The sequence below is a fragment of the Megalopta genalis genome, chromosome 4 (genome assembly GCF_051020955.1).
Source record: "Megalopta genalis isolate 19385.01 chromosome 4, iyMegGena1_principal, whole genome shotgun sequence".
Taxonomy (NCBI): domain Eukaryota; kingdom Metazoa; phylum Arthropoda; class Insecta; order Hymenoptera; family Halictidae; genus Megalopta; species Megalopta genalis.
The window spans coordinates 30,282,558-30,392,060 of NC_135016.1; the positions used below are offsets into that span (position 1 = coordinate 30,282,558).

The 109,503-nt window shown below is 36.7% G+C and overlaps 8 protein-coding genes across 12 annotated transcripts; 3 read left to right on the forward strand and 5 right to left on the reverse strand.

The window, feature by feature from the left end:
- Positions 1-1,094: 1,094 nt before the first annotated feature.
- On the forward strand, positions 1,095-42,242 carry Dhc1 (dynein axonemal heavy chain 1). 2 transcript variants are annotated; one of them, XM_033466801.2, is made up of 34 exons: positions 1,095-1,622; positions 7,401-7,640; positions 8,037-8,191; positions 8,815-9,038; positions 10,382-10,659; positions 10,739-10,912; positions 11,442-11,671; positions 11,756-11,955; positions 12,440-12,663; positions 12,815-12,990; positions 13,521-13,703; positions 13,774-14,172; positions 15,311-15,561; positions 16,195-16,440; positions 16,527-16,690; positions 18,459-18,713; positions 19,962-20,190; positions 20,841-21,514; positions 21,980-22,785; positions 23,545-23,752; positions 24,445-24,831; positions 25,888-26,060; positions 26,159-26,525; positions 26,934-27,128; positions 27,414-27,552; positions 28,369-28,645; positions 29,249-29,690; positions 31,040-32,400; positions 33,564-37,141; positions 37,482-37,708; positions 38,492-38,803; positions 39,754-40,205; positions 40,602-40,896; positions 41,840-42,242. In XM_033466801.2, exons 1-34 carry the CDS (start codon positions 1,596-1,598, stop codon positions 42,224-42,226), a joined length of 13,935 nt encoding a protein of 4,644 aa, XP_033322692.2. In that variant the 5' UTR covers positions 1,095-1,595; the 3' UTR covers positions 42,227-42,242. The 2 variants fall into 2 exon arrangements, with proteins under 2 accessions (XP_033322692.2, XP_033322693.2); XM_033466802.2 differs by lacking the exon at positions 1,095-1,622 and adding an exon at positions 5,673-6,043.
- A 393-nt stretch (positions 42,243-42,635) lies between these two features.
- Positions 42,636-45,146, reverse strand: LOC117218437 (interferon-inducible double-stranded RNA-dependent protein kinase activator A homolog). Its single transcript, XM_076520948.1, has 2 exons — positions 44,295-45,146; positions 42,636-44,218 (listed from the first exon to the last, which is right to left on the reverse strand). The coding sequence occupies exons 1-2, from the start codon at positions 44,637-44,639 to the stop codon at positions 43,556-43,558; spliced, it is 1,008 nt and encodes a 335-aa protein (XP_076377063.1). The 5' UTR covers positions 44,640-45,146; the 3' UTR covers positions 42,636-43,555.
- A 1,441-nt stretch (positions 45,147-46,587) lies between these two features.
- On the reverse strand, positions 46,588-48,420 carry LOC117218450 (eukaryotic translation initiation factor 3 subunit I). Its single transcript, XM_033466834.2, has 5 exons — positions 48,109-48,420; positions 47,587-47,833; positions 47,221-47,501; positions 46,948-47,148; positions 46,588-46,874 (listed from the first exon to the last, which is right to left on the reverse strand). The coding sequence occupies exons 1-5, from the start codon at positions 48,109-48,111 to the stop codon at positions 46,626-46,628; spliced, it is 981 nt and encodes a 326-aa protein (XP_033322725.1). The 5' UTR covers positions 48,112-48,420; the 3' UTR covers positions 46,588-46,625.
- Positions 48,421-49,258: 838 nt separating this feature from the next.
- Ugalt (UDP-galactose transporter) lies at positions 49,259-53,970 on the forward strand. 2 transcript variants are annotated; one of them, XM_033466726.2, is made up of 5 exons: positions 49,259-49,454; positions 49,761-49,843; positions 49,921-50,040; positions 50,125-50,339; positions 50,444-53,970. In XM_033466726.2, the coding sequence occupies exons 2-5, from the start codon at positions 49,825-49,827 to the stop codon at positions 51,089-51,091; spliced, it is 1,002 nt and encodes a 333-aa protein (XP_033322617.2). In that variant the 5' UTR covers positions 49,259-49,454; positions 49,761-49,824; the 3' UTR covers positions 51,092-53,970. The 2 variants fall into 2 exon arrangements, with proteins under 2 accessions (XP_033322617.2, XP_033322616.2); XM_033466725.2 differs by having other exon boundaries at positions 49,259-49,419.
- LOC117218392 (citrate synthase-like) lies at positions 52,237-58,744 on the reverse strand. Its single transcript, XM_076521021.1, has 8 exons — positions 58,619-58,744; positions 57,804-58,022; positions 57,045-57,383; positions 56,750-56,955; positions 56,140-56,272; positions 54,230-54,421; positions 54,027-54,128; positions 52,237-53,201 (listed from the first exon to the last, which is right to left on the reverse strand). The coding sequence occupies exons 1-8, from the start codon at positions 58,742-58,744 to the stop codon at positions 52,992-52,994; spliced, it is 1,527 nt and encodes a 508-aa protein (XP_076377136.1). The 3' UTR covers positions 52,237-52,991.
- Positions 58,745-59,235: 491 nt separating this feature from the next.
- LOC117218394 (ras-like protein family member 10B) lies at positions 59,236-81,758 on the reverse strand. 2 transcript variants are annotated; one of them, XM_033466727.2, is made up of 5 exons: positions 81,492-81,753; positions 78,556-78,716; positions 68,811-69,047; positions 67,090-67,293; positions 59,236-63,452 (listed from the first exon to the last, which is right to left on the reverse strand). In XM_033466727.2, exons 1-5 carry the CDS (start codon positions 81,559-81,561, stop codon positions 63,327-63,329), a joined length of 798 nt encoding a protein of 265 aa, XP_033322618.1. In that variant the 5' UTR covers positions 81,562-81,753; the 3' UTR covers positions 59,236-63,326. The 2 variants fall into 2 exon arrangements, with proteins under 2 accessions (XP_033322618.1, XP_033322619.1); XM_033466728.2 differs by having other exon boundaries at positions 63,397-63,504; positions 81,492-81,758.
- On the forward strand, positions 64,105-66,542 carry LOC117218391 (uncharacterized). The gene is made up of 2 exons (XM_076520946.1): positions 64,105-64,645; positions 64,764-66,542. Exons 1-2 carry the CDS (start codon positions 64,629-64,631, stop codon positions 66,313-66,315), a joined length of 1,569 nt encoding a protein of 522 aa, XP_076377061.1. The 5' UTR covers positions 64,105-64,628; the 3' UTR covers positions 66,316-66,542.
- Positions 81,759-91,589: 9,831 nt separating the features above from the next.
- Positions 91,590-108,649, reverse strand: Orco (odorant receptor co-receptor). 2 transcript variants are annotated; one of them, XM_076520947.1, is made up of 9 exons: positions 108,448-108,649; positions 105,699-105,849; positions 104,480-104,863; positions 103,462-103,716; positions 101,960-102,210; positions 96,472-96,571; positions 96,232-96,336; positions 95,291-95,446; positions 91,590-94,494 (listed from the first exon to the last, which is right to left on the reverse strand). In XM_076520947.1, exons 2-9 carry the CDS (start codon positions 105,831-105,833, stop codon positions 94,444-94,446), a joined length of 1,437 nt encoding a protein of 478 aa, XP_076377062.1. In that variant the 5' UTR covers positions 105,834-105,849; positions 108,448-108,649; the 3' UTR covers positions 91,590-94,443. The 2 variants fall into 2 exon arrangements, with proteins under 2 accessions (XP_076377062.1, XP_033322729.1); XM_033466838.2 differs by having other exon boundaries at positions 105,699-105,833; positions 108,448-108,647.
- Between the last annotated feature and the right edge of the window lie 854 nt (positions 108,650-109,503).

Consider the following 109,503-nt stretch of genomic DNA (forward strand, 5'->3'; position numbering starts at 1 on the left):
AGTATCAACAAAAGAATTTTTCTGTGCTCGGCTCGTTCCACTTTTGTACTTCCAGTGGAAAACCATCCTTTTATCCTTTTCATCCAATCCCTTTCTTTCGTTTATGCGATTGTAACTCGTAAGCTACACGGGAATGTCGATAAATCATGCGTATTATGTCGTTCGCGAGGATTTACGTATGAAAAAAATTAAATAAACCGGCGTAGGCATCCTTTAATATTATTCTAAATTCAACGATTTATCGCTGTGTCTAAAATGAAACGATGATATTGATTGTTATTTCGAATGATAACTCTATATATTTTATACGATATTGTTATAGAAAGTAGAATCGAAAGATCAAGATATAAATGTATCGAGTATATAAGGATATGAATGAAATATATAAAGGTCTCTGAAATGAGATCTATTAATAGTTTCTAGGTTGTTAACGCTTCGTCCCTAAATCGAACCGAAATAATCGAGTTTGCGATCATTTTTATGCATACAAAAATTGTCTGGATCAATTACAAGTAATACAAACTAATATAAACTAAAAATAAACTAAATAGCTAGTTCTCTCTTTCTTTAATCATTTTAATAGATTGAACATAATACATTGACATTTTAAAATTTGTTTAACCTTTCTATATATATGTATATATTATTATATATATTATATAGAATTCTAATATGATATATAATATGTATCTTCTCTTAAGATTTTCTTTTAAAACAAAATTATAAAAAAGCCTATAGAAAAGAATAATCTCTAGGAATATCCAGAGCATTGAATTTAATTCATCGACTCCACCATCTCCTTGTCACCAACTGTAAAGTTTTATAAATTAGCTTCTACCATGATATATTCATATCAAAATAATATCGTTTAAAATCTAATTATTAAAAATCTATACCGATTAAAATCTATACCGTAACGAAAGAATTTCAGAAGTAATTGAAATGACAAAAGCCTTTCCAATTACCAATAACCAAATGATTTCGTTCTCGCGAGAATTCTGTTGGATTTGCATATTTATCAGCGAACGCGCTAATCATTCGAGATATTGAAACGATAGTTTAGATCGTCTCGGCTAGATGCACGTAACTACCTCTGTGCAAATCGATCGGTACTTCTAGCGTGATCGTCCATCGGTCGATGCTCGCGGACAACTTTTTGACTTGACGCCAGACCAATCAGTGCCGGCGTGCATTAGTTGCCGGCGTTCCTTTCCTTATCACGATAATGGCTCCTCGCTCGATAAGACTAGACTATCATAAATTCGCCGGCCTTTGTCATTCGCCGAGCTGTGCTCGCTGACTCCTCGAGAACCGGCGGGGCTGCGGGGGTAGTTTTGTCGCGGCGCCAACCAGGATTCCGACAAATTCCACCTGATTTGTCTATTAATACGTCGTTAAGCTAAGTGGCGCGGGACGGACGGAAACAAAGGGGTGAGCGGCAGGAGAGAGAGAGAGAGAGAGAGAGAGAGGAACTGGAAGGGAAATGATTGCTGGCTAAGGAGACCAGGTAACAGAGTTAATGTCGCATTACGGCGTAGACTGCACAAGAACGTGGATTGTTCCGGTGTGTACCAGGGCCAGGATAAAACGTCGGAATGACGGAGACCAGCGAGGAGGCCAGAGTAAGAGGCCAGAGAAGTATTTCTGCCTAAAGTAAACTCGGTTGCACCTGCTCTGATTAGACGTGTTCCGCACTTACTTAGCGATACGATTGCCCGATAACAGACCGAATTGCCAGGAAAGATCGTAGATATAATCGAACATTCCGTTTCGCATAAACGAGAAACAAATTGGCAGCGTTCCTCTTGGATCGCTACCCCTGGATCTCGATAAGATAACGCGCCCGCTGCTCGGCGGTTTATAAATTTTCAGCGATTTCATGTCCTCCTCCTGACCTCGAGAGATTATCCGGCCACTTACACACGCCCGATTATTCTAATCACCGATCTATCCTTGCACGTAAGAAACTCGTTATTCCTGTATGGAAGCATGAAATGGAATTGCCTCGTGATCGATGAATTGATCCGGTGCATGCTCGTGGGACATCAGCCGAATTGAATATTGAAAAGACGCGTCGCGTCGCGTCGCGTCGCGTCGCTTCCGTGAGTAATGCGGAGAATCATTTTGGTAACTATGCCGGGCTATGTACAGCTCTATTTATATCGCAGGATAAACCGAAATTTATAAGGCAATTTTGTTTGTGAAATTTGTTGGACGAAACTACGAAGTTATGAGATTCTATAAACGCGGTAAAAGTACAGTAATGTTTTTCTAATTGACGTTCAGATTTTCCACAAAAGTGGACAATTTGGGAAGAGGGGACACGATTATTCGAGCCTTGCGGTTCGTTTTTATAGTTACGAATTGTCAACAACTATAACACAACGAGGAGCAAAACACGAATAATCGTATTTCCTCTTTCCAAATTGTCCATTTTTGTGCACAATCTGAGCGTCAGTTAGGGAGACATTACTGTATTTCGAAAATATATTTTTGGAGGTGTCGTCTATAGCCCTATTTCGATCGCAGATGAAACAATATTTTCGAGGTTAAGTTTGCAATATTTGTGAAATTTATTGTACATTACTAAGCATTTATTTATTTATTTACTTAATTATTTTGAGTTTTAAGTCGCATTAAACAGCTATGGTTACGAGCGACTTTACATTTCACGTTTCCTGCATATCGTAATTATCTATGCACATTATCGTATTATACAGCACACGATGTACTTATAACGCTTAAAAATATCGAAAACGAAGCTTCACGTTACACCGTACACTGTTAAGCAATGTTTGCACATTTTTCTTCTAAAACAGTGCAAGTATGTTAATTAACGGAGCATGCCTAACCCAGTTTGGCATGCGTGTCCGTAGTTCGGTATAATGCAAACTCGCATGACACGATAATTTTCGTAACATAATTACTCTGTTAGCGTAGTAGTTGCGAGACGCTTCATGGGGTATTTTATGGAGTATCTTGGGTGACCTAAAGGGACTTCGGGCTTTCACGAGCAAAGTTACCCCAACGTTCCGAAACCATGGCAACGAACTCCGTCAGGTGTCAAGTGGCATATTAATAGTGTTTCTTGTGTGTTGATTTATTACCAAAACATATTATGCTTGTTTTTAGCACCGGTAATCGTCGACCAATGATTTTCATGGAATATATTACAGCACAGATTGTAATAAATCATATTCGCTACTGCGGTGCGGTATAATACACCGCAACAATATAATAGATTTTCCAACAATTTCGTCAAATAATCTACAGTTCAACTTCTACAATAAATTATATTACATTCCAGATTATGATAGGCTTCGTCAGTATGTTTGATAACAGATGTTATATCTGTCGACACCTAGATCTACAAGTATGGAATTAATCTCGTAACAGATGATCATGTAACATGCAATCATATACGTGCTATAGATTTTTATTATTTAAAGGGTGGAAGCTTCACAATGAAGATAAAAACGAGTCAAATTCGTGTGTTATAAATATTGTAATATCTTTCCTTTCTAAACAAATTTGTGTCCGACGATAATTGAAGCGCTTGAAATTTTGAAAGAAACACTTAACGCCATTTATTTAGACAACGCGTTATTCAAATGTGAAACAAAACTTTCGGTACAATAAACAAAGATCACAAAAGTTAGGTAATATACTAAATTATAAAGAGAAAGATTTTTGTCATCACTAACGTATAATAACTTCTATTTGCATACAAATTCGTTGTCCACTTATTACTCACTAATACTATTATCAACGCATAAAATCCTAAATGTACTTAATATTAAAGAAAAAATACCGTATATATTATTAAAACGTCAGATTTTATATAATTTAAATATGAAAACAAATTTTGATGAATAAATTACGCTTGAATAACTCAAAGCATAAAATAGAATGTTTCAATGTGGATCCCCAAATACATTTTTCAACAAAAAAAACATATTGTTATCGACGTCGGAAGTAAAACTTAATTTCCATCGTATAAAATGAAGATATTTTCAACGTCTTGTAAACAAAATACTATTTTAAAAACGTACGGTTACGAATAAGGCCTTTTATTTTCAAAGTTCCATGATCAATTAACTTCTTATTGGGCCGCATGTGTCACAGACAAACTAAATTAATAAAGAACAATTTTGGTCCGTATAAACTTTGTTAAATTCGTAACTATGTTTCATTCTCTATGCATGCACAAAAGCTTCGACCACAAGGGGCGTTAATTTTCTCCCGACAATCAAGAGTGGACAAGTTTAACACATTGCGTGCAGCGTCGCGTCGGTCACATGCGGGTGACATTAATTGTTCACTAGTTCTCAAAAATTATTTTTATTGCGATATATTCGAACCAACTGAATTCCACGAAGATGGAATGTTTAAAATGCAACAACGTTTCAAATATACCATACACTACGATCAATTTTAACTCTCTAATTTCAATTTCATGAATTAAATTACTTTGATTTTTTGTAAACTTTTGTCGTTGATTTTCAGTGCTTCACGTGTTAAAAATTGATTTACAGTTCTGGATTGACATATACATAGAGATGAAAGTATTTGCGCGCTAAGAGGTTAAAGCAAGATAGACCGTTCGCTATTTCAATCGAACAACAATTCACTCGAATAAATTATTCATTCTTTATTTGAAATTCGACTGGTATTTTTATTTCGCTTCTTCGCTTTGTATATATGTATTCTTCTCGCATTCCAGGTCCTAACAGAGCAAAAGTAATCAGCAATGCATGCATTATTTGAACGATGAATCACTTAAGTAAATAAACTGCTTTGTTACAATTAATAATTATAATCCCGGAGCGGTATTCGACACAAGAAGAAAAGATTCGATAATTATGTAGTCGAAACTAAGAACAACCAAGTTTGAAGTTGGAACAAAAATATCTTTTCTGAAATTACAACATAGTACTCGCAATCGCTAGATTCGAGAAAAAGAAATTTTAATGTTGAATAAAAATAAATAAATTAACATTTTATCTCTTGGTATTTTTCTCGAAGGTTTTTAAATATCAAAGACAAATTATTGAAACGTTTTAAACCAATTGTTAAACAGCGATGATAATCGCGATTTTAAAGCAACGAACTATCTTGTTAATGTTGGATAGAAATAAATGAATGAACATTTTATCTCCTGGTATTTTTCTCGAAGGTTGTTAAATATCAAAGACAAATTATTGAAACGTTTTAAACCAATTGTTGAACAGCGATGATAATCGCGATTTTAAAGCAACGAACTATCTTGTTAATGTTGGATAGAAATAAATGAATGAACATTTTATCTCCTGGTATTTTTCTCGAAGGTTGTTAAATATCAAAGACAAATTATTGAAACGTTTTAAACCAATTGTTAAACAGCAATGATAATCGCGATTTTAAAGCAACGAACTATCTTGTTAATGTTGAATAAAAATAAATGAATGAACATTTTATCTCCTGGTATTTTTCTCGAAGGTTTTTAAATATCAAAGACAAATTATTGAAACGTTTTAAACCAATTGTTAAACAGCGATGATAATCGCGATTTTAAAGCAACGAACTATCTTGAGCAATATGATCGAACAACTTTGAGACGATACATTACGCAGCACTGAGGTGGTACTTAACTGGCAGCTGGTATCTTGAAAATCTGAACTTGTCACAGCTTCGCGCCGGGAACAGTGCGAGAAGAATGCACACAGAGTGTGGTATCGACTACTGTCTGTAGAATCGCACGGTAATTCCCACACGACACGAACGATACGTAGAAGGGCGGTACCAGACACGAGCCCGTGGCACTGGGTATTCTCCCCTTGCACCACTTTGCTACCCCTTAGAGACCTTCTCAGTTTGTGAGCGAAATTCTCAGCGGATCCTGCTTACGGTCGTTTTATCCGCCCGTTTCCAAAGTGATCCTCTCGTCCCGCGTCGCGGAATCCATTTGATCATGTTCGTGCAAGCGCCGGCTTTGTTGGTCCAGCAGAGATCAGAAAATTCAGAGGAAGAAAGTGACGAGGAGAGCACTGGCGATGTCCTTCAGGTTTAGCATTTTCTACTTCTTCATCGTTCCGCCTTTGCGATTTAAAGTCCATCGCGAATTCTTCCCCTTGAGGAGTTTAAGTGGGACATTTATTCGCTTCACTGGATTGTTTGCATATCTCTTCACTCTGTTCGTTTAGCACCGCATTTAACCCTTTGCACTATAATATTGTGTCGCAAGGGATGATGTCTAACCATCTCTGATTCAGAAAATTCTGAAACTTAGGAGCTGTGTAGAGAATATGTAGAGGGCACGTATTACGCAATTTTTTTCCTCTTACGTAAATTCGTTTTAAGAGATGCAAATTAACTCCCAAATATTCGTCTGTTTCTTTTATTTTATTGCTATAATCCGCAAACTGTGCAAGATAAAAAGAGAGTTTTCGAACAAAAGTAAGTCCTTTTGTTCAAATCTATCATGTAATATACGAAAAATACTGTATTGTCTAAATTGTTTAAACAATTAACAAGTCGTATATCACATGGCAAATTTGGATTAAAAAAGTAACTTCTTTTTTAGACTTCTTTCTATCTTGTACAGTTCGCGAATTATAACAATAAAATAAATAATAGCCGTTATCGATTTATTCAAGTTATGAAGAAAAATAGTAACTTTCTATTCGTTTCTCTTTTTTAAAACAGATGCAAAGAACTCTTACTTTCATAAACGCTTGAAGTGTGCTTTGTGTTTTATGTCCACTGTTTATCATAAATTCAGAAATATCAACAGTCCATTATGAATGTTATATACATATATTTTTTTTAATCCAAATGAACTACCACGATTCCTGTTTCTTTCTTCTTAGAGGTCATTCTTCTAAAGTATCTTCAAATCATATCTCATTTTTATTTAAAACAATCTTCTATGATTTGGTAATAAGATATTTTTTCCTTCTTTGTATATTTACGAAATTAATATTTTGGTTAATCGAAACCTGTATAATTAATTATAATCTTTTTTCTATAATCTTTTTATCGTTTAAAGTAACTGACTTTATCATTAGCAATTGCAGATGTAAAGTCCAGTCTTTTTATTATCAAATTGATTAGAATCTTTCTAATAATTACCTTATAAAGAATTGAAATAGGCTTGTATTATTTTGTCGAGTATTTTCACAAACTTGAGAAGAAAATGCAACAGAAATTGATTCCATCGAAGTGTTCAGTTTACATGAATATTTCCAGTAAGCTTCCTCAGATTCTGTAAAATATAAAATAAAGGAAATCGAGGAAATTGATGATATTAAAAAAAATAATTAAAAATACTCGAGTAAACGCTGGAAATCTGCTTCAACGTTCGACGTCCGAACGAACACAATCCTTTAAACGCGCTTAATCGTCGTAACTTTTCTCTTAAGAAACGCCGAGAAGAATGCGAAAGAAAAGCGAGGCGAGGGGAGATGGATCCCCGGCTAGAATTCGCTTTCCAGCTTTTAATGGACGCGACACAATTGTCCCGTCACGAGGTTATGGATCACGTTTTCGAGGGAGACATGCTCGACGAAATCAATCAACTGTTCCTGCCGCACATGAGGTCAACCCTCGTCTGGTATTATCAAGAGGTGGAGGAAGCGGAATCCGTACGACCACCGGAAATTGTAATTAAACAATTTAACACAATTTTTTCTAGTTTTGATAACTACCAGGGAATTATTACTTGACACGATGATACCTTCTCTCACATTTTATTGTCGATAGCATCGTTAAGATCGCGTAATTTTATCGCGTGTTTTATCAATCGTTGCTAATATCAGAATTCTCTATTATTCAAATATGGCAATTATTTCTCGATAATGATATGCGGCGGATCAAAAGCGTATACATTTTCCATTAGACGAAAATGTGCTGGTTAAATTAAAATGAAATTATGTCACAGATCGCTTTTGAAAGAAGAATATATTACTTTTTAAATCGCAACAAGGCATGAAAGCATCAAATAGAAAAGGCACGATTCTTCTCGTATACACTGACAGACACGCAATTTGCTTACCCAGATGCAGACAAAAGCTTCGAATGCCAGATCTGGCCCGAATGCTCCAGCGCCGAAGATTAAAGAGACAAAAGAAGCCAAAGAACCGGCGAGGAAGAAACTTTTCTTGACGGACGGATGGCAAGTCCCTTGTACTGGAATATGTATCTACATGTTTAGGTAATTTCTAAAAATACCACGTTACAATGGCTGCTCGATAAGTGACGTTTAGGTACAGGTTTCTACAGAACTGATTAGTTATCGAGCAGCCAATCGGTACGCCGCGCACTTAAAGAGCTTCTCTTTATCGAGCATTCGCTATGTCACTGCTGTGAAATTAATCAACTATTTATTGCAAAGATGCATAGCTTTGTTTTTCTATTTACTTACCCTTTTTTTCTATTTGCTATACTACACTCCGGGACAAAAATATAGCACGCTTGAAAATTAACATAATTTTTAGTTCATTTAACATTCCACTCAAGGTTTTTAGACAAACTTTTGCGCTATAAACATACACTAATGAAGCGGAATTGAATTTTGACAGTTTAAACAATTTTATTTGAAAATAAAGGAATTTTTATGGAAATATGATGCGATTAAAATGATAGCACATTTACATGAAAGTTATTTATGCTATATATAATTTTTATAGTATACGTAATTTTTATCTGAATCCGCTATCATTTTGTCGCACTGCATTTTCATACAAATTCTTAAACAATACATAATTTCAAATTTTATCAGAAATAAATATTTTTTGTGATGTGTGTACCTATTGCTAGAGAAGAATTTCTTTGTAGAATCAGCGTGTCGAAACAATTGCCCGAGGAAGGCTTCCAAAAGGATCTTTACACGGGCGTGATAGACACGAAGAAGGTGGGGATAGTAACAGCGATACAACGAGTGGTTGAACATGTCTTTATGGACGCTCTTGCGCATCCAGGCTCCGAAGGCGAAGATGACTGTCCGATGATTAAATGTCTTTTGCTGCCTGGCTTGAGATCTTTCTGCAGTGCTTTGAAAGGTATCCGCTTCGTCTTCAAAGTCGCTTACTCAATTTATTTATTATATACACAATAATACATGGTACACAATAATTTTTCGTTATTTCCTCGCATTTTAATCCCGTTTCACTCAGCTCGGAAATATTTACATTAATACCAAGAACTCTCGTTGTCTAAATTCTTCAAATATTTTGTTTTTAATATACTTATTCGCATCTTGACTTTATGGCCTAGACTTATTATCATATTAGACTAATATATTATATTATATTAGATATATACTTATTATTATATTATATTAGACTAATATATTGTATTAGATTATAATATATTATATTACATTATAATATACTATATTAGACTAATATATTATATTATATTAGACTAATTCTTATTTTATAGAAGTCTATATTTTAATTTTGGAAATGCTTCGATGAAAATAAATCCTACTAGTGAATACCTTAATTCAGATTATTTATACGAATACATACATATTTATGAAGTTGTCCTGGAATAAGTTACCATTTTCCAGGTCCGTCACACTTAGAATGATTATACATTAAGGATTTTTAATGTATGTTCATTATATTATAATATATCATTTGATAGCGTAATTATCGCTCTATCATTTAGTTTCTCGTTTCGTTTCTATCATCAGTTACATTTTTGTTTTACGCGTTTATTTCATCTGAGAAGAACTCGTGTAATTACTACGAAATAAAAATCGTCTGCATTGGTTGTAAAATTCTTTCCTTAATCGTTAAAAAAAAGAAATTGGAAATAATAGAATAGTATTCGTAAATTCTTTGAACGTTTTCACTGTTTTACATTTCATTTACTCGCTATCGTCATGAACGGGCGAAGTCCACAGTCATTGCCGAGCGTGCATTGTTTCCAATGATTTTAAGATAGGACGTACTATACTAAAAACTGCATCTGACATTATTCTTGCAGTTTATCATAAAGATACAAGTAAACAATGTAGCAACGATTCGAGGCATTTAATAAGCAAAGAAATAATTTCTTAATATTTGCGATTACAGTGAATTCTCCCCAATCGTCCCTCAGCTTAATGTGGACAATTTGGGAAAAGGAGATACGATTATTAGAGCATCGCGGCTCGTTTTTGTAATGCTTGACAATCGGCGACTATAAGAACGAGCCGCAACGGTCGCATAATCGTATCTCCTCTTCCCTAATTGTCCATTCTTGTGTACAAGCTGAGTGTCAATTAGGAAGAATTTACTATGCTTTTAGAAGTGGCGAAACTAACGGAGATTATTTCTGCCAAAACCACGATTTATTTATCTTTTCCTCCGAGGTTAAATCTGCCAAACTTCGTTGGATTGTTGCATTGTTGCAGTTTGCGAACAGGTGGCCCACGAGGGACGCATATTCGAGAACGGTGAGATGCTGATGGGCTGTGTGCACAACTTCGAGGAAGCGAAGGCGTTCGTGGCAAAGGAGAACGCCGTGAGTACCGTTGAGGAGAGGGTTGAAAGCTGGATCAAAAGGCTGAAGGACTTCATGGCGGAAAGTAAGCAGGTGAAACGGGAGAACGACAATTCTGGGCCGCAGCAGGAGCTCGAGTATTGGAAGCGAAGAGGGGCACAGTTCAGTCAACTCGTCGATAAACTTCAGGTTCCACTGTTACGTTCCGTTTTCTTCTCGAGAGACGCCGACGTAAACTAAAAACATCCTTCCCGTGTCTTTCCTGAAGGACCATGAGATACAAATGTCGTTGCTGTGTCTTCAAGTCGCGCGCTCCAAGTTGATCAAGGACTGGGTCGACGCCGAAGACGAGGTCACTTATTGTTACAACGAAGCCAAGGACAACGCCAAGTTCATCCAGGCTTTGGAAAAGTGCTGTCACTGTTTGTACCTGGACGATCCGGTGAGATCACTGATTTAGACCGCGGATCTATATGCGTTTACAGTGTTCGCACATTTTTCGCATTGCTGAATGATGCGCGTATCGAGAGATCTACCAAATCGGTACTAAACTAGTGAAGATGATCGTTTATTTTATGGTTACCGATATTATAAAAATGTTTCCGTGAGAAATCTCTTGACAAGAGAGAGAGAGAGTGAGAGAGAGAGAGAGAGAGAGAGAGAGAGAGAAGAGGTAAAGGTGCCTATTATGAGAACCACTTTTCTTTTTAAATCATATCTTCAATTACAAACACTTTTATTAAAAGTAGACGCATGTTTGAAAACTAAAATATGTATTCTAATATGTATTTTGAAGCAAAAAGAATGGAAATATGTGTGAAACTGTTAAACAAACCAATTTGAAGCTTTCGTTGGAATGTAAATTATTCATTTGTTCGTTGTTTACGTATTTTGGAAATTTGTTATTTCGAGTTCGTGTAAAAATATAGTTAGATGTACACGAGACAATGACTTCGCTATTGTTCCGTTAGGTAAAAATGCGGGATTCTCTGGTGTCATTGTTGCAAACGGTTCGCTTGATATACAGCGTGTCGAGATATTACAACACCTCGGAGCGAACCAGCTCGTTAATGATAAAGATCACGAACCAAATGATCGTGGCTTGCAGAGAGTACGTCACCAATCGAGGCCGCGAAACAGTCTGGGGTCAAGATCGAGCAGCAGCCCGATCGAAGCTGAAGCATTGCTTAAGACTGAACAAGTAATGGTAAAATTTTGATGTCAAGCGTACTCGTTCGTCTTCCCCGAGCAGAAAAGAACGATAAAGGTCGTCGCGTTTGTGAAGGGCTTACAGGGAAACCTACAGGCTGGTCCGATGCTCGCCGGCTGTCACCGAACAGGAGTTCTCGTTCTCGGAAACCCACGTGTTTGGAAGATTCGACTCGTTCTGCGACAGGATCAGAAAGATTTTGACCATGTTCGAACTGATACAGGACTACAAGAACCTATTCGAGAGGCGAATGGAAGGCCTGCTGTTGGGAGAAGGTATTGAAGACATTTTAACCCTTTGACTGCTAATAATTACGATAGTCTGAAAATGAAGAATTTTGATTTCTTAAAATCTGTATCGATGCAATCTTTTGTTTTTGAACTTTTGAACTTCACTTAAACAGACCGGTTATTTCCAACGTTCTATCGTGTTGTACTTTCTTTAATTCCTCGCTGTACATCGGCAAGTCTAACTTTGTTATTCTGTTTTCTTGCCATCATTATTTAAGCTTTTAAATAAATATCAGTACACGATAAATATAAATTTTCTTTTGCTTCTAAGAAATTATTGTAATCGAAAAATCTCTAATTATTGTAACTGAATTTAAAAAAAAAAAGCATCATCGAAGAAAGTTGATTAATGTAATTAGTAAGAAAAGTTACTTACCAAGATTCTTTTTAGTTTATTAATTCTCTAAGATGGATTGACTTTATTTTTCCTCAAAAACAATCTAATTAAGCTTATTTTTCATTGGGACAGCGTTGGACGAGGCGATAAGAACTTTCGAGGAAGCTGAGAAAATAGCTACCACCAAATCCTACGACTATTTGGATGCGAGAAATACAGTGTTCGACACTGACTACGATGACTTCATCGCCAAGACCGACGCTCTGAAACAGAATATCGGCAGCATCATCGTGAAAAATTATGCTGACGTTTGGGAAACGCCTCAGGGTATACGATTTTTAACACGGTTCGAAAAAGTGAAGTATCGTGTTTCGCAAAAATTATCGCAATAAAATCATATCGACATTCAACAGTGCTACACATTGAAATTATAACACAATTTGTTATCATTCATATTTAAGCGAGTATGTGTGAAATGCATGTTCGAAATTGTTTCCTTCTCTCAAGGTTAGCGAAAAGATACCACTAACGAAGCTTGACGAAAAGTATAATATAGTGGTGAAATACTGCGACAGAGAGATAGACAGAATATTAAAATTATTTAAAAGACAACGGGATGATCCGCCATTGCCTAGACACATGCCAGCGATCGCAGGAAGATTAACCTGGAATCATTCACTGAAGTAAATAAACGTTTAGATATATTATTATTAATATTCATTATCGTGTACTCCCGTGTACTTTCTTACCTTAATTAACAAAACTAAAATTATCAAGTCGATTCCTAGCACGATACCGCATTAATATTAATTATATACAAAAGGAAATTTTAGTAAAATTTTATACCACAGTATTACCGTCTGATAATTCTTTTATTCTTGCACTCATAATACAGTAATGTCTCTCTAATTGACGCTGAGATTGTACACAGAAAAGGACAATTTGGGAACAGGAGATACGATTATTTGAGCCTTGCACCTCGTTTTTAGAATTGTTGACAATCGGCAACTATATAAATGTGCTATATAAATCGTCGCTCCTCTTCCCAAATTGTCCATTTTTGTGCACAATCTGAGCGTCAGTTAGAGAGACATTACTGTATTTTCTACAAGATGTATGTACATATCTAAACAAAAACTGCTCGCACGAATAAAAAAAATAAAAGCCGCATTAAACTATTAAACAATAATTAAAACAGATTTTATCATTACAGAGTTCATCTTGACGAGCTGGCAGCATCGGTATTCAGTCACCCGGTGCTAAAAACTCTGCCATTGACGGTAGAATTGGAAAAACGATATAATCACGCGATCAGTGTTTTGAACCAATACAAATCGGACATCGCCGAAATCTGGACGCATCAAAACTCCTGGATAATCGAAGATTCGTTGAAACGGTAAATCATTGATCGTCGTCCCGTTGCGATCGATCGCGAATAAACCCAATCGTTTCATTGCCACGATCAGATTTTTGCTGGTGATAGACGAGAAAACGGACAAAATTAAAGTAAACTTGGACGGACGCGTTTCGCTTTTACTTCGCGAAGCCGACTGTCTAGCCAAGTTGAACCTGGAAATCCCGGTCGTGGCGTTGACGCTTCTAGCAAAAAAGGATCATTTCATTCTAATCACGGACTCCCTCCAATTGATGATCGATAATTTCGTGTCGACGGCGAGGCGAGTGAAACTGGAAGTCAGGCCGCTTTTGCTGCCGCATTTGGTTCGCGTCGGAACTTTGCTGGAACCTGGAATAGTCTCCTTGACCTGGACCAATCCGGAATGGCAGGATTTTTATCAGAACACGACGGAGCAGATCAAGGATTTTGATATTCTAATCACGAGAGTTCATGACGTGTACGATAACAGGTACGACGCCGAGAGCTATAGAATTTAATACATGGTTTCGTAGAAATTTTAGATCAAAAGATTCGAAATAGAGAACTGCCATTTTTGTGATTCTGCGATTATAATAAATCTTTATAGTGTAATACTTTCAATCATTAGCATAATACGTGTCAAATTGTTTTGCGAAAGATGTAATCGAGTAACAATGAATTGAACACATTTCTCGAAGACAATTCTTTATGCAACTATTTTTTAAAAAAATGCAATTGTGACTAAAATGAAACAGAAGCATTCTAAGAATTTAATTACACTCGTCAGAAATGCATACGTTCAACGAGAAACTACTTTCGAAATAGAGAACTGCCATTTTTGTGATTCTGCGATTATAATAAATCTTTATAGTGTAATGCTTTCAATCATTAGCATAATACGTGTCAAATTGCTTTGCAAAAGATGTAATCGAGTAACAATGAATTGAACACATTTCTCGAAGACAATTCTTTATGCAACTATTTTTTAAGAAAATGCAATTGTGACTAAAATGAAACAGAAGCATTCTAAGAATTTAATTACACTCGTCAGAAATGCACACGTTCAACGAGAAACTACTTTCGAAATAGAGAACTGCCATTTTTGTGATTGTCCGATTATAATAAATCTTTATAGTGTAATGCTTTCAATCATTAGCATAATACGTGTCAAATTGTTTTGCGAAAGATGTAATCGAGTAACAATGAATTGAACACATTTCTCGAAGACAGTTCTTTATGCAACTATTTTTTAAGAAAATACAATTGTGACTAAAATGAAACAGAAGCATTCTAAGAATTTAATTACACTCGTCAGAAATGCATACGTTCAACGAGAAACTACTCGTAATCTTTTTACTAAATAAAATCTAACTTTAATTGGCAAAAAAGTTACTTAATAAACGTACTTATTATTAATATTTACAAATTTAAGCAAACACAGGCACGCGGTAATTGTAAATATTCATCTTTTTTCTAAGAAATTATCTCACAGTCGAATAACCAATAATAATAACCAATCGATAAGACCACGTAGAAAATTTGACGGCAAGGGGTTAATGGGAAACGCAGTGAATTTCATTGAACCTAACTGTATAAGCTTTAAAACATAAAAATTTGTTCGCTTCAAGGATTCTAGAGGTTCTATCAAGTATGCAAAAGATCACGTTGCACATGCTACCAGAGTCCGATCAGCCGTGGACGATAGAGGAGTTTGTGGAGAAGACTGAGGAAATATGCAGACTCGCAGCGGTAGATTTATATCGCAAAAGTATGATGGTGGAAGAGGCCGTGGAGGAAGTACTCGATCTCGTTAAGAACGCCGCGGAGAACTTCAAAAGCGCCGCTAATTCCAGTCAATACGATTTTTTCAACAACGAAGGTGATACCCGACGTTTATTCCCCATCCGCGTAATGTCCTTACTCCACTCCTGTAGGAAGTTCCCTTATCGTTAGACTGCGAGTTTTATGCATTTATGGCGAAGATGAGTAGCTAAAATATAAAATTGTGAAATCACAAGAACAATTTGATAACGTTGTTACACTATTTTTAATTTATCAGGATTATCGAAAGGAACGATTCATTGGTATTTAATTACTGTTTCTCGCAATCGCCTTGGAAAATTTTTATTTTCCATAAAAATCCGCAGTGTACTCGTATCACCGCAAAAATAAGAAACCGTTATCTATTTGAACATTTTAAAAATTCTATTGCATTATGCTCGACTCGTAAGACTGATTCGCAAAAAAAACAGATGTTTATCTTGCCCCCGTGTCTTACAATCAATGCGAACGATTTTTTATATTGCATAAAACTACTCATAAATCTACTCATTAAAATTGCTGTTTAAAAATATTTGTTAGAACGTTCTGCTAAATGATACGTAAAAAAAAACATAGGATTCTGTCTCAGGTCTGTAAACGTTCGCCCATAAAATGACTATCAATGATGGTCCAGTTATTCGAGTTTCAGACGCCCGAAAATTTACAAATTCGCTTTACGTCGAATCTGCAGAGACCGTGGAAGACGTTGACCAAACTGTTCAGCACGACTGGTCATTAGTCTGGAATTTATTCGACGATCCCCATCAACTGTTGACTACGCCCGGTAGTTTGCCGAAGGGTATGCAGGACATGGTGCGAAACGCGGTGTCCGAGATGAGGCGATATTATACGAGAAAAGTGGTGGACGTTCTTACGAAGGTTACCCGGAGCTCGTTGGACGCTATTAGAAAGCGTTTCATTCGGGTGATCGATCCAGGTATTTATCTGCACTGAATCAATCGGAAACGCTGCTATCGAGGCTTGCTAAACGGACGAATAAATTAATGATTATCTACGAAAAAGAACAGACACCGAGCCCGATATTTCTGCTACACGCAACCTTGATGATACCGGTGGTAACTGTGAAGCCCAGTTTAGACGATGTCCAAGAAGTACTGACGCTGGTCGGAAAAACAATCGCCGGCGTCTCGAAAGGAGTTTCGCAGTGGAATTCGCGGGTTAATAAGGTGACGCTCCGAATTTAACATCTGTTACGTAATTATTGCCGGTTACTGTCGGATGACCAATTGCTGTGCTTTTGGTTTGTCCGCGGACACAAATAACTTTACATTTATCGAATAAGACGTATTAACCCTTAGCGCTCCACGCGTTTCTCGAGTACTATCTACCAGCAACTCCGGCACATTTTTGGAGCAAAGCGCCTGAGATAAAGGAAGTTTTATTTTGAGCGGAAAAGATTACACGTCCTTGCGAAAGCGTTTGATTTTATTTATTTTATGTTGCTGAGTATAAAAATGGGCAGAAAATGTTTTAATCGTAATGGTATCTACTTAACATTGCGCGAGGTCGGTGCATCGACATCGTGAATTGTGACCGAAATTTCCAAACTGCAAATGCATCCTCATCGAAATGGGTAAATTTACTATTAATGATATTCTTCGCAATTCATAAATAAATATATCCCTCGTGTTCTTTGACGCGATTTATTATAAAATTAGCATTGCGAATCGTCCGTTGAATTGTGTTTGGATACGGAATTATTGAAACAAAAATATCTTTTGCGTGAGTTCGCCGGAATTTTTTTTATTGTTAATCTTCACTGGAATCGGCTCAATTGATAATTAAATTAAATTAAAAATTAGTAAATATTCTTCGGACGTTCTAAAATAAAGTTGAACAGCGATTTTTTGAAAAATATCACTACCAGCAACTCCGGTACATTTTTGGAACAAAGCGCCTGAGATAAAGGAAGTTTTATTTTGAGCGGAAAAGATTACACGTCCTTGCGAAAGCGTTTGATTTTATTTATTTTATGTTGCTGAGTATAAAAATGGGCAGAAAATGTTTTAATCGTAATGGTATCTACTTAACATCGTGCGAGGTCGGTGCATCGACATCGTGAATTGTGACCGAAATTTCCAAACTGCAAATGCATCCTCATCGAAATGGGTAAATTTACTATTAATGATATTCTTCGCAATTCATAAATAAATATATCCCTCGTGTTCTTTGACGCGATTTATTATAAAATTAGCATTGCGAATCGTCTGTTGAATTCTGTTTGGATACGGAATTATTGAAACAAAAATATCTTTTGCGTGAGTTCGCCGGAATTTTTTTTATTGTTAATCTTCGCTGGAATCGGCTCAATTGATAATTAAATTAAATTAAAAATTAGTAAATATTCTTCGGACGTTCTAAAATAAAGTTGAACAGCGATTTTTTGAAAAATATCACTACCAGCAACTCCGGCACATTTTTGGAACAAAGCGCCCGAGATAAAGGAAGTTTTGTTTTGAGCGAAAAAGATTACGAGTCCTTGCGAAAGCGTTTGATTTTATTCATTTTATGTTGCTAAGTATAAAAATGGGCAAAAAATGTTTTAATCGTAATGGTACGCACGCTAAGCACGTTTTCACTACAAATAACAATTGCCAACGTCGACAAAAACATAGCATCTTCGGTGCAATTATGCTGAAAACATTGGGCTCCGCAGCAGAGGCTTCGGATTTACGGAATAAATGACGGATGTCTCCATAGCGGAACCAACGGAGCGCTAAGGGCTAAATATTTTTATTCGAAAATAAAGAGAATAAAAGAACGAAAAGATGAAATACGTCTCGTTCGATAAATATAAAGTTAATTATGCTAGAAAGCAAAAACGAAACGCAATTGGTCACTCCACGGTAATCGGACCGACCACCCTACGATACGAAAGTATTCCCGGGAAACGTAAAGTTATTTTTCTAATTGTCGAAGTCCTCAATCGATCAGAACTCTTGGGGGACCGCGTATCCGAGGAAAAGCTTCGCCGATATAGTGATGCGAGCACAAATGCAAGTCGCGAAGAAGAAGCAAGAGGAACCGGAGGATCCGAAAACTAGAAGACGACGATTGTACAAAATTATCTCCGAGGAGAGACCGATCTTCCCTGTTCAGGAAACCAACTTCTACGGGATGTTGATGGACAATAAGGAAATACTGAAGCTGTTGTCAATGCTGAGCACGTGCATGCTGGAATTCAAGCCGGTAGTTAACTTTAACATATTTTTGATAAAAAAGACAAAAAAGTAGTTCAACGGTTCAACGTGATTCCTTATACAGGATGATCCACAATTATTTTAACAGCCGAAAATGAGGGGTAAGTTGTCGTTGAACTGTGTTCGGACATGGAATTTTTTAAATTAAAATATCATTTACTTACTTTGCTAATCTTCACTGTACACCTTGCTTAAAAATTTCATATGTTGACCTTGACTTAACCTTGACAAATGTTGACCTTGACATAAACTTGAGATAACCTTGACCTTGACATGACCTCGACATAACTTTGACATAACCTTGACAAAACCTTGAGTAATTTAACCGTGACGGTCGTTTTAATTTTCTAGTGTGCATGACACCTTTTTAAGCAAGGTGTACAGTGAAGATTAACAAAGTACGTGAATGATATTTTAATTTATTTTAATTTATTTTTTAATTGTGTTAAAGGATGTAAGGGATATGTTTGTTAGAGAAATATGAAGAATATTATCAATAAGAAACTCACCCATCTAGTTGTAAGTCCTGCACGGAAATGTGTGCAGGACAGTGCATTGACCTCGTACAATGTCAAGGTTATGTCAAGGTTATCTCAAGGTTATGTCAAGGTCAACACATGTCAAGGTTATCTCAAGGTCATGTCAAGGTTATGTCAAGGTTATGTTAAGGTTATCTCTAGGTTTTGTCAAGGTTATGTCAAGGTATAAATTAGCTTTAAATTAGCTTTGCGAATCATTCGTTGAACTGTGTTCGTACACGGAATTATTTAAATTAAAATATCATTTACGTACTTTGTTAATCTTCACTGTACACCTTGCTTAAAAATTTCATATGTTACACACAAGGTGTCATGCACACTAGAAGATTAAAACAGCCGTCACGGTTAAATTACTTACTATTTTGTGTCCGAAAAATTAGTAAATATTCTTCAGACGTTCTAAAGTAAAGGTGAACAGCGTTTTTCTGAAAAATATCACTGTTACGTAGTAAAAAAAAATCCGGGAAGTTCTCGCTTCGTCGGCTCGAGTCCATCTATCAAAGCCTCGTGCTGCGGGCTCTCGAACTTCGCGCCGTCACCTCTCATTGGTCAGTGTTTTCCGTTAATAACTCGTAAACAAAGCCGCAGATTGCATTTTCGCAAAGGAAAAGATTACTTCAAATGACCTCAGCTACCCCTCATTTTCGACTGTTAAAATAATTGTGGAACACTCTGTATAACGCATATTGTTTTCGTAGGATCTCGTCGAGTTTATTAACCGATGGAAACCTTATAAATTTTTGTGGAAGAACGAACGAAGCATGAGAGAATTATTGCAAATTTCCTTGCCGGAATTCGAAGCCACGCTTCGGAAGCACAGTGAACTCGAGGACCTTTTAGCTACCGAACCGGACATGATCATTTTCGGAACCTCCATTGCAATTTCTACTGAGAAATTGAAATATGGCCTGTACACAGAGCTCAAAGGTATGAAATATTATAAATTAGCAGATCTTTATGGAACATCTACTGCACTGTCAATTACTGTCACTTGTAATTTTGACAATTATGCAGTTCATTTAACTGCTATCAAATGTTGGATATGAAAACTTATTCTAGGATAATTTGACCTTCCAAATCAATTTATTTTGATTATTTTCTACAATTTCTGTCGTATTTATCTCCTTATCTATATTTATATTTACCTTCTGTAGTCACTAATTAAATGATCGAAAACGCGAGCATATTAACCCTTTGCTCTCGAGTGGTGACTCTGAGGCGCCATTAAAATCGTTACATCACGTTTCAAGATAATTTTTATATTATAAAAGTTTAGATGTGAAAAATTGTTAAAAGTCTAATTGTTGTATGAGTCACAAGACTATATTTCATTTGCATAAAATGCACTTTGTCATATAAAATGGAAATACCATAAGTCAGAAAAATTAATTTAGATTTACAGTTAAAATGGCTTCGAGTGCAAAGGGTTAAAATATGGTCACTGTACAATACGATTGGTTTATTAAAAAGCAATTAGAACGCTGTCTGCTAATAATTTTAATTATCATTATTAATTACCATTGATTATATAATTATCATTACAAATAATATAATTACGTCGATGATAATCTTTGTAGCATGCACACATAAGATCGGCCAAGCTATGAAGAAGAAATACAGACGGGAGATGGAGTACGTTTATGCTCTGATGAATGAAATGGAGCGTAAACTAGACCGACAGATCCGCGACCTCGACGACGTGCGTCTCATCATGGACACCCTGAAGAAGATCCGCGAACAGGAAGTGGACATGGAGCTGAAGATCGATCCGATCGAAGAAGCTTTCAACATAGTGACGAGATACGAGGTACCGGTTGACCAAGAGTGTCTGGAACAAGTCGACAGCCTGCGGTACACGTGGCAGAGGTTGCTCACGCGGGCGCAAGAGAGTCACGTGTTGCTGTTGAAGCTGCAACCGCAGTTCGAAGAGGACCTAAGAAACAATCTGACTAAATTCCGACTGGACAACGAAATGTACTGCGAGGAATACAGATCCTCGGGACCGATGCAGTCGGGTTTGAGTCCGCGGGAAGCGTCCGATAGGCAGATCCTCTTCCAGAATCGATTCGACGGGATGTGGAGGAAGTTGCAAACTTATCAAAGCGGCGAGGAACTGTTCGGTCTGCCTATCACGGATTACCCGGAGTTGTCGCAGATCAGGAAGGAGCTGAACTTGCTGCAGAAATTGTACAAACTGTACAATGACGTGATCGATAGGGTTAACAGCTACTACGATATCCCGTGGGGCGAGGTAACGTGGGGCGCTAATTACGTCATTCTAGTCGTAGAACAATGCATAGCTATGAAAGAAGTCGTTGTGCAAGGTATTAAAAATGTAGTGTCGTAACAATTCGTCTCAAACTCGTGTCACAAAAGTTCAGCTAGAAAATTCAGCCACAGACCTTGATTCAGCCGCAGACCTTAGAACCGCAGTCTCCCTAACTGACGCTCAGATTGCGCACAAAAATGGACAATTCGGGAAGCGAAGATACGATTATACGAGCCTCGCAGCTCGTTTTTTATAGTTGTCGACAATTCGTAACTATACAAACGAACCGCGAGGATCGAACAATCGTATCTTCTCTTCCGAAATTGTCCATTTTTCTGAACAATCTGAGCGTCAATTAGAGAGTCATTACTGTACACCTGAGCACCCTTTTCTCATCGATAATCCGATAATTCATTCGCAGCGTTAAAGTAGAAATATGCTTGCTAGGTGAACATCGAGGACATAAACAACGAGCTGATGGAATTCCAAAACCGTTGCCGCAAGCTCCCGAAGGGTCTGAAAGAGTGGCCGGCGTTCTTCGCCCTGAAGAAGACCATCGACGACTTCAACGACATGTGTCCCCTTCTGGAGCTAATGGCTAATAAAGCCATGAAGCCCCGCCACTGGCACCGAATCGTGGAGGTGACAGGCTACTCGTTCGATCTCGAAAGCGAGGGATTCTGTCTGAAGAACATCCTCGAGGCGCCATTGTTGAAGTACAAGGAGGACATCGAGGACATTTGCATATCGGCGATGAAGGAAAAGGACATCGAGGCGAAACTGCGGACGGTCGTGAACGAGTGGTCGTCCCACGAGCTGACGTTCATGACGTTCAACAACAGGGGCGAGTTGTTGCTGAGAGGCGACACCACGGCCGAGACGATCGGTCAGCTCGAGGACAGCCTGATGGTTCTCGGCTCGTTGATGTCGAACCGGTACAACGCGCCGTTCCGCAAACAGATACAACAGTGGCTGTCGGATCTGTCGAATACGAACGAGATCTTGGAGAGGTGGCTGCTGGTGCAGAATATGTGGGTCTACCTGGAGGCGGTGTTCGTCGGCGGCGATATCGCGAAGCAGCTGCCGAAAGAGGCGAAAAGATTTAGCAAAATCGATAAAAGCTGGCAGAAGATCATGCAGAGAGCTCACGAGACCCCGGGCGTGGTACCTTGCTGCGTGGGGGATGATTTGCTGAAACAACTTTTACCTCACCTACAAGAGCAATTGGAGTTGTGCCAGAAGTCTCTAAGCGGGCAAGTATATGCATTAGCTCCTAGATACTCCGTTTTTATTACTCTAAATTGTCGAAAAAGTTCGTAGCGACTGTTAAAAGGGTACTACTAGTATATTACGTTACGTGAAAAAATGATCCGGAATTTCTCAATCTAAAGTCCCGGGATATGCATGTGTTAAAACAGTTTTCTACGTGAACACTTTTGCAGACGGAAGTATACTACGAAAAACAAATAAATAGCATAATTATTTATTTACCGGAAGCAAATGTAATATATTTTTCAGTGTCTGGACTGTGTCTAGGAGGCGCTCCATAATGTTCTTTTAAATAATAATTTTAAATGAACTTGTTATATTATATTAATACTTTATATTAATAATATTATATATTATATTAATTAAATTTGATGGGTTACGGATGGGATTATTGTAGTTTTTGAACAATTTTTTCGAGAAATTCTGAACCGTTAGTCTTCGATTTTAAAAGAACTATTAGAAAATTGGTGGTACAATAATGTCTCTCTAATTGACGCTAAGATTGTCCACAAAAAGGGACAATTTGGGAAGTGGAGACACGATTATTCGATCCCTGCGGTTCATTTTTATAGTTACGAATTGTCAACAACTATAAAAACGAGCCGCGAGGCTCCAACAATCGTATCTCTTCTCTCTTCCAAAATTGTCCATTTTTCAATCAATCTGAGCGTCTGAGCGTCAATTAGAGAGACATTACTGTAAATAGTGTTAAAATTCTATGCGTTTCATATTTATAACTATAGATATTTGGAGAAGAAACGTATGATGTTCCCAAGATTCTTCTTCGTTTCGGATCCCGCCTTGTTGGAAATCCTTGGTCAGGCATCCGATTCGCACACGATACAAAATCATCTGCTCTCCATATTCGACAACACGCGTTATGTCAAGTTTCACGACATCGAGTATAACAAGATGACCGCCATCATATCGTCCGAAGGTGAAACTATCTTGGTATGTACATTTCCGAAAATAAGCTACTGATAAAAAAAAAACGGTACCATGACTGTTGTATTCTATTTTAGAATCACGGGAAAATATCTTTCTTTCACTCATTGTTAAAAACGAAACAAATTAATAACAATGGATACATCCAATTTGTCTCAGATGAAATATTATAATTGTAACTATTCTTTTACGAAAAATAATAATTTCCACTGTTTGAACTTGCATTCACGTAATAACTCGACTGTGAACTTCTTATGTATGTAGAACAAAAATGGTTGGAACCAATACAAAACTGTCAAGCATTGAAAGAATTAAAAAGTATTATTATATTATTTTCAACTTATTACAATGATTAATCGTGAACAAACATTTTCATCGAACTTACGTTTCTTGCAATAAACTTACGCAATTTTTACATTTGTATAAAGATCCGCAGTCTAATAATAACAATACATTGAATTAAATGCTGCAACTGATACAAAAAACACTATTGTATACGATGCGTAGGTGTACGATTTTCAGCACGATGTTCCTAAACTTTTCGAACATCCCTTATATTAAATGAAAATTTTACGGAGACATTTCTGATAAGTTCAGCAGCAAGATTATGCAAACAGGATAAATTTTTCACCAATAAAAGAAATATAGGAGAACTATTTTGTTACCAACAGAAATTTTATTGTTTACGAACTGCACAGCTCGAAAAGGCGGTAAGAGCGGAAGGTTCTGTGGAAACATGGCTGACGCAGCTTTTGCAGACATCTCAACAATCTCTGCACTCCATCATCCGGCAGTGTTACTCCATGATCAACGACGCGAACTTCAACTTCCTCGGTTTCCTGGACAAGATGCCCGCTCAAATCGGTCTGCTGGGCATACAGATGATCTGGACCAGGGACAGCGAGATGGCTTTGGCTCAAGCACGCGCGGACAAAAAAATCATGCAGGAAACGAACAACCGATTCCTCGATGTATTGAACACCTTGATCGATCAGACTACCAGAGATCTGTCGAAAATCGAGCGAACTAAATTTGAAACGTTGATTACCATTCACGTGCATCAACGTGATATATTCGACATACTGGTAAGTTTTCTGATTACAGTAATGTCTCCTTAACTGACGCTCAGATTGTCCAGAAAAATGGACAATTTGGAAACAGGAGATACGATTATTCGAGCCTTGCAGCTCGTTTTCATAGTTGTTGACAATTCGTAACTATAAAAATGAACCGCGTGGATCGAATAATCGTATCTCCTCTTCCCAAATTGTTCACTTTTGTGGTCAAACTGAGCGTCAATTAGAGAGACATTGCTGTAATTTGTAAAATGGCAAATGAACCTTCAAGAAATACGTTTCTAATGCATTTTAATATTCTTAGGGTTCATATGCATGTATTTCATGAAGATTACAATGTCATATTTCTAGAATTCTGTACGAAAAACATTTATCGTTATTTCAAAAATCAAAACAATTCAATTAATTAAACCGAAACTAGAAAGTTAAATTTTATGATAGTCGAGTAGTATAGAAACATCCTAGTCAAATTCAATTTGTTCGAATATATTACAATGAAAATGAATTTTCAAAATTGGTCAAAATTTAGTGTCACCCATATGTGACCGACGCGACGCGGCGCTCAACATGTTAAAGACATTTCTGATCATTATTTATGAGATTTTAATCGTCGCTTGGTATTCTTTAAAAAGTTACCAATTATTAAAAATTGATCATGAATACGCATCCGTCTCACAATATGATTAGTACATATATCGTACAATTTTATTATTATCGATTGAAAAATTTATCAAAAACTTCAACGTTTGGGGTTACTAAGCAATTATAATCGCACGTCGAACGAAGGAATCCGCGAAACAGCATAACGACAGTAAAAATATTCTATACATATAGCGTTTCGTCATTTCTTCTACTCGTGAACATAAAAACCAACCAAAACAATCTTCTTTCATTTTGGACGCTTAAAAGTCTATTTTGAACGATTAATTACTTTTAAATATGAATAAAGATCGACAGCCAAAACCTTTTGTAAGTTTCTCGGAGGAGTGACTTTGACAACATTTGTCAGGATCTAGTTAAAATGAAAATGCATGATAACGTAAAGACAAATAAATTTGTTCGCAGTGCCGTTTAAACGTGCGGTCGATAAACGATTTCGAATGGCTGAAGCAATGCAGATTTTACTTCAAGGAAGATCTTGATAAAACGTCGATATGCATAACGGACGTAAACTTCACGTACCAAAACGAATATCTGGGTTGCACGGAACGGCTCGTTATCACACCTTTAACTGACAGGTGAACGCGACGCGTACAACGTTATCGACCAATTCGACTGGATATACATTTTTCATCGATTCGTGTCGCGCTTGTTTATTCTTTATTTGCATTTCAAGGTGTTACATAACGTTGGCGCAAGCTTTATCGATGTCAATGGGCGGCTCGCCCTGTGGTCCAGCTGGAACCGGAAAAACGGAGACTGTCAAGGATATGGGGAAAACATTGGCGAAATACGTGGTGGTTTTCAACTGTTCCGATCAAATGGATTACAGGGGATTAGGACGAATTTACAAGGGCTTAGCACAAAGTGGTTCCTGGGGTTGTTTCGATGAATTCAATAGAATCGAGCTACCGGTTCTCTCCGTTGCCGCTCAACAGGTCGCCGTTGTTCTCGCCGCGAAGAAAGAGAAGAAAAAGCAATTCGTCTTCACCGACGGCGATCTGATAGACATGTGTCCCGAGCTTGGGATTTTCATAACTATGGTAATGGAAAGATCGGACGTTTTGTTAATTTTGATCCATGCGACACCACGAAACGCATTTATTTCTCAATTGTGTGCACTCTAACCGAATATGTAACAGACACAATACAAATTTCGTCGGAAAGAACAATCCTCTTATCCGATTATAATGAAAAATAGAAGTTGAAAGTTCGACTTTGTCGTATGAGTTATTTTTATTATTTAACCGAACCGGTTTTGACGAAAGAATATTCAAAGCGACGGCATTTCGTTCAACTTCTTTTTAGCGAAACATATTCTATGGTCCCAATTTGTTCCGGTTCGATATTATCATCCGTTCTTGAATAACAAAGATTTATGATTTATCTTCGAAAGATTTCTATAATAAGAAAAGTATATTGCAACGAAAGACGATGAACGCGTGTTGTAGAATCCTGGCTATGCAGGCAGGAAAGAATTGCCGGAGAATCTGAAAATACAGTTTCGAACGGTCGCCATGATGGTGCCCGACAGACAAATCATCATCCGAGTAAAGCTCGCAAGTTGCGGTTTTCTGGAGAACATTACTCTGGCCCGGAAATTTTACACCTTGTACAAACTGTGCGAAGAGCAACTTACCAAACAAGTAAGCACTTTGAAAAATACATACAAACAACTACAGTAATGTCTCTCTAATTGACGCTCAGATTGTCCACAAAAATGGACAATTCGGAAAGAGGAGATACGATTATTGCAGCTCGTTTTTATAATTGCTGAGAATCGGTAATTATAAAAACGAGGCGCAAGACTCAAATTAATCGTATCTCCTCTTCCCGAATTGTCCGTTTTTGTGGACAATCTGAGCGTCAGTTAGAGAGACATTACTGTACCACCATTTCTGTAATGCATAACACCACGTTTACGTCCGAAGGTTCATTACGATTTTGGTCTAAGAAACATATTGTCAGTGTTGAGAACTCTGGGAGCATCAAAACGAGTGAACTCAAAAGACTCCGAAAGTACGATTGTTATGCGAGTGTTGCGGGACATGAATCTTTCCAAACTCATAGGTAATAAATACTGTTGCTTCAATTAACGCATTGCCTATCGGCGATTATTTCACAGTATTTGAAGTTCTTTAATTGTTTGAGTCCCAAGCAGCGCGATCGCGCTGTTCAAATTTTGTATCGCGATCAAACTTTTTTGTTTGTCAATCTTGACGAGCGCTATCGCGCCACTTGGTTCTCTTCGCAATCGATTAAGACAAGCGCTATTACGCTGTTCGACACTTTTCGACCGCGTTTTCTGAATAACCTCTGGGACTCAAACGGTTAATGTATCCGAGAAATGTTGCGAATCTGTGAAAAATGCGATTCCTAAGATGATTCGAAGTAACTTTTTCCTTAGCGAAAACTTTCCCCGCGGCTTTGTTAACGAGTTATTCGCGAAAAACATGAGCCAATCAGAGAGCGAGAACTACTGCCGCTCCGCCTTCACTCTCTGATTGGCTCGTTTGTTTTTCGTTCATAACTCGTTAACAAAGCCGCAACCAACATTTTCGCCAAGGAAAAGGTTACTTCGAATCATCTCAGGAATCAGCCCTTACAAGAATTTACAACATTTTTAGGACGCCCTGTATTATTCGTAATTACAAATATTTTGATAAATTTATTAACAGTAGCAATTTTAATCATGAAGCAACAAATCACCCCAGTTGCCTAATCTAATCATTTTCTCGGGAATTATTACTTGGAATAAAATTGTTCAGTATTTGTTCGAGTGGTCACGCGATCATTGAAAATTCTATTATTTTCGCTATGTAAAGTATTAATAATTTCGATAATTTTTTCTGCAAACTCATATTTATGATTGATTAATAATTTCAGACGAGGATGAACCACTGTTCATCTCTCTGGTAGCAGATCTGTTTCCGAATCAAGCTCTAGAAAAGACTTCTTATCCGGAATTAGAAGAGGCGATCAACCAACAAGTTGAAGAAGCTGGATTAATCTATCATCCACCCTGGGTGCTAAAATTAATACAATTATACGAAACTCAGAGGGTGAGGCACGGTATAATGACGCTGGGCCCAACCGGTGCTGGGAAAACAATGTGTATACAAATTCTGATGAAAGCTTTAACGCAGTGTGGCGACGTACACAGGCAATTACCATTCTAGCAATGCTTGCGTATTATACATGCATAGCTTTTTTTCAAACATAATTTAACATGTAATCTTAAACGAGTTGCTGCTATTCAGACAGTCAAATTGATGGTTCGTCGTTGATTCGTTTAATCGCGCACGAGTGAAAATTTTATGCTAAGTAATTCAATATAGAAAATCTTATCTTATTTAAATTAGAAATTACAAAAAACCGTATTTACAGTAATGAATGCATAAACAAGGTATTTGCATGCGTTTTTTATGTTTCAAGCTTGCTTTCTAATCAAGAAATGTAAAAGAGGCTTATTAAGTTCCGTGCAGTTAATGAGAAACTAAAACGAGATCACTTACTTGACGTTCAAGGTCTCTTCAAGGTTATCTCTTACCTACAGTTAAATGCTTGCATCGTTCGTCAGAAAGAAACAAAATATATTCACTCTTTTTCCCAGAAATGCTGGCGATTTAGGCAAATTTCTAAGTAAAATATGGCAATGAAAAAATATATAAAAAATTGTTGGATAATCGTTTTAATTATGCGCTCTGTTTAAATGAAACGTAGTTTTGTTCTACCGACCGATTCGTAACAAAGATCGTCATTACAGAGAAATGAGGATGAATCCGAAAAGCATAACAGCAGCTCAAATGTTTGGTCGTCTGGACGTGGCCACAAACGACTGGACGGACGGCATATTTTCGGCTCTATGGCGTAAAACGCTGAAGTTGAAGGAAGGAGAACACGTGTGGATGGTCCTGGACGGGCCGGTCGACAGCATTTGGATTGAAAACTTGAACTCTGTCTTGGACGACAATAAAACGTTGACGCTGGCGAACGGCGATCGTTTATCGATGGCTCCTACCTGTAAGATCATCTTTGAACCGCACAACATCGACAATGCTAGCCCTGCGACGGTTTCCCGCAACGGCATGGTCTACATGAGCTCCTCCGGCCTCGATTGGAATCCTGTGGTGACTGCTTGGTTGAAAACAAGAACGATTTTGGAGCAGGAGGTGTTTGAAGAATGCTTCGCTAACTCGTTTGGGCAGGTGAACATCGATTGTAATCGTAATTAATACAGTAATGTCTCCCTAATTGACGCTCAGGTTGTCCACAAAAATGGACAATTTGGCAAGAGGAGATACGATTATTCGAGCCTTGCGGTTCGTTTTTATAGTTACGAATTGTCGACAACTATAAAAACGAGCTACAAGGCTCGGATAATCGTGTCTCCTCTTCCCAAATTGTCCATTTTTATGCAGTATCTTAGTTATCTTATTAATTTTGTGCACTATCTTAGCACTTACCTCTTGTGCACATCACACACTTTCAAACTAACTCTCATTCTACAGGATGTCCCAAAAATGTCTCGCAATCCGGAAATGGCGGGTTCCTCGGATCATTTGAAGCAACTTCTTCCTTTACAAAAATTTTCTCCGAGGCACCGTTAACGAGTTATTAACGAGAAATAGTGACCAATAAGAATCGAGTACGGCTGACGCGAGGCGGCCCAGTCAACCAGCGCACGAAGCCCAGTTCCGCTCATTGACTCAGTCCCCTCGCGCCAGCTGAGCTGGGATTCGACCGCCTCGCACCAACTGATCTCGCCTCTCATTGATCACTGTTTTTCGTTAATAACTCGTTAACGGTACCTCGGAGAAAATTTTTGTAAAGAAAAAAGTTGCTTCAAATGACCTGTGGAACCCGCTACTTCCAGATTGCGAGACATTTTTAGAACACCCTGTATAATACCATCGCCACTCTTGCACTTTACCATCACCATCTACATATATCAATTAATAGGAACACAAATGTATTTTATATTCAAGTATCTCACACATTCAGTCCATCGAAACACATTCGGCGTTTATAAACATGAAGTACGATAAGTAATAACTGGACTGTGGATTTTTATATAAAATAAAACTTGTCCGCACTCATTGTAAGATACAAAAGCAACACAGACATCGCTTTCTTTCTTTCATTATTTTATTGAATTGAAAATAATACAACAGTATTTAAAAATTCTTTAAATATTTTTACTATTTTGTATTAGATCTACTCGTTGTTGTTACAAATGGCAGAATTATAAATAACTAAATTACAGATCTTCGTGCAAATTATAAATTGATTTCATCGATTGTAAGCAATCGGAGCCAGACAAATGTTTAATGCCGCCTTCAATCATTTCGATAAAATGAAAGTAACACATACATCGATGCTTTTAAATTTGTTCAAGGTTTCTATTGTTTCAAATTTCACTTACTCGATTTTGTCATAAATTGTCCGCTAATAACAGTGCTTGCAGAATGACCTAACAAATGAAATGCTTAGACAATGCAAGTAAATACTTATTATTTCTGTCGACAATGTACCAACTTTTTTATATTATTTGAAGATCTATTCCTGGAGTACGCAAACAATGACGTTAACCATCGACGTCCTGCAGTGCAATATCGTGCAACAGATGCTGTGTCTTCTGGAAGGATTAGTTCCTGCTGAAACTGTAGAGGAGAAGGACGAGGAGGACGAAGAAACGGAAGAAGAGAAACGCCAGCCAATGACGGCGGATCACCTGAAACGTTTCTACGTGTTCACGTTGGTGTGGAGTATAGGAGCCCTTTTAGAAACGCCCGACAGAGAAAAGTACGACTCGTACCTGCGCGGGAACTTCGAAAGTCTAGATCTGCCGGTATCCGAGAAGTACTCTAACGCGAAGGTGTTCGATTTCTTTGTGACCGAGAAGGGCAAATGGGACACGTGGAACAGCATGGTAACCAACTACATTTATCCAGAGTACTCGTCGCCGGACTACAGTAACGTCTTAGTACCAATACCTGACAACGTGAGGATCCAGTATCTGATCGATCTGATAGGTCGCCAGGATAAGGCCGTTTTGCTGATAGGCGAACAAGGCTCGGCCAAGACGGTGATGTTGAAGTCTTACATGAAGAAAGCGAATCCGGAGACCACGTTGAACAGGTCTTTCAACTTCAGCTCGGCCACGAGCCCGTATCAGTTTCAAAAGACCATCGAAAGTTACGTGGAGAAACGTCTGGGGAACACGTTCGGGCCGCCAGGAGGCAGGAAGATGTTGATCTTCATCGACGATATAAACTTGCCGCAGATAAACGAGTGGGGCGACCAGATCACGAACGAAATCGTGCGCCAGACGATGGACATGAAAGGATTCTACTCGCTGGAGAAGCCTGGAGACTTCAGCAGCATAGTGGACGTGACATTTCTGGCCGCGATGTGCCAACCTGGCGGAGGACGCAACGACATTCCGTCCAGGCTGAAGAGGCAGTTCTGCATCTTCAACTGCACGTTACCCGACGAACCATCGATCGATCGGATCTTCGGCGTACTCGGCGAGGGACACTACAACATGAAAAGAGGATTCTCGTCGGACGTCAGAAGTCTCGTGAAGAAACTGGTCCCATTGACCAGGATACTGTGGAATCAAACCAGAACCAATTTACTGCCCACACCGGCGAAGTTTCACTACGTGTTCAGTCTTCGGGATTTGTCGAGGATTTGGCAAGGCATGGTTGGCACGTTGTCAACCGTCATTGACAAGGAGAACGTGCTGATGTTGCTGTGGAAGCACGAGTGCTGTCGCGTTTTCAGTGACAGATTCACGATACAGGCCGACAAGAAATGGTTCCAGGAAGAACTGATCCGAGTCACCAACGAAATGCTGGGAGAAAGATACGTGAGCATGTTGGACCAGAATCCTGCATTCGTCGATTTCATGAGGTAGGATGATATGTCCGATAAACGAACGTTCAAGGTGCATATTTGTCAAAATGATCATTTAGAAATCGTTGCTTAATTCTCTGAGCGAGATTGTCCTAAATCAGCTGTTTTACTATTAAATTCGTACAACTTTGAATACAATTCTAGCATGTCTCGATAGTTATAGCTTTTTTAAAAATATGACACTCCAGCGATGAACAGTGTAACATTTTTTAAAGAAACGTGAGTATGTTGGAGCAGAATTCTGCATTCGTCGATTTCATGAGGTAGGATGATATGTCCGATAAACGAACGTTCAAGGTGCATATTTGTCAAAATGATCATTTAGAAATCGTTGCTTAATTCTCTGAGCGAGATTGTCCTAAATCAGCTGTTTTACTATTAAATTCGTACAACTTTGAATACAATTCTAGCATGTCTCGATAGTTACAGCTTTTTTAAAAATATGATACTCCAGCGAATGAACAGTGTAACATTTTTTAAAGAAACGTGAGTATGTTGGAGCAGAATTCTGCATTCGTTGATTTTATGAGGTAGGACAATATGTCCGATAAACGAACGTTCAAGGTGCATATTTGTCAAAATGATCATTTAGAAATCGTTGCTTAATTCTCTGAGCGAGATTGTCCTAAATCAGCTGTTTTACTATTAAATTCGTACAACTTTGAATACAATTCTAGCATGTCTCGATAGTTATAGCTTTTTTAAAAATATGACACTCCAGCGAATGAACGGTATAACATTTTTTAAAGAAACGTGATTTTAAATTACTTATTTATCTCCTTCAATTAATTAGAGCAACTGTTGCGATCAGTGGGATAAAAAAGAACATTTTTTATGCAGTTTTATGCATAATTCCGATTGTCTTATTTTTGAAGTACGGTAATGTCTCCCTAACCGACGCTCAGATTGTGCACACGAATGGACAATTTGGGAAAAGCAGATACGCGATTATCCGAGCCTCGCATCTCGATTTTATAATTGTTAACGATCGGCGACTATAAAAATGAGCCGTGAGGCTCAAACAATCGTATTTCCTCTTCCAAAATTGTCCATTTTCTTACACAATCTGAGCGTCGATTACGGAGAATTTACTGTATCTTCGATTAAACGTGGTCAGACGTCTAATTAGCTATCGATAAGCGTTTCGTCATAATTTCCAGAGACGCCCCCGAGCCTACCGGCGAGGAAGGTGAAGAAGCCGACGTGGAATTGCCGAAGGTGTACGAGCCAGTTTACGACGATCAGATACTAAGAGACAGATTGGAGATGTTCTTGTCGCAGTTCAACGAAATGCAAAGGGGTTCGGGCATGGATCTGGTCTTCTTTCCAGACGCTATGTTGCACTTGGTGAAAATCTCGCGAGTCATTAGACACCCGAAAGGGAACGTGATGTTGGTCGGTGTCGGCGGATCGGGCAAACAGAGCCTGACGAAGCTGTCTTCTTTCATCGCAGGCTACAAGACCTATCAGATCACTTTGACGAGATCGTACAACGTGGCGAACTTCTTAGAGGATCTGAAATACCTTTATCGTACGTGCGGCGCCCATGGTAAAGGGACCACGTTCATATTCACCGATCTGGACATCAAAGAGGAAGGTTTCTTAGAGTACTTGAACAACATTCTCAGTTCCGGCGTCATCAGCAACTTGTTCACGCGGGACGAGCAGCAAGAGATCATATCCGAACTGACGCCGACATTGAAACGCGAGAACCCGAAGCGAACGGTGAACAACGAGCTCGTGATGGAGTTCTTCCTTCAAAGAACCTGTCACAATCTGCACGTGGTCTTCTGCTTCTCCCCTGTCGGAGAAAAGTTCCGGAACCGTGCGCAACGTTTTCCCGCTCTGATATCAGGCTGCACGATCGATTGGTTCCAGCCGTGGCCCAAGGACGCTCTGATCCTAGTAGCTAAACACTTTCTACACGACTTCGACATCGCTTGCACCGACGCGGTGAAAGCTGAGCTGGTGAACGCGTTGGGCTCCATACAAGACATCGTCTCGATGAAGTCCGCGGAATACTTTCAAAGGTTCCGCAGAGCTACTCACGTCACTCCGAAATCTTATTTGAACTTCATCGGGGGCTACAAGAACATCTATCACAGCAAGCAGCACGAACTCGGGGAGGGTGCTAAGAGGATGGACACGGGCTTGGCGAAACTGGAGGAGGCCTCGAGATCGGTCGAAATCCTGAAATGCGACCTCGCTGTGATGGAACAGGAGCTGGTCCAAGCTTCCGAGAAGGCTGAAACGGTTCTGTTGGAGGTGACCGAGAGAGCGATGCAGGCGGAAGCTTTCAAGAATCAAGTGCAAAAGGTGAAGGAGAAAGCCGAGCAGTTGGTGGCTTGCATAGCCGAGGAGAAAGCACTCGCCGAGCAGAAGCTAGAGGCTGCTAAGCCAGCACTGGAAGAAGCAGAGGCAGCTCTGAACACGATCAAGCCTGCCCACATAGCTACCGTCCGAAAATTGGGCAGACCGCCGCATCTGATCATGAGGATCATGGACTGCGTGCTGATCCTGTTTCAGCGCAAGATCGGCTCCGTCGTGCCAGACAATACCGCCCTCTGCCCGAAACCATCCTGGGCGGAATCCTTGAAGCTGATGGCTAGCACGACTTTCCTTCTTCAGCTGCAAAATTATCCGAAGGACATAATCAACAACGAGATGGTCGAATTGCTGCAGCCTTACTTCAAAATGGAGGACTATAACATGGAGACTGCGCGACGGGTTTGCGGAGACGTGGCAGGCTTACTGTCCTGGACAAAGGCCATGGCTTTCTTCCACTCTGTCAACAAAGAGGTCCTTCCACTGAAGGCTAACTTAGCCTTGCAGGAAGCCAGACTGAAAGTAGCGATGGAGGACTTGGCTAACGCGGAGAGAGAGCTATCGGAAAGAGAAATGGCGTTGCAGGCGGTCAAAGAGCAGTACGATTCGGCTGTTGCGGAGAAGCAAAGGCTGACAGACGCGGCGAACGTTTGCATCAGGAAAATGACAGCTGCTACTGCTCTGATCAACGGACTCGGAGGCGAGAAGATACGCTGGACCGAGCAAAGCAGCGAGTTTAAAGTTCAACTGGGACGATTAGTGGGCGATGTTCTGCTGGCCACTGGTTTCTTATCTTACTGTGGTCCTTACAATCAGCAGTTCAGAGCAGGCTTGGTGTCCTCCTGGATGAACACATTGGCAACCAAGTCGATTCCTTTCACCAAAAACCTGAACATCACGAACATGCTGGTCGACAGCGCAACCATGTCGGAGTGGACCCTCCAAGGGCTGCCAAACGATGAACTGTCCGTACAGAACGCGCTAATCGTGACCAAATCATCGTCCTATCCTCTGTTGGTCGATCCGCAAAACCAGGGGAAGATGTGGATTAAGAATAAGGAATGTATGAACGAGCTACAGATAACGTCTCTGAACCACAAATACTTCAGGACGCATCTCGAAGACAGCCTGTCTCTAGGCAGACCGTTGCTGATAGAAGACATAGCGGAGGAGCTAGATCCGGTCCTCGATAATGTGTTGGAGAAAAATTTCATCAAATCCGGCTCGATCGAGAAAGTGATCGTCGGTGACAAGGAGTGCGACGTGATGCCTGGCTTCATGCTGTACATCACCACGAAGCTGCCGAATCCAGCGTACAGTCCGGAAATATCGGCGAAGACGTCGATCATCGATTTCACGGTCACCATGCTGGGCTTGGAGGATCAGTTGTTGGGTAGAGTGATTTTAATGGAGAAAGCAGACCTGGAGGCCGAGAGGGTGGCCCTTTTCGAGTCCGTGATGACGAATCAACGATCGATGAAGGAACTCGAGAGCACCCTGTTGCACCGGCTAACGTCGTCCGAAGGCAACTTGGTGGACGATGAAGCGCTCATCAACGTGCTCAGGGAGACTAAGACGACGGCGGAGTCCGTGAACGAGAAGCTGAAGGTCTCGGCGTTAACGAAGAAGAAGATCACCTTGGCCCGAGAGGAATTCCGCGCGGTCGCGTCTAGAGGCTCCATCCTCTACTTCCTGATCGTGGAGATGAGTAACGTGAACGCGATGTACCAGAACTCGTTGAGACAGTTCCTAACGATATTCGACAACTCGATCACAAAGTCGACGAAGAGCCCGATCACCAACGAACGAATAAGCATAATCCTCCGCCACTTGACCTACGAGGTGTGGGCCTTCACGCTGCGGAGCCTGTACGAGAGACACAAATCATTATTCACGTTGATGCTAGCGATGAAGATAGATTGCCACAGGGGTACGATATCTCACGCGGAGTTCAACGCGTTTATAAAAGGCGGTGCGTCATTGGACTTGAACGCCGTCGCCCCGAAGCCGTTCAAGTGGATCCTTGACATCACTTGGCTGAACCTCGTGGAGATCAGCAAGCTGAAGACATTTACGGACGTCTTGACCAAGATTGAATTCAGCGAGAGAGAGTGGCGGGTGTGGTACGAGAAAGAGAAGCCCGAGGAGGAGGAACTTCCCTGCGGATATCAGAAGAAGCTGGATGTCTTCAGGAAGCTGCTTTTAATTAGATCGTGGAGTCCGGATAGGACCTTGTCCCAGGCGAGGAAGTACGTGGTCGAATCCCTGGGAAAGGAGTACGGAGAGGCTAAGATCCTGGACTTGGAAGCCACTTGGTTGGAATCGGAAGTCAGGACTCCGCTTATATGTATATTATCGATTGGGTCCGATCCTAGTCCTCAGATAACGATACTGGCGAAACAGAAATCCATTCGTGAGTAACAAATTCGGCTAGATGCGATCGAATCGTAACCGTGAGGGAGGCAACTTTGTGGACGAGTACAGTAATGTCTCCCTAATTGACGCTCAGATTGCGCACAAACATGAACAATTTGGGAAGAGGAGATCCGATTATTCGAGACTTGCAGCTCGTTTTTATAGTTGCTGACAATCGATAACCATAAAAATACGAGCCACAGGGCTCGAACAATCGTATCTCCTCTTCCCAAATTGTCCATTTTTGTGGACAATCTGAGCGTCGATTAGAGAGACATTGCTGTACTTAATTCGACATAATTTTAAGCATCGTTCCGATCGTTTCGTCGATGTCACAGAACTCAGGTCAGTGTCCATGGGTCAAGGTCAAGAATTTCACGCGCGCAGATTGATCTCGGACGCCATGAACACCGGCGGTTGGGTGCTGCTGCAGAACATTCATTTGTCGCTACCGTTCTGCACGGAAGTTATGGACGCCCTCGTGGAAACGGAATCGGTGAACGAGGTGTTCAGACTTTGGATGACCACCGAAGTGCACGCTCAATTTCCTATCGGTTTATTACAGGTTTCTATAATTATTAAAGTAGCGATAACAATGATAACTCGTTGAACGAACGTTGATGGTAAAAGAGTGTACGCGGTGCAAACTTTCACAAAAATTAGTTTTTCCTTTGAAGAAGTTTCGATATCGCTTTTGTACAAGTCCGACATTCGTCGTGCGTTGAAAATAATATTTTCAAACCTACTGAAAGATTGATGTAAAAAACGATAATTCTTGCACCTAACGCTGGTTGCAGTTAAAAATAATTCGTCGGTCGATGTAACAATGAAAGAATCAACTAAAGTATCGTACGACCTTTTTCTACTCTGAGAAATATTATTTCAATTACGATAACGTGGTCCATTAACTGCAACCAGCGCTAGGTGCAAGAATTATCGTTTTTTACATCAATCTTTCAGTAGGTTTGAAAATATTATTTTTTTATTTAGTCCGACATTCGTCGTGCGTTGAAAATAATATTTTTTTATTTAGTCCGACATTCGTCGTGCGTTGAAAATAATATCTTTTTATTTAGTCTGACATTCGTCGTGCGTTGAAAATAATATTTTCAAACCTACTGAAAGATTGATGTAAAAAACGATCATTCTTGCACCTAACGCTGGTTGCAGTTAATGAACCACGTTATCGTAATTGAAGTAATATTTCTCAGAGTAGAAAAAGGTCGTACGATACGTTAGTTGATTCTTTCATTGTTACATCGACCGACGAATTATTTTTATGACGTCCGGTAATTTTCATGAAACGTAGCGTACACTCTTATACTAAATAGTATAAATACTGTCTCAGATGGCGATCAAATTCACAAACGAGCCACCGCAAGGTATCAGAGCCAGTTTGAAGAGAACATACCAAGCTGTGACGCAGGATACATTGGATTATAGTACACAATCGCAATGGCCACCTTTACTGTACGCGGTAGCGTTCCTGCACACGGTTGTTCAAGAACGCAGGAAATTCGGACCCCTTGGCTGGAATATTCCGTATGAATTTAATCAGGCTGATTTCGCGGCCTCGGTTCAATTCATACAGAATCATTTAGATGACATGGACCCAAAGAGGGGGGTGTCGTGGCCAACTGTCTGCTACATGCTTGGAGAGGTTTGCTGATTTCGTTGTACCGCATGAAATTGCACCCTTTTGTTGGACGGAATAAAAACAAGATATTTTCACAGAAATCTGTATTCTATCAAAATAAGAACCGTTAACTTTAACCGCTTAATTTTAGACACTTGACTTTAGTAAATGACCATTGCCAATTAAAATATTCCATACTTATGAAAATTAATAGATAATAATAATCGAATTTGAATAAATATGAGGTTGTGGAAAATAGCATCGCTAAAGAAATAAAACCCACAAGATTCTAAATCCCGTTCAGGAGAAAAAGAAAGGATTAGATTATGTTGAAAGAATTAGTTTACTAGTTGATGAACAAAAAGGGCCTAACCGATAAAGTGTAATGTAGGAAGAAAGAACTCTGTTCCCGTAGTCGGCCACATTTTTTTCAAAATATTAAAAAACCACCGAAGGGGGAAATGTGCGAAAAAGCGCGCAATCTAATTTACCCTGTAACTACCCTCACGGATTAGTTACAGAGTTGAAATTTTGCACAGATGAGTTTTTCTCAGTCAGCTATGGAACGGTATAATACTCATTAATGAACCTCTAAGGGCAATTTTGACCGTCTTAATCGGCTAGGCCCTTTGTCGAGAACGTTGCATTTGTTGCCTTTCTTGTGCCAGTATTAGGATATCCTTGATACAAAAGTGAAAATAATTTAATTGAAAACTAAATGTTACTTTCTGTAGTATTAACGTTAAACTTAATGTAACAAAGAACGTTTCGTATTACATACAATTTAGAATTTGTTACATTCGCATTGTTCTGTGGGGTGAAAACGTAAGATAAACCGTGGTTATATTTATTTTTAATCTACATTCAAATAATTCTATTCTACACATGGTGGCAGAAACAATAAATCGTTTATTCTTGAAGCCAGTTCGAAGGCAAGATGATTAAACATGATTTTCATATCCTTGCGAACACAGGTCCAATATGGAGGCAGAGTCACCGACGACTTCGACAAACGGTTATTGACCACGTTTACGCACGTCTGGTTCTGCGATGTACTGTTACGTCCCGGTTTCGAATTCTATCGTGGATACAAGCTACCACAGACTAGAAATCTTCAAGGATACATAGATTACATCGACGCGTTGCCTGCTACGGACACTCCGGAGGTGTTCGGATTACATCCAAACGCGGACATCACCTATCAAATAAATACGGCGAAAGGGATACTGGACACAATTCTAAGCGTCCAGCCGAAGGAAGGAGGCTCGCAGGGTGGCGAAACAAGGGAGAACGTTGTCTACAAATTAGCTAGCGACATGTTGGCCAAGCTACCGAAACAGTATAACGCTTTCGAAGTGAAAGAAGCGCTTCAACGAATGGGAGCTTTGTTGCCGATGAATATATTCTTGAGACAAGAAGTCGACAGGTGCTAAAATTCCTATACAGAGCTGACTAATATTTACGAAAAACATTTCAAATATTATTTTAAACGATAGGATCTTCATAATTGAAATAAAATAGGATCTCAAATCGGAAATGTAATTTCAGTGAACAAAATATTTTATTTTTGTAATCTGAAACATAGTAGTATCTTCGATTGATAACCTTGCCCTGGTAACTCTTCGTAAGCCTTCATAACTCGTGCATTACTAAATATTCCAAATTAAGAAAAATATCTTTCGCATATTTCAAATAAAACATGTGATTTGAAATATTATTTTAAACCATGTTTACATTAAAATAATTTATTTTCGGAAGTATAATTTAAAAATAATATTCTATCCAGCTCTGTTCATATACGAACTTCATTCATTTTTTATAGAATTACAAGAGTGATAAAAGAAGTGCGCAGCACATTGACGAACCTAAAACTAGCGATCGAAGGTACCATCGTAATGAGCCAAGGATTACGAAAATCTCTCGACGCTATGTACGATGCGCGTATACCGGAAAGATGGCTGAAGATATCCTGGGAATCTGCAACCCTCGGATTCTGGTACACCGAACTTCTAGAGAGAGACTACCAATTTAGACAATGGTGCATTCACGGCAGACCTAAAGTTTTCTGGATGACCGGCTTCTTCAACCCCCAAGGATTTTTAACTGCTATGCGACAAGTTAGTTGAAACGAAAAGTCGTTTTTATCGGTATAGAAATGTAGAATATTTCTTTGACTATAGCTTGCCACAACCTTTTCAAAAAAGAAACTAGTGGAAGTAGTATTGCCTTATTAAATTCATTATTTACAGCCTTTGGTCATCGTTAGATTGCGGATTTTTACATTTTACAGAAATTAGAGATTTCAATTTCATTAATTAAACTACTTTGATCTTGTGGAAATTTTAGGAATTAACGAACATCTATGTTCCTCTAATCCAATTGGCCGAAGTTCTGCGATATTTGTCATATTGAAGTTATTTGATATAATTTTCTCTTTTAAAGACTTATATACTTCATACACTTGCATTTACTTTTTATTTGGAACATTACTTCAGTAATAAATACGTCCCAGTTTCCAGTACGGAATCAGAATAAATTTTCCGTATGCAAATGATTATACATATATTCTCGTTATTTAATCACGTGTCTAAAATTGATGTTTTTAAATTGAATAATAATTATGATTTGAGTATGTGTACAAATTGAAGCGCGAGACTTTATATCACAATAACAAATAAATGTCACGGATCGTCAACGTATCTAGTCATAATAATTAGGTAGGTAATAGGGCTATAAAAACAAATTGTTTTCTGTTGTTTTTTCTTACATGTCGAATAGCTTCAGTGTTATTTGAATATGTTCGTTGTCAACGCTAATAGCATCCAGCAATATATTTACTTTATTCATTGTACTCCCCTTATAAAGTATGATAAAAATGTCGTCTAAGAAAAGCTGTAAATTCTTTAAATGTTCTATTACATTCGGATATAATAATAGTAATAAAAAATCGTAATTAATTTCGAATATCCAGAACAATATTTGCAGCAAACGTTTTTCAATGAAAGCTTGCACATGTGATGTTTCTCAAGCATATTAAAATGTTGCATATGTATGTCGAAGGAGGTAACTCGAGCACACAAAGGATGGGCCCTGGATTCCGTGGTGTTGCAAAATTTGATTACAAGGTTCAATAAGGAAGACATTAGGAATCAGCCCCAGGAGGGGGTCTACGTTCATGGTCTATTCCTGGAAGGTGCCTCGCTCGATCGTAAAACGGGCAAGTTGGTGGAAAGTAAACCGAAGGTCCTATACGAGCAGATGCCTGTGATTTACATTTACGCGATAAACACAACTGCGGGCAAGGATCCAAAGCTTTACGAGTGTCCTATATATAGGAAACCGCAGAGAACAGATACAAAGTATATAGGATCGATCGATTTCGAAACCGACCATAATCCTCGACACTGGACGTTACGGGGCGTAGCGCTTTTATGTGACATCAAATAAAATACTCCAGAAACGATTCGATTTCTTTCCTTAATCATTCCATTTCGGAACTTATTATCTAGTAATAGAAAACACTCTGAGAAATGTTGGAAATCCTTTTGGAGAATACTGTACGTTCATAAATTATATAGGATGACATTTCAATCTAATTCCCAGGTCTGATCACGTCACTCGCGTGCCATTGTTTTCCTGGCAATTATTATTTCGTTATAGTTAGTTATAAATTATTATTATTAATATTTGATTAGCGTCTATTTAGTCTCAGTTTAGTAATAAAGTGTTAAATTCTTTGTAAACCTCTTCAAAATATTCAATGTCTATATACCAAAATAATTGCGAATAAAAGGATATTTCATTTGATGTAACTGATATAAAATCGGCGTGTGATATTGAAGGATACAACATAAAATTAACGATGAGTCATCTTATTTTATTTTCTGATTTCTCAGAAACCTGTAATTAGGAGTATCGCCACGAGAATAAATACAGTTTTGAATTTTCAAAAAAAATCTTTCAACTTTGTTGACAAAACATAGAAATATATAAAATGTCGGTATGTAAAGTCCTAACTAAATTTGTACAAATCTTACCGTGTTAAGTATATTGAAACAAAAATGTCTTTTTTACATTTCTCAACTGCTACATATCATCTCTATATCACTTTAAAAAAAAATATTTCCTGTCACTCTTTCTTGAAAATCTATTAATAACGCAAAAATGAAATAAACACGAATTATAATTAATTTTATAATGAACAATTTTTAATGTATGACCAATATTTTTAACAATAGGTTGATTAGATTACATTTTTACATATCTCCTAGATTTGGATTGATTTATTCCAAATTCTGTAAAAAAAGACAAAAAATCCGATTCAGAAATTTTAAAAAGAAAAGCAACATATATTCTTGATTGCAATTATGCGTTTACTTTTTTATTCTACCTAAATTGTATTTTATTAAATAGAATCTTTCTAATGTAACTAAGTTATTTACCTCTCTTTGTTACCGATTCCCCCACAATTATTTAATACAAATTAATAGGTAAATGCTAGTAATGTAATAGAAAAATAATTCACACCACAAACAGTAGATATTGTAATTAATATACTAAAGTTTGTATGGACAAAGACAAACATAAATATTAAAATTTTTAAGTAAAAATTTTCTCAATAAGACTTTTCATTATGTTCAAGTTTGTTTTTCAACTTAGACTTATAAAATGAATTCACTAACAATATTTTAGCAGAGTATACATTCCATTCGCAATGTAAAATGTTTTCTATTAAAAATTTGTTCTTGATTTATTTTATAGCCAAATATTCCAGTTTTACTTAAAAAAAAATTTTAATGTTTTTATTATCTTCAATAAAGCATAAAATGTAGCTCTTTCTTTCGAATTTCCTGATGCTATTTGTACAGTATCCGGGGAAGTATTAACTTTTATAGCTGTAATATAAATATCTTCTTTCAGAGGTTTTATAAATATAGAACTAAGTTCTAAATTTACAGAAAACAAAAGATCTTGCAAACTTAATTGAAATTCTTGTACAAATTCTGGTGTAATATTACTACAATCTTCAGGAACAAGGGTGTCCAACTTTGTTACAAATTCTTGGCATAGAGCACTATCTATAGACTCCTTCACTTTAATGTGATATTCCGATATTTTATAGCCTAAGTTAATCTTTTTAGCGTTTGGTAACCTTGATAATGTTGGATAAAGAGATTTTGCAGTTTCACTAGTAGGATCAGTTTCCTCTTCCTTGTCACCAAGCTCTGTGATAATATTCAAATCAGCTACTAAGTCTGTTAACTTGTGTAACATCTTCTTTGCTGCTTCTTGTTTTGCTTGCTTTTTTGTTCTTGCAACTCCAGTTTCTCTAAAATTTGCTACATTACATAGAAAAGTAAATATTTTTCTATGAGGAGGCCCAACATCACTGACTTGTACATATTGAGGCTCTTGTAAATTGTTTTCAATACATAGCTCCTACAATATATAGATTGATGATATATTAATATCTTTACAATAATTCCATAAACAAAGAGTAAAGATTACATCTTACTTTTAAAGCACCCACTGCATTAACAAATGGCACATTAGGGGGCAGTCTTTCTGTTTCAGGAATTACTGGGGGTAAAGGTGTTCTTAAAGGCGACTGCGAAGTTGGTGCAGGTAGTTGAAGATATCCTCTATGTGTTGCTATAGTTTCCAGCATTGCTTTTGCAGCCTCGTGCTTTGCATCTTTCTTAGAACGTCCAGTACCATTTGCTGTAAGGCCATCGCAAGTAACTTGGTAGGTAAAGGTATTCATATGTGTGCCACCCCCATCGTGTATAAGTTGATAATCAGGCACTGACTGTTGCTTTACCATCATTTCTTGAAGGATAGATATAGGAGTTTTAATCATATTGTATAACTACACTATTTACACCTTTGTCTCTGTTATACTATGGTAAGGTTACTGTATTCTGTTATTGATAGACACTAAATTTCATTCTTTAACGAATAAATTAAGAACTGCTAAATCAAAAACATCTTAACTACATTTAAACTCAAAGCATAAGTAGAGTTCCACTAATCACACAATACGTGTAACAGTCGGATAAAATATAAAATTGTTTTATCGTATACCAAGGTCACACATATTTGTTTCCAATACAGAAGCAGTGAAATGTATAAACGCGGTAAATTCAAAGTACATATAGTGAACTGCGAAATTATTCTAAAACGGAATAACTTCGGTATATTCCTAGCAAAGGGACGGACAAAGAAAATGCATGTGTTATACACTAATTAATTAGTTATAACGCTTAAATCACGAAACTGATAAACGTTTTCTGTGGAAATTTATCGTAACTAAGAAATTCGCGATCAAAATCTTCATACAGCTGTCAATATTCCCAATATGGCAGCCATTTCTGACTGTATATTAATAGGAAAAAAATCTGCCGATAGATGGCACGAGGATCGGGATTAGTGTCTAGGATATATCAGGTTGGGTGGGTAAGCTTTCCCGTTACATGTTGTGATTTCGAACACAGAAATATTAAAGTTGTAATTTCAGACATAGAAATATTGAAATATTAATGATAGCCAGCAATGGGGAATATGATGATCCGATGCGATTGTAGGGAAAAGGGAGGGGGTTGAATCTTAAATACAAAATAATTAATTCATAATAATGAATTCATAATGTCTGAATTAAAAAAGAAAGATCTTCGCGGTTATACGAACTACGAAATTAGAAACGTGTTCGCTAGACGGTGTGCCCATGCGCAATAGCCTACATATGAACGAGTAATCTGTCATATGCCGGCAGATCTCACCAATCACAGTACAGTAATTTCTCCTGGATTCGCATTACTTCAGTATTCTCAGGTTCGCGCTGTGATATTGCTACGGCCCTGTAATTTATCGATTTTCTCACTACATCGATGCTAAAGTTTGACATAGTCAGTGAACACGTGTGCTACGGCACGCTCCGCGGCTCCTTTGAATCGAATTCCCGAAAGACAACTCATAATACAATGATATAACTTTTTTTAATTTTAACATTTTAAAACAGACTTTTTTTTTAACATTTTCTGATTTAAATAAAATCAAACACGATATAATTTCAAGACAGTCAAACATGTTTTTGTGTGGTATATGAATATAGTCAAATCTGTTTTTGTGCAGTAGATAGGGACCGCAGGAAAAAAACGCACAAAAAAAATCGTATAAAAAAGACCGCACAGAAACAGGATTGACTGTACATTTATTTACATGTCTAATATTAGTTCTTTGGGAAGAAAAAAATGTTGTGAAGTTCTGCAAATCTTTGAAAGTGACAATTATAAAAGAACCTATTAACATTTTAAAAATCTGTGTGCCATCTCTTTTATATATCATACAAAATAAGTAATAAGTAATAAGTAATAATATGGTAGCAGTCACGCAAAGACAGAATCATTAAGAAATATCGCATTTATTGTCACTGAAAAATTTCTAATTGTATAATATTACTGAAGTTGCCTTTATTAGATTCGGATACACGAACATTACAATTTTTCGAGATCCTGACTCGACCCGACTTCTTTTTCGGGTATTGGAATTCTATAAACTTTCGGGATCCCGACCCGACTCCAATTTCGTGTACTCGACTTCGCGTAAAGTATTTGAAAAGTTTTTTAAAAGTTGCTACTTTAGTAGCAACAAAAGTTGTTACTTTATATTTATGTTTTTTTATTTACAGGTAGCGGAAAAAATGCTCTCAAAACTGCAGGAAAAGTTGCAGACAAACTTAAAAAAGGATTGGTTAAGGAGCCTCTAAAACACCAAACGACTAGATCATCAATGTAAGTTCCAATTCAGTATTCTTTGTTTGATAAATATTTATTTTTCTACTTAATAATTAGTATTCAAAATGAAAATCAAAGTACGATTGATCAAACGTGTTAATACGAACATAACCATCCTCTCCACCTGTAGAAAAGCTGCGACCATTTGGATGAAATGCAAGAGAATTGATTGGACCAAAGTGACCCTTCAAACGCGCGAATTCTTCTTCAAATACTAAATGGTAAAATCGCGAATCGAACTTTCCTTGACGAGTGGACGTTGTTGTTACATCCATTGCGTCTTGACCACCTCCAAGAACCACCTGTAGAAAACATAATCATCATGAATTATCAGAAATATGATCTTGCGTGTGTCATGATCGAGTGCGAACATACATGATCGAAAATAGGAGAAATTGTGGCAGAGTTTACAGGTCTTTCTGTTTTATATGTCTTCAATAACATTAGCGATTCACTGTCAAACAATTTTGCGGTGTTGTCTTTTGATGCAGTTACAAACATGGTGCCATCCTTATTGAACTGCATATCATTAATTTGAGACTTGTGACTTGAAACACTGTTCAACTTCTTTCTTGTCTATAAAAATAAGGTACATTGATTAGTCGCAGATAGTGTTGGAAATGTTACAAAATATTTGATGTTACTTACTCTCACATCCCAAAGAATGATTTCACCATCTTCATGGCCAGTAATAATTGTTTCATCTAAAGCACCCCATAAAATGGCAGAGATTCTGGGACCATTAACAGAAATTCTAGAAATTGCATCTTCTTGTGACAATGCTCCATCAACATTTCTGATATCTATGATGAACATCTCACATTGGTGACCGAGAGCTTTGTCTGTAGAATAGACAGCAAGGTCTGCTGAATAACTAAAGTTACATGTCCTTACTGAACTATTTGTTTGGAGTTGACCGATTTCTTTGCCTAAATGTGAATTACAAAATATAGTAGAAAATCAAATAATTTTTATGTGAATCAACTTTTCTTTTGCTTAACACAATATACAAACCAGTTTGACAGTCCCAAACTCTCAATGTGTTGTCACCACTGCCAGATATAAATCTAGTTGTGTCCCAATTGACATCGATACACCATACAGAACCATTGTGGCCATTAAATGTTCCAAGACGTTCTCCATTCAAAGAATACCAAACATTTGGCTTTTTATCTTTACTTGACGAAAATAATAAATCTCCTTCCCTATTATATTTGATTTTTGTGATGGCACGCTCGTGCCCGTGTAACATCAAGGGTTTCTGGAATATAATGAACGATTTATTTACATCTCAGTTACATTAACATAACCATAAAAAGCGGTTAAGCACGACAGCATTTTAACCGCATTACAAAGCAAATTCATTGAACATCACAATAGCAATCGAACCTTTACAAAATCAAATGCGCTTTAAAACAATTTAAGTATGTATATACATAAGGTTTACATTGAGGTTATACTGTCACATGTTTAAATATTTTACGAAAAGTACGTTTAAACTATTGACAACGGACGATATGAATGATCACGACTAACCATCTTCTGGTGCAGTACACAATTAAATAAAATGTTTACGAAAGATCAAGAGATCCGAATCGGTTTCGTGCAGAATCCTGGTATATATGACTCTAGCCACGAGACTCCATAGCAGTACTAGGCAAGAAGTTCCAAACTTGACAAGTCCAAAGTTGACAATCGACACAGAGAATTTACTGTATTAGCCTTTCACACGCACTCAAAACAGTGTATACAGGTCGTCCCAAAAATGTCTCGCAATCCGGAAATGGTGGATTTCTTAGATTATTTGAAGTAACTTTCTCCTTAGCGAAAATGCAAACCGCGGCTTCGTTTACGAGTTATTAATGAAAAACGCCAACCAATAAGAAGCGAGCTCTGCTGACGCGAGGCGGCCGAGCCAACAAGCGCGCGAAGCCCAGCTCCGCTCATTGGCTCCGTCGTCTCGTGCCAGCAGATCTCGCCTCTCATTGGTCACTGATTTTCGTTGATAACTCGTAAACGAAGCCGCGGTTTGCATTTTCGCTAAGGAGAAAGTTGCTTCTAATGATCTCAGGAACCCTCCATTTCCGGATTACGAGACATTTTTGAGACACCCTGTATATGCATGTGTTAGCATGTGTTGTCACAGAATATTATATTCTGTGGTCACAGAAAAATAAACTCGTACCACCTAGCGGTCGAAAATATTACTAATTAGCTTCGTCTAGTGACCGTTCGCACAACTACAGCGTGGCGATAAACTCCATGCTCAATGATCGTTGGTGTTACACGAATATGTACATATTTTGAACCATTTCGTAATAAACTGAAATTGGAATACCTATTTCTAAAAATTTAATTACTTTTAAAGAACTTCTGTTTAAAATTATATGAATTATTATAAGTTTCTGCAAACTTTCCGGCCGCAGCGTATTTCATTAGTGAGAATAGGAGTAGAAATAACTTTGCTCTGATTGGCTAACGATTCAATGCTAAGACAGACATCATTGCGGATTGGATGCGCAGTAAAATGATGGGGATACTTGTAAAAGCTAAGGGAGGTAAAAAGATCGTGCAAAACCTGAGGTATTATTGTAGTGTATTTCCATTGGCCAATTGCAAAAGCCGCAATATCATTTTTCATTGGATATGTAGAAATGTAAGAGTGGGGTTAATAACTATAAATACATACATATATGCAATCATATAACACCTGTGTGTAACACCAATCATCCAACACGTGTTGGATTTGTTTTGTATGTCAATTTGTTTTCATGTGAAGGTTATAGGAAGTGGCATCAGGTATATGTCAACGTGTACACTTCTCTGGCTGTATCATACATCATGTAGGTAAGGCATTTTTAAAAATGGAAAAGCATAGAGAGGTAAAGTGAAAGTATCTTTTCAAGAGTATTTCGACATAATAAAAACATATATTTATATTTCTAAATAGAAAGATGTACAATAAATATGTAACCAATTGCATTGTGGATATTTTTAATTAATTTACATTTGGAAGAATGAAATTTTATGAAATAAAAATTTATTTTTTCATAAAATTAATGTCTTAAGAATACCATAATTTTGATTATAATTTTCGTACATTTTCGCATACTGTAAATGCTGAAACACATTGATAAATCATGTAATCGATTTTAAAATAGTGGTTTCATTAATATATTGTTTTACAGATAAGGTGATCTATTAATTTCTCTTTTAAAGAAATATTTAAGAGAATTATTAAAAATTATAACTATGATAAACCCACTGCAAAGTGAGTATGGATTTATATTTTTTATTATGCAGATTCAGTACTATTCATTCATATTTTATTTGAAATTTTATTTATAGAAAACAATCAGGCATTAAAATATGTTAGTTTAATTACTCTCACATTACAAAATGCCCTTGTTGGTCTTAGTATGCGATATGCACGTACCAGATCAGGGGACATGTTTTTATCTTCAACAGGTATGTATATTGTGCTTTAATGTTAAATAATTATGATACGTACAATGAACTTATTTTTCTCCTACATTTTATATCTTCTTTTAGCTGTTGTTATGGCAGAGGTTGTTAAGCTTTTAACGTGTCTAATATTAGTTCTTTGGGAAGAAAAAAATGTTATGAAATTCTGTGAATCTTTGAAAGTGACGATTATAAAACAACCTATTGACACTTTAAAAGTCTGTGTGCCATCTCTTTTATATATCATACAAAATAATCTCCTATATGTATCAGCGTCTAATTTAGATGCAGCAACTCATCAGGTATAGATCATTATCTCTCTCTCTCTCTCTCTCTCTCTCTCTCTTTAGAATTTTATTAGAATTTTTTAATAATGCTTGAGATTACTATGTAAATTACTTTCCAGGTGACATACCAACTAAAAATTTTGACAACAGCATTTTTTGCGGTAGTAATATTAAGAAAGTCTTTGAAAAATACTCAATGGGGAGCTGTAATATTATTAGTGATAGGTGTAATATTAGTGCAGTTAGCTCGAACTTCAGAAAGTGCTATATCCTCTGAAATAGAACAGAATCGTATATTAGGATTCTCTGCTGCATTAAGCGCATGCTTTTTATCAGGTTTTGCTGGCATATACTTTGAAAAAATACTGAAAGATTCTGATATTTCAGTATGGATGAGAAATGTACAATTAAGTTTTTTGTCACTACCTTTTGGATTAATTACAAGTTTTATAAATGATGGTAGTACAATACGAAAACAAGGTTTCTTTTTTGGATATGATTTATTTGTTTGTTATTTAGTTGTTCTTCAAGCAGGTGGAGGTCTTATCGTTGCCATGGTAGTTAAGTATGCTGACAATATACTCAAAGGTTTTGCTACATCTTTAGCAATTATCATTTCTTGCATAGCATCTATATATCTTTTTGACTTCAATTTGACTTTGCAATTTGCAGTAGGAGCCGTTTTAGTAATTTGTTCAATTTTTTTGTATGGGCACCAACCGAAACCAACGCATGTTGACAGACATTCTTCAACCCAGAGAGCTTGACATCTGGGGGTCGAAATGTTCCGATCGGATCATTTTTCGACAGCTTATAGATTTAAAAAAAGTAATAAAAATGTTATGCGTGGCGACATCAATGTAGCCGCGCGTCGATCCCGAGATCGTGCTGTCAACGTAAATTCTAAGGTATTAAATTGAAAATGGAGAGATTGTGTTCTTGATCATTGTCAGTATTTCGTTATATTTATATAAAATAAATGTGAGTATATTATTTTCACAAGAAATAATATTTAGGAAAGCCTATTTAGTATTGGTTGTGACCAGCATTCAACAATGTAAATCATAGTTGAATAATTAATTGTACAGTTTTCGTTTTAAAATTATTATAAATGATATGCAGTATGAAAATTGTTATCTTTCTAGTTACAAATTGAACAATTTGTAAATATTACTGAATGAAAAATTCTAAAATAGCAATTGGACTATTGGATCATGAGCTAAAAATAGGCGTAATTTATAATAAAAGAATTCTTTTTGTAATTACTAATTGTCATATTTGTAGAACATCTATTATTAACCATTAAGTATTCGTAACGTTTCATAATTTCGTTTTTATGTTATTTTATATGTCAATGTTTAAAACAGTAATGGTGGCTGGTTAACCTATTTTAGTAAAAGTACTAGATAATTGTGAAGCTCGTGTGAGGCTTTATTATCTTTGTTTTTCAAATAGAGTAGATTGTAAATCGTTGCTCGTCTCAACAAACCTTTGTTTGATTTTCTTGTTATCATGGTTTCGCCTCTAATATTGTTTGAATTAATATATGATAGATATGCTTGAAAATATTATATTACCAACTTCACTGAATTATCTTATTTTTGTTATGTAATAGTTAAAATTGGCCTTTTCAATGCCAACAATAATGTGATCATAACAATGTAAGTTAGCTGATAGCAATAGGTAATCTCAAATATTGAATACATCATTTTATAAATCGTTATATTTCGCGAAACGAACGATAACAATGTATATGATATATAAGTACATCTTTATACAAAATTGAAAGATTTATTACATGAATTACCAAGTAAAATTTTCTTTTGAAAAAGTTGTATTTCTAAACATATTAATAGGAAACTATTTTTGAATAATATTAATCAAAACACATACATAAGTACATCATAAATAGTTCTGTTTCTGTTTTCAATCAATATATTTTTGTACATTGTTAACACACTTTAAATTGTAAATACTTACACATGTGGGTATTGGAAGAAGGTTGTAGGTCTTAAGTGGCACGTATCTTTACATTTATATTGTACTTAATTAAATATAACGCTAATAAATATGGATCTTACTACTAGACAGAAAGCACAAATAATATTACAATTTTTTTATACGTATATAAATATATATGTGATGTATACTCATATGACATATACAAGCGAATTTCCGAAACACAAAAAAAGGCGATTTTTTCGAACTTTATATGTTTATAAAGAAATTTTAACAAAATTATCAAGTTTACCAAATTTTATTAATTTTTTCTTCACCCGAAGATGCAAAAATGTTAATAGACTTAAAATTTGATAGCTATTGTACATGTTCAACTGTTGAATGTAATTATTAAAATTGTATTGTTATAAAATTTTCAATTTATATCTTTATCGTGTAGGTAACTTGATTTCTTTTATAAAATGAAATAATTCAATTTACACTAGATTTCGAAAACGACAAATTTGTTATTGTGTGTATCAAAGTGCAATTCTTGAAATAAATTCTAGAATAAGTTTAAATCGTACAGGATAGATTTTCACGTGTAGTTTATGTATAAACAATTTATGAAAACGAAACTCTATAAGTCAATGAGGGAATGGGATGAATATAGTTCTAGTAATTTAAATTAAAAGACGACGATTTTTTTTATAGTGAAACAATATGTACTTATTTTCGAGAATTTTTTACTTGTTTCCCGCGTTTTCTCTTCGGACATGGTCCTTTTATCGATTCTAAATAACTGTGCGTGCATATTGAAGCTGGATGCTCGGCCGGTGCATTAACAGCTCTTGCCCAAATACTAGATGCTGTTGCACCTAATGCTCTCGACACGCACAATAATAGTTGATTGATGTTCATGTCTTTTAATCCGCAGGCCTAGAGCAGAGAGTAATACGTGTACAAGAAGCATTTGCCTTAGAACGTGACGATTAGACCGTGGACTTTATACATTTACAGCATTTTCGATCCTCAAAAACTCAACGTAGGAAAGAAGTTTAACAAGATTTCGATCTCGTCGAAATGTATAATAAAACTTCTAGTGGGGCACAGAAATTCTGTTATAAGCGCATTCTCGATAAATTAGCTCTCAGGAACTTAATATCGCATAAAGATTCCCAGTCTAATCATGAAATTACACGTTGAATCTATTTTGTGTCGATATTCAAACTTTGTATAACTTATTCATAGCAAAACGAAATCGAAAGATGTGATATTTCAGCAACGCGCAAGTAATTAACTTCGCGTAAAATAAAAAAATTTCAAATTTATTGTAATAACTAGAAATTAAGATGAAGAGATATAGTATTTAGGTAAATACATATGTATTTCGTAAATATCCAAAACATTGTAACCCGTTTTTATATTTTATTCGAACCGACGAAGATTAGATATTTATTTCTATTTGATCGAAAGTATTATGTTTTATTCGTAGAAACTTTCATTCGAATAAAAAGTATAGCAACAATCGTATACACGTATTGTTCGTATAATATTTAGACCTGCAATATCTTTAAATTTGGATACTGATTCAAGGTGTTATCAGAAAGTATTCTAATGCATTTTGAGGCGATATGTAAACAAGATAAAAGTACTGACGCACATACTCTGTTCGATCAAATAAAACGTTTTGATATCGAAGAATTAACTACGCAACATTATTTCTCTCGACGAACTGCATATGTACCTTGTATGTTTTCGTACCTGAAAAACCGGTGCCACGATACTGGTCTGTTCCGGATGATATGTTTTTCCTTTAGCAGTCTTCATCATTGTGGTTAGTATCCGTGTAATAGTTCGAGACAACTGTGAATATAACAGAATCGAAAAAGGCAAAAGCTTTTATGCTGAGAAATATTTGTAACATTTCATAAATGCGTGATGCACAGTAAAATTTGCTTACGTACATTTACACCGGAATTATCGGGTATATTTTCTATGACATAATGCAATAGTGCAGTGTATCGTGGATCAGGAACATCTGTTTCCTTGCAACCAATTAATTTGTCTTTAGCTAGTAATGTCACGTAATTTTGTATGTTTTCTTCTTTCGATTCTCGGCCGAGAAGGGTCTGTATTTTCGATTGAAACTCCATGTACTGTATCGTGGAAACGAAACGAAATGTTAAAGTAAATACGATATGTAACGTTTGCAAAGTAGTGCCGGGTTTTAACGACAATCGCAATAAATGAGGGCAGAAAGAATGAAAAATAGTAATAGTTACAATTACGGATGAAGAAAACATTTTCAAGGTACACATAACGTTATACATAATAAATATATTAGAAATTTCGGTGGATAGAATTACTGTAACTGACTCGGTGGTTCTAGGATAAGTGTTGAGTTGTCTAACACTGTCCTTACCAGAAAGAATCCTCATCTGCAATACTTTAAAGATCCCTGACTTTTTAAACATATCAATTAATGCATATCAGATGTCTGAACAACTTCGAGGTGTTAGCTATTATCTATCGATGTAGAAACTACGTCGTAAGAAGCTATATTAAAGCCATATTCGAAATAACAACCACTTCAGTTTTCGATCGGGGCTATCAGTCAAGAAAAGCCAAACTTGTATTCAGATTAATAATAATCGGACATACAAGACTGACAAATAAACTCCTCCATTAAACTGAGACCCCACCTCGATGTAAATTCTACAATTTGTCACTCACAGTTCAACACATAATTCTAAAGTGCTCGAAATAAAAAATCCTCAAGGATCTCAACGAAACCTATATATCAAAAGAAAGCAAAGAAAGCCTACTGAAAATTTAATCTATAGGCACGTGGAATAAAATTCATATTAAAAATAGTCGTCCCTAATGACCAGGGGACCAATTATTATAAATTAACCGAATACGAAATATCTGCTTTCGATACGTGCATTTCCTGATTAAAAATGATCGTTCACCAAGTTTTATGAGTAAAGTAAGTTAAAAAGGGAAAACTTTAAATTTATGGTAAAGACAGTTACGAAATAAATTTTTTAATGTTTTTAGGAACGTTTCGCTTTGTAATCTATTCGAGGACAAAACGGTCTTCATTTTTCTAATAAAGTATCACGTTGCAATTGGTAGACAATCTACAGAATCGTTCTACATAAGAAACGCTTGCACACGTTTCGCGGTTAAAGCAGAAAAAAGGATATTAACCTTTACTGTACACACCATATATAAAAATTCCATAAATTATACAATGGGCGTGACACATCGTAACAACTTCAAACGGCTGTCACGTTTAACCCTTTGCACTCGAAGTCATTTTAGCTGTAAATCTAAATTAATTTTTCTGACTTATGGTATTTCTATTTTATATGACAAAGTGCATTTTATGCAAATGAAATTTAGTCTCGTGACTCATACAACAATTAAACTTTTAACAATTTTTTACATCTAAACTTTTATAATATAAAAATTATCTTGAAACGTGATGTAACAATTTTTTAATGGTGCCTCAGAGTCACCACTGGAGTGCAAAGGATTAAACTATTCATTATTTTGGCTTCTGAAAATTCCTGAATATTCTTTGGATATTCTAAAATAGGGGTCAACAGCATTTTTCTCAAAGTTGTCATTTACACATAGCAAAAAGAAACAGGGTAAGAAAACGCGAAAAGCAATTTGTTTTACAATAAACTTTTACTCGGGTTTCGTACATCCAAAGAGGTAAAGGTTAAAAATGAAAATTCGGCGTGTTTTTCTTTTTAATTTTTAAAAACTGAAGGAACTCGACTTTTGGATTCCTGTTTAATACATCAAGATTTAGGGAAATCCATGAGATACATTTGACTTTAACCAAATTCATTTGACTTACTTGTGACATTGTGCCACTCTTCGGCTCATCATTATACGCTAAAATCCCTGCAGCTAATGCTTGGTTTATATCCAGCTGGCAGGCATTGAGTATTTCTGTGACATGAATAGCAGGAATGCCTCCATCTTCGTCCCTAAATAAAACCTTGTATACAACAAACTAGACATTATTTGCAACAAAATCGAGTCAGTGTTTTCCTCGAGTGTACAAATATCTGAATATTTGGAACAGAGATTTTGTGGGAAAGGGGTGGAAGAGGTAGGAAACCTAAATATAAAATTTTGCCTACGGATCTTTATTAATTTCCGAGACAGTAATAAACAACTAATACTATATTAATACAAAAGTAATGAATAAAATTATTAATAGAAAACTAACTCGGAACGTAGAGGGCAGATGGCCGAATAATACGATTACCAAATTTCTCACCATCGTATGAATTTGACAAGAAGCAACAAGTTAAGTTGGGAAAAATAGGAACGCAAGACATTTATTTAAAAATCGTTTTCTGTGAAATCTACAAATGGATATTACTCGTTCGATGTAATTTTCATCGAAATCAGAATTTACGAGTAACATATGTCTTTACAGATAAAAATAAAAAACTTACGCATTCAAGGTGACATACAATCGAAGGAAATCTAAGATCGTTTTCTTTTTATTTTCCGTGATCCCGTACGCGTCGCTTAAACACTCCATTAGAAATTGCACCCAATCTCCTTCGACTTTGACGTCGTTGAACCCTCCACCTTTGGCAATCAGCCCAACAATTGCTGGCAATGTGGCTAGCAATTCCATGCTATCTTCATACGTGTACTCGAAAGGGTAGCATTCGATTTTATAAACGGAAGCTCCGTAAAAATCAAGGGAATCCCGCAACGAAGATCCATTATTTTTCAACTTACTTCCCAATAGCTGTAACTTGACGTTCGATTTTTCAAAGCTTCCTTCATATGTTTCCCCGAATCGAAAACGCTCAGAGCCACCGATAGCTTCCCCAAAGGTGAGATTGTCTCCGGAAGGGTTCGAAGGATAGAACCAACGATTCCTCCACCTGGACCGGACCACCAATGCTTATTTCTTTGACGTCGTATCGACCAATCAGCGATTAGCGAAGCTGTTTGTTCTTGCGTGGGTATGTCGCCAGTAAGTAACAACCAAAATACAGATTCTGCGCTCGGTGACTTCCCTTGACGTGGTAGCAAAGTCACAACTTCTGGCAGCGATAATCCTCTGAACTTGATCTGAATGTGTAACGTTCATTTAAAAATCTGCTCGCGATAGCAAGATGATACGAATCAAATTTTTGACGATGGTTAAATAATCGTTTAAATAATCATTGTCGTCGCTTTTACGGTGTGCTTGGATTAGCTTTTATCAACGCTCGAACGGCGGACCTTTTTGACAAAAACAGAACCGAATATGCCTAAAAGGATCATTTATAATTTTATCTAGCAATTTTTTGTTCAACATATTCTTCTTAAAGTGTTTTTATAAATAGATAATCAAGCAAAATTACTATTCCACGCTCCGCGTTAAAATTCATTATTCCAGAACAGTTATTCTTAGCGTTCTTGTAAGTTTTACTTACATAGCATCGAAATGTATTTTGATATTTGAAATATTACTTTCTTCATTTTTTCTCACTGTTAAGTCACACTTACTCCATGTTTCGGATCTGTTTCCGAAGTTTCCCTAACCAACGTTTTCACGCCATTCAAGCCCTGGTATATATTTTCTACGGTGATGCGACTGACTACGGCGGATCCGTGCTGTTGACGAAAATTCCTTAGTAGATCATAGTGGATAGGTATCTTTTCCCATAGGGCCTGCTTTAAGTCGTTGTTTGCACTGGGCGTACCTCTTGTTCTGCTTACCTTAATTTAATCAGTTCCTTTATACTTCAGTAATATCTGTAACTTCCTAAATTAGTAGCTTTCACGCGTCACATGTCGCAGAAATAACGTTAAAATGTTTGCTTTCGATCTATAGCAAGCTTTTAAGTTTTCTACGAATTAAGAAAGCGACTTATTTCGTTACAGAGATCGAGTATATTAACTATTGATTCTATTCTACCGTGTTCTGTAGAGAATTTAATTTACGATAAATACATTTTTCTTTAGAAGAATGCTACAACAATTTTCCGTTAGAGTTAATTGTTCACCCATGAAATCTATATTTTGTAATGTAACAGTCTACTAGATAAATCGTATTGTTCCTTGTTGCAACTACATGGCAAGTCATACGAAATTACAGCTTTGTAGCTGTTTCGTAGAGCGAAACGTTTTTATTTGAATAGTTCAGTTTATATTAATTCGTTAATTCTCGAAATTCCCGACGAAAAATTATAATTATAACATAATTTACATTATGGATTAAAAATAACTCGACTTAGCCCGGCGAGGATTAATTGCTCAAATATCGATCGGTTTGGTCAAGTTTGGTTATGATTTCGAAAATCAAATTGGCTGCGAGTAACCTCGTACATCGGTAAATCAATTCCAACCGTCAATGCCTGTCGTCGTCCTCCGAAATTACTATTGCTGTGCGGCCTGGTAAACATAATTGTCGGTGCGTTCATCCATCCTCTCATAATTTGATTCATTTTTCCCAAATAGGAGTACCAAAGACAGCGGCCCTTTAAATTCGTATCTTCAAAATGTTTTTTAATTTATTGCACGTTGCAGATTGAAGCTTAAAATTTAGACATCGCTTTGCGAAAAATAGACAAAACTAAACCATGACAGATTCGTCAAAACTGAATTTTGATAAATCCACGCGATGATTTTCTTTTGTTCTTTTCATTGCATCTCGCAGCGGAACCTGTTCAATGTGTAAGAGAATTTAAAAAAAAATATATTGAACACGTTTTTTGAGGTACTTCGAAGACGAACGATTGGCGAGAAAATATATTTTTTTATTCGCTGTATGTTTCATAACGAGGTATTTAATCGTACAAAATAATTTAGATGGTTAAACGTTCACGTAATTAAGCTGTAAATTAAATATCCAGACTTCGTGACAACAAGCTGTTATCTTCTTCGTGTTGTTACGAAATCTAACGAAGAGGAGAAAGGTCAAATTAAATTCACAAAATTTATACTTTAGTTTGCAGTTTACTATCGCGTTACTTCTGCATACAAAATAATGTACATTTTGTATGTAAAACGACGCTTCCTCGACGCTCAATTCTGTACAAATCACGTCGTAAATTACTTTCTTCTAGATTCTATCTATTCCGGTACAAAGATTTCCAACGAACACATGTTTGTATGTTAAGTAATTAGACGCTATCTTGATTTACGGTGTATTCAACATTTACGTATAATCTGCATCACCTACGCGTGTAATTATACAATTTTAACGACCGGCTGTTTTTCCAGTCCGATCGAACGTAAAAGTTGGCGGGAAATCTTTCAACAATATACATACGTTACTTGACGTCATCTGTGTTACGGTAGGTAACGTCGGAAAATATTGCGTTCTGCTTAAAATCGATGTAAACAATAACAACAGTAACATGCACTTCATAAACTTGCACACATAATTCTCTACTATCGGCTGTATTCGAACGACTATAGATTATAATTTGAAAATTGTCAAGAATGTAAATGAATGTGCAATCGACACCGGGTACTTAACATATTTTACCGAATTTAATTTTTTTTTTTATGAGGAATCAAAGTTGCTTACGTTGCTCCCTCAAAAATTTTGACTTATTTCTTAAAATGTAATCTATACATACAAAAACGTTAAAAAGACGGGTAAAATAAATTATAAAGTCATTATAAATGAACCTAACTCGAAATTATCTTAACAATAAATTATAATAAATAAATAATAGATAAATTATAGATAAATATAATTTATAAATAAATTATAAAGTTATTATAAATGAACCTAACTCTAAATCATCTTAACGATGAATTTGATTATTAATTAACGCTCCTTATTTCTCACAATCAGGAAAATTTGACTTACGCCACTCTATGATTCTAAACCACTAAAACATTTCCAACCTGCGAGAAATTTGTGAGTTTCCAAAAATACAGACATACAGTTGTTGACAATCGGCAAACTATAAAATTCTCTTCCAAAATTGTCTATTTCTGTTTAGAAGCTGACGGATGATTTGAGAGAATATATTGTACTCGCATCACGTTATGAATTCCACATTATTAAAATTGTTTATCCTCCGATTAATTTGTGAACGTACTGAAGAGAGTTCGTAGTTCAAGTTAAGAATAATGCAAAATAAATGGAAACATAAATTGAATCATAATTTTGTTTCTTTTCGTAATATGATGTTGAAATTATCGAATAATTCTTTTAGGAAAACGTGCAAAAGACTGAACGCGTATGTTTAGTCGTTCTTTTTGTACTTATAGCCGATAGCGTATATGCGCAACACTTCGTGATAGCAACAACTACGCTTACAATCTACTTACCGATTAATTCCTTAACAGTATAGTAAAATATATGTATATTGTATACGCTATTGCTTGATCTGAGGTAACTCTCAATAACACGCTATTGTTACATTTATTTGTTTGCTATTGTTAGTGTAATCGTTATACTTACTATCATTATTTTATTACTATTATCATTAGGCCGAATGCATTGCTGGAAATAAATCAAGATTGTAGAATCATTCTATTTACTTCGAATACAATATAAGGAAAAATTATAAATAGTATAAACAGTATATACATATGAAACAATGAGTTGGAAAGACCTCTATTTATGGATAGCGCATCTAAATGAATCAGGAAACAAAATGTTTTTGCATTTGTACAAAGTTCTCATCCTGTCTTTCACATACGATTCAAATGTTATATACAGGGTAGGGCACCTGTAAATATTTCCATTATTATTGGGTGGCATGAAAAAGTTTTAGACGATGAAGTTATACTAATTATTTTAAGGCGCACAACTTTTTACGAGCTTTTTACTTTTTTTTTATGGAACCGTATATTCTTTTAGAGTTCACATTATCAATTTGTTTAAACTATCTCATAGTAACAGGAAATTCCTAAAGTGGAGAAAAATAGGGGTTGAAAATCTTTAACTGCATAAAAGCACCGCTTATATTTAAGACATTGAAAATGCATAAAATGCATTTGAATCACTTTGCAGTTTCGTCTAGGAATAATGAAGAATGAATAACATATTAATTTCAATAACGTCCGATGTTTCGATTATTACTGTCAATTACATAAATATCTTAAGATCAGATAAACTGAACGGTAGATTGTCGTAGGTGGTTTTTACCATTTTAAGGATATAAACCTAGAGTATAAATTATAAGAATATAAACAAAAAAATACATGGTTCGATTTAAAACAAAAAAATACTGATAATCTTGAGATGTTTTAAAAAGGAAAATGATCTTGAGAAAAAATAGTGGCCCACCCTGTATATCACAGGAAAGTAACGAGACACTAAATTTCTATCGTTTAAATAAAGATCATACACTTTTGTTATTTTTGGAAATAAGAAAACGAAGTTTAAACAGACATAAAATAGGAATGAAATTACGTTACATCGAAAATGTCTTATTATCATAAATAATGATTAAATGATTGCAGTGTACGTGTGTCTGTAATGATAGTATTGCTGTGTTCAAAGTATAAACTTAACAGGGAATTCAGTATTGGCAATGTTTCTCAGTGAAGTGTTTGTATAAAAAGTTGTTATAAAAAAATGTATGTGTCTAGTAACAAATGAAGCTCGTAAACATTGTTTGCGTATAATAATGATTTCTTGTAAAAGTCGTTCGAAATGTTTACATCTTTTGTACACTGTGTTCAAAAGTCATTTGTCCACACAATCGCGCGTGTCTTTTGTATCTCCAGATAATTTATTCCGGCATCACATATTATTGTTTTCCAATCGTAAACGTTTTTTCAAAATTGCAGTTAGAACCTACTTATTCAATGTGAAGACGCTCTATAAAATTTGTTTTCTGTAATAGTATCTGACAAAAATTAGACGACGCAAATTTAACTGTGCAAAAAATAATCGTTAGAATCTTAAAAGTATACGGAATATAATAATAAAATTCGAGCGAGGGTAAACACTGAACGCGAAGGAAATAATTGAAATGTGTATGCTACACGTATCGTTTACTTCTCACAGTCTCATTACTTTTTTGGCAAACCGTGTGCGCAGAGCGACAACTTTCAATCTGTAAATGACATTACCGAGAATGGCATACTGAACGTGTATAAACTGCGAAAGAACTTCGACAAAGCGCGTAACATTTTGCAGAGGGAATTTGAACAGGCGTTCGCGTGTTTAGAGTGTCATTTACAGAATGAAATTCCTCGCTTTGCATAGAAAGTAGAGTTACATGCTGTATTTACAGAGCGAATTATAAAAGTAAAATGTTAAAGGAAACCGTACGTAGATAGAAAGGGATTCGGCAGTCAGTGTCAAGTACGCGATACACATTTGCAATCATCTCGTAGCATTCATCGTGAACGAGCGATTACAATTGTACAACAAGATTGTATTTCTCACAGTGTTAAAATTACGCGGCGGGTAGTTTCACTGGGTCACACGTTCACATACGCGGCTCAGAAACGCTCGGTATCCATATCGTCGCTAAATTACTAATACTGTTGATTGTGAGCACGAAAATTTCACTAGCTATAGGACATGCATATTTCGTTTGGAAATAAACAAATGATCGAATTGCCTAACTGAAACCGAATAATCAGAAAAATATCTTGTTTTCTGTTCGTATTGATTCTCGTCCGGTATCAAAGTTCAGACATAACAAAAATATATGAGATTTGTAATGATCGATGTAAGATTATAGAAATTGCTCGATAAACCAATGAGAAACGAATGCATTTTTCATGGGACATTACAATAGTTTGAACGATCACAATGTCGTATGTTATACGATTGAACGGTGAACCGTGGAAACGGTTCGGGTGTTTTCACTTCGATTTAGAAGCTGTTGGAACGTGTCCGGAGTTATTTGCTTTAGAATACTCGGTAAAATTTAGCTTTTATGTTACAACTTTTCCCGACTCTCTTCCGAGATCGAACCTTCCCCTCGTTTACATTCGACTTTCGCCTTTAAGTTAACTACGACCCTGCATTGCGATAAGAAAGGAAGCAGTTCTTCTGATAATATTGTCGCAGAAGACGAGTACGCTCATTCTTTGTTTTTAATGTCAGAGAAGAATGCACTTTTCTCCGGTGTCGTGGGGATGCGCTCGTAAAGGCTGCATGGGTGCAGACGACGGCGAGGGTGGTCTACCTTCGACTGCTTGGATGTTCTTCATTAATTCTCGAAACACCTAGTGATAGTTATTACATATTCATACCATAGTAATTCTGGATAGGAAGGACCTACAAATAAAATTGATCAGCTCTGTAGAGGGTTGACAAATTTTGAAGAGAAAAGATCATGTAGATAACACTAAATAATATTTTAACAATTAGTTAATAGTCGATTCTTGTACAAGAATAGGTTTAAAGCGTTTCAATAGAAATAAATGTGATTTTGTAGAACATGTATAGTAAAATGTCTCAAACTTCTCCATCTGTGTAACCATACATATAAAACAACATTTTTAATTTCTCAAGGAAACCCGAGTAGTTTGGCCGAATTATACAAAAGTTATTTTGCTTTTAAAGTACTGGTTTATACTGGATAATGTTTGAAAGAAGTTTTGAAAAAATTACAATTGATCGAAGTCTTGGAAAAAATATGAAAAAAAATATGAAATATAATAATGAAAAATAATATGTAAATAATAAATAAATATGAAAAAAATTTCAAAAATATAATTTGCAGATTTATTTTATACAACATCCTGAAAATTCCATCATATTTGAATACGCAACAGTTTATTTTGTACGAATCTCACAATTAAACATTTTTGTTCGATTTTTTAAGCTCATCTAAGCCCCTTTCTTTTAACACAAGTCCTTATTTAAAGCGAAAACTGTACTTTTATTATGTAAATTGAATCATCAAATAAGTTAGTTAAATACATTTCCTTGTGGCGCTGCGATTCGTATCTAAAAATACGTATCGAGTACCAATATCTAGACTGTTTTACTCTGTGGTATGTAAGCGATGTTTCGTAAATAGCGCCAAAAATCATTGCTTTTCGTAGAGTGTGAGTGTGATCATTTCATTGTATATCAATTTCATAATTTCACATGATTTCGCATTCTGCATGTGAAAAAGAACAAAAGTCCGAACATATCCTTTTTGAAAATATAAGGTTATATAGGAGACGAAGTTATATTGGTCCTTTATGAAACATTTGTGTACTTAACCTTTAGACTGCGGATTTTATGCATTTATGACAAAAATAAGTAGGTCGATTTTAAAACAATAGACCGATTAAGAGAATTAAAGGGCGCCATTATATTATTTTCAATTTACTGAAATTGTTAAAAAAAGGAAGAACTTACTGTTGTTGCAATTCACATTTTGCATAAAGATCCGCAGTCCACAAATCATGAATTCTGCACGCAAGTAAGTGTTTGAGTCTTTAATTTTAAATCTTCTGTGTTTTAAATCTAGTTTCATGTGCAATTTTAAAACATATGATATTGCAGCTTAGGAATAAAATTTGGTCGTTATTTTATTTCAGAGAATCGATTTTATCAAAGAGAATAATAGAATTTGATAACCATTTTGATGAAGCTGTTCTTATTGACAGAAATGGAAAACAGAAACTATTTTCTAATTTGAATAAAAGGTTCAAGAAAAATATATGTTACGTTAAAACTGATAAATCTGAGAAAAGGAGCTTTGTAAAACAATGTATACCTGGATTAAAGAGATTGAATAATTTCAATGTAAATCCTATTTCTAAGAAGAAACACTACAAATCACATAATCGTTCGGATGAAAATGTATTTGAGTGTTACAAATCATTAAATGAAAACAATATTTCAACATATAATCAAAACTTACATAATGGAAATAATATAAAAGTGCAAGAGACAAAGAACATGGAAGAAGAAACAAAACAACTAAATTTTAATCCTTGCATATCGAAGGTAATAGAAGAATTAAAGCGAATATTATCTAATTTTATAATGCAAATAAACAATTTGCACCTAAAACATCTGGGGAATGAAGTATTAAATCAAGGTGATGCTGAAGATATGGTATTTATTATTGGTTGCATCATTAGCAAATTGAAAGAAGAACTATGCGACCAAGAAAACGTATTAACAAAGTCCTATCTTCAACAGACCCTAAAGTATAATTTTGAACAATCATGTTCTCACAAGTCTGCTAATCCTAATAAGAATACGTCACAGTTACAAACTAGATTATCATTACATGAAGAATCATTGGACAACATAACTGTAGCGAATAATAATAAGAATAATTACATACCTGTAGAAATAAAGTCTCAAAAACATGAAGGGAATTTATCAATAGGAAGTAGTACCATCGCTACTGCTGTAATTGAAATTAACAATAAAATTGATTCGTGGAACAAACAAAATAAAAATTTTAATAATTTAAAAGAGATCGATGTCACTAGAACAAGTATTAAAAAGCCTCGTAATATTTTCAAGAGCTTACATGATAATAATTTGGAGATCACAAAAACAAATTGGAAGTCTCCTACAGAAATTGAAACCACCGTAACAATTGAACCTACTGTCACAGACCAGCACCCTATTAAAACTAAAAAAGATTTATTGGAAAAGAAACCAACATCAATGGAAATACAGTCTGCGGAATCAGATTATGGCAATGATCAAGTTAGTATATGTAGTACAATAAATTTGATTTCTGAAGAGGATGATTTGTCACAAGATTATAGAGAACACTTTTGTGATTCACACAATACGATCACTGAATTTGAAACTGAAAACTTGAGGTCCTATAATTCGGAAGAAACACTAATTATACCAAATAATAAAAAAAGTTCTACCTGTAAAGAATACTTAAATGTAAACGATACATCTGGTAATATTGAAATCGATGAAGCAGTTTCAATGAGTAGTAGTACATCTTCTCTTTATATGATTCCTAGTTTTTCACAGGATGTGGAGAATACAAATCGTGTAAATATAAATCCAAGTGTCAGAAAGCATAAAGATATTGTGGATAAGAAGTTATTTATGATTTGCACAGTAGAACTAGAAAAGCTTAAAAGTATATCGAAGACAGTAAGATAAGATGATACTGTTCTATTACCATACTTTTTCATTATTTAATACCACTCTACTTTTTGTATAGATTACAAAAAAGTATATAAAGATGAATTTAATATCAATGTAAAATGAATCAGAAAATGTACTGAAATAAATGTAATTATATTTTCCCGGAAACAAAATAGAATATGCTACACATATATTTTTATATTTATGTCTGTATTCATTGGAATAAAAGTTGATCAAAACAAGGGTTGTTTTTTTTTACCAAAACACTCGAAGATTTCGTTTCCAGATCTTGGACAATATTCTTTAACTCTTTCCTAGTCTGTGACCAAAAACTAAGCTTCTAGTTGTTCCAATGTTAACACATGTGATGTATTCGATTAAACTGTTGCTATTGAATATTTCTAATATTAATTAAATGTTGTTATTCAATATTAAAATATTGTTTCAATAAAATATATATTGCATGATATAAAAATGTAAAAGAATGCAATAGTTTTTTAGATTTTACAACAGTAGTGCAATAAGGTATATCTGTTTTAATGAAGTATTAATCAAGTTATTGCACTATCACTTGGAAATGTACATTATCGAATACGAAGCACGGAATTTCTTTGTCAAACAGATTCATTGTAAATCTTATAATTATAATGTTTATCATAAAGCACGATTGTGTGATGTAACAGACGGTCAGATGCAGAAGTAACAAAAGGGATTCGTACAAATAGTTTTCTTCTCGATTGGGATCGATACATGGTGATGTACTTATCAAGAGGGTTGTTTTACACTTACCTGAACAACACGACAGTTAAATCTGGCGCTGCATTCGACGTAGCCACATTGCCAGTGCTTCCGGACAAGATTGACGATGTCCCTGTACCTACTTCCGGAAGCAACTGCAGGCGATAATTCGTCTTGCTTGTTTCCGACTACTAATAATGGCACACCCCTCATTTCTCGACCTTCGTAAATTTGCTCTCGCAACGTTCTAATATACTGCGAAAGAAAGAAAGAATAGTTCTACAATCCAAGTCGTCTATTTTGCTTTTCACGCCTTCTAATATCTGCTACCATATTGGAAAGCTGAGTGATTATTGCGTTGAGTCAAAAATTCCAGACGTTCCTTTGCATTAAGTTTGCAGTAATTTTGAATCTTGAATATGTTCCGAATTATTAGCACTTCGCGGATCATCGTCGCGTCTAGGTGTAAAAGCTTGTAAAGAGAGTAAATTTTCATCGAACACGATATTTTTTCGACAATTTTGTTTCGTAGGGTTTATTATTGCGAAGTTATTATTATCACTATGGGGCATTGAAAACATTAAAGGCTGCGTTAGAAAATGTTCATATCTGTAAAATTGAATACAATTTTTCCCTACTTATCGGACAGCTTGCCAATCTCTGAAACACAAGGATTAAGTTTTGGCAAGAACAACGTCTCGATGTACTCTGTACATCTTGTAGAGCCGTCAATGAACTTCAATGAATTTTCATTTCGCCGTTTTTAAAGCATCCGTACTTTTAAAACCTGATCCGCAAAGTTTTGAATTTTTATCCTATTTTTTCAGTTTTCAATATTCCTCTGTTATTCACAATTTTTTAAAATAAATTTTTCAATATTCCCCTGTTCTTATAAAATCCCATTTATTAAAAACAATTGCAAAATAAATAGTGAAAAACATTTGTTTTTTAGTTAAATCTTATTCGATACTGTTCTATTTCTGTTGTATGCATCCAAATGCTCACTTTCGTCGCATTGATAGTTCAATAAGTTATAATTTAATGAAGAATTATTTGGAACACCCGCAAAATCAACGATTTAAACAATTTCTTTAAATCCTCTGAAATACGTTTTTTGATATATTACTGGAAACTACGACATATTCAAACAACAAATTCCGAAACGATACAGCAAACAGTGTTCGATCTTGCGTGAAATCACTATATAACAACTATAACCATCGGGCGACAGACGATTTTCACAACTGCTACAATTGTCAATGTTTATTATCTTTCTCAACTTTATTCGTCAATTTTTCAAAACGTATTTTTGATGACACATTTCTTAGACATATTAATAGACTGCCAATTTTTGTGGAAAATAATAATAAACAATAATAATAATAACAAAAATAAAAAATAAACAAAAATCATTCTACATAGTTGATAGCGATACAATGATATTCTCGAATTGTATAAATGTTTTTGCTATTTTGAATTTCCCAAAATCCGCAGTTTATTTATTAGTATCTCTGTTGTTTCTAATATAATACCAATTTGTATCGTTTAATTCGAAATGACCCGGTAACCATAGTCCGAGGGTTAATCACTATTTATACCACATTCGTTATTTTGTTGTTGTTGTTGTAGGAATTTACTTGCGAGCAATAGGCATTGTGTAGAACACGATGAAAATATTGATTTTTATAACTCGAAAGTTGTTGAGAAGTGGCTCGTGGCTGCGTGGGCTTTCAAAACTACGTTCCACATTAATTAAGTGTTCAATTACGTACCTGAAATGTCTCCTGATTGCTGAGGTCGAACACAAGTACGTAAGCGTTCGCACTTCGCAGACCACAATAACGGAAGTCGGTCCATTCGAGGTGCGAGCTGACCGGAAAATACGGGATCGTCGGTAGATCCGTGATTTTTAGCTCGTACAATCGGTCGGCGAGTACCACACTCGGATAGAAGGTCTCCCTGCGCTCGGTTGGCTTGTATTCCTCGGAAAATTCGCTCCACACGAATTGCTGCAACGCACAAACCACGGATTATCGTCAGTTCCCTTCGTAATCCAAGCAATCTGTTCCGGTTAACAGACAGAAAACTGATTCAGGGAGTTTGTTACATAACTGCGAGATCGCAGATCGTTTTGAAATTTGTTCGCAAACTTTCATTTGTAAACTATGGAAATTCGGTGATACAGGCTTATGGTTTCTATTGACGATTACAGATTGCTACTGGGTGCTGCAAGCTTACTTGAAGCTCAGCTCAGTTGGAGTTTCTCGCTATCACTAGAATTCTATCAGCATTTCTAAGATTGATAAATGATTAAAAAAAAGATTATATTTCTATGGATTTTTGTGCGTTGTATGAATGCAATGGCGTGAGTTGTCCAGAGATGTTTTAAGAACATAGTGTTTATTACTGTGAGGAGGTGGGATCGGCGACGGGAAGAGAGAATTGAACCCGGTTACAATTAGACTATCTTTATTTACAATCGGGACTAAACCCGCGACGCTCGCGTACCGTTCCCGATGAGGGTTCTTACTGAACTAACCATTCGCTCACCGATGCATCCCATCCAGATCATTCTTTCTCATTCTCACGGTTCGCTTTCACTCTGTCCTGGCTAGACGCATTCATTCTACGCGACACTCAAACCAATCGTCTAGACATTCGCTCGACGCTAACGCACAGCATGCAGCCCGGCCCATTCGTCCAAACATTCTTACGCCTTAAAACTAAACACATGGCGGAGACGTGGCGCCGGCTTGTCGCCGCCACATCACCCCCCCGCCAGTGATTGACTCGATCACGAAACTTGCAATCGGTCCGGGAAACGCACTCTTCTTCCGGACCGTGTGGTGCGTAAACCCGCACCTGGTGGTACTACTATGGGGGGCGGCACCGCCGGACCCCGAGATGGTGGCGATGGTTGGGGCGGCTGCCCCGTAAACTCGCTCGGAGTGGGTGGTGATGATGGTGTTGGTGGCCCCTCGGACTCTCCAGGTAACGCTGGCTGTGTTGCCCCTGGTATCGTCGGCGGTGCTGGATCTGTAGCCAGCAAGTACGCCGGCTTTAGGCGATCTATGGTCACTGTGACCGCCTTGTCCCGGATACTGAGGGAGTAAGTCCGGTCCCCTCGCTCGAGGACCCTGTATGGGCCGTCGTATGGCGGCTGGAGGATTCCTCGCACGGCGTCGTTCCGCACGAACACATGCTCTGCCGTGGCGAGGTCCTTGAAAACGAAAACTCGTTTCGTCGAGTGATTGCTGCCAGGCGTTGGGGCGAGGGTCGCGAAATGCTTTCGTAATCCCGCGACAAAATCCCCTGGCAGCGGCAGCGACTCCGCTCTCTGTGGGACCAGGAATTCCCCTGGTAGGCGCAGTGTCTCGCCGTAGACCAGCTCAGCTGCGGTGGATTGTAAGTCCTCCCTCCAGGCTGCGCGGATGCCCAGCAAGATGGTGGGAAGAACCTTTGTCCAGCTGACGTTTTGCTGGCAACGGATTGCTGCCTTAAATTGGCGGTGGAATCTCTCCACCATTCCGTTTGCCGCCGGGTGATAGGCCGTTGTCCGCCAGTGGGCTGCACCTGTTAACTGTGACAATGCCTGAAACAAGCGCGACTCGAATTGTCGACCCTGGTCGGTCGTCACGCGCAACGGGGTTCCGAACCGTGAAATCCAACCCTCGTAAAAGGCGCGTGCCACGGTCGAAGCTTCTTGATCCCGAATTGGGAAAGCCTCGGGCCAGCGCGTAAAACGGTCGACGCAGGTTAAACAGTACCTGAACCCCTCTGAGACCGGAAGAACTACAATGTCTATGTGCACGTGCTCGAATCTTCCGGTCGGCGCGTCGAAACTTCCCGGCGGCGCGAAAACGTGCTTGTTTATTTTGGCGCGCTGGCACGGAACGCAACCGCGAGCCCAACTCCGGCAATCGGCTTTGACGGACGGCCACACATATCGTTCCGTCACGAGTCTCACCGTTGCTTTAACGCCTGGATGCGCCAAGCGGTGCATCGAGTCGAATGCGGCTCGCCTGAATTGTCCCGTGACGAAAGGTCGCGCAATCCCGGTAGACACGTCACAGATCACTTCAGTGTTCGAATCGGGCGGGCGTATCCGTTTTAGACGTAAATTGTTTTTTATTCTCCCGCTCATGTACGCCTGAAGTTCCGCGTCGCGCTGCTGAGACTCCGCCAAATCGGTGTAGCTGAAAGACTCTACCACTTCTTCCAACCTGGATAGCGCGTCGGCGACGACGTTGTCCTTCCCGGCGATGTGGCGGATGTCGGTGGTGAACTGCCCGATGAAATCCAGGTATCTAAATTGCCTGGGAGAACATTTCTCGGGCTTTTGTTGGAAGGCGAATGTCAACGGTTTGTGGTCCGTGTAGATGGTGAATGTTCGCCCCTCCACCATGTGTCGGAAATGCTTGATTGCCGAGTAAATGGCCAACATTTCCCGGTCGTACGCGCCGTAATTCCGCTCGGCGGCGCTGAGCTTCCTGGAGAAGAAAGCCACCGGCTGCCAATCCTTTCCGACCCGCTGCTGCAGTGCCGCACCTGCAGCAAAATCGGACGCGTCGCAGAACAAGGCGAGTGGCGCGTCGTCCCTCGGATGCGACAATAACGCCGCCTGCCTCAAACTGTCCTTCGCCTCGGCGAAAGCCGCGGTAGCTTCCTCGGTCCACGCCAACTTGGCGTTACCCTTGATGCCGTCGTGCAGTAGGTTATTGAGGGGCGCTTGTACCTGCGCAGCCCTGGGCATGAAACGCCTATAGAAATTTAGCATACCCAGGAACTGCCTCAGCCGTTTTGCGGTGGTCGGTTGGGGGTAGTTGGTGATCGCCTCCACCTTTGATTCCAACGGGCTGGTGCCTTTGGACGATACGGTGAACCCCAGGAATTTAACCTGCGCCTGGCCGAAAATGCATTTCGCCCCGTTGACGGTCACGCCGTACTTGTCGAGGCGTGAAAAAACTTCCTCCAAGTGGCGCAAGTGCTCCTCTTCTGTCGACGATGCCACCAGTATGTCGTCGATGTACGCGTACACAAAATCCAAGCCGCGCAGCACCTCGTCGATGAAACGTTGAAACGTTTGTGCCGCGTTTCGCAATCCGAACGACATACAGGGGAACTCGAATAGTCCGAAAGGGGTGGTTATCGCGGTTTTGGCGATGTCCTCTGTGGCCACTGGAATCTGGTTATACGCGCGCGCCAGATCTATTGTGGAGAACACCGTCTTCCCGTGAAGCGCGTGAGAAAAGTCCTCGATGTGCTTCACGGGGTACCTATCCGGCACCGTGCGCGCATTTAAAGCTCGGTAATCCCCGCACGGTCGCCAAGCGTCCTGTTCTTTTTTGGGCACCATATGGAGAGGCGATGACCACGCACTTTCCGACGGTCGCGCGATGCCGAGACGCATCATCGTCTCGAATTCTTGTCGCGCGTGCCTCAAACGATCCGGCGCGAGACGCCGGGGCCTACAAGCCACAGGCGGACCCGGCGTTGTGCGGATGTAGTGCACCGTTTCATGTTGCACTTGCACGGGTGTCCCCACTGGTCGCGTAATGTTCGGGAAACGTTGCAGCAATTCGTGGAATTTCGAATCACCGAAAATTGTCTTCACCGAGGGCGCCGATGGCCCGCACTCGCGCACTGAGCGTCCCGGCACCGTCATCGACGTCACCTGGTCTAAAAGTTTGCACTTTCCGACGTCCACCAATAGTTCGTAATGCGCGAGGAAATCTACGCCTATAATCGGCTTTGACACGTCGGCCACCACGAAACGCCATACGAAAGCGCGACGGAGCCCGAAGTCGAGGCTCAGCGTAACCGTCCCGTACGTGGCAATTTCCGACCCGTTCGCCGCATATAAAGCGTAAGATGCGCGTTCGCGGAACCCGCGAGTTTTCGATCGAGGAAAAACGCAGAGATCGGCACCGGTGTCGATTAAAAACTGCGTTCTCGTTACTCGATCGGTGACGAACAAACGGCGCGATGGTGGGCAGTGGTCGCTGGCCGTCATTAACGACTGCCCATCTCGTTTCCCGACGCGGACCAATTGCATGGGTGTTCGCAACGGAACGCGTTCGCGCCGAACTTGTAGTGGTAAAAACACTTCCCGCCTCGTAGCGCGGTTCGTCGTTCTCGGGATAGCGATCGCGCTCGGCCCGGGGTGGATGGTCGCCGTTGGGAAAAACGCGGACCGGGGTTTATCTCGCGACGAATTGCTGCGAGCTCCTGCCGAAACGTCGCCGTGAGCTGTGCCATCTTCGAGCACAGTTGTTCCTCGACTTCGCACATATCCCTCGACGGCCGTGCGACGGCACCCGCAGAGGCCTCGGCTACCCGCGTGCGTGGGCCCATCGTGTCAGCGATGGTGTCGGCCAAGTCGGCCACTCGGTCGAGCTCGACGTCTCGCTGCGTCGCCAGGATGACCTGCATGCTCGCGGGGAGCCGGCCCAACCACAAGGTACGCAGTATCTCCTTCGACACGGCTGTTCCTCCCAAGGTCCGCAGGTGGCGTAAGAACTGCGACGGTTTGCGGTCGCCCATCTCCTCGTGCTCGAGGAGACGCCGAGTCTTCTGCTCCTGCGACGCCCCGATCCGCCTTATCAGCTCTGTCTTGAGCCTAGTGAACGGCTCAGCCGGGGGATTCAAGATGATTTCGCGGACCTCGGCCGCGTATTGTGGTTTGAGCGCGCCCAGGACGTACCCGAACTTCGTCTTTTCGGTCGTAACGCCGCTCGTCTCGAAACTCGCCTCGACCATCGCGAACCACAGCTCGGGGTCGGTCGGCGAAAATTCCGGTATTTTCACCGCGACGCGGCTGACTGTCGATGCGGGCGGGGATGCCATCGTACCGAATAAACGTGCGAATGTCCGTGTTCTCTTCCGAAAACTCCCGATCCACTGCCACGAAACCACGAACGAAATGCGACTGCAAAATTCGTGTCGTTCGCTTCCTTTAGATCACGTCGGTGTCACCAATGAGGAGGTGGGATCGGCGACGGGAAGAGAGAATTGAACCCGGTTACAATTAGACTATCTTTATTTACAATCGGGACTAAACCCGCGACGCTCGCGTACCGTTCCCGATGAGGGTTCTTACTGAACTAACCATTCGCTCACCGATGCATCCCATCCAGATCATTCTTTCTCATTCTCACGGTTCGCTTTCACTCTGTCCTGGCTAGACGCATTCATTCTACGCGACACTCAAACCAATCGTCTAGACATTCGCTCGACGCTAACGCACAGCATGCAGCCCGGCCCATTCGTCCAAACATTCTTACGCCTTAAAACTAAACACATGGCGGAGACGTGGCGCCGGCTTGTCGCCGCCACAACTGATAAGATTTTAGGGATAAAAGAGCAGAGTTTCTTATGTAAATGAAATTAATATAACACGTGACTGTACAATAAGGAAAGACAAATTAACAACAAGAACAAACAATAAATATTCGGAGTACTCTCTGTAGTAGTATCGTATACACAATACACAGTGTACACGCTGTTAATTATTTTCCGTCAATTAAAATTATTTCAAAGCAGGACCATGATTTGGTAACACAAAACGGCGTGAAAGTGCTCAACCTAATAACTCAATGAGTCATCTAATTGTAGGTCCTAGTGGCTCATCAGGCTCCGTGAATAATATTTTCTTGTAACTATACAGGATGGGCCAGAATTCGTAGTACAGCTGAGAATGGAGTGATTCTACGTTAAAAAATAAGAAAAAAGTTTGGTGTAACCTCTTTTTATCCGGAGCTTCGTTTTCGAGAAAATCGACTTTATAGTTTATTCATCTTTGTAAAGGATTTAGTTGTGATCCAAGATAGTGTCAACAAACATTAAGAACGATGGAAACATTCCGTTTGCTAAATAATTCGCAATCATTAATATTTGTAAACACTATCTCGGGCGGAGGCAACTACAGTAGAATAATAGACGACAACGAAATCCTTCCCAAAGATGAACAAACTTTAAAGTCGATTTTCTCGAAAACGGAGCATTTAATTTTTTTTATTGCGTCACATCTTTCGGAAAATAATTCTATCATCGTGAAAGGAAAGCACAAACTGAGTCTCCAATTATAAAATTGTTCATCTATGTTTAGTTATGATTGTATTAAATACATACAATTTGTTTCAACAAAATTTTCAAACATTTTAATAGTTTAAATGTTTTATATTACTTCAGTTTATAATTTGTGTCAGGGTTATCTTTATTTATTAAGCTATGAAACCGCCTACAGGATTATTAGCATTGTACAACATTGTTGTAATTTGTATCTACTTAAGTGTACTTAATATTCCTAAATAATACGTATGAATTTTAGTAAATAATTATGAAAAATTAATCATACATTATCCAATAAATCATTACGTTCGATGTTGTACACGTTCATTTGTACGCTGCAAACGTATTTAATGGGCTTAAAATTTAGAATGTGCTCGTGAAAATCGAATTTAAATATTTGCGAATTACCGACGTTTCACTAAATTGTCATCGGTATGAGAAATGGATCACCGAAGTCGCGGAAATGTGTGCGTTCAATTGAATTGTTTCTGCGTTTCTACATGTTCCGACTTTCGTTACAAAAAGGAATAATAAACCGAAAATTCCGACATTCTGGTGCGTACGGCGTATCTACTACATTGCGATTAAATATTCTATAACTCCTTTCCATGACTTTTCATTTCCTCGACCGCCGACAGTTACCATTTGTAACCGGAAACTGTCGCCGGAAATGAAAGGAAGTCATTCACGTCTTGTGAAGCAGCATTCGTTACTGTTAGATTGAGAACCTTTTGCTTCTTTTTCGAGTTATGAAACCAGGCGACATCGCAATTTTATGCTTTACGATTTCCAATCCGATTAAATATTTGTTCCCGTTTTTAGATCTACGTATTTTGCGAACAACGATATTTTCACACGGAAACAGTTCGTACGAAAATCATGATAAACTGCAACCTCGTAAAAATCAACACAAATTCTTTGAGCCTCTTTTTCGATAACATATTTCTCTTGCAAAATGCAGCAGCTCTATGAAATGTTTCAAAATCATGCGAGTCGTGATCAGCATTTTGATATTCCTTCTGCAATAAATAACCTGTTAGTTGATTCTAATCATTAATTCTAATGTTTGTACAATGATGTATGAAAATCAGAATTTATATACTGTCTATACAATTGCATAGATTCTAAACCGCCCTTGGAAAAGATTCGATGAATAAATAGAAGTTATAATAACTGTTATAAGCAGTGGCGAGAAATAACAATAGAAAATTAATAAACCGATAATTGAGTTTAACTTCTATCTTCTGCGACAGTTTAGAAAGATTATTTGCATTTAAGGAAAACAGTTTCTCATTCTGCGGATGTAAATAAAGATAACCTGAAACGCGGTATAAAGTGCTTCCTAATGGATAATCTAGCTTATCTTACTTCCTAATTGAAGTATTCTCTCGACCAAAATGTCGCTCCGCTGAATAAAAGTTTTTACCACTCGGAGATTATTAAATCTCATCCCCGTTGCTTAATATTGCAGTTGACAAGTTTTGTTAACTCCACTTGAGACTTTGATTGTCCGACAAGAAAATTGCATGAGAACTCAAGAAAAGAAAAATATCGAATACATTTCTACTTCTTTTATTTTATTTTAAAATTATTTTACTATAATGTTCAGTTTCTGTTTAAATTTTATCGATTTTCGATAGCAAAAAAAGCTCACGAAATTTGACTGAAAAGGAATCATGTCTTAAGCAAAAACATCAAATTCCATTCACGTAAAAGAGAAGCCAGTATTAAACTAACATATACGTATAAATAAAATGCTCTTATCTATTTTATTATTTATGGTTCCAATCGAATGGTTAAGCTATTAGAAAGTAGATAGTTGGTTAAAATGCGAAGCATCTTGTCCTTTTTGTTTCTCGAGAGTTCTTAATTTTCTCAAATAGAAGTGCACATATGATTTGACAAGAAACGGTGTTGAAATATTATCTTGATTAGAATGAAGAAACATTCCACGAGGAAGATCGATCATGTATCGATCTTGGAAATTGTCGCGGGTGGTGGTCCCTTTCGGGTACATATTCTGTAACTCGCCTAACTATGTGTGTAACTATAAACTACAGTGAGAGACTGCGATTTCCTAATCATAAGCGACAGGATATTAATCCTATAATTTTGTTATCAACATTCACACAATTTTAGAAACAGAAAGTGCGATACAGGTTTGCATAATCGATATTTCTAGTTTACACTCTAATCTAACTTGCATATCTGTACAGTTCTCATGTTTCCCATTACGAGGAAATCGATTTCGATGAAAGTAATGACTTTTCAATCCCCAAACTGTTTTGTGCTTTACGAGGATGACATTAATAAAATTCCAACTTGTATAATAGCTACTCCGATAAGCTGATACAGTTTAATATTATATTATTAACACAGAAACAGATATAATGCTATAAAATGAAAAATACTAGCAAAACATGTTATCTTTCCTGGACATCTTTTAATCTATTTGATAAACTACTCTATAGGATGGAGCAAAGTTCTTATCTTTAATCTTTTATTTTTAACATTAGAACTACCAAATCAGTCAAACTGGCTGGTTTTTTTCATAATTCCTGATATTATTCCAGCAGACATTTTTAGATAGACTTCTTTGTTCAAACACACATTATAATAGAAATTGTTTCAAGTTTAATTAAATTCAATCTTGCCATTGCTAGTATTAAAAGACTATTAATCCTTAACACGTTCCGTGCCGAGCTTTTTTTACTCGAATCTTCACACTTTGATATTTTACTAAAACTTGATGTATTACGTGCAATTATTAATTCTCGTACACATAACAACGTAACAAAAACTTATCAACGCCCATTCTTGCGGTGGAAATTGATTCTTCGGTTCTAAATTTCTTGTAAACAATTTGTTCAGTTCACTAAGTAAACATGCAAGCGTGTACCATCGATGGTACACGTGGCACGGAACGTGTTAACCGATATAATGATTTGCACAAAAGTGACTGATACACCGTAGTTTCGATAGACACCAACTATAAAAATTGAAAAAATGTATTGATCCAAAAACGATCCGTAGCATTTTATTCGCAGCTAGTAAAAATAATAGAAACATGGCAAATTAACCTTTTACTAGAAAATTATATAGAAATACAATGTTAGGGTCGCTTATGACCCCAGTGTAGCAGTTAAGTAATCGGTGGCAGGTGAAATTATTAATAATAGTTAATAATCTGTATGGCGGTGTATCTGTAATGGAATCTATGATAAAATATAATAAAAATCTATGATAAAAAACTAGCTCCATGTTTTCTATGCAAGAATATGAAATCTACGATAAAGTAGAATACCTGCATTTCTATGCAGGAATGTTACAGTGCTACACGTAGAAAATGTTAGATTCGACAAAAGATCAACATAATCTTAAGCTGATCTACGGCTAGGTTTTAGAGATTTCTACACTATCGCTCGATTATTATGTATATGTTCTTACCCTAATGATGCTAGACTTGCCTACCCCAGGTGCACCGAGAAATACGACTTTGACACGATCCAGAGTGTCTGCAGGGCTTTCTTCTTCTTTCGATCCGCTTTCAGCGTTTTCGCAGGTTATTGTCTCGCCTCCTCTCCTTTCCAAATAGTCCAGGTCGAGTTCTGCAAATGATTTACAGAATCTGTGATTCAATGAAACGGGATCCAAGTTCCATCCCCTTGGAATTAGTATACGCTCATTGTCAGCCTCAATTTTCTAATCATCGAACTGGTTTCTTCGATGCACTCTCGCGGTCACCGACCAATTTTGCTCGAAACTATTATACCTTTGCCTCGATCTGCAATTTCTCTCTTGTTGGAGCATATGAATTAATTTAATATTAACAGTTTAAATACGTTGTACACAAGTGCAGAGCCGGATCGTTTTCAGAATCGGATATTAATTGTGATCCATTTTAATCCTCGAAGTAGCGAAGTGGCAAATGTATTTTCGAACAGAGTGCACCGAAGATAGAGTTATGAATAATAATTTCGATTATTATTTTCATTTCGATTATTATATTCATTATTAATAAACTTCCGTTGTAATGTAAGATACTGTAATTACAATAAATTTATCTGGTTTTTAACGTAATACATATAACCAATTTAATTATAGAGTTTGGGAAGCGTCGAGATTCTATTTATGCACGTTGTGATCGTGCCATTGCCAATAAGCAGAGATCTGTGTTAATTGAAATAAATTTGAATGTCAAGTCTGCGCCAGTATAGAATTGGCGGGGGTTAATGGATACTATTCCATGTTCCCTTTTTCAGATTCTTTTGCGCTGTCTATCAACTGTGCATATTGGTTACCTACTTTAGAACTTTGCTTGAATTTTCCATTGACAGGCCAAGTCAATATTTTCACCCATGACCTACAAAAGTATCAGCTTTCTTTCGGTTTAAACTGGAGCCAGATTTAGATTTCCTCATCAGAATATTATATTTGTTTCATATTTTATGTCCTCGTCTGGGACCTCGCCGGGTCGTTAATTCTGCATTGATACGACGCCAAAGATACGTTACGTGTGACGACAAGCTCGGAAAGATGTTAATTTTAGGAAAATTAAATAAGAATATCGAACAAATCGAATAAAAATAATGCTTCTAAATACTAGAATACGCATCCGCGTCTATTATTAATCGATTTCATTTTAGTTCAATTTTAAATGTCTTTATTACCATTTTCTTATCGATCCTAATGTCTGTTCATTATTCGAACACATTTCACAGGTCTTTGAAAACATGCGATCGTATCAATCTATGCTTCATTGACAATAATTTATGAGATTTGTAAACAAACCTGACGCGAGATTTTTATCCTTATCTGTTTAAAAATTGACGTACATATATTCGAAAGGAGCGAATGCTTCGATGATCAATTGAAACTGTCATTTAAGGTTTATTTAACAAGATATGTTCTTAAATTTAATAGTTTCTGTTTGTGCAGTGAAATAAAAAATGTTGTTTCGTATCTTGTTTGCTAAAACCACTTTGATGAGACCGATGCGACGAGTAGTTAGGCGAGTGCCGATGGGGGCACAGGTGGATGTTTAGGTTTCATCTTCGGTTACGAGTTCCCAAAAGTACTCGCGTCTCAAGAGTCACACACGAAAAATTATGGCAGGAATGCGTAAAGTGTGTGGTACATACCATCTCCGGTTTACATATCAATAGGTTTGAACATTCAGCCTTAACGCTAGAACTAGTGGCCCTTAACGTCACCAATGTATATTGTTTTATAACAATAACAATTGTATGTATGTATGTATCTATTGTAATGTATGTTTGAATAAAGAAGTTTATCTATAATTTTCTCAAAGAAATATTTTCATAATATCAGAAAAATCAGAAGTCACAGTCATTTTAAAAAATATAAAATTTATACTGATTCGTGATTTAAAATTCGAATTTTATATCGATTTATATACGTAGCATTATTAACTCTATCCAAATATTGGGAAAATTCTAAAAGATTGTAAATGTTCAAATAAAGTTTCATGGCATGCAAAGAAAATAATTGGATGGATGAGTCGATGTTATCTTAATTATCCGTATTTAATTGGAATATTCGTTTAAAAACATTCTGCATTGTGTTTTTGTTTATGTAACTTTCTATAAAAAGTGTCAAGGAAAAGGCGATAGAAAAGTGATCGGTAGTGTAGGTATTAAATCATATTTCCAACACGTGTTCTATAATTATTGTATACGTACATTAGAGAGAGAGAGTAAATACAGAAGAACATATATAAACTGTTATTCCACACCTTGAGTATACGCGCATGGATATTCTTCGTTCTCGGTAGATCATTATTAATAAATAATTGCGTATATAGTATCCATGGGAGCAAACAAGCATTTATAGAAATTAAAATTTTCATTTAGATAACAGCAGTAATTAAAAAGCAACGCTGCCTGTTCCTCTATTATTTCTATTGCTACTATTTGCTTTTGTATCGTTAATAAAAACGCCGAGTCCATTGAAGGAACGAGAGGCACATTATTTAATTGGTGGTATTTATTAAAATATATTTATAATACAGCACAGTTATGAAAGAATTGTTAATAATGACAGTCGCATCGTTTAATTTGTGATGTTTATGAAAAAAATTGATCTAGCATGATCCTTCTACGATTTATAACATGAATACAATGGAAATATAATTAGAATAAGTTGACCGGTGTTTATGTAATACAAATTTAATATATAGTTATTAAAACAGTACGAAAAGGAGATTTTCTTTCCATTATAATTTTCAATCTTAGTCAGCACTGAAAGGGTTAAAAGAAAAGATCTGATTTTTAAAACAGAGAAGTACGTTGGTGGTCGGGTGCGCACAAGCAAGAGCCGGAAACATTTGACAATGCACGTTAAAAACACTGCTAATTCGTTACCTAGCAAACGTCTATTTCCGTGTAAAGATTGCGCCAAAAGTGAATCGTTTTCTTTCCAGGAACGATCCATGGATAGATACCGAAAATCGCGGAGAGCGTTACACCTGCGATGAATTCGTGGCCCGGCAACCTTCGCGGTCGAAGCTCGAAGCTCGACTGACTCCGGTGCTCCAAAGCACGGCCAACTCCAAGGTACGATCAGCGACACTGATTGGCGTATATATTCAGTTGCAAAAAGTCCACACACAAACACACACCTGTCGAATTTCATATATTTCGAGAAACAGACAAAGATTTTGCAGATTTTGCAGATACCGGCGAACATGTTAGCTCAAAATCAGATTCTGAGAAATCAGATGTAGCTTCATGCTTTTTTACCTAAACACGCGAATACATCGGAGCATATATTCTATATATTATATATATCTTATATTCTATATATTATATATTTTTATTTTTTATATTTTATATATTATATAGATTATATAGATTATATAGATTATATTATAAGATCGTATTTTTTCCCATTATATATTTCTAAAAGTTTTATTTATTTATAAATTTTAATTTTCACATTATATTTAATAAAAATCAAGGCGAGCAATAAATTCAATTTTATTAGCGAGAAAATTCCGTACGATTGAAATGAAAGGGTAATCCCATCGATGTCTGTTAAAATGCTTGTTTTCTTCTATTTTAGAAATATGTAAAATTCATAAGTGCATAAAGATCTGTAGTTTAGCGATTACAAGTCTGTGAATCTTTATGCATTTATAGCGTGTGCAGATTTTTAAATCGCATTGGAACGTTGACGAAGAAAACCTTTCCTTAACATTAATTTTTGGAAAATAACATAAGAAAATGACAATTTACACAAAACTTGGAATACTAAAATCTCTTGGAAATAATACTAAGAGATTTCTAAAATTGAAACAATACAGCTGAAACATTGTATAGTTTTTCTATATTGTTTAGTAAATACCACTGTTTTATATCTGTTATTGTTTGTCTAAGATTAAAAGAAGAACGATTTAATACCACAAAATCGCAATTTAAATTCAAGAAACTGCTATTTTTTAACGATAGAGAATTTTAATAATCTGTTGCCAGGAGTGTTTATTTAATTCGTCTTCTGTAGAGAAATGCATTGTTTGTTTCTATTCAGATACGAATTGACAGGAACTTTCCTGGTTCGAACTTTCCAGTCTAACAAATGTTGACAAATTGCTAAACAGATTTCTGAAATTGTTTAATGAAATTTTTAGAAATCGCTATTAAACCTATATATCTTCAATATGTCCTCAAATATAATTTTACGTTTGTCATTCTTAAGTATAATAGATTTGATCAGTAATCATTGTCTGATGGAGCCACAGGCATCCCGGTAAGAATAAAATCCTTTGAAGCTGACGTTGAGTTATATCATATTCTCAATTACTTAAGGACTTTCAATTATCGTTCAGTGAATTTTTTAAACTTTTGTGATAACTGTTTACAATATAGTAGAACAAAATTTTTATTATTAGTCTTAGAAATTGTATAATGCTCTGTATAAAGAAATTTAATAAAGATGATGCATTTAAACTGTCGCTTACATGTTTCTTCTGTTTGTTAATGTCAGTTATAAAGAAATTTAATAAAGATGATGCATTTAAACTGTCGCTTACATGTTTCTTCTGTTTGTTAATGTCAGTTTGAACATCATCGTTTCGTGGTTATTGTTTCATTGCTCTCACTTATTTCTAGACCCTATTTAAAAATAAAGAAAGAATAGAAACAATTCCTGTAAGAACAATCTCTTCCTACATCATTGCAACAAACATTTTATCTTGCCCTTTAATAATGTCTTCCCTTCTCGCCGTGAACAAGTACCTTATTTAATCTGGTCTTTAGTTCTGATCTTTTCCTTTACAATTCCTAATATTATGAAAATGTTCCTATGAGACATTTTTCGATGAACCTCTTCATTCAAGCATATATTATACAATACACATTGGTCGCGTTTCAGGCTCAGGAATTTTAGTGTTAAATTATTCAAATTAGGTGGCACAACGTGTATTCCATGCGTTTTTAATAAGAGTCTACTAATCTGAATTAATCTATAGGACATAAAAGAAGTAGTCGATACGGTACGAAATACCAAGAAACTATATCAACTTGTACTTATTATACTTCTCAGCACGTTGGCCAGGGAAAAGTCAGTCGAATCAGAGGAAATCTAATAAGATCCAAACTGAAAACTCTTAAACTGATAAGGCAGTGTCGAAAATTCTTTCACCACGAATCACCGAATTAATAATATTAAGCACGAGAGAAGCGACGCCGAATAACAAGGGCCGATCATTTTAAATTAATTAATCACAGTCAGTGTAGACGATCCTCGAGTGACAGGATTTGATAGTTATTATTTGAAATTGACCGAGTATAATCAGGACTTGGAGAATTCGATAAACGTCCCTAGATTTGGGCCTCAACGGTGACTACGGACTTGCGGAATTCGATGGGCGTGAGTCCGGATCGGTGCAACCTAATAAGGTCAATCATCAGACTCGTTAATTTCGATGCAAGCATCTGTTAAGCGAGTTGTAATAGAACCAATAAAGATAACTCATTGCACGGGACTCGATAGATATGTCTACAGGATTATTGGAGTCGCCTGGATCGACTATCGAGCCGCAGACGTTGAGAACATTTCCGGCATCTTGAAGATCTACAAAAGTGCTTACGAAGTTTTAAAACGCCGACGTGATCGTGCACTCTCTCGAGGACGAGTCCTGTATGTGTTCATGGTCCGGGAACAAATAATAGGATTTTATGCTTTTTTTAGAGACTTATAGAGACTTATAAATAGACCGCGGATTTTCATGCAAAATAGTTTAAGTCATCACCGTAGTCGCTTGGGAAAGTCTGTCTTTCTCTAATAACTTTAATTAGTTGAAAGTAGCTTATATCCATATTCTCCAACTCTTTTAATGTTTCATCTGTCTTAAATAGCGCTTACACGTACTTCTTTTAAAATGCATAAAATACACAGTTTACTTGTAAAGGACTTATAAAGCATTCGGTATTTCTTCATCCTATAATAACTCCAGATATATTAAAAACATGGAAGCCAATTTTGTAATTCGAATACTTATTTCTATCGCTTCGTAGGATTGAAATATTTGTTATTCAATATCGAATTCTGGTGGTGTTTTTTCTAGTAGATTAATAAATAGGCATAAAATGTTGAACATATAATATTTTTTTCAATATTTCGAATGTATTCTAAACATTGTAGACGATTAGATTTATGCAAAAACATAGGAAAACAATTCCTTTTCAAGATTTTAACGACATTTGAGAGTTTTAAGGAGAGATATTTTTTTTGATATCACGTTATGTATTCTAAATTTTGCATGGCTTTATAAATTAGTCGTTCGAAAGAACAAAATGTTATCGTTTAAATCTGTTCTTATACAAACTGATAGATTTTGTCATTAGGCGATCAAACGCGAACCTAGTTTTTTAAACCACTACTACTTACAAGCAATAATGTTTTACTGTACAAAATTTTACGATTACTCCTCATTGCAATATTTTTATCTCAATTTTCTCAAGATATAATTTGCATCTTTTCTTTCCATTTATTCTCGTGCTATCATTATTTGAGTATAACGAATAAAAATTGTTTATTACTTTCAGCAAATGACAAGACATTAAAAATCCTATTCATATTGTCACGTGTTTGTTGCTGATACTTTGTCGGAAATTGATGATAACTAAGGATATTAAACGGAATCACGATAAGTTTTTTATATGTATAATAAATAAGTCAAATTGAAATTGTTGGACGTAGTATCGTGCGACCTCTATAAATAGACTAAAGCTTGAACATTTACTTCACTATTCCATTTATTTTATTAAGAAATAATTGTTTCGGTTATCTATATTTCCTTTCAGGGAATACAAATGCCCCTCTCCTAGCTCTCGATTTTTCTGAATCACCATATAAAATTAAAACCTTCTGCATTAATTACAGGGAATCGAAATCTACTTACAATTTTTATAAATGTAAATTCTCTTCCAATTTACACGCGGTTTTAAATTTTATTTCTGCCATGAACGCGTGGAATCCGTGTTCTATTTATAACCATCGATAAAGTTCATGTTTACATCCGACATTTCATTTTAACGGTTCTAACAAATTATCGAGAATAAATTGTGAAATATTACAAAAATGAAACGAATATGTAAAAATTAATTATTAACGTTAACGTCTTTTCACATCGTATTTAAGAAAACTACTAAATAGAACAAAAACTTGTATTCTATATTTTCCACAGATTTGTGTTGTTTCAGCAACCTTCAGTGATGTAAAGAATTTATTCCAGATCATATACATCTTTATAGTTTCCTAAACATATATTTGAAAAAACTGTACGGACTTCATTTATTCTATTTTCTGATTATTCCTTCGTATTCGTACGCAGTTAAACAAACAGCAAAGAGTCCTATGCACCTCAGCGAAACGTACCAAACTTGTTTGCCGTAGTTTGCTAAAGTTTCTGGAAGAAATTACAAAACTTTTGCAAAACTTGATAATTAGAAGATTCAAAAACAAGGAGAAAATAAAAAATGACACTGTTATTTCTCGAGAATATTAAGAGAACAACATTTTCTCAAGTGTAGTCGATATAGCGTCGTTCGATACTAAAAAAGGGATCAAGCAAGCCTAAAAATACACCGCCGATGCTCTAATTATAGTTACCACCACTTTAGAAAAATCCGAAAATCAGTTTAACCACATTGGAATTCCCAAAAAAACCGGTGTTTTCAAAACGCCGGAAACATTTCCAAACCCTATATCAAACTACCTATCTCACCATACGAAACACCGTAGACAGACCATGTGATACGTTGAAATACTCACGGCGTTGCTTCTGCGGCGGGAGGCTATGCCTCCTCTTGCCGCCCCCAGTTTTAGTCTCTATGATTATCGGTCTTCCAAAAAAAGCAGCCTCGGTAATCGTCACAGAACCGGTTACAACATGAGCAAACCCTGACTTCGCCGTCACTACGGTGTTACTTCCCACTGCACTGGTGGGAATTCTTCAGATCACAGTAATCTCACTGGCGTATGCCTGGCGTGTGCGTGTTCCGTATCGTATATCACCTCATCCCCCGACAAGCCGATACGCCTCATTTAATAACACGTAAGAAAACCTACCCTTGACGCGCCGAGATGCTCGACAGCGCTAATTACACGGCGTACACATTGATTTATTGTCAGACACACAAATATATACACCAACGATGCCCGTCAACAAACAACCTTCGCCCCCATTTTTATCGACCCCTCGCGTCTCCCCGATTTATTTAGCATGTTCGTGGACCGATTACGTAACGAGCCGCGAATGCTGGCCGAGCCTTCGGCGGAGGGCCTGACGGTCCTCGTCGATCCGATCTCGCGGACCCCATGGAACAGGGCTGGTGAAAACCACTCTGTGGGACGAGGCACCTCGTTCCACCAGAGGAGAATCGACGACGCTGGGTGAACTACTACGGTGCAGTCTACGGTGGACCCTTACGGTGACCTTCCCCGGCGCACTGTTAACCTATTTTCCCGGCGATTTAATCGACGATTGCACGATCGGTGACCGCGCGTGCTTTGCTTCGTGATCGATCGACTATACGCGGACGGTTCGCCTAAACTGATCGGCGCCCGTGGCCTGGACGACTCCGCGTTTCGGGGTGGAGCGGTGCACGCGACGCACAGCCGAGGCCAGTCCCCGTTCACGTGGTGGTCACTATTATGAAACGGTTAGGCGACCGCCCCGTCGAATCGTGCCGTACGATTCGAGCGAGTCCACTGATCGAACCTGAGTCAGCATCTCTCGTTTCCACCGCTTTTTCTCTGTCTGTCTTTCCGTATATGGAACGATCGGAATTTCGAGGGTGGCCCGATGTGTGCACAGTCGAAGCCCGACTGGTTGTCCTGGTTCCGCGTGCAATCGAAGAGATCCTTGCCGACGGTGATCCAGTGGAAAGTGGCACCCGTTCTGTCACGAAACCGAGAAACTCGCCGGGAGATTGACGAGCGCAGCCAGCATCACCGGAGCACGCACGAGGAAAAGCTATTCGATGTACGACGATGCCGACCCCTGGACGATCGAAGCGACCGACACAGTCACTCTGCACGTGCGCACGGGAGCGGGGCTTCGCGCCAATTTCTTTACGGCACACTGCCTCTTATCGTCGGCAATGTTACATTGCGCAAAGAAAGTGCCCGGGATTTCTAAACGAACGGCGAACCATTTGTTCGTTCGTCGACGTTTATTCTGTCTATTGGAAATGGGTAGATAAATAAAAGTAAAACGCAGTGAATTAAACTTATCCCTTTTAGTTTATTAATTTGATGTACGAGGAAGGACCGTCTTTACTCTCCTGATTGCTCCAGGAGACTGAAGACTATTCACAAAGACGAAACCAGAAACGTCACCTAAAGACAAAGAGCACTCTGTTCTATATACATATGAAATCATTGTTTATCTAATGGTACTCTGGCGAGACTCTCGGCGTCGATTCGTTTTTGTAACTTATATGCTAGAAGGAAAAACTTCTGAGTATTCAAAAGAGAGAAAATAATCCAATACTGTCACCTTCGAAATTGATCCGAGGTGGTGGGGAGAGGAAAGCATTTCGAATGAAGCTCTCTTAAAAGTGTATTGCAGCCTGAAACGCGTTTCTTTTTGCTGTTTTCTTCTTTTTTTGGGGCATTTTTTTTTATAAAGAAACTGTGCGACTTCTTGCATCGGCGTTTTTCGTATACAGTTGTTACTGTTTTAACCAGTTAGCTGTGTCGGACGAGTATACTCGTCATAGAGAAGTGCCAGTATTTTGTGTCATGACGAGTATACTCGTCGTGCGTAAAAAGCAGTGACCATTGGCTATTCAAATTGTAATTTTAGTGAAAACAAAAAGATATTCTCAAATTTCAAGATGTTTAGAATATTTTGAGGCCAGGCTAGAGAATAAAACAAACAAATACAAAATATGAATAATTATATGAATAATTCACGATATTGCACGATAGTGCAAAGTGCCATTATGTATCGTAATTTTTATCTTTTATAAGTATTTGTTTTTTCCTGTGTTTTTCGTATATTACGTATGTAGTATATGTTAATGTTAAGTGAATAAGTAAACATTAGTAATAAAATTGTTAATTCTATAAAAGAAAATCGTCTTTTTGATCCAATATTTTAACAGCGACACTTACTCTGTGTTTGACGAGTATACTCGTCATCGCTTGATTCTCGTGACACGTATAGGTGCGCGCTTTGAAAAGGAGACACAGCTAACTGGTTAACAGTATTTACAAATTTGTATAACGAGAAATTCTATAACGACTAGTTTCGGATTCCGTCTTCGACGGATACTGGAATTATGAAAACGTTTGTATGAGAAATCTTTTGATACACTTTTTCGTGTATTTTCGTACCGAAAATTGTTTCGATACATGCTCTGCGGGATTTCGGAATGAGAAATTTCAGATACGGTAATGTCTCTCTAATTGACGCTCAGATTGTGCAGAAAAATGGACTATTTGGGAAGAGGTGATACGATTATTCGAGGCTTGCGGTTCGTTTTTATGGTTACGAATTATCAAGGTTATGCATGGCTCGAACAATCGTATCTCCTTTTCCCAAATTGTCCATTTTTGGGAACAATCTGAGCGTCAGTAAGGGAGACATTACTGTATTTCTTTTGCATAATGTATTTCGTTATTTCACGTGGGAACGATCGTCGATTAGAAAGTTGACAGAGCTGGTTGCCGATGTTTACCTGTTGGTCCGATGTTTATCTGTTACCGATGTTGACAGTCTTCCCAAACACTGGGTATCATCGAAGGCGACCCGTTGCCTATTTGGGAAACAATTTCCATCGTATTCGTCTGGCACTCTCAACGTTCGAGTCGATTGCATAACAAAGTCTGTCTTTCTCTCGGCGTAGATTTTATACTTTTTCTTTGGCTGGGTGACTGTTTGTTAGAAAAAAATCTCTTATCTTTGTTTGGTTTCTCTTTGTTCTGACTTGGTAGCGTTTCATATAATTTTAAAGGTTTCATGTTTTCAATTTTAAAGCTTTCATATTTTCAATTTTAAAGTTGTCGAATCTGTAAGGATTCTTGTATAAGGAATGATTAAATAGATTTTGTAATTTATGATGATTAAATAAATTATAATAAAAATTGCGAGAAGGCCAAATAAATTCTGTTTTATCATCGTCATTAATAGACTGCGGATCTTTATACCGAATACAAACTTTCTCCTTCAATTTCAAGAAACGAGAGTTGACCAAAAATGTACCTCTTTATCCTTAATAATTTTCATTCTTTAAAAATAACATGCCTGTGTTCTTTTATTCTCTTGATATTCTTCCTGTTTCGCGTTATCATTTTTCTCATAAATACACAAAATCCGCGGTCTAGTCATTAAGCAACACACGTCAGTCACGTTTCGGACTCGGTAGGTTTAGCGTAAAGCTATAGTGGATCAAAAACGGATTTGTGCAGCTAGGTAATTGCAATATAACTTACCGTAAAAAAACTATGTAGTACGTTAATGCAATGGGCACTTTTTGGTGTTCCAGTAGGAAGAGTGTTATTAGGTGTAGAAATGAATAATGTTAAATTGATTTTGTACAATAGATGCACATGTTTAAAGGCTAATATATCACAACTGTTTTACTATTTGGTAGCACCAGGGCAACAATTTGAAAAGGATTTAAAATCGTCGAGATAATTTATGATACAAGATACTTAAATTGTGTATACCGTTATAGGAACTGTGACTGACAGTTTACTCGTATAATATAGCTCTATCCGACTAAAAATTATCCGCACCACTTTCAAAAAATATAAACTAAATAGAAAGTACTTTCTGCGTAACTTGCATAATTCATAAATAAAAAGAGGTTTACTTAAGTTTATCCAGCCTTTGTATGAATCTTTGTCGAGAGAGATGTTACAAATGAAATCCACAAATATCTTAAACAGCTTTACCAACTGACTGATACAGTATATTATTTTAATCAGGGTGATAAATTAGTATTCAAACTATCGAACCGGAATTCAAATGAATAGAAATGAAATTATGGAAAATTGAGGGAAATAAATAATCAGAGAATTAACCAATGAAATTAAGTTGTGCAAGAATTAACTATGGAAATTAAATCGTTTCAGCGGCTAGGTTTGTAAACTAAGATGGCTCTACCAAAGAGTGTCCTATTTATTTCCTGCACTTTTAAGTTGAGACAAAATGGCTTCGTATAAAATTTCACGATCGAATGAATTTACCGGCCAATTTTTCAGGCAAATATCCGGACTTTTGGGATAAACAGCTATATTTATAAAGAACATAACGTCCTTTATGACGTTTTTATGCGCCGCACGAGCGTGACGCAGATATTTGCATGCGCGGTAGTCCGCACATCCTATTTTCTCTGTCTTGCCTTCCCTTTCGTAAATCATTTTCGCGGTAAATTCGTTAGCTAGCGTTGGCACGATGGAATCGCGTCTGAAAAACTTGACAAAGGATCCACACACGTGTTTGGATTCGGAAGGAAATCCCGTGGCCCCTAATTGACGCTCAGATTGTGGACAAAAATGGACAATTTCGGAAGAGGAGATACGATTATTCGAGCTTTGCAGCTCGTTTTTATAATTGTTGAAAATCGGTAACTATAAAAACGAGCCGCAAAGCTCGAATTCGCAAGGCTACTCTTCTTAAATCGTCCATTTTTGTGGACAATCTGAGCGTCAATTAGAGAGACATTACTGTATTGTGTAAGCACAACGCGCGTTCAACTGGCGGACGATTAATGAAGGTAGGGCGAAAATTGTGCAAGGTTAAAAGTTTGCTTTGACGGTTAAGGGAAACAAGATTTAACACTTTTGCTGCCATACGAGGCTAATTGGCCACTGGGGCGGTTCTCCGTCGTCTTAATGGCGCGTGTTAATTGAAAAATAAACACATTAATGTCGCCGTTCAACCTGGGATTCGTTTAATCGCGAAAAAGGGGGTCGTGTTTCACAGAAAAAGAAGACCGTTAATATTTAGAAGATTTTAAAAGATAGATATATTACAGTTTTACATAGACAGAAATTTATCTATAATACTGAAGATTCACTTCTAAATATGATCGCGTATCGCTAATAATTATATATTAACTAATGTATTCTCATTCACATTGCTGCGATGTAACTAAAATTATACATGGCGATACTTACAATAGATATTTAGAGCTATGATAAAATCTGTATTATTATAAAAATTAATTATACTATGTGAAATATGTAAAAGTGTTTATCGAAAATGCTTGTACTTGTAAACAAACGGCGGATAAGTACCGTGTATCGTGAATGATTCTTTTTCAATTAAAAGACAAGATAATGTTGCCAGCTTTATCATTACATTGTATTTAGTTACTTGTGAGTCACCTTAAGATTTATCGATACGTATCTTCGAGAAAAGAAGAGTAAAAATACAAATATGTACTATACAAGACGAGACAAGAAAGATATGGTAGGACCATTCATCGACGTTTAATTAGACGAGACTGTTCTGCCGGTAGCGGGTAACAATTTCAGTTTTCGACTTTCTTTATTACAGATAATTATATAGCGCCCCGCTGTCTGTCCGTTTAAACGAGCGCTTCATTAGTATTGAAAACATAAGAAAACTGGGTCGTGAATATCTGTCCATCGTGGACGATAGAGTACTAATTAGAGGACAGGCTCCGTTTAAGGTCATAAAAGTCGTGATTCCAGTTATAAAGAATAGGACATTTAAATGAGAACACCTAAACATCTTCGTTATCTATCATCGCGTGAGAAAACTCACTAGAACGAGGACAGGCAGATAAGCGTTGCACCATTATCAATCGGTCCGTAATATCGAAATTACAATGCAGAAGAATGATCGATGCGGTACAACGTTCGATCCTCTAAAACGATCGGAAACATGTTAACGTATTATCGTACATACGTAGAGAACAATCAAGTATATTTAAAAGTTGTTTCGACGAAACGTAGCTTCCACTAAAATTCATTGAGAGACATCTAATAGTCACGGTCAAATCAAGGCCACTATGGTACACCGTCGTATTTCAGACTTACCGATTGTCTTTATGAAAGAATATAATATATAAGTGTTTATTTACATGTTGATAGAACGACTTTTTCTGTTCCCGTAAAAGTCTACCGAATGATCAAGATGCAATGCGTTCCGTATTCCTGCTCGATAAATCGGTCAGTGAATCGCTTTACAGAAATATTGGTCCTCCCGGATTGTTGTTATCAGACTGCGGATTTTATGGTTTAGAAAAATGAATTGATCAAATATAAAACAGTGGAAACATCTAAAGAATTTCGAAATACCGTTGGACTGGTTTCAAGTTATTCAAATAATTACGAAACGAAACGAATCTTTACGGAGCTCCGGTATCTCTTATTTTGCATTTAAAAAAAACCCACAGTCTAATTATTATGTATATAACTAGGATAGAGTATATAGACGTATATACCAGTATAAAAATTTGTTACGCGAAGTCAACGATTTAGGAAGTCGACACGAACTACGCTCGTTGCATCTTAATCCTTCGTTTAATAAATTAAGCTCTCGTAATTACATCACAGTATATTGTACATCTCGGTAGATCGGTAAATAAGCACAAGTAAAACTCTCTCTGTCAGCGTAATATTCCCCATGCATTGTTTTCCTTGGGTGTTGTATGCAATGCCGTTTAAAGAAGTCTACGTTAGAATTACCACTTACGGTTATGAATCATCATTGTGTCAACACAATACGCATTAAACGTAACGAAAGATATTATTATTGCAATCTTCTTCCCGAGTACAGTAATGTCTCCCTAATTGACGCTCAGATCGTCCACAAAGATGGACGATTTGGGAAGAGGAGACACGATTATTCGAGCCTTACGGCTCGTTTTTATAGTTATTGACAATCGGTAATTATAAAAAACGAGCCGCAAGGCTCGAATAATCGCGTCTCCTCTTCCCAAATTGTCTATTTTAGTGCATCATTTGGGCGACAATTAGGGAGAGATTACTGTAAACGCTAACCCTTCGTCGGTCGACGTTATATGTCTTGTATTGCAGCTTCGAACAGAAATTAACCCCTTCTTTCTATCGCACATTCAATTCCCGTTTCTCGTTTGACTCGGCAAATATTATTCTACAATTTCAGTTATTTTTTCAGAAGGAATCGCCTCATTCCGAATTCAGTGTCACTATTCTCGGATTTTAGACTCGCGTAAAGAAAGATTCCATCTCTGATCCTAATCTCCTAGCAGAGGCTCGCGGAAGTCTGGCTTTTTTTCACTATGATTAATTCAACACAAGACCCTACTCGAACGTGTAGCTGAAGAAGAGGCGATTGTTTCTGTAGAAATGAAATAACTTACGATCAAGAAAACGTTTCGAATCGAAGAAATTCGATTGCCTAATGAATCAAGTTTACGCGGATGAGCATGGATAAACCATCGGCGTGCTAAACACGACCAGGCCGATTCTGCCTGAATGGTTCCACAGAAATGATCGTCACGTGCATTTGTTCACAGCTATTGACACACGACTTGCCGGACCCTCTGCACATAATCGACTTACTTTTCCTCGAGGAGTCAACTCTTCTCCTGTCGCACCGCGATTTTCTGGTACGTCAGTGTATCTTATGGTTCCGCGTACAATGCTATTTGAACGATCAAGACTTCTCGTAATTTACAATCTCAAAGTATTCCACAGTCTCATTTTCCATTCGGAATCATCGGGATCTTCTATGAAAGTCATTGCTACGCACGAAATACAAAATTCGAGCTTGACAACGGTAACCATGCATACTCGAGCACTCCAACTCTCACATTCATCCACAAAGCAGTTAGCTCGTGGTGTTCACTTCAGTTGCACCAACACCATGAAGTAGGTCACCATAGCTCCCAATACCTGGAAAATTTCGCAGTTTTTACGTAGATTTTTTTGTATTTCTTTCTTCTCGCTAAATCTATCGAGGACTGAAAGCGACTGGCGCGCGTCGTTTCATAAACAGATCTGAGCATTTGAAATAAAAATAAAAAGCAACTGTTTGAAATAATTTATTTGAAAATAAAGGTAATATCGATTTATCAGAGATAAACGGATTTCAAACAATGAATTATTTCATTATTTCTTTATTTCAAATTGGCCAAAAGAGATAATGCTGGAAATAATAATGAACAAAAAGATCTTCATAACAATTTGTTTAAAGCGACGGTCCCTCCACAAAGAAATAATTCATGAAATAATAATCAGCGAAAAGATTTTATTTTATGTTATTTTTCACAACAATTTATTTAAAGCAAATAATCCACAAGCAGAAAGATGTAAACCAGTCCCGGACATTGAATTTACCTTTGTAATTATTTCAAATAATTGTAAAATAAAGTAACGTGTTATTTAGAATGATATTTCAAATAATATCATTTTAAATATGCTTAGGTCTATTCATAAAAACGTAAAAGTTGAGTTCATATAGATTTTTTGCCATTTTTATTATAACGTAGGCTATCTCAACAATTTTAATATTAACAAAATGTGAAACTGGTCGTTTTGATCGGCACGATAGATTTAGCGTTAAGATTTTTCGTTGCTTCGATAGCAAAGATCATTTGCAACGTTCTACATTTATTATCTTTGCAGACTGTTTAAAATATTGTAATACGAGTCGTTTGAAAGATTTTATAATCGAAATACGTGATCTTACCGAAGCAAAGAGATCTAGGGACACCGTGAAGAACTTCGCCCCCGAAATTGACATCGCTTTCTGACACTGCTGACACACAATTTGTACGAACGTTTTCGCTTCTTCTGAACCGTCATACCAGTGGCACGAATAAGCTGCTTCCATCACCGATGAGCTCTGCGTACAAAGATCAATACGTTTTAATATGTTTCACATTTTTGTAATTCTTAATGGCACAATTCAGATTGATACGGATTTATGCAGACTTAGACTAGTAATTCTTAAACTACTAATAATTAGTATACATATATCGATGTATGTATTTATATATTATTAATGACGGTTTAAGTAAACTTTTATTGCATCTTCCATTTTCTAATTTGTGCTGATAATTTTGTGGTTGCAATAAAAATATTCTGTAATAACATTAATTCTTCTTGTTAGTTATGTTCCTCCGTTTTTTTTTAAAATTAGATATCAATTTATATTATTTCTGATTTGTATGACAATTAAGATTTTTATTACTAACAGAGATAACAGTAAACGATTTAAACAAATGCGTTTAGTCTTATGTCTTATCGAACAAGAATGCTTTTGTGCGAATACTATGATAATATGTAGTAAAAAGTATAATTTATATCTTCTGAAATTGCAGTAATAATGACATTTTTTTAACTAATTTTATTGTCATCATTAAAAGAGCAATATGTAATAGTACAATAATATTATTAGTAAAATTTATGAGATGTCTTTCCTAACAACCACAGAATTGTTTAATACATTGATGTAATCGTTTAAAAATTTTAATAAATTTTTATCGTACATTCTTTGCTTTTTATTCACCAAATCAGTAAGAGTGGATGTGAAATACATTGATTGAATTGTTGCATTTTTTATATCCATCTGGAAAGTGCACTTAAGAGTTCAGAAAAATGGCAAACTTTATTATCAATTTTACGTACCTCTTCAATTAGACGGTTTCCAAATATGCAGAGCATGAATACTTGACCAAGAGAATAGAGCAAATATCCAATTACCGAGGCCGAGTACACGTTAATTCCATTGATCTACGAGATACGTAAAAAAATTATGTTTCTTCTGAAATAGGTTGAGACAGTTGAAAAAGATATTTACAATGTCTGACACTGTTTGTCATATTATGTACAGTCGATGTTTATTTTAGTTTTTATACGACTACTCACTTTGGTAGCTTGGTAAGCCAGCAATGTCAATGTAATGGTGGTAGCCAACATGTGTAACAGTAAAGCGATACCATACGCGTCTCCAACTGCAGTAACCAGCCTGAAATAAGAAAAAATATAATATTTATTTATTGCGGTATTTATCATATATTTATTTATCTTAGCGGATTTTACTTATTTATGACAAAAATGAAATTTAAAGTAATGAAAGTATCAAAGAAATTTAAGGACATCTATGTATTATTTTCATCTCACTAAAATTATTAAAAAGAGAAAGAAATTTCTATTCGACTCATGTTTGTTACAATTGATGAAAATAATTTTTATATTTGGAATAAAATTCCAATCAATCATCTTAGAACACTTTAGTAATACCAAATTAGTATTTTGTAATGCTTTCCGTAAGAAGAGATTTTATTTTTGAAATATTTCGAGATCGATACAAATTGTGTATTTTAATTGAACGATTATTTAAAAAATTAAACGGTTTAAAAACACATAATGGAAAAGTTGTATTGCTTTCACAAGTATTGCAGAATAAAGAACTATTATATTTTCTATCTTCGAAGAACGACCCTGGTAACGTAAAAATCCAAAAGAACAAATCCAAAATATCAGTTGTAAACTCTTAAATAATTTTTCATTCTTCCCATACGTTTGTTAAAATTTTGCTTCACTCCGAAAAATTTAGATAACATGTGACAATAAAGATTACTAAACGATGTTCTAGGAACGTGAAAGAATATTTTAGAATTTATTAGAATCTTCAAAAACCCAAACAGTTAAATAATAAACTACAAAGCACTGAGAAACGACTTTGTAAAATTACGATTACAGACCGAAGTGTGAATGTCAAAAATGTCCCCGAAGCTTCCCTGTCTAAGATGCGGTCATTCAAAACCCTACAAATAGGTCTCCGTTCGGTAAAGCGTTCGATTGCGTGCAACCGGTTCCTTTACTTTCAGTTTCCTTTATTTGGTTTTACTTTCAACGGAACCTACGTGACTAAGTTCCGTGTTTATCACGGTAACAGGTGCAGTAACAGGTTTTCGTTCATACTTCGAAACGGCATCCCTGTCCGAGGTGTCCCGCGTTGAGATCTAAGGGTAAACGTCATTCGCGTTTCGACCGGTATCCGTCGTCCGCGAAGGGGAAAAAAACAGGAACGTGCGAGTACACGTGTTAGACATGTATGCCGGCGTTCACGTGAACGTGAACGTACAACCTCTGAATTGTCCAATAAATTGTCCAGTCCACACCGTACGTCCCCAGTTGCGGTCAATATCGCGCTCTCTTAGAATAAATACTTCACCACCGTGGGAACACACGCATCCCCCGGTTTCTCCGTTACTGAAGAATCTATAGGAAACACCGCGCGATGCGCCTCGGTTTTCTCTGAAATTTAGTTCGAGCCTTAGACGACCGTGCCGACTCTTATCTGTTTCTGCTGTTTTCAAAGATTCTCCGTCCTTTGAACCGGCTGAATCCGATTTCCACCTTTTTAATCGACCATCTCGCGACAACTTCCAGACTCGTTGGCAACGTTTTGTCGATTTTATCTTTCGTTGTGATTTTGCTTTTTTGGGCAATTTCGTGTACATCGGTTTTTATCGATATTCGTGTGGTCTGTTCTGGAGATTTACTGATTTCACGCGAAGAACTTCGCAGTTCGAACTAGAGCGGCACTTTTAAAAATCATTTCTTCTCTTCAGAGAAATGACAAAATATAATGGAGAAAACTGGTTTTCGAATTACAGCGTTTCTAAAAACAGGATCATGGATCTTCACGAGAGAGAAAATTATAGTTGTTTGAACAAAAAGAAATAAGACAAATCCAAACAGAATATGAACTGTAGATTTTGATTTCGTTTCACACATATTTTTTTAAGAGATACGAATTTAAAAAACATAAAGTGACCTCTAAATTTATAAATGAAATCATAGAAGTTTGTAATCGAATTTTATATTGTATATAAATTTATATAACAGATTTTAAAATTATACATTAATCTATAATGAAAGTTATAAATTTGTATAAAATTATATAAAAATATTAAATTTATTAGTGTACTTAATTAATTAATAAGTACACAAATAAATTTAATTATTAATTATACATAGAGTTATTAATTAATTATTACATAGAATGATTATTATTTATACATAGAGTGATCGATAGATTTTACACATAAAGATTTTATAGTTAAAGTATAGAAGAGCATAACAGAACGTCATTGTAGTTTTGCAGTCATTAGCTTGATTCATAAAACAGAGTTTTACCAAGTTTTTAATTAATCAGTTTTTAAAAGCCGATAAACTTTAGCACCGGCTGTAGGTCTAAGCATAGAATCGCTTTTTTCCATATGCAATGTCGTCTCAAGGTCGACTTGCGAGCATACGTTAATCGCTCTAACGTCCGCCAAAAAAAAAATACCAGTGGCCTTGAAGAAGTTCGTCCGCGACAGAAATGAAATTCTGCTGGCTGTATAATAACGCAAGCTTGCGCGGGTGTACGTAATGTGTTCGCAACCCGTGAAGTCTTGCATAGAATCGATCACGGAAGCCGAAGGAGCTTAAAAATCCATTTGTGTTGCTAGATACGAGGTAAAACCTCCAGTAAACAGAATATTGACTTTCCATGCGCGAGTGTTCAACCGCCGGAAATTTCTGTTATTGAATTATTTATCGAAGGTGCAACTTCCGCTGGATACAGTCGTTAACCTTATGAACTATGCGTACTACAATATCGGCACAGTGCCGACACATTTGTGAAACAATGAAGTTAACGATAAACAGTTGAACAATAAACGATGTTTTGAACTGCTTTTCGAATGCAACGTCGCTTGTCAAAAAATAAACAAATATAACGACGCATTAAAAATCGTATTACAGCAGCATTAAATGAAATTTTCACTTTGTACAGTTAGAGAAAATATTAGCATTATGTAAAGCTGCTACAGTATTTTACGGGTCAATGAACTCAAAAAGAATGTTCGAGTGCTTGTTGATGCGAAATGTTTTAGCGATTTATATTGAAGAATATGCTACTATTCTTTATAAAGTGCCTCATGCGTATAATTGGGCACTCTAATAATTACTCTAATAAATCATAGAAAAAACATAATTCTTCAAAGTTTGCAATGCTAATTTGTCCTCCATGTTATATCCTATAAAATCATAATATCGAATATGCTACAGATATTCTTTATAAAATGCCTCATGCGTATAATTGGGCACTCTAATAATTACTCTAATAAATCATAGAAAAAACATAATTCTTCAAAGTTTGCAATGCTAATTTGTCCTTCATGTTATATCGTATCAAATCATAATATCGAATATGCTACAGATATTCTTTATAAAATGCCTCATGCGTATAATTGGGCACTCTAATAATTACTCTAATAAATCATACAAAAAACATAATTCTTCATAGTTTGCAATGCTAATTTGTCCTTCATGTTATATCGTATCAAATCATAATATCGAATATGCTACAGATATTCTTTATAAAGTGCCTCATGCGTATAATTGGGCACTCTAATAATTACTCTAATAAATCATAGAAAAAACATAATTCTTCATAGTTTGCAATGCTAATTTGTCCTCCATGTTATATCGTATCAAATCATAATATCGAATATGCTACAGATATTCTTTATAGAGTGCCTCATGCGTATAATTGGGCACTCTAAATAATTACTCTAATAAATCATAGAAAAAACATAATTCTTCAAAGTTTGCAATGCTAATTTGTCCTTGATGTTATATCGTATCAATTCATAATATCGAATATGCTACACATATTCTTTATAAAGTGCCTCATGCGTATAATTGGGCACTCTAATAATTACTCTAATAAATCATAGAAAAAACATAATTCTTCATAGTTTGCAATGCTAATTTGTCCTCCATGTTATATCGTATCAAATCATAATATCGAATATGCTACACATATTCTTTATAAAGTGCCTCATGCGTATAATTGGGCACTCTAATAATTACTCTAATAAATCATAGAAAAAACATAATTCTTCAAAGTTTGCAATGCTAATTTGTCCTTCATGTTATGTCGTATCGAATCGTATCGCATTTCGACAAAAGATGTCGAGATCAATTCTAATAGAAACATCTTCAAACGTTTCGTACAGAAATACATGTTACCGATTGTCAACAACTATAAAAACGAGACACAAGGCTCGAATAATCGTATCTCCTCTTCTCAAATAGTCCATTTTTGCGCACAATCTGGGCGTCGATTAGGGAGAATTTACTGTAACTCGAAAGACAAACGTCTCGGTTTCGCGACACAACAAAGTATTTTGATAGCAAACGCGAAAGTGTACGGTGTAATAAAGTTAGCATATTCACGTTTCCATCTCTGGCAGAGATTATTATCCTAATGGAAGTCTCTCATTGTTAGGTTCGCGAAAGCGGAGGGGACTTCTCATTGTCGTCGTAGATTACGTTTCCATGTAGAAGTGAACTCCGACTGGGAATCGAAATGGGAAACTAGGTTATACCGTCGTCAAGGCGTCCGTCATGGTGACGAACTTCGAAATTGCGACGTGCCGTAATTTAAGCCTGCTAATTGTGAATTAGCCAGCAATTTCCGAAACTTTATTTTCGGTTGAGCAATATAAAACCTGGCCGTCATTTCGATACTCTGATCGAACAAGTTGCCGGAACTTTTCGCGTGAAGGGATTTCGTAGTATTAATAGATAGAATTGTCTTTCGTGAATCATTTTTGGTCGAGGCCTAAGCATAAAAGTTAAGCAATTATAATAAACGAAAATTAGACAGAGACTATCGCACAATTACCATTATGCCACGGATTATTATGCAAAATAAAAATGTTCTGCATCTGCTGCAAGAAACAGAAGCCACTTAGGTATTTCCATCGTTCTTTAATAAGTTTGATAAGTTGAAAATGACGTATTAGAATCTTCCGATTGTTTAAATTTTACTACTACTTTAAGTTACACCTACTCATTTTTCCTATAAATGCATAAAATCCTCGCATAGAAAAATATATCGTGAATTCATTGATTCAATTTTGAAATCTTTAAAAATTGCATATTTGAAATTCCACCTCCGAAAATTTTCATACCGTTCGCTTTTTGTCGATATCATATTCAATTCTAATTTTCTAAAGATATTATTCACAAGTTGCCAAATGTCTAAAGATCGTCGCTAAAATTTAACAACATTTGGACACAATAATCAATATAAATCTAATATGAAACAGCATGGCGAAGAGGAGATTAAATATGTAAAACGAAGAATTAAGAATATGGCTGATATTTTTAATAGTCGTATGAAAAATAAGTTTCTCAAACGAACACTATTTTGATAGTCGAGCCAGCCATAAAAGCAACGATAAAGTAAACATCGATCTATCGTTGTGACTCTCGAAGCGTGAACACGAAAAAGTAGATTCCGACAATGACGGATGACACAACGATTAAGGTAAGTCGAATTGCTCACCTGACGATGTGCTTGTGCCTCTCCACCCAATATTTGATGGCGCTCCGAACCAGCATTTCTTGATTCTTCGTCAATCCGTTCGGCCCGATGGTTCCGTTATACTGTCCCCCAGCGTTTGCACGGAAGGTCGCCGTAAAATCTTGCCGATTGTTATAAATCCTTCGAAGATCCATGTCCAACATACTGTCATTGTTCGCTGGTGTGACTGGCGGTGGCGCATCGATTTCCGCCACCTGCTTCGCGCTGCTAGCCTAACGGGAAATAATTTTAATAATGAAGCAACCTTTCTAACGAAACGGATAGTTCTTATATTTAGAGCATTTTGTTAAGTGCAACTCATTTTTTTTCTACGGAGCATTAAAAATATATACCAACGAAGATTCATTTATTTGTTTTTGCAATCGATGCTGAAGGGTTTTATTTAACCCGAGAAAGATAACCTACGTCGCAGAGGCGCCTGCGAAGACTGTTAATTTTTGTTAATTTTTCATAGAGGTCTAGTGATTTAAGTTTAAAATTACTTAAAATATAAAAAAATATAATATAAATGCATTTTATTTTTACAATAATGCCAAACCTTTAAAATGACTAGATTAACTTAAATAAATATCCATTGTTAGTATAAAATTGACGCCTTAGAAAAGCATGCGCCTCTGAAGCGTATGGTTATCTTTTACGTACGTTGTCATATGGTTATCTTTCTAGGGTTAACAACACGAATATCTACGGTCTAGCTGTTACAAGTAAAAGTATAATAATTAAAGAAAGATGAAAAGAAAATTGCGGCGACTTAATAAGGGTTTGCGGCGACGTGGTGAAATCGCCGTCGATGTTTTTGTCGACACTCGTCTCACCGACATTGACTTTATGTTTACTTGATAATCGTACTGAATGGCTATCGATGGCAGGTAAACATAAAGTCAATGTCGGTGATTTCACCGTCGGCGAAATCGTTGTCGGTCGAATGGTGTTAATCAAGATAATTTGATACTAACGCTGATTTGATACAAACCCCTTAATAACGTGAAATATATTTAATAGAACTGACATTTAAAAGGAGAGGTGACGTAATTATCTGTAACACTTCGAAATGATTGTTGTTGCCCCAATTTCGTCGACGTTTAAATATTTCACCAAATAAAAATTGTGAGACGCTACAACGTCCGAACTAATTTATATTATTAATTTAAATAAATTTTTATTCGTATCGAGTATACTGTTTCTCGTGTACGTTTTGCATACAACAGATAAATATTATATATATATAATATATAAATATTATATAAATATTATATAAATTATATATAAATTATATATATTATATATATATATATATTATATAAATATTATATAAATTATATATAAATTATATGTATTATATATATTATATAAATATTATATAAATTATATATAAATTATATATATTATATATATATATTATATAAATATTATATAAATAATATATAGAGTCGATGAAAAATAATGACCGAACACGAACTTACTTTGAACAATTCACCGCTGTTTGGCACGACAGTGTCCAGCGTAGCGCTGAACTCCATCAACGGCTTCATGATGTTCTTCAGGTGCTGGATTTGCTCGCAAGCGAACAGAAGGAACGAGCAGAAAAGCGTGTCGAAAAGATTCGCGTCCAACATGGAGAAGAGCAGAAAGTAAAATTGGAATATAAGCGTCAGGATGTGAGCCATTCCGTGGCTGGGATTGAACGGGTACCAAGAGTAAAGCATGAGTCTTGGCACCTAGTCAAACAGAAAGAAAACGATCGTCTTGATCCTGCAAATAATTCGTTCGACGTGGACGGTTTTATTTAGGACCATTATTTCTGCTATAAGTAAAAATGTAGACAAAATATTAATTCGTAGCTAAATCGATCGAACCAAATGGAAAATTCGTATTGCTTCCATAAAAGAGAATGTTTCGTCGTAATATAACTGATTTGTAATTGAAACAATACAATGAAGAGATAGATTCATTTACCCACTTTATTGCAGAGTTGTGCAAATTTTCATTCGATTAAATGACACACAATGTAATTCGTACTGCAATTAAAGTACCATTAAAAAATACTTCTATTACCAATTTAATTTGGACTGTAATTTGAAAAACTAGATTTCGATTACATCGTAATCCAATTGCATTATATTCGAATTATACCCGTGATTGAAATAATTAGCAATTGAATCAACTGAAAGGTTTGAATTATATAATTGAATTTCGTGTCAATAAATTGTGAAATTGAATTGGCACACAACTCTGTTTTTTTTTGTTACATAATTTTATCTTTCCGAAGGAAACATTTATGCATAATAAAAATTTGATGCATCGTATGCAACGAACGAGGAGAAAATGAAAATATTAATGCATCGATGTCCTTAAATTTCTGTCATCTTTCCAATTGTTTGAAATTGCGCTTATTTTTTTGTTATGCATAAAATCTGCGGTCTACCATTAAGATAAAACGGGACGTTCCATTTGGTTATGGTTAACGTTATTAATTGTTACCTCGACGAAGGAGGTTTCGTTGGTGACAGGATCGGTGACCTTTTTCACCGAATCACCGATGAACGTGATGGTGGTCCAAGAAATCGTGGACAACACCGTCGCGCCCATGACAGCCATCAACAGTATTCTCATCTTCTTTACAGCTAGCTGATGATACCGAGCGTTGCTCTCGGCAAACAGAGGGTGGCTGTTGGGATTGTTCCAGATGGCGAACGTTCTGTAAAAGAGCTTAGTCCTAACCGCGAAATAAACCATCTTGACCATCGTGTGCGTAAAGAAGAGCATCGTGATCGTGTTCGCTGTCAGTACATCGACGTCGTCGCTCTCGAGCATGAGATTGATACCGCAGAGTACGAACTGGAGGAGAATCAGGACGAGGTGTACCTGAGGATCGTTCAAGCCGAGAATAGAATTCAAGAAATTTCACATTTTAACTGAACGACACACAATTAACACGTTGAGTGCCGCGTTGGTCACATATGGGCAACACTAACTTTCGATTAGATTTCAAAATTCATTTTTATCGTAATGTATTCGGCAAAAGTGCATTTTATTAGGATGTTTAGAATGCATAAGAATTCTATTACCATCTATTACGATGAATTTTAACTTTTTAGTTTCAGTTTCATTAATTAAATTATTATGATTTTGCGCGAATTTTTGTGGTTTATTTTTGGCGCTTAACGTATTAATCCATCAACGTTCACACTTGTGACATGCACAGGTATATGAAATTAACAAAAAACAGTCGGAAACCGTATGAACTCAATGAAATTAAATTCAAGAGAATTGAATGACGTCAATTTTCTCCACACAATCGTGTGAAAACAAATTCGAAAATTGATTTGAAGTTCTGCGATGACACGTACGGAAAATTATTTAGGGGTTGACGCGACAGAATTCTTACGTTTTGACGAGCAGATCCGCAACTTTTTGATATACAAAAAATATTAAACACAATCATGTATAAGTTTCTCAGCATAGCTGAGAAAGCTCAAGTATTCTGAATTCAAAGAGATAACTATCTTTCATTTAACGCGAAGAATTGTTACCAAATTGTTAAATATTGAAGCTCGTAAATATTGTGTTAGTTCGTTCGAAAGGAGCATATTTATGGAATTGTTGAAATTAACGAATTAGCGGTGTCAGTTTGAATTTTCATTTCGAGTTCTATTATTTAAAGCCGCGTGGCATATAATAAACTATGGATTTCACTTACAATGCAGAAGATCTTGTGTATGAATTTCGAAGAACTGTCGTTGTAGTAATTGAACAGAAAGTGACCGCTAACTTTCATTAACGTGATGTTCGGCGCCAGGTCAGCGACCAGCCCCTGTTGTTTGAAATTCATCATCTGCGACAGAAATTACCTATGACCCAATCGATATTTAACTCCTGCTGTTAATTCGTTTATGCAACTTTAGTTGTACTTCTAAACATTTTAAATTACATTCACTTCAAGTTACTTTAAAACTCTTTCAGAAACAATCATCGGACAACATAAATAATGATAGATCTATGTTGTACAGAATGGTTAGAAACTGGTGAAATAAAATATTGATTAAAAGATAAAATAAAATTTTGTAAAATGTAGAACAAAATTGTATAGATAAAAATGTTATTTAGGATAAAATTTTATAAAATATAGGATACCATTTTGCTATATAATAATAATTGCTATATAAAACTTACAAAAATTAAAAATAATAACTATTGTAATGCAACGAAAAATAGTACAACTATTAGCAAGTATAAAACTTGAAGCAAGAAACACTAAAGTACATTTTGGCATAGGTTTTCTCATAACACGATAGCAAACATTTATTGCAAAGCATCCGCGTAGTTTCAATAAAAGAAATAATTAGTTCTTGCTGTGAAGTAATTTTGGAAAAACATGCGATGCAGTGAGACCATTGTGGAAACTGAACAAAATATTTGCAATGTAAAAAATAGTGATAATAATAATAATAATAATAATAATAGTAATAATAAGAAGAAGAATTAATATCAAGAACTTTATGCAATAATGTCACGAAAGTGAAAACACGTGATGAACGATATATTTTTTTATAATCTCAGATTTATTTCTTCTATCTCTTTTTCGACATTTCGAAAACCATAATGGTTAATTAAATTATTAGTGACTTCAGCCGTAGTCAATTGTACACTTATTTTTATTCACTTTTATTCGTTAATATATATTTATTGTATATTATTTATACAATTTAATATCAAACTGAATCAAATATAGTGACTAAAGTAACAACAAATGTAAGAAATAATATCTCATATATTAATATCATACAAAAACTGTAAAAGAGTACAAAGACTAGTACAAAGATATTAAAAGAAAAAGAAAAAAAGATTTTATTCACTACATGTAATTATCTCCAGGGCTATTCGTTATTTGAGAAAATATTTCATACGAATCTTTTTCTATTATTCGATAGGGACGTAAGCTAGTGTCGCTAGTTTGTTTGTAAGTGTGCACTTGAAGGACACACGAAGATCGTCTCAATTCTTTTCAATGGAAGCACGATTCTTTTCTTTTGTGCACGATTCGATGCACTTCGGAATTGTGAATAGAAATGTATTAATTTATTTATGTCAAAAAACTATTATTTTGCGATATATTTTGATTTTAATATCGCAATTTTGTTTATAGGGTTACACGAAGGAAAATGCTTTTAGTCGTTAGCCGACAAGTATTGAAGATATGAAGGAGAGAATACTTAATGCATTCAGAAGTGTGACTCTGGAAGTATGTACACACGAATGTGCCATTATGTACTCATGAATATTAAGCGATGTTTCAAAAAATGTATCGATGTGCAAAGTAACGTACTCGAGCATTTGTAGACATATTAATATATGTATATTTGATGTTTACTGTTCGACTGTTTTAATGTTTTTTTTTTTAATGAAATATTGCAAGATATAAATTATTGCAATTATATCATTATCCTCTACACCCTAAAGCAACACTAAAACATTAAAAACACCACGTGTCATTGAATACTACGCGAGTGTTCACTTACGTACAAATAAATAGATATGTTCACGATACTAAAATTAAAATATATTAAAATACATTTTTATTCAGAGTTACGAGGTGCGACGAATCGTACATAAAAAATTATATGAATCCATTGAAAACAATAAAGATGATCTTCGTGCATCCTTCAAGCGTACATTACACTAGACAAAATAGCGATAATGAAACACTCTATATGTAATTTAACCCCTCAAGTGATCCGCAAGATTCAAGAATCTGGGCTAAAATTGCTTATCGCTTTTTGCTGTTATTAATTGGTTTGCTTAGTAACGAAGTTGTTTTATTCGACGAAAAGTGAGAAAAATCGTTAAAATAAAATACCGTGCAAAATATTTCATTTGGACGCGATTAAATTGATAACGAATGTTATTAAATTACGCAATTTCGAGATTGTCAAGGACTAGCCGCTTAAGAGGTTGACAGATGCTGCCGTCCTTAGTTAAAATGTCTTATCTACTAAATTGCCACCTCTTTCGGGATATTCAAAAATATTTGAAACATCGCGTTACCTTTCAAACAAAGCCAAAATATTCAATATACTTGACGGAGTTCCAAATGTGATTCCATTTATTTGTTTCGGCTTGTTTAAAAATGATTTTACTAATTTAAAGCTTCATTTTTTTGGATCACCAGAAACGTCGGTTGCGATCATTTAACTAAGGAGGGCGGCATGATAGATCGGTCGAACTCCATTCTCGTTGATACAGCGAACAAAGTCGTACCCTCGAAGTGCCGACAATAATTCGATCACCCACTGTCAACGAACAAAGGAGATGCTAAACATTCACAGAGAACGGAACGTTCGAATCGCGACGCGCGGGTGGTCGCAGTGCCGGTTTCGTTTCGTCACCAAAGATGCGCGCCGGGAGGAATCTCGCGTGAACAGGTCGCAACCGATTAGGCAGATTCTCACCTTGAGGCCCGGTATTTAGCCACGCGTGTTATCCAAAGTAATCACGGTGAGGCGCGAGCTCGCCGATAGTTCGCAAACAGGAATCGGCGTGTCGGTGATAAGGGCACGCGGTATCGATGGAAACTAACGGAACTAGCGAGTCGGCTGACCCTCGATCGCCGGCCCCGAGGGGTTGGTTTCTTCGTCGACGTTCCTTCCTCTTTCTCCCTTTTCCGTCCCCGTCCCCGTCGGTCACGGAGGGCTGCCACCTGCCGTGCCACCGCGACACCCCGGCTGCCCGAAGGGAGCACCAAACGTGGACCAATCCGCGAACGGTACCGAGGCGCAGACGTTCTCCAACGTTGTTGCCGGATTGTCGTGGCCATGTTGTTTCTTGTATCGTCGACATGGAACTTTGTAATCGTATCAATTATTCAGGATTTCACAAGCCCCTAGCTAAGAGGGGAAAACCGACGCGGAGAAGGAGAACTTATGGACAATGGAAAGATCCCGAACACCGGTGTTTCCCACTTTTTCCTTCCACCGGAAAATTTTACCCTTTCCTTTGCGCGTTACTTCCCGCTGCGGTCTCTATCCGTCGAATACGCCGCCAGCTCTGTCGCATCTTTTAAGCGTAATTTTGATCGGAGATCGGCAGGTTCTTTTGGTCGTTTTACGAGAATTATGCTAGAACTCGGACTCTTTTGTTTGAAAAAATATCTGTTCTTGTGCTGTTTTTGTAGGAAAAAGATGTTACCATTGGTATCTTCATGACATAGTTACGTGATGAAAGTTATTATATTTATTATTTATATATATATATATATATATATATATATATATATATATTATATTATATTATATTATATTTATGAAATAAGCTACCACGGGAGATACGCAGACTAGCTACGAACTGTGAATTATCTACGTGCGGAACTTTTCTTTATCTCTTCTCAACGCAACTGAAAATGTGGGACCGCGTTTTTGAATCCTAGAACGACCACCTTGGGTTGCTTAATCGTTTGACTCCCAGGGGTTATTCAGAAAATACGGTCGAAAAGTGCCGAACAGCGTGAC

Coding starts and splice junctions, on each gene's coding strand:
- LOC117218394 (XM_033466727.2), bottom strand. CDS start 81,561: ATGGATCGTTCCTGGAAAGAAAACGATTCACTTTTGGCGCAATCTTTA. Junction 78,717..81,491: donor CGGAAATAGACGTTTGCTAG/GTAACGAATTAG, acceptor AATCATTTGCAG/AACTCGACCTGGACTATTTG. Junction 67,294..68,810: donor GCAATCAGGAGACATTTCAG/GTACGTAATTGA, acceptor TTTCTTTCGCAG/TATATTAGAACGTTGCGAGA.
- LOC117218437 (XM_076520948.1), bottom strand. CDS start 44,639: ATGATTAAAACTCCTATATCTATCCTTCAAGAAATGATGGTAAAGCAA. Junction 44,219..44,294: donor ATGCAGTGGGTGCTTTAAAA/GTAAGATGTAAT, acceptor TATATATTGTAG/GAGCTATGTATTGAAAACAA.
- Ugalt (XM_033466726.2), top strand. Junction 50,041..50,124: donor CATGTTTTTATCTTCAACAG/GTATGTATATTG, acceptor ATCTTCTTTTAG/CTGTTGTTATGGCAGAGGTT. Junction 50,340..50,443: donor TAGATGCAGCAACTCATCAG/GTATAGATCATT, acceptor ATTACTTTCCAG/GTGACATACCAACTAAAAAT.
- LOC117218392 (XM_076521021.1), bottom strand. CDS start 58,744: ATGAATCAAATTATGAGAGGATGGATGAACGCACCGACAATTATGTTT. Junction 56,956..57,044: donor CAAGTTACAGCTATTGGGAA/GTAAGTTGAAAA, acceptor TACCCTTTCGAG/TACACGTATGAAGATAGCAT. Junction 53,202..54,026: donor TCGTGGCACCGGTTTTTCAG/GTACGAAAACAT, acceptor TCTCTGCTCTAG/GCCTGCGGATTAAAAGACAT.
- LOC117218450 (XM_033466834.2), bottom strand. Junction 47,502..47,586: donor AGTTTGGGACTGTCAAACTG/GTTTGTATATTG, acceptor ATTCACATTTAG/GCAAAGAAATCGGTCAACTC. Junction 46,875..46,947: donor TTTCTCCTATTTTCGATCAT/GTATGTTCGCAC, acceptor TGTTTTCTACAG/GTGGTTCTTGGAGGTGGTCA.
- Dhc1 (XM_033466802.2), top strand. CDS start 5,951: ATGTTCGTGCAAGCGCCGGCTTTGTTGGTCCAGCAGAGATCAGAAAAT. Junction 23,753..24,444: donor CCGAAGGTGAAACTATCTTG/GTATGTACATTT, acceptor CGAACTGCACAG/CTCGAAAAGGCGGTAAGAGC. Junction 27,553..28,368: donor GAATCTTTCCAAACTCATAG/GTAATAAATACT, acceptor TAATAATTTCAG/ACGAGGATGAACCACTGTTC.
- Orco (XM_076520947.1), bottom strand. CDS start 105,833: ATGATGAATTTCAAACAACAGGGGCTGGTCGCTGACCTGGCGCCGAAC. Junction 95,447..96,231: donor GAAACCGTCTAATTGAAGAG/GTACGTAAAATT, acceptor CTTTGTACGCAG/AGCTCATCGGTGATGGAAGC. Junction 94,495..95,290: donor CCCTAGATCTCTTTGCTTCG/GTAAGATCACGT, acceptor GAAATTTTCCAG/GTATTGGGAGCTATGGTGAC.